Below are 144179 nucleotides of genomic sequence, written 5' to 3' on the forward strand. Positions count from 1 at the left end.
TGGATTTTCTGGCAGAGTCATCAGAGAAGGAAGTGTCTCCTTCTGTGGATCTATTGGTGTAAGGGCGTTGTTGTCTCCTGGCTGCGTAAATGTCTGCCCAATTATAAACCTCGCTGAGTTTGTAATCCACCGTATCTATCTAGAATTAAAGCAATTTTCTTTTGTTGATTTCTTTAGTGTATTTTTCAAGTTGGATGGTAACATCTTCTAGTGTTTTGTTGAGCTCTTCAGTTGTGAGTTTACTGCTAAGTTCTTGTTTTAACTGAGTAACTTCACTATCTAGTTCTTCAAGAAGTTCAGAAAGTTCTTCTACTATAAGAAGGATCAGATCAAGCGAACATTTATTTAATATTCCGAACTATTTCTCTGTGAAACGTGGATTATTTTTACAAAGGATAGATTTTAAAGGGATGCGTAGCCCTCTGGGTATCTGCTGAACTTTATGATATCTAATCAATGTGTTCGCGTGCAGACGCTGGTTGATCTCCCGCTTGGCCGCAAAGAGAAGTTGTCAAACATTAGACTGGACTGATCCAGTACTTGATGCGATACAATCTGGCTCCTGTATCAGCGAATAAATTCTGTCAGTGTCTTCTGTGGAGAATTCAAATGTATCTGCTTTATTACTTGTCAAGTTTGCAATGTCTATATACGACATGGTAGAAATGAGGGTGCTAGCGGTATGGGCAGGTGGAGTTGAACAAAAAGAAGAAAAGACCGCTGCACTCCGTCGTATTCAATAAAGTAAACCCTGGGTCAAAAATGTGAAACCAATTCGTGGGAATTCGAGGTGTACACCTCCTGTCCTTGAGGTGCTAGGTAGCGATTGCGAATAAGATGACCTTACATAGTGTAAAGTATAACATCGGATTCACCGTGTGCGAGAACCTCGCAGTGTTAAAGATAGTCGAGTAGTCGCTGGCTAAGTGTCTTTGCACGAAACAAATGTAATCATGGACTGGTATTCAATGCATATTGTAGTCATATGTTGAATATATTCATCAGTGAAGTAGCATTCTTCAAAGTCAGAATGTATTGTCATAACAATAGTCCACAAGAAGAATCCATTAACTCAATAAATGTGTCTCCAATGCATTTCGAGCATCTGCTCTTCGTCAGGGGAAAAGTTCTTTGAAGAAAACAAAGTAATATCTAGGTGTAATGCTCAATACAGGAATGGTATCGCAATAAGTACAAAAGTGGTGCCAGAGGCACCTAGAGTTAATAAAGCCGGAAGGAACACAAGAAAACAATAATACCCAAGAAAAACAAAGAAAATAAGCATGAAAAACACTCATGCAATAGAGTGGAATTTAGAGGAGTGAAGGAACAGAATCGAACAGAAACCTGAGGGTGTGGAAAGAGATCCGGAGTGAGTAGTCTGGGCATTTAAGGCTAAGAGTGGAACATAAAAGCAGCTAAGTGAAGAGTCCGGGTGCATTAGTAGTCACATGCGACTATAGAAAGTAAAAAATTAATGTAATGCATTGTATGACTGAAACAAACAACGAAATTGCAGAAGTTAGTGGGGCACGGACGTGGTCAATCTGAAGCTTAATAATGGTGCAAGCAGCGTCGGATAGTGCGGGCCGAGTGCGCAAAGTATGGGGTCTATCAAGTGACTATAGTGCAGCGAAGGGACTGGCAGGTAAGAAAGTTAATGTGAAAACCTTACCTCATACACAGATAAGATTAGAGCAGAACCGGACGCCGCTGTGCTGAGAAAACAAACAATCAAGGAGAACACGCCGAGACGGCGTTATCTACGTGCCGATAGTGGAGCTAGAGAGAGTACTAGGACGTGGGCTGACCCAGCCAGGTTAGTGAACGAAAACGGAAACCGAGATACAAACTAAAGAGAAATTGAGCTCAATGCGCGACAGAGTCAGCAATTAAAACCTGTGGGAAAATGACATATTAACCATCAAACAGTAAAACAGGGAGACAAGACAATAGAACAATATTAGTCAACAAAAAGAGAGAGAGGGATTCGGGCACTCTTGGTCCCCAGTCAAATAGTAAATAAACAAAGGAAGAGTGTCCGTAGAATAAGCGTTCAGAATGATTATAGCACGTGAGATTGAGGCCAGTTGTAACGAGATCCAGTGAGGGAGCAGCTAGGTACCGAGAGGGTGCAGAGCGTTGCGGGCGGTGTGCCATTTTCGCTCCCACCCCCCTCCTGAGTTCTATGGGGCGTGGTTCATTTCTTTACAAACTTCTAGGTTCCTCGTAATTGAGGTAAAACCCCAAACTTACAAGTTTGTATGATTTTATTTTTATTTTCATGCACCTTTTTACACATAGTGCTATTTTTAACTTTCACTGCCTTTGGCAGGGTGGGCCTTAGCGTGCCCAGACCTGTCAAGGTGACACTCGCAAACTGGTCCTGAAGAAAGCCCTGTAAAGTCACACATAACATGGGCAGAAACATGTTGACCTCTCTTTAAAAGGGAAACACCAGTATACTTTATTTGGTTAGTTTTCCCCACACATAGAAAGCTTTTAATATGTCAGGTTGACCAACCAATAAATGATTTTGTGGTACAACCTTGGACATTTTTAAATTCACTACTTTTTCACTCCCTACCCTCACAAAAACCTGCTCCGCAGTCTTCTGGCGTCGCAGCACACCGGGGAGGTATTCGATCTCTCCCGGGGGACCCGATGATGAAGCATGTCACCATTAGGGTGAGTGAGGGTTTCCTGAAAAAATCTTGTATTTTTTCTTGAAATTGGTCTTTCCATACGACCACTTACAACTGGCCTCAATCTCACGTGCTATAATCATTCTGAACGCTTATTCTACGGACACTCTATTTATTAATAGAACAATATCGTCAGCGATTGAAAATTGAAAATAAAGGAAAGACTGAAAGAAGTTGGAAAGAATGACTAGCTGGTGAATGTGTGTAAAAGACGTAACGAACAATAAAGATTACATACAAAAGTGGAATAGTGAAAAAGAGCAAGAACACTAAGGGATACGTTCAGTGGGCAAGAAGGTGTATCAGGAGAGCTCTGGCACAGGGTAGAAAACGTGTAAAAAGAATGAAATGGAGGACAGAAGAAATAAAATGTAATGAAACACAAGAGTGTGAAAGGAGAGTGTACCTAAAAAGGTAAAGATACGTCAAGGGGATAAAGAAAGTTAAAGCCATGAGGGCATGGTGTGTGTGAAGATCATCTCATTTGCTATCATCTTTACATTGACGATATATTCCTCATTTGGGACGGTTCCTAATCACAACTCTTGACAGTCATCAACCATCTTAACAATGTAGACACTCGGATACTATTGGTTTCACATTTGTGACCCAGGGTTTACTTCTTTGAATGCCACAAAGTGCAGCGGTCTTTTCTTCCTTTTCTTCATACATTTGCAACATTTGGTGGTGGCACACTGACCTGGAAAATAGTATAACTAGGGTAGGCTTAGCTAGTTAGATTGTCCGATTTGTCCGAATAGCTGACCTGTCACTGACCCAACACACTCAATAGGTGATCCAGAGCAGAGTTGCTGGCAGGGCACTCTGTCAGAATATTCGATAACCCAATCAGGGTTCTGGGAGGGAGTTGGATGACCCAATCGGGGTTCGACTGTTAGCTGCGGAGTGGGTTTACAAAGCTGGGGTTTGAACTTTAGCTGTGGTGCTGTTCTTAGCCTGTGGTGGTCCTGTCCTGATCCAATTTGGTCCGAAACCTGCCCTGATTCTGATCTGCACCTGTTCTTTCCTGCTGGCACCTGTATTTTGGAATTCTTATTCTTTGACTCAGCCTGCGGCCAGGGTTGGTCACCACACAATTCTATATCACTATAAAGTGTGGGTTTGTCATTGTACTGTTTTCCCTTTTCTCTTTACCCACCCTTTGTCTAAATGCTTAATGATATTTCTCTCAAAATTATTGCATATGTTGTTTTGACCTTCATCGTTCTAAATAGAATAAGAAATGATTGATTCCGTGGTTTCAAACATTCAAAAAATTTTCTTAGATAAAGAATTTCAACATTTCCTGAGTTTGTTGTTATTTACAAAATGCTAAATTTTATTTTACTGCCTATTTTCTTGCTAACTCCCTTGATCCTCTAGGACTATAGGTATCGATGACTTGGATTGGTAAGACAAATGGTATAGATCATGAATGGTAAAATCTAAATTGATTGAGTGTAGGTTTACCTGTTTAATATATATATAGATATATGGGCCCAGGTGAGTATGTTGAGCAGGTGAGCCCATGCTCTATCAAGACCGACTATGATGCTGGATTCTGACATCCTTTCTGAATCGTGCCGTCTGACTTGAATCAACAGTCGGAATCAGACTTTGGGGGCCCTTTGAGGACCCCCATGCACCCAGAACCTTCCCAATCGGGCCCGTAGGGCTACCCATAGGTCCCCCCTTCCCATCAATGCACAGTGTGGCAGGCACCAGGGATCACCCGCCCCAGGGTGCCTGATTTTTCCCAGCCACCCCTTTCTTCAATGTGAGCTTATGCATTCAGTCGAAATATAGACTCCAATTGAAGTCAATACTAGTCCAAACAAATCGTATCTGGAAGCATCCGGATGCATCATAATCGGTGGGTCGAACTCTCCCAATCCAAGTCTCTCAGAAACCATTCCCAAACCGATTCGGTCGGCAAGATTTCCAAACCGCATTGGAATCAGGCCTCTAACATGAATTTGAACAAACAAACATTGTCTATACGTTTGTAGAAATATTAAATTAATGGATGGAATCAGCAGAAAAGGAGACAATTGTGCTGAATCATAAGCTAGTAACAATATTAGCTTATGGACCCACAGCTTTAGAAATAAAGCTTTGTTTTTTCGAATTACAACTATTAAATAACATAATACAAAATATTATTGGCCGAATTTGTTTGTGAAAGTGCTACTTTCAGTATACCAGAAGTCATTTTGCCACGACTGAATGCAAGGCAGGCAGCTGTTTTGAGTTAGCTGCTCAGCATTTATTTTACTACTCGGAAAAAAATAAGGAGGCATATTATCAAGGACAGGCGATACATTATTGCCGCTTTTATCGGCAGGAAACTGCAGATAAAGCGGCGATAATGGCCTTGATAATATGCTCTATGAATTCCAATCGAAGCCCATGTTAGATGTTTTCACATCTAACATGGGCTTCGATGGGAATTCATACAACATATTATCAAGGCCATTATCGCCGCTTTATCAGCAGTTTCCTGCCGATAAAAGCGGCGATAATGTATCGCCTGTCCTTGATAATATGCCCCAAAGTTATTGATTTTTTGTAGGAAACAAAAACAAAGAAGCTGCATACAAGGGGTTCCAACCCAATATGGAGAGATTTTTTTGATTTTACCTGCCTATATTTGTGTTACCTAGCATACCCAGTAAGGTGAGTTTGTCATTGGGACAGTGGGAAGTATGCAGGGGCCAGATGATTAGCCAAGTATGGTTTTAGGATCAAACACACAACTTTCAAACTTCCTCCTCAGAAAATCCTGATGACTCTTGAAAAGGTCAATGGGCCATTGCCACTGTTTGTGAATGGAGCTAGAACACAAGATAAACTATGCATATATCATTGACAGTTAGAATATTAAATGTTCAGTCAATGATGAGATGTTGGTAAAGGTTTCAGCACCTTTATCTTAAAAGATTAGTATTGTTCTTTGATCTGTATGTCCGATGTGTTCGTTTGCAGAAATATAAGCAAAAGATTTATTAGTTACAGCATCAATCAATACACAGTGTTCTTTAAAGAAAAAATTTGCTAAACTAGCTAAGGGGGACAAACCTATTCTGAGTAGAACCCATGAAGAGTCTTTTTTTGGAAAAGAGTAAGAGTAAGAATAAAAGAAGAACTTCCCATAAAGAATTGTTCTGGACACTCAGCCTAGTTCTCTACAGCTGCAGTAGCAACTATCAATGATAGAATGATCTCTGCAGTAGCATTGATCAGAAAAAGGTCATTAGGTAAATGGAAATAAGCCACCTTTAGCAGTAGGTGTTGGTAACAAATAAAAAGATCAACTCTCCAGGAGAAGAGTCTCAAGGCAGGGGAGACAGATCTGGATCTCTTCGTCTTTGCTTGGGAACCTCACACAGCCTCTCTTCCTCAACCAGCTAGGAAAAAAATCTATATTATGAAATCAGACAATAATTTATTAAACCTCTATTAAGCATTACCTCTTCCAGGCAATGGAAACAGCTCATCCAAAGGTGTCATCAAATTCCCATGACTCTTCTCCCGATTCCTACCCTCAACATTCAGGCCGCTATAGTGTGAAACTTTATGTTAAGACATTGTTAGATGGGATAACAGATAAAAGCTGCACTTTGAGATTCAATGAAATCAATTAAGGCAATGTATTACTCACCGAAGGCTAAGGTATTGGTGATGGGCCAAGAATCCGGATTTTTTGACATATCTCGGGGGACTAGGCAGGGATGCCCTTGCTCTCCGATCCTTTTTGCCCTTTATATAAATCCTCTTATTTTAAAACTACTAAAGGCTGAGGCGATTAAACCAGTTACATCGGGCCACTACCATACAAAAATATTAGCATACGCCGATGATGTGGCAGTAATAACACCACAGCCCACTGAGGCTTTATTAGCAATAGAACAAATTACCCAAGCCTTCGGCCAAATATCAGGATACTCTCTAAACAGGGACAAAACGATGGTTATCTGCACAAATAATGTATACTTCATTGATCCCAGAAGGGTAGAATCCGCTGTGTATCTGGGAGTTCCAATATCTGTCAAAATAGACGAGATTGTGAAAATTAACTATGAACCACTGCTCCATAAAGTAAAGAAAGATCTCAAACAGATTGATGGACTACATCTCTCAATCATTGGAAGAGGCAATTTCCTCAAAATTAATATTTTACCCCGGGTCCTATACCTGTTTCGAGCGATTCCTCTTCTAGTGGAAGATAACATTTTAAAGGGATTGGAATCCCAAATGAGTAAATTTGTGTGGGGATATGGGAAGGTAAGGAGATCTATCCGGAAGCTTTCACTACCCATCACTAGAGGAGGACTAGCAATACCGGATCTGAGACTTTATTCATGGGCTGCTCTTCTACAACAGATTATGTTACTATTTCATGTTAAACTGCTGGAAAATGAGGTGGGGGCTAATCACATACCTTCAATCTATGAGTTGTCCATCGTTGATAGGGCTAATGATCTTTTACTGAAACAGGTTGAACCCTCATATTATAAGAAAGTAAAGTTCAAGGGTATACCTAACGCATGGGTAACGTGGAGGAGAATTACGAAATATATGAAAATCCCTAAATATAATAGATATATTTCACTATGGCACTCCTTAATATTACCACCACAAATATATGACGTCATTTCTAGATGCTGAGAAACGTTAGGAGTACTAACAATAGGAGATTTTCTGACTCCCACTTATGGTCAAAGATTTCAACAACTTCAATCCAAATTTGCTATCCCGATTAACAGTGTATTCAAATTTATACAAATCAATACAATCTTAAATTCAAAAGCTGCTATTATTTTTCTGGATAATATCCCTTTAATTGATTGTCTGTCTAGATCCACCACTAGGATAGGTACTATCTATGACATCTTAATTGAAAATCAACAAGATGATTTAGAATCTACCGAAGTGGGTTGGTCGAGGAAACTAAATAATCCTAACGTAGATATTGACATTTTGCTGATACTATCGACACAGCTTTTTATGTCTTCTAACTTGAAAGCTCAATTATATAAAACCATTTATGATTTGTATTTTACTCCCGCCAAACTGTACTCTTGGGGGATAAGGCCCACTTCAGAGTGTCCAAGGTGCGGTAAAGCAGCAGCAAATCTGTTACACATGCTCTATGAATGTGATAAACTACTGGCACTTAGAACAATGATTGCTGGGTTCTGGCAGGATGTGTTCGGGCATCCAGTGGCCGAATCTCCCACCTCTATATTTTGGGCTATGATAACACTCTGAGCCATACTAAGGCAGAAGAAGTATCACTCTTCTTGGGTACGGCAATATATAGAATAACACTAACAGCCCGTTGGAAGGATGCTGATCCCCCTAACTTTCAGATTTGGCTGTCCTGTTAGGTATGTACAATCAAGAAAAGGCGATTTTTGCATGTAAAGGGACAAAGTCTAGAGCACGTGGTATTGAGATCTGGAAACCAATTGAAAATTGGAGAAATGACAATAGAGAATGTGGATAAATGAGTGTTATCAGGACCAAACTGACATAGATTTTTGTCTTTTTATGTTATATCCATAGTATTTTTGTTTTTTTAAACTGTTTTTGATAATTACTGAATTCCTTTTTTAAACATTGTTCTCCTCTCTGTCTGTATCTGCAACTGTAAATTACCAAATAAAAAAATTTAAAAAAGGAGAAAAAAAAAAAGAGAGATTCAATGTGAAAACAACGCTTGTCAGAGATGCAGAGGTAAACCAGCAGTATTATTCTGATGAAGCATACATACAATGTCTAAATCATTATGTATTATAACAATCACAGCAAGTCTCAATGTATTAAGGTAAATGACCTAACATGGGCTGAGGGAACTGAATGAAGCACAAATCTGTAGTCAGACCATTCTAAGGAATTTGCTGGTATTAGGCAAATAATCTATGAAGCTGCGAGCAACAGTCGAGAGAAAAAGGCTTTGAGGCTTAATTAAAAGTGCAAATTTAAGAATGATAGCTTAGAACAAATAAACATTTTAATTATACTATTTCATAAACATTTTCTAAGCAAACTTTTTTCTATATATGAAGGATTATTATATCTAATCGCAGTATTAATAAGGATTCTATAACATTATGAAAAGGACACATTTTCTCTGCCTGTCGTTATCTATGTGAAAACTTTTCTGCAGCAGTTTAAACACATTTCTAAAGTGCATGGTATGCAAGTCAAATTTTATTTTTGAACTAATTTCCTTCAACTCTCTATGTTGCACAAGCATCTGCCATATGGTTTATGGGTCATGACGAAAGTCTGTTCTTTGTTGGAGCTTGGAGATACTCTAATGTTGCATAATCAGTGTTACCCCCACCTCTAAATAAGGCTAGGGAACCTCAGGTTTGGTTGGACAGAAATCCTGCTAGTTCATGATTGATTTCCCCCTCCACCTAAATCTAAATGCCCTCCAAAATCTTTAGAAAAGTTTGCAAAGTACATGCTTGATCCTGAATCGTATTAAAGGTATGAACAGCATTCCTTTGTTTCAGTTTCCTGTTATGTTCAAATATCAGCAACATACTTTGGAGAAGGAGGTTCACATAGCAGAGTTTTTGAAGTGACTGGTTAAAATATTCCACTGTTCAGAAAGATGAACATTTATGTAACCGGACATGACAGAACAAATCCTGAGAAGTGTGTTTCAAAGTTGCTCCAGTTGTTGGAGGCCAAGTCCCCTAAGTCAAGGGCCTATATGATGGCTGATGTTTTAGTGTGTTTTAGGCAGTGGATTAAATGGGCAGAAATTTTTTAAATGGGAGGGCCTCATCATGAAGGTCTGCCCATTTAAAACACCTGCTCGATGACATCCCAGAAAACCCTTGTTGGACAAGTCCAGTGATAGGATTGGAATTGGAAATAAAAATACATTTTTACACAGCACCCAAAGCTGATAGAAGGATGTGTGTCTGAGAGATTATAAATGCTACCAGAAATGAGGCCTTAGGGAGGAATTGTGGATTGATGAGTTGCCAGTCATCAGAGGCAGACTTGGCCTGTCTGTGGAAGCCCTTCCAAAGCGTGGCATTGAAGTAGATAGCTTCTGTGGTGAGATTAGATGGGTTAGAATTGACCCTTTTTAAGATAGGTCATGAAGGGGTCCAGAGTTTCTTGGGTGGTTTTGGTCATGTGCTCACTGTTTTCTCTAGGTAGTCTAGAGTACTTCTCAATAGACATAATTCAGAGGTGTGCTTCTCAATTACTCAGGTACCCAGGATTTGTAGATAAACAGATTGTTAAGGTTGAAGGTATATGCCACAATTGACTTTAAGGTCTAAAGCTAAGTATGGGCGAAATTTGCAAATTCACGGTCCGCAAATTTGTGCGAAAGCGAATTCGTGCAAATTTGTGGATTTTTTTTGCGTGTTTGAGGGTTTTTTTGCGTATTCGCGGGCCGCTTGCAGCGCACCGACCGGGAAGTTACCCATGCAGTCATATATGGGCGCAACTATCTTGTGCGCGTTGCGTATTTCCGTTTCCGGGTGTTATTGGCAATCTCGCGTTGTGTGCGGCGCGGTATTACGAGTTCGCGTGTGTTTTTGCGTACTCACGGGGAAAATATTGCGCGAACTTACCCACGCGGTCCTCAATGGGCGCGGCCATCTTGTTTTTCATTCATTGCTATGGTTCTGGGCATGCTTTTCCTATCCAGCTTCAATCTTTGCCATCCTTTGTTTGTTTGAAGTTTTTAAAAATCTTTTTTACTTATTTTCTATCCCTTTATTTTTCTAGATCTATATTTTGTGTTTTCTTCTACTTTTGGTTACTTTAAAACTACTTTTTTTGCCTCTTCTTTTATTTACTTTTTCCCTATTCTCTTTCCTATGTATTACTTCCATTCCTGTCCAGGACCATGGCAAAGCGAGCTGGGAAGGAGAAATGGAAGGGTCCCGTACCCGGCTCCCATGCGGGCGATTGCGGGGGTTTAAGTCACAGCCCGGTAGATCTTCAGCGCGGAGGAGGTGGCTGCACTGGTTTATTATGTGCAGCGCTGCCTCCCTAAGACCATCCCGGCAGGCAGCAGGATCGCTAGCGGGTACATGCTCCGGGAGCGTCGGAAGCTGTGGGAGAAGGTGTGCCGGGCCCTGTATAAACACTCTCGGGTCCGGCGCACCTACAACCAGGCCACGCTCCGGTGGTCCGACCTCCTGGACCGTGAACACGACCTGCTCGACCTGCTAGGCGTCGAGATCCCCGGGCTTGATGAGTAGTAGTAGCTATTTAATCACTACTCTGTTTTCTCCTGCTCTATGTGTTATCATATTGCAAATTTTTGTTTTTTCCGAAGAGCAATAATGCTGCTGATTAGATTGTAGGTAAATTATGTTTCAAAATGTTCTGTGATTGCATTTCAGGTGCACTGCTCTCCTGCTCAGTGGCGGTGATACTATGCCTATTTGTTTTTGATTTTTTGTGCTTATTTCATTGGCCTGAGGAATTATGTAAGAGTGTACTTTATAGAGCTGTGTAATGCTAGACACTAAGAGGCAGATTTACAATTACTGCTGCATCCCTGCAAATTAACAGGGATGCGCCAGTAATTGTGCGCCACGCCTCCACCACCCATGGTGCGCCGCATTTACAATGCGGCGCACCATCGGGCAAAAACGGCACAGAAGCGTCACGCATCTGTGCCCTAAAGGCAGCGCATTGCTGGAGTTGCATCGCTACCACGACGCAGCTCCATCAATGCTCTGGGGAGCCCTATCTCCTCAATGCTGCGTGAAGCCGTACGTCTGCTTCAAGCAGGCACAGGATTTTGAGTGACGCAGCATTGGCCTAAAAGTGACTGACTTTTAGGATTCAATCCTGCGCAGGAACGCTCTCCCTTGTGCCAGAACGCCCCCTGATGGCACAGGGCTTTACAACGTGATGCATCTCCCAGATGTGTCCCGTTGTTAATATACCCCGCACCATGGCACCTCTTTTGCGCTGCCGCTGCATCACAAAAGTCACGCAACGACGGAGCAAAACAGCCGCAAGGGACTTGTAAATCTGCCCCGAGAGAAACAAGTCTAGTCCTTCCTTTGTACACCTGCCACTAAGAAGAGATAGTGGTGGTGGATTGATAGTTTGAGTATTTGAATGACTGGTTATGTAGTAGGAAACTTACTTTTTAGTGTTCTCACTGGTCTGCAATCACGATGGACTTTGTCTGTCACTTCGCGTGCAGCGGAGTGCTGCCTGCCAGTCCTAGTCGAACCTTTTTGTAGTTGGTTTAGTGATTTACATAACTTTCCAAGTCGATGGTCTGCGAATCCAGCAATACTAATATCCTAGTAGACCACATCAGATAGGCCAAAAAATGTAGTACAATTGTTGTCTATTTGCTATTTCCCCGAAATAATTTGTTATTGTTCTTTTGAAATGTTTTATTTGGTTGACAACAATCATCCATGTTTTGGTCTTTCTTTCATGTTGTACATCAGCTTCCCCTAGGGGCAAAAGGACAGAGGAGGAGGTAGCGGCACCGGTGGAGGAGGACCAGGAAGGCCAGGATCGGTCCGGTGAGGGCTCCTCTGCTGGCCCCAGTAAGTTTTCATGTTAATATTAATAATTATACTTCCGTATCTTTTAGAGTACGTATTTTTTACTAATGTTTCTCATTCGATTTTTTCTAAATCATCTTTGATCTTCTTGTAGACTGTTTCTAAATTTTTATCCTGCCTCTACTATGACTCCCTGTGGTACTACTAGATTATTATTATTAGTCTGTCTGTGTAGCTAACTAAGCTTGCACAGTTGGCAAAAGGTGTTAAACAAAACTCCCATTCTTTTCAGCAATAGCTCTATGCACTGAGTGCAGTCCTCTGGGTTGTCCATAATGTCTTTTGAAGTCTTCTAAATGTTTATGCTTTGACAATTCCCAACAATAAACTGTCAATGATCACCAAGAAAGAATAAGATACTAGTTTACTTTATGATTGGATAGGAGGACAATCCATACTACTGTTGTTGCAGGGACAAGTCTGCACAAACAGAACTATGGATACTATTATCAATTATAACAGGCGCAGTTAGACTTTCCACATACCTCAGTCATAACAGAATTTGAACCCCCAATCTCCTTACTGACTAGCTAGAGTGACAGAGTCATTTAGCTCCCTAATTCATCGATGATTGATCCCTAATGATGATTATCCAACCCAGGACATAAGACTACGGAGTCAGAGTCCAGAACTGTCATTGCCATGGACTCATGCTTGCAAATTGCAAACCCTTTCGCTCACTCACTCATGAATAAAAACCACACAGTCTATGTAAGTTTTAAAGCTTTATTAAAAGTAAAAACATTTATTAAAATCAAGTTCATCATACAACATAAACGGTGAATTGAAAATGGAAAAGTGCTTAGTGATTTCACATATTAATTGTGGGCGAGCCCTCACCTGGTTGGAACTTCAAATCTTATTTGTGGTGCTGAATTGTTGCTGACTCCGTCCTAGTGATGATGATCTGATCTTGCTCTTGTTCTTAGAAGGGAAGCTTCTGTCTGTTATGAGAAAAACGGTGCGTGTTAAAAAGCAAGCATTCATCAGTTGTGACAAAAAGTGTAGCAAGACAACCCCCTTCGCTGAAAAAGTGCAATTTTTAGTTTTGACTAAGCAGTCACAAATTATTAAATTGGTTTGTGTAGTCGTAGTGAAATTTTTTCATTCCTAGACAAAATACTAGGGAGTGGTGTATATGGCATCTAAGAATCTGAAATGTATTTTCTAGGCGGAACATCGGCACAACCATCCACCGGTGCCGTGCCCGCGCGGAGGTGGGCACTCCTGGGGCGGAGGCGGTACAACAGCCAGCAGAAAGTGTTGTGGGGGATGCCTCGGTAGTGGCGGACAATGGTAAGCTATTATATTCCTTACTTATTGAGATTGCAGACTGCAGAGTGTGCTATCTGCACGGGTACAGTACAAGTACACTATACTGTTAAGAAGACTTACAAATTTAGAACTAATTTTTTATCAACCAGGTAGTAGCCTCTTCTAAATTGACTTCAACTCAGCTGTGAAAGTTTTTTCGAGAATCCAAGTCAGATCAGAGATGAACTTAATGGATGGGATGAACGAAAAGGGAAAGAAGGGGGAAGTAAGTGTCGAAGGACGAGCGAGTTAAAAGTAATGATGACTGGCAAAGAATGATAAATATTTTTGAATGCTGCCCGAGGTGGCTGGGAATATGATGCATGGCCGGTTGAAGGATGAAGCAAGGATGGGTGGAAGGAGAAAGGGAAGAGGACTGCCTGGGTGGGTGAAACAGAAACTGTATGTGTGCGCAATATATCCTTTGGTTGAAATTCAAATGCAAGTCAAGCACGGATGCATGGCTTGCGGTTTCCAAAATAAAATGAAAATGTTGTTTTTCCGTGAGAAAAAGTAAGGTTTGTCCAGTTGAGACATTAAGAAGAATGATTGCCATTTACTTTGAATGGATGGATGCCTGGATCATGGTACTATCTGACTCATAGATAGCATATGTTTATGTAGAGAGAGTAGACAGTCACTGGATGAACCAAGTGTTACTTTGAAGAGCATGTAACACCGCACCAGCACGTCCGTTCCAGTGTAGGAAAGGCAAGGAAAAGAAGTTGTAATTTTTCCGAATACTACCATGAATAGTAGCAGTAGTTTGTATTGCAAGCACAGCATATATCCGGCGATTACGGGGCCACTCACTACCTTTGTTAATAATTTTAGTACAACTATGTCATTCATGTGTGGCCTATCAGTGTTCATTCAACAAAAAACAAAGCACCTAAAGTCATCCCATATGTAATCAAATACATATCCTGTGAAGGGATAGATAATCATTTTATTTATCTTCTTCATTTTCCTATTTTCCTTTTCTAGTAGTCATTGGCACTGTAGGGTGAAAGTTAAATTAATTAGGCAGTAGCATTTGTAACAGAGTATTCTCAGTGCCAAGTGTAATAGAAAAGTAAGAGTTTCACCACCTGCATGTACTGGACTGGTACAGTAACGCAAGCCTGTGTCATCATGGCGTGCGTCTGTTTTTCTCAGGTGCAAGTTGACTGCGCTGACATTATGCCGGCTTCCAGACGTTTACGTACCAATTTCGCTAAACAAGAGAGAAGAAGAAGAATAAGACTGGTGTACTGTCATAGTCGACTCTAATGCAATGAGTCCATAGTGCTGGTAGAATTGATTCCTGAAACTCCCACTAATGTTAGAGCATGGCTGAAGAAGTGGGAGGTTAGATAGATACAGGCCACAAATGTTATGTACTGTGCTTGCAAGTTGCTAGTTCTACTGTGACACAGCTTTCTGCTGAATTATTTTGTGTTAATCTTGAAGAGCATTGGTTACAGACTATGTTTTTCTTTCTTCATATAGATGCTCCTTCAAAACTGTCACAGAAGGAGCTGGCTAGACGGGCCCGGCAACGGAAACTGGAGGCGATTGTCGCCGTATATCGGCGGCTGGTGGCCCAGGAGGAGGAGGACATGCAGTTGACCTCCACCACATCCACAGCGACAGCTGCATCCTCCTCCGCGCTCCCTGGGTCAGCCAGTCAGCGCAGGCCTCCAGCGGTACAGAGCCCTGGTACCGCAGCCACCCGCCACCGCCAAGCAGCCAAAAAATCAGCTGCCCCCCACGGCAGGTGCAAGGCACGCGTGCACCGCCTAACCCTCAGGGTGTCCTACCTTGAGCAGGAGCAGAAGAAAATCTAAATCCTGCTTAAGAACCTCCGCAAGGAGCATGACCACTGGGCCCAAAAAGTACACCGCCGGCGGCATTAGAGGAGGAGAGACTGTCCCTTGCCCCTTTTTTAAAGACTTTTGGGGGGGTGAATTGGGATTTGGGTTTTTTGGACTTTGGGACTTTTTATTTCACAAACATTCTTTGGGGTTAGGTAGGGGTGTAGGGTGGGTCGGGTCTTGCGGGATAGTTTATTTTTGTTAGGGATATAAGTAATTATTACTTTCATCTTAAACATAGCATACATGTTTTTACTGCAGTTGAGGCTGGAGGGGGGCGGGTTTAAATGTATATTTGTTTTCCTAAAACTTAAGTGGCTTCTTGATTCAAATTGTGTAAGTAATTGCCCAAATGTTTACAAAAGTAAGTGCCTCTCACAGAGTTAGTGAATTCAATTGTCCTAGGACTTTATTAGTACTACCGTCAGTCTCTCGTCTCTCCTACTACTCCATTATTCTTCCTCCCCCAAAACGCTTATCTTACCTGTAATTTGTGTTTGAAAATAGGGCTAGGCACAGGGCTGGCTGCATGGCAAATGGTGATTAAGGTTGGTAATCCTGGGCGGATGAAATGGCATCATTGTGGTGGTACTAGTGGTGGTACACAGTGGCAGTTGCTGCATATGAAAAAAAAGAAAATGAAACCTTGATTGGCCTGAGCGGAGCTTTAGAACGGTACAATAGATACTATAGCACCTGACAGTACACTAGAACAGTGCCATAATGTAGCCTTACAAATGCTAAAGTATTGAAAGTATAACTACTACTTGCGTGGAATTTGACATTGGCTACTACTACAAGAAATAGTACTGAAGATGAAGGACACAGCAGCGTAATCATTTGCCACGTGTAGGAGGAGGATGTTCTTCATGATCAATCCAGTTGATGGCGCCCATGAAAATCTGCTTTGATTTGCCAATAGTCATGGGTTTGTGTCAAGCTGAGTAAGAATATATCCTCAGATTCCTTCACCAGCCTTGAAATGTAATTCATTTTCAGTTGCTATGACCTTATCCTCCCCAGCAAGTGTGTGGAATTATTGCTTTCATTTACTCACACATCAATGAAAACCACACAGCCCAGGGGAAGAGGGTTAGGGTTTGGAAATTGGATGGGAATTTGGTTTTTTGGGAAAGTTTTGTTGAGAGAGGATAAAAAACACAGCATGGACAAACAACAAATGAAGATAAACAAATCTTTGGATACGAAGATATCCATAAATCTTTTAAGGGACATAAAGGAAGTGCATGCATTACTTCAGGCATGAAGTTGATTGCTAAATGGATGGTTAGGTTACTTAAACTAAGTAGTGCTTTCTAATGAATGAAAGAATGCGACAGTACAGGGCTGCAGTAATTATGCGTTTTCACTTGCCTATCTCTGCACTCAGAGAAACACTTTGTTCATTAAATTAGTTTGAAAAATAGCAAAGTAAAACTATACAATGGCTGGAGGGATGAATTTAGAAGCAGAGAGCAAAGAAATGCAGAGTCACACTCATAGAAAATCACAGCAATAACATTACTTAAAAGATAGGTAGAAATGAATGGATACTGTTACTGTATGTTGTTGTACTTGTCCTGTTGAATTTTGGAAGTTGCATGCATCCAGCCATTCCTCCTATTTGCGGTACTCCTACGTTCCATCTGATGCTCCGTCGATCAATGTTGGTGACCAGAAGACACCCTGTCCACTGCCTGCCTGGAGGATGCTGTATTGCGGCTCGCTAATGTGAAACCTGACTTCATCCTTTTTTCCATTGCACTCGGTGAAAGCCGCCCTGTAAATGTTGATGGAAAAACAGGAAGTGATATTAAAATACCACTGAGAAAAAAATATAAGGTACGTAGGCTGTGTAGTGCAAAAAGTCACACTTTCAGTTTCAGAATCGACTGTACAATAGTTTCGAAAGGGCGTACTCTGAGTTTCCTTTTGAAGGATAAATAAGTATGGGCGGATTTTGCTGATCTTTCCCCTCAAGCTAGGTGTACTGTAAACTACGATTTTAGAATAAAATTAGACCTTCCCAGCAGTGCTCCCGGACCCTTAACACCTTCAGCACGGCGCAAATTTTCGCGCTGCGCTGAAGGTTCTAAGAAACGGGCGTGGCCGTGACGGAACAGTTCCGTCATAAGCACAGCCCAACCGGCGCTTGTGATGGAACCGTTCTGTCACAAGCATCGAAGGGGTTAAACCCAGATGCTAAAATGTAGAATACTCCAAATCAGACCCCAAAAAATGTGCAATACTGCTACCTGTCTGAGGCCTAGTGGAAAATGGTGACAAAACGTACTTTGAAAGTAAAGTAGGCCCAAATCCCCCCTTTCCCACCATGGATTTTCTTCAAACCACTTGCAACCAAAATTAGACATTTCTCGACAAGTGCTCCAAGAGTAGACCCCAGATCCCAATTGCCAAAATCGCAAACACCCCCAAACACATGCAATACTGCTAACCCCAATGAGCCCTAGGTTAAAAATAGTGTCAATCGCTTTCTTTAACTAGGCCATAACTCCCCTTTGCCACCCTGGATTTTCTCCAAACCACTTGCAATCAAAAGTATCCATACCCAGTGTTGCTCCAAGAACCCCCAAACCCCCCAAACACCAGCAACCCCCCCAAGCAGGCCCCCGAAAACACGAAAGTGAGCGAAAACTCTGAAAAGTGAAAAACTTTTCCACCATGGATTTTCTCCAAAACACTTTTATCCGGTATTAGACCTTCCCAGCAATGCCCCCAGACCCGTCAAGCCAGGCGGAAACAAGTTTCACACCCCAAACAGCCAAAAAGCAAAACCGCAAAAAGTGAGACCTAGAATTATTTAGCCCTCATCCCCAAATCACTCTGTGCGTGCTCTGCTGCTAGGCCCTAACTCCCCTTTGCCACCATGGATTTTCTCCAAACCACTTGCAATCAAAAGTACCTATACCCAGTATTGCTCCAAGGTAAAGTAGGCCCAAATCCCCCCTTTCCCACCATGGATTTTCTTCAAACCACTTGCAACCAAAATTAGACATTTCTCGACAAGTGCTCCAAGAGTAGACCCCAGAACCCAATTGCCAAAATCTCAAACACCCCAAAACACATGCAATACTGCTAACCTCAATGAGCACTAGGTTAAAAATAGTGCCAAACGCTTTCTTCAACTAGGCCATAACTCCCCTTTGCCACCATGGATTTTCTTCAAACCACTTGCAATCAAAAGTATCCTTACCCGCATTGCTCCAAGACCCCAAAACCCGCCCACAAACACCAGGAACCTAACCAAACATCCCCCCGAAAACGCTAAAGTGAGCGAAATGTCTGAAAATGGAAAAACTTTTTCACCTTCGATTTTCTGTAAACCACTTTTATCCGCTATTAGACCTTCCCAGCAATGCCCCCAGACCCGTCAACCCGAGCAAAAACAAGTTTAACAACCCCAAACAGCCAAAAAGCAAAACCACAAAAAGTGAGATAAAATTATTTAGCCCTCAATCCCAAATCACTCTGTAAAAACCCTGCAGCTAGGCCCTAACTCCCCTTTGCCACCATGGATTTTCTCCAAACCACTTGCAATCAAAAGTATCCATACCCAGCATTGCTCCAAGATCCCAAAATCCCCCCACAAACACCAGGAACCTCCACAACCATCCCCCCGAAAACGCTAAAGTGAGCGAAATGTCTGAAGATGGAAAAACTTTTTCACCTTCGATTTTCTCCAAACCACTTTTATCCGGTATTAGACCTTCCCTTCAATGCCCCCAGACCCGTCAACCCGGGCAAAAACAAGTTTAACACCCCCAAACAGTCAAAAAGCAAAACCGCAAAATGTGAGACTTAGCAAATTTCGGGCCTACCTGGATTTCAGTCCAAATGCGCTCTGCAGCTAGGCCCTACCTCCACTTTTCCACCATGGATTTCCTGAAAAACAAATGCAATCAACATTAGACTGTGCCAGCAGTGCTCCCAGACCCCAAACCCCACCCACAAAAACCTAGAAGCCCCCCAAACAGCACCCCAAAGACAGGCAAGTGAGCAGAAACGCAAAAACTTTTTCACCCCCGATTTTCTCCAGACCACTTTATACAGTATTAGACCTTCACAGCAATGTCCCCAGACCCGTCAACCCAGGCGGAAACAAGTTTAACACCCTCAAACAGCCAAAAAGCAAAACTGCAAAAAGTGAGACAGATAAGCATGGGCGGAAAATACGTTCTCCTCGCGGAATTTTGCGGATTTTCGGTAAATTCGCAATCCACGAACTCTCGCAAATTTACCGAAAATCCGCAAATTCGCACGCAGCGGATTTTTTTTCTTGGTGATACAATATTGCGGCGTTCACTTACCGTCATTCAGCGTTTGCCGAGTTGTTTTTCTCGATATTTTGCGAGTGCTGCGCCATTTTGGATCTTGCTGCGGGATCCCTCTGGAGTTTGGCGACGCATTGTGAGAGTTCGCAATTGCGAACATGTAGGTGCGGCGGGCAGCAACAATCTTGCACTCGCGAAATTACAATATTTGCAATTCTGCACAAGAAATCCACTAGCAAGCAGCATAGACCTTCTGAAAATGATGATTATTATCAGAATAACTCCTCAGGTTGACATTTGCCTGCACTTTTTTGATTTTGAGGCCTTTTGACTTTCTTTGGATCACTTTTGGATTAGAAATCAACTTTCACAAGTAAGTTAGTTTGGGGCATTACAGTTGCTGTTCTGCAGAAAAACGAGTTTTGCAAAACTGAAAGCACTCAGCAGGTGCAAAAGTTCACTCATCATTAGTAACCATTCCCTGTAGTACTTCATGAGGGGCCCCTCCAGAGTTCAGTTGCCTATGTTTGTTTGGCGCATTACAGTTGCTGTTCTGCAGAAAAACGAGTTTTGCAAAACTGAAAGCACTCAGCAGGTGCAAAAGTTCAAACTCATCATTAGTAATCATTCCCTGTAGTGCTTCCTGACTGGGGCCCCTCCAGAGCTCAGTTGCTAGTTGCAACAATTCTATGACCCTGCTCTGACCCTCACAGCAGGCTCATAGAATAGCTACAAGTAGGCCACAAAGGTCCTGGATAACAAATTGCACTCAACAGAAAGCAATTTACAGATAAGGAAGCAGGTGCCAGACTGGAATTTTAAAACAGTGACACATTAATAAATCAACCCCAAATTAATTCATGTCAGGTGAAGCAGGGCAGGTGTGCTTGCTTTTTCCCCCCATAATCTACAGTGATGAACCAGAGGGTGGCATTGATGTACCAGAGGGTGGCATGGGTAAAACAGGCTGGCAGTGGTGAAACAGAGGGTGCTGTGAACCTGTGATGATGAACCAGATGTAGAAACAACATAGTTGCGACCGTTGCGAGCCGACAAGTAAGTTCGCAATTGCGAACTGGTACAAAACCCTCGCGAACTGGCAGAAACCCTTGCGAACACAAAAAAAATCTGCAAATTTGCGAGAATTTGCGGATTTTGCGGATTGCGAGTTCGCAAATACGCAAATTCGCGAAAGCCAGATTCGTAAAATTTACCCATGCTTAGAGACAGAATTATTTAGCCCTCAATCCCAAATCACTCCGTGCGCGCTCTGCAGCTAGGCCCTAACTCCCCTTTGCCACCATGGATTTTCTCCAAACCACTTGCAAACAAAAGTATCTCTACCCAGCGTTGCTCCAAGACCCCAACCCCCCCCCCCCCCCCCCACAAACACCAGGAACCCCCCAAGCAGGCACCCGAAAACACAAAAGTGAGCAAAAGTTCTGGAAAGTGAAAAACCTTTCCACCATGGGTTCTCTCCAAACCACTTTTATCCGATATTAGACCTTCACAGCAATGCCCCTAGACCCGTCAACCGAGGCAGAAACAAGTTTAACACCCCCAAACAGCCAAAAAGCAAAACCGCAAAAAGTGAGACTTAAAATTATTTAGCCCTCAATCCCAAATCACTCCGTGCCCGCTCTGCAGCTAGGCCCTAACTCCCCTTTGCCACCATGGATTTTCTTCAAATCACTTGCAATCAGAATTATGCTATCCCAGCAGTGCTTCCAGACCTCCAGACCCTCCCCCACAAATCTAGAACACCCCCAAACAGCCCCCCAAAAACATGCAATACTAGTATATTGAAAACATGGCAAATTGCGCTGTTCACAAAACATTGCTGTTTTCAGCACTTCCACTACTTCAATCCTCTTGAAACTTACCTCGACAGTCACTTGTTCCAGAGCTTCACAAGAATCTCAGCAAGGCAGAACAAAATCGAACCACTGCGCTCTTTGAAGAAGAGGAAGAAGAAGAAGAAGAAGAAGAATAAGAAGAAGAAGAAGAAGAAGAAGGTCTACGACTAATTTCACTTAGTTTTCACCCAAACACACGCGCCTGCAAAACACCCAAAAAGGCCAAAATTCTGCCAATTCTGGACCAAAGAACATCAAACCCCCTAAAACCTTCCCAACATCATTATGAACGAGCCTGCATCGGGCCCCAAGCCCTAGAATCAGCGTGAACCATACCAACTTAAACCCAAAAACCCTAGTAAATCGCACTGAACCCTAAACCCTAAATATGCTTTGTCTGTCTGTGTCAAAGAGTCTAGGTATGCTACATCAGGAGGATGCTTCACTCAGTGGTGCCTGCCTTGACCGTCTGCATGGCCCTGCCGCAAGCATGGGCAAAAAAATCAGTTCCGCTCAAGATTTTGCGATTTTTCAGTAACTTCGGGAGATTTGTGAAATACCGAAAAACAACACATTTTGCAAACATAACAGATGTTTGGCCCAAGCATGAGGCAGTGCCATACAGAGGGTCAAGGCAGGCACCACTGAGTGAAGCAACCTGATGTATTTACCTATTTTATTTATTACATTTGTATAGCGCATTATCACCGATTGGTCTCTAAGCGCTTGTACTTCAAAAACTGATCGTTACAGAAAACAGGCAACCGAGTTATATCAAACCCCACGCTTCTCGAAAAAGCACCGTTTTTAACATTCGCCTAAAAGGCAATAGATTTGGTTCCTTCCGTAGGCCTAATGGTAACTAATTCCAAGCTGCCGGCAGAGTAGTTGAAAAAGCACGTCCACCAAGGGTGGTCATACGGTAGCGCGGGCTAACCAAAAGAGTGTCCTCAGATGAGCGCAGGGTCCTTCTGGGGATGAACTGCCCCGTCTGTCTCTAATGTAGCTGGGAGCATTTCCATTGACCGCCTTATGTGCGATGCACAGACCTTTGAATAGAATCCTCTGCCTAATGGGGAGCTAATGTAATTGGCATAAAAGAGGAGAGGCATGCATGCTTCTGGATTTTCCAAAGATCAGTCTGGCTGCATCATTCCTCACTATTTGCAGTCTCGAAAATTGTTTCTGGGGGAGCCCAACATAGAGGGCATTCCCATAGTCCAAGCGTCCTAAGATCATTGCGGACACCACCGTCCTTAGCGTAGAAAAAGACAGCATTGGAGAGATTTTCCGGAGTTGCTTTAGGAGGCCAACGCATGTGCCTAGCACCGACGACACTTGGTTTTTCATCGATAGGTTACCATCAATGTGGATGCCCAGGCTTTTCACCACCCTCGCTGGTATCTACCTAGGCTTTTTGTCAGGCAGACAAAGCATATCTAATTGTATGCAGCAAGCCATATAGCCCCAATTTTACATGAACTGCTGTCTGGTCTGGAGTGGACTCTGCCTGTCATAACAACAACAGTACACTGCCTCGCCCTTGACCACTACATACCACGAATAGACAGATATGTACTTCTGCTGTAGTAGTTGTTGTAGACTGGTTTACCTGTTTGCCACTCACGAATTGGCCATCGTTCTTTCGTAAACCGACGCTGATGATCTATCCATCCCAGTGAGTGACTGTAAAGAAAAAAGATATATTATTTAATCAATCATCATGGTATATTGGCATGTGAGTCCGCTCCGAGGACATTTTGCATATTGTGAAATGCAATATAGTAGACCCTGAATTTAAAGTACAATTTGAATTAAACAAAATAAAAAAAACAAAGTTGTTGACATGAGTTACAATTACTGTGTAAAAGATTAAATAATAACTAAGACAAGACATATGAATCATTATTTCATGCACAAAAAACAAACAGCAATTGGTTTCATCAGAGCCAGACAGCCATTGCTGTCCACTGCATGCCATCTTCTCAATTATTCATTACCTGTTCTACTTTTTGTCCGCTTCTTCTTCGGAAAGTGAGGGCCCACAGGGCAGCCTCTCCTGTCAATATCAGAAGTAACTCTGTCAGCAATCAGCAAGCATGTAGTAAGTCAGTAATTTCAGTCCCACTTGAGGGGACTCGTCGTAATCCATCCATCTGCCTTGAGGGAAATGGATAGGGGGAATCTGGAGGAGGATTATAAAGGAGCATGTTTGAGTTGTGAACTTGTGAACCTCAGGAATGCAGACTGCGGCACCTTCAAATCAATAAGGAATATAAGATGAAGACAGTGCTGCTGATGGACTTGTTGTGATTAGGTGATTAGAGTTTTGTTGTGGTAAAATTTGCAAAACAAAGAAAGACACACAGGAATAAAAGTGAATAGGGACAAAAAAAGGAAGTCATTTTCAGGGCTCGGTGTCAGGGAAGTAGAGCTCGTCCTCAAACTTCATGAATTGATACAGGAGTAGGTCAGGTAACAGAGAAGAACTTCAATCACCTAAGTCAGTGTCCTCTTCTTCCTGCGTGCATTCACGTACTTTGTAATCTGGTGGTATGAAGTGCTGATTCATCTTGATCAGTGTTAACCTCTCCACATTTTTGGCCGAGAGGCGGGTCCTTTTTGAAGTTCCAATGGCACCAGCAGCACTGAAAACACGTTCAGAAGACACGCTTGCGAGTTGGCAAGACAAATAATTTAGAGCCAGGTTGGTGATCAGTGGCCATAGAGCCATTTTACTGTACCAATACAGCAATGGGTTCGAATTAACAAAGGCCTCTGTTGGGTCATCCAGATAGGCCTGCACCATCAACTCAAGGTTCTCCACGGTTGCTCCACTTTGCGTACCATCTGTGGCCTTTGCAGCACTGGAACGAGCAAACCTTTGATGAGTTAGCCAATCCGCTTCCTACAATATTATGGCTGGGCCTGGTGCAGGTGAGGATGATGATACGGTTGCTGCTGGTGTAGTTAACGGCTGTGAGGAAAAGTGACTCCCTTCGCCCACAGATTCAGAAGTGGAACTTGATGCCGGGTGGCCTGCTGATTCAGTTGGACTTCTGCCGGCTCCTTCAATTTTCTGCCGATCTTTTTCAAACCGAGTGGCTGAGACAACTAGCCAATGTTTGTACTTTGAAACATCTGCTTCATCAAAAGGAATGAATGCTTTGCTGGCCACAGCCTTTTTGTACCGTGGATCCAGAATAGTGGCACAAATGTAATGTTGTTCTGTATGTATGTTTTTTAGCCTTTCATTGGCAACTAGGCGGCTTAATAAGCTCTCCACCAACTGATATGCGTCATGCATTTCATCACCAGCATCTCTGAACGTTGAACACACCGCCTTCAGTTGCTGCTCCAGCATGACCAACAATGGGATAGCTTTGCCCAAAGAACAGTCCTCCCTGCTGACTTCACGCGTGAAGACCTCAAAAGGACGAAGCATGTCTGTCAGGCTTTTAACTAGCTTCCATTCCTCCAACTCTAGCCTCATGTTTTTCATAGTAGAACCTAGTTGAAAGACAGTCATTGATTACCATGCACTGCTCAGACAGACACTCAAGCATGTAAAAGGTTGAGTTCCAACGTGTTGCCACCTCTTGGATGAGTCCTTTGACTGGCACTTTACGTTCATGTTGAATGCTCCTCAGCTCCTTCCGGGTCTTAAAAGAATGGCTGAAATGTGTGCAGATTCTTCGGCAGGTGGTCAGTAACTTTTTGACTGTGTTTTCATTTTTCAAGAAATCTTGCACAACCAGGTTTATACAGTGCGCCAAACACGGCACTCTGAAATAGTCACCTTGCAGCATGGCCTTAACTCTATCACTGCCATTATCTGTGGAAACATAACCAACTATGCGATTTCTTGGTTGCAGCCATTCAGAGACCTTACTGTTAAACTCATCCAAATTGTTTTTTGCAGTATGAGATGTCTCCATGGCAAACATGGCTAATGTTGCATGTTTTCGAGTACCTTGAAAATGTGTGTCCAGGTCAACAACTGCACTTGACTTGTCTCTGACTCGAACCCCTGCAAAAGATACCCAGTGTGCAGTAATGCACATGTAATCAAAGGCTTGGCAACTGGTCCACATGTCTGTTGACAAGTGGATAGTGTGAACAGCACTCTTCTGCAAAGCTGCCCCAATCACCTCCAGCACATCTTGATGTAGTGCTGGAACCGCAGCTCTGGCAAAATAGGACCAGCTAGGAACCTTTCATTTTGGGCAGACTGTTGCCACTAATTCTAGAAACCCCACCCCTTCCACGAAAGAAAAAGGGAGAAGGTCCAGCGCTAGCATTTTAGCCATCTTTGCGTTATACAGATGTACCGTTGGGTGGTTACGTTCAAATGGCGCCTCCGACCAAAACATGCTACTAATGGTGGGCTGGACCGTTTTACGTGATGACGATGATGATGGTGATGCGGACTTCAAACCAGTTAGGCTCATTGATAGACTTTTTTGCATTGGTGTCTGTCCCAGACTCTTAGTGTGCCTCATACATGTTGCAGGGGTAGATGGTGTGGGTGCTACCTTTGCAGTGCTGCTGCCAGGGGTACTGGGTGTACCAGAAAAAATGTTGCTCAATTTTTTAATTCCCCCCTGCACAATCAGCCCCTCGTCAGCATCAGATGCAATGTGAGTGGATACATTTGGATCAATTCTACTTTGTTGGGCTTCCTCGATCTTACTTAGGTGCTTATACCACTGGATATGGTGGTGTTGTTTGAGATGACCTCTCTGGCCTCCGGTACCATCGTTGGTACCAAGCTTACCCCGACTAACTAATACTTTACAAATCGAACAAACAAAAATGTCTTCCGCCTTTGCGCTAACAGTAAAGAAGTCCCAAACTGGGGACGGGTGATGTCTGCTGGTGGTGGTGGTGCTACTTTGACTTTCAATGCCAGATGAAGTAGAGGATGGGCGTGGCTGAATTTGTTTCTGTTGTTCACTTACAGCACCACTACTTGAGGTCGATCTGACTAAAAAAGATGGAAGCTGTAGGTCGTGTTGGTGTTGTAGTTAACAGTGGTGGTACCAGTGCCACGCCGCCCATATCCCGCTCAGCAGCCATTGGGATAGGGTCAAAATGTTTGTCTGCTGCATGCCCGCTGGGGCTGTAGTGACGACTGTGATGCCTGGGTCATCGTCAGACTGTTCATCAGCAGCAGAAGACACCACTTCTTGTTCGTTGTCATCACCCATAAGTCGAAGCTTTGCGGGAGCCTTCCTTTTAGGCTTAGCTACCTTTGTCGGCTCATGGCGTGACTCACTCTCAGACTGCATTGCTGGGTTCCAATCATGATCAAGGTCATTAGAATGAAGGGGGCTTGAAGAAGAACTTGTAGTAGTAGTAGCATCCCTCCTTGACCGTTTTATTGCTGGGGATCTAGAAGACAATGGATCATTATCAGGAGGAGTGGCTTCCTAGGATGATACCTCCTCTTGAATATCAATTTCCTGATGTGCCCCTACTTCTGGGGGAACAAGCGTTGTAGGCAGTTGTGCCGCTCCATGAGCCTCTAGTTGCACCTCTCAATGCACCTCTCCTTGCCCATGTACTTGCGCTTGTACTAGTTGCACCAGTGTTTGGGGTTGCGGCTGTGGTTGTTGAACACTCGTCAGCTGAGTTATACCCGGCATTGATTAGATAGTACTTTCTTGTGATGAGCCAAGATCACTGGTCGATGGTGATTGAACAAACAAAGTGACTGCTGCAGCAGCACTCATGTTCTTGGACTCAACTTGGCGTGGTGGCACTGAGCCCAATGGAGCGGAGGTGCTGCTTCCAGCTTGGTCCCCAGCGGACACCGCTGCATGCTGCAAGCGTAGTTTTTTTTCCCCAAAAAGGTGTCGGTGGGCACACCAGTCTCCTTGGTAGGTGGTGCCACTTGCTTCTTCTGCTCTTTCTTACTGGCAGTGGCAACTTTTTTCGCTGAGGTGCTATGGCCAACTTTCTTTGGGGCCATCTTCTTGAGATGTCAGAACAGCAGGCCGCAGTTGCACAAGTTGCAGAGTTGTCTTGTCTGTGGCCGCATGTGACGTCACATGACATTGTGCTGCACACACCGCTGCAGGACTTCATCCTGGCACTGGTGATTCTCTTGTGCACCTAAAAGCAATGGAAGCCGGGGGAACATCAGTTTTACACCCCAAAAAGTCAAAAAACACACAAAAATCACCACAATCCAATGCCATCCATGCCCTTAATGATGTTTAAATTCAAGACACCCCACAGAAAGACTAGGCCCATGCACCACTGAGTACCCCTGGGCATAATGGTTGAAAGCAAGGCAAACTGGGTGCAGGCCTGAGCACAGTGCCTGGCTTCAAAATGGCCCCTTGACCCCCACCACATTTCCAGGCCCTGCCGGTCCCTGGCCTCAAAATGGCCCCCACCCACATGGCCATGCCCCAACCTCATCCCAAAAAGTCACAAAAAAAACACCACAATCCAATGCCATCCATGCCCTCAATGATGTTTAAATTCAAGACACCCCACATAAAGACTAGACCCATGCACCACTGAGCACCCCTGGGCATAATGGTTGAAAGCAAGGCAAACTGGGTGCAGGCCTGAGCACACTGCCTGGCTTCAAAATGGCCCCTTGACCCCCACCAGATGGCCAGGCCCCAACACCACCCCAAAAAAGTCGAAAAACACACAATAAGCACCACAATCCAATGCCATCCATGCCCTCAATGATGTTTAAATTCAGGACACCCCACAGAAAGACTAGGCCCATGCACCACTGAGTACCCCTAGGCATAATAGTTCAAAGCAAGGCAAACTGGGTGCAGGCCTGAGCACACTGCCTGGCTTCAAAATGGCCCCTTGACCCCCACCACATGGCCAGGCCCTGCCTGTCCAAGGCCTCAAAATGGCCCCCAGCCACATGGCCAGGCCCCAACACCAACCCGAAAAGTCAAAAAACACATAAATCACCACAATCCAATGCCATCCATGCCCTCAATGATGTTTAAATTCAAGACACCCCACAGAAAGACTAGGGCCATGCACCACTGAGTACCCCTGGGTCTAATGGTTGAAGCAAGTCAAACTGGGTGCAGGCCTGAGCACACTGCCTGGCTTCAAAATGGCACCTTGACCCCCACCACATGGCCAGGCCCTGCCTGTCCCAGGCCTCAAAATGTCCCCCACTCACATGGCCAGGCCCCAATACCACTCCAAAAAGTCGAAAACACACAAAAATCACCACAATCCAATGCCATCCATGCCCTCAATGATGTTTAAATTCAAGACACCCCACAGAAAGACTAGGCCCATGCACCACTGAGTACCCCTGGGCATAATGGTTGAATGCAAGGCAAACTGGGTGCAGGCCTGAGCACACTGCCTGGCTTCACAATGCCCCCTTAACCCCACCACATGGCCAAGCCCTGCCTGTCCCAGGCCTCAAAATGGCCCCCACTCACATGGCCAGGCCCCAACACCACCCCAAAAAGCCAGAAAACACACAAAAATCACCACAATCCAATGCCATCCATGACCTCAATGATGTTTAAATTCAAGACACCCCACAGAAAGACTAGGCCCATGCACCAGTGAGTACCCCTGGGCATAATGGTTGAAAGCAAGGCAAACTTGGTGCAGGCCTGAGCACACTGCCTGGCTTCACAATGGCCCCTTGACCCCCACCGAATGTCCAGGCCCTGCCTGTCCCATGCCTCAAAATGGCCCCCACCCACATGGCCAGGCCCCAATACCACCCCAAAAAGTCGAAAAACACACAAAAATCACCACAATCCAATGCCATCCATGACCTCAATGATGTTTAAATTCAAGACACCCCACAGAAAGACTAGGCCCATGCACCACTGAGTACCCCTGGGCATAATGGTTGAAAACAAGGCATACTGGGTGCAGGCCTGAGCACACTTCCTGGCTTCAAAATGGCCCCTTGACCTCCACCACATTGCCAGGCCCTGCCTGTCCCAGGCCTCAAAATGGCCCCCACTCACATGGCCAGGCCCCAACACCGCCCCAAAAAGTAAAAAAACACACAAAAATCACCACAATCCAATGACATCCATGACCTCAATGATGTTTACATTCAAGTCACCCCACATAAAGATTAGGCCCATGCACCACTCAGTACCCCTGGGCATAATGGTTGAAAGCAAGGCAAACTGGGTGCAGGCCTGAGCACAGTGCCTGGCTTCAAAATTGCCCCTTGACCCACACCAAATGGCCAGGCCCTGCCTGTCCCAGGCCTCAAAATGGCCCCCACCCACATGGCCAGGCCCCAACACCACCCCCAAAAAGTCGAAAAACACACAAAAATCACCACAATCCAATGCCATCCATGCCCTCAATGATGTTTAAATTCAAGACACCCCATTGATGTTTAAATTCAAGACTAGGCCCATGCACCACTGAGTACCCATGGGCATAATGGTTGAAAGCAAGGCATACTGGGTGCAGGCCTGAGCACACTGCCTGGCTTCAAAATGGCCCCTTGACCCCCACCACATGGCTAGGCCCTGCCTGTCCCAGGCCTCAAAATGGCCCCCACCCACATGGCCAGGCCCCAACACCGCCCCAAAAAGTCAAAAAACATACAAAAATCCCCACAATCCAATGCCATCCATGACCTCAATGATGTTTAAATTCAAGACACCCCACAGAAAGACTAGGCCCATGCACCACTGAGTACCCCTAGGCATAATGGTTGAAAGCAAGGCAAACTGGGTGCAGGCCTGAGCACACTGCCTGGCTTCAAAGTTGCCCCTTGACCCCCACCACATGGCCAGGCCTTGCCTGTCCCAGGCCTCAAAATGGCCCCCACCCACATGGCCAGGCCCCAACACCACCCCAAAAAGTCAAAAAACACACAATAGTCACCACAATCCAATGCCATCCATGCCCTCAATGATGTTTAGATTCAAGACACCTCACAGAAAGTCTAGGCACATGCACCACTGAGTACCCCTGGGCATAATGGTTGAAAGAAAGGCAAACTGAGTGCAGGCCTGAGCACACTGCCTGGCTTCAAAATCGCCCCTTGACCCCCACCACATGGACAGGCCCTGCCTGTCCCAGGCCTCAAAGTGGCCCCCACCCACATGGCCAGGCCCCAACACCACCCCAAAAAGTCGAAAAACACACAAAAATCACCACAATCCAATGCCATCCATGCCCTCAATGATGTTTAAATTCAAGACACCCCACAGAAAGACTAGGCCCATGCACCTCTGAGTACCTCTGGGCATAATGGTTGAAAGCAAGGCAAACTGCGTGCAGGCCTGAACACACTGCCTTGCTTCAAAATGGCCCCTTGACCCCCACCACATGGCCAGGCCCCAACAACACCCCAAAAAGTCGAAAAACACAAAAATCTCAACACTCCAATGCCACCCATGCTTTCAATGATGTTTAAATTCAAGACACCCCACAGAAAGACTAGGCCCATGCACCACTCACTACCCCTGGGCCTACTGTGGCTAGTGAGGCTTTACAGGCAACCCCAAAATAAAAAAAATAAAAAAACACATATAACAGTGGGCTAACATTCCATGACATAAATGAGATTTAAGTTCAACAAAACTCACAGAAACAGTTGTATCATGCACCCATGACTAACCCTGGGCCTACTGGATACTGTGGCTACCCAACAATATATTTTTTTTAAAGTTGTGAACAAGTGTTAAAATTGTAGTTGCAGCAACTGCAATGCCCCAAACAATCAACACCAACTTACTTGTAAAATCTCAAATCTAAAAGTGATCCAAACTCCTAAGTCCAAAAAGTCCTCAAATACAAATATCCAGCAGCATCCACAAAAAGTAATCCTTCCAGCTCCAGATCCAAATGAAAAGTTACCAGTACATGGACAAAGCACTGGGAGGAGCCTGCTGGATAGGAACAGGAAGTTGGAGACTCTGGGGCACTTCCTTCCTCCTACCCACCGAAAAATGGACTCCTTGCACAAAAAAGTGCAGCCAAATGCCAATCTGAGGAGTTATTCTGATCAAAATCATCATTTTCACAAGGTTTATGCTTCCTGCGGTGGATTTCTTGTGCAGAATTGCAATTTTTGCAATTTTGGGAACGCAAGCTGTTTAAATCTCCCGCTGGAAGTCAGCTGCACGGTGCACCTACGTGCTCGGCATTGTTTACTCCGGCAATGCGTGATCGCGGGCCTTTATGACGTACTCGCGTTGTCAAACTCTCGCTGTGCAAGATGGCAAGCCGCGATAACGTAATTGCGTTCGAAATACTCTCGCGCGATCACGCAGCAAGATTAAAAATGGAGCAGCACATGCAAACCGGGAGAAAAACAACTCGGTGGACTCAGTATCACGGTAAGCCAACATCGCACGCGTGATATTGTATTTTTCAAGCGCGACCAAGCAAAATAATTCGTAGCTTACGAATTTGCGGATTTTTGGGCAAATTCGCACGATTCGCGGATCGCTAAATTGCCATAAATCCGCAAATTCGCCCATGAAACAGATTTTACGCCCATACTTAGTCTAAACACTTATAATAATTTCACACTTCTCACCCTCTCAATGGATGCGTTGGCCTCAGGTTTGGCAAGGACTTTTTGGAATATTCTTTTTTTCAATACTGTGTCAGACTCCAAGATACGGAGTTAACCAGAAGGATTATAAAACTGGTACTGTGAGTGGCCCACTCCTACCAGCTATGGGAACATCTTTAATTCAGTCTTTACACCAAAATGACATGGATAAAAAGGAAAACTGTGAGCATTGAACAACATACCAAGATGCTCACAGACTGTCCAAATGTTAAAGTAGTACTTTTTGATCTCCAATTATGCCCCAATCAGCCATTTTCACAGATGACCCCCCTCCCCAAATTGTAATATTGATTTGTATTACGTGGCAAAAAACTGCTCACATAACTGAAGAGTGCCAGGGATAAAAACAACTTCTTCCACCTACAAAATGTGGAGCCTTCTCTAGATGAACTAGAGAAATGCAGTTAGCATAATGTCATTATTCACAATTCTAGTGCTGGACTGTGTTGTTCGAAACAGTGATTCCCTTGGAACAATGTAGCGATCTATACTGATATGCGTATCCACAATCGCAATGAAAAGGGTTACATTGATGTCAAAGGGAGAAAAGACCATATGCACCTTCTTTATGTTATCACAGTTGTTTTGTCATGTATTTTTTTAAAGAAAGGAGTTAATCAAATATATACAAAAAGAAATGTATACGGGTGCGAGGTGTCCCCAGTGCAACTGGATCCTAAAACATTGGTGACATATTTGTGATATGTGTGCTTGGCTTCCAAAATCTTATAAAGTCGACCATTTTGATATACATAATGTGGACCGCGACTATATATAATTAAAGGCGCTGGTTAATGGTTTGCTTTATTTCTTTGTTCGCGACGTTTCAACCCTTTTTGCAATGTAGGGTTTCTTCAGGACCTAGAGATGTAGGGACATCTGGGGCCGTAATTGTGCAGCCATGAGAAGGTGGTGTGCCACTGGCGAGTGATAAAGAAAAGAAAAGGATACTTACATAGGACCCAGTCGGGTGCCCAAATGAGGGTGGAGGAAGGCTGGCAATCTTGAGAGTAGCACAGCGTGAACAGTCAAGTAAATGCATAGTAAAGATTTGCAGGTGCACAGCAGTGTGTGCCGTCTTGTATGATCTCAGAAAGAGGATACAGAACACAGGAGGTGTGGACGCTCCTACCTGTGGCCTTTAATAAATGCCAGTAACTCAATCAAAACAGGCTTGTAGATATAGATATCTGGATGATATCTATATCTGACCTTTGGCCCTGGCAGACAGACTCACCCTGTCCTGCTGCTGCGCGCTGCACCGACACGCGCCACGGATCTCTGTTAGCTAGATTCCACAGGCTATCTATACCTAAATACCCGATTAATTGAGTCACTGGCTTTAATTTCTGGACACAGATCGAAGCTCCCACACCGCGTGTGTTTTCCATCCTACTTCCGGATATCTATATCTACAAGCCTGTTTTGATTGAGTCTATGGGTAAGGCTAAACAAGGGCTTAATCAGACTAATTTCTCTTAATTTATCATGTCGGGTTATATGGACAAATCTCAACTCTCTCTATTATCAACATCTGTTGATAAGCTGCCCAACAAATTATCTATTTTGAATAATGTCTGTAATAATGTCTTTTACACAAGTAATACATTGATGGTCAAATCATTGCATGAAGATAGTGAGTAAAAATAGAGGAGCATGGATGGGGGATTTCAATTCGAAAAATTGTCAACTTTCATTAGTAGAGTCTTGTGGTATGGTGGGTGTTGGGAGGGGATCCTATCACACATTTCAGTGATAGCCCGTATGGAGAAGAACTAAATCTGTTACTCATGAAATGCAATCTGAAGTTTGTTTTGGATTCCTTGACTACTGATCCCGTTAACACCCCTACTTTTATTGGGAGGGGCTGGTTCAGTTTAATTGATTTTATTTTATTCTCACAATATTTTAAGAAATGAATTGAAGAATATGAGTTACTAGAATAAGATTAACAAGTATTCCCAATGCACTCAAAAGTAAAGCATATATATAGTAATTTTCAGACAAATACACAGTGTACAAAGCAACGGAGGGATGTGGGAATCTCTAGAGGAAGAGTAGTCCGATGGAGTCCTTTTATTTAGTACAACAGCCAGCCGACACGTGTATCATCGCTATTGCGAATCCTCAGGGCATTTTATGGCTGTATAACACCAGAAGGTCTCTCCTCCGGTGATAATTCCGACCCAGCCGGAAACAGAATACCGGAGAAACACATACCGGAGGAGTACGCGGCGACGCTTGCAAACACATCGGACGGGCTATTTATCCTAGCAGTGAGTCGCACCCGACTCGTTGACTGCACACTAGCAGTTTGAAGCCCCTGAAAGGCTGGAGATTTATTCATTCACAACCCGTATGCAGCCTCTTTAAGAAAGTGCCGATTGAACCTACATACCTTAATTTACAAGAAACCATTATCGCACACAAGGGTCGACAGCTTTTACACTCGTTCATCTATGGTCAAGGGCCCGGCTGGTTCGGAATTATCACCAGCGGAGCGACCTTCTGGTGTTATACAGCCATACAAAGCCCTGAGGATTCGCAATCGCGATGAAACACGTGTCGGCTGGCTGTACTAAATAAAAGGACTCCATTGGACTACTCTTCCTCTGGAGATTCCCACATCCCTCTGTTGCTTTGTACACTGTGTATTTGTCTGAAAATTACTGTATATATGTTTTACTTTTGAGTGCATTGGGAATACTTGTTAATCTTGTTCTTTGGTGGTTTTCCACCAAACATTGAGTGGTTTTAGGGCCCTCCACTCACCAATGGTGCAGCACTCTACTTGCTTTACCCTGCCAGTGTGTCCACTTTAGGTTGTGCACCCATTGTCCTTTCCTGACCAAAAGCCCTGAGTTTCTCTCATGAGTTACTAGAATCTCCTCTTAGTGACCAAAAACAAATAGCTATGTCGATCTTCAACTGAGTTTTATAGACAGGCAGGTGCACAGAATCCTGTACCGTTAGCGTTTATGAATAATATGGGGGTGACCATGAGCTGCTCTAAAGTTGGGGAAGACCCATTTCCATCAGTCTTAGTGGGCACCACTTTTCCTGACTTTTTGCTGTCTCATGATGAGATGGGGGCATTACAACAATCAACCGCTATGACATAATTTTTGGGAAAGCACACAAAATGCTTACTGTCAAACAGTACTCACGGTGAAACAGTTCGGACTCTAATAGCACTTAGGCTCACAATCAGTTGTTGTTCATGCATAAAGCAATTTCCAGAGATACAGAGTGAGTACGTAGTTGTAAGAAGGTGTACAAGAAGGTGTTAACGGTCCTTAAAAAAGGAAGTCGAGAGGAAGCCTATCATACTTTAATAATGGCTAGTGAGGTAAAAGAGAACAAACTTTCTTGGCAGATGTGAATCGTAACTATCTGCAGAAAACCCATGAAACTGGGCTCTATACAGTGATTTCACCAGAAGTCTAGGTCAGATATTTCATACAGTTATACTCAGGCCCAGCCAATTTCATCTACAGCACCCTCAAGTTCTTTTATGCCCTTTACTTAACTAGAGATTGAACTGAGTGATGTGATAGAAGTTAATAATAGATGCCCTGCAGGGAAAGCTCCAGGGCTGGATGGGATACCAGCAGAGTTTTTCAAGGCAACTATGTCTTTTTTTTATCAAAAACATCTGCTTTGTTTATTATATTCTTTAACACTGGGTGAACAGGAGATTCTAGCGCTCATATAGAAATCACACTTGTTTGAAAACCCTCAATGTAATCCCGTTGGGTGCTTACAAATCAATTGAGAGAAGAGAACACCCTACTTCCCTACATACAATCCTAAGATTGAACAGTATATCAAGTAATGTTTGCAGCACACCACTTATCACAATCTATATTAGATAATATACATTCAAGAAACATAACAACAATCCATTGGGCTCTTGATGATCTCCTTCCCATTCTTCTTATTTCCTCAACTCCCTTCCCTTATGTCGTAAGGATTTGGGAAAATAAAAAATAAAAATAAGAATCATCAAGAGCCCAATGGATTGTTTTTTTTATCTTATTTTTTTTTTTTATTGAAGCCGGATTTTATCACACATAAACATTTACATCTACAGTATTATATCGTACAAAAAAGAAACAGAGTTAAGAAGTCTATCTTGACAATACAAATCATCATGAAGTCACTAAGAATCTATTAAACACTCTACAAAAAGATCTACACCAGTTATAAAAATCACATAGAAACAGTCCCCTATACACATTTACACAATAAATTGATATAAAAATATTTAGCAAGGTCTAAAATCTGCTTCCACCCTTCCACCATATGGCAGCAAATGCAGTCCTTCCCTCTACTTATTAGTCAAAACTGAAGCCCCATACTGTATTAAATTTCTTAAGTCCTCCAATTCTTGCTGCATAGGTATATTCACTTTTTTTCACCCTTCTCATCTTCTGCCCCATTCCAGGGCTGACGGAATTGAATCCGTGCGCCATTTTTGTAAAACCAGTGACCTTGAAATTGCCATAGCTATATACAAAAATCTAGTCCCTGAAACTTAGCAAAGGAGGTCAGGATCATAACCAAATAAAATTAGCCTGTGTAATTCACATTCTTTTTCCAAATACTCAAATACCTCCACCCAGTACACATTAATTTTGGGGCAATGGAGCATAATATGTGATCAATTAGCAGCAGGATAATTCAGACATCGGAAGCATTGGGAGGACTGATTGGGGTACATCTTTACAAGGGCGGCTGGAGATCGATACAGCAGCCATTTACTAAAAAATAGCATCCTGCGCCAGTTTGCACCTCTTAAGTAAGTAAAGTTTAACCTATTGATCGTAGACCAAATATGGGGAGAAATTACACAATTCTCCTGCTCTGACCATTTCCTCAAAGCTTTAGATTCAAGATCAGCCCCCTAATGGAGGCTAAATATTTCTTCCAGGCGCCTGGCTTCCTATCAGAAGTCTTAACTAATAAATCCTCCACCAACTGATTTTGAGCTAAAAAGGGGGTGACATTTATTTCAGCAAAATATTTAAATAAGGTGCCATAAGAATTCATAAGAATAAAGTCATTAGTCATTAGTTGGCGCATGTCAGCAATAGACACCCAGTTGCCATTCATTATAAAATCAGAGATTTTAAGATAGCCATCTGCCGCCCGTTTTATGGCTAAATATGTGGGTTGTCTAACACCCATCAGAGGGAGGATTTCTTCTAATAAGGAAGTGGAATTGAATACCGGAATGGAGTATTTTTTTAAAAAAGCCTGCCTTCTTTTGAAAAGCCATTGGAGACTCTCGTAACGAACCAACTTTGGAGATCTAAACATTAGTAGAGGAGAGTGAATTTGACTGTCATGGCTGGAGTTCTGGACTTTTTGGTTCCGTCCAGAGGTGTCAGGGATAACACCCGAAGACCCCGGAGTTCCACCTGTCTCGGTGCACAAATAAACAGAAACACGGGCTTCTCGATGGTGGCGTCAAAGACCAAAGGTTTATTACTGCAGGGACACAGAAGTCACAGAAACTACACACGGGCAGTGTCTAGGAGCCTGTTCAATTTGTACAAGAAGGGTTGCTCCTTATATACTAAAATTTGAGCTTGAGGCAAATTCTTTACATGTAATACATTCCCAAAACCTTTGTGTCCTAAACAATAAATATTTGGCGTTGCACAGGAATCGTTGACAATATCTGATGTCAAAACATTACGAACGAGGGGTTCCCACTTTTCCATCATAATCTCATGTCAACTTTTCATTCAAGACCCGGACCGCCTCATCGTAAATTTCGTTACCTCCCCCTAATAAAGGCCCAGAAGGAAAGGAGCAGAGCCAGGTGCAGAAGATAGAAAAGCAGGATAAGAGATGTTTGTGGGTTGTAAATGGGCAAGGCTACCGGCTTCGGCCGCCTAATCATGATCAGGCCAACGAACACAAGAACCAGTATAGCAGGACAGGCCTCGGGCAGAGGAGGTAGCCTTTGTCGAGTCATGCTGTTACAGCGTGTTCTGTTCTAAGGTGCACGTGTCACTAGAAAGGTGAATCGCCGGCTAAGCCTACGTGTCCTTAATCGAAATGAAGTAATCAGAGATCATTGCGTATGTGAGGGCAAGAAACACAAAATGGCTGCCATGTTCTAAGATGGATGCCATGGGTAGATCGGAAATGTGTTTGTAACAGGAGTACTCTTGCTCGTAGCATGGCGAAAACACCAGGATATGCTAAATGGATCATTTGCGGTTCATTGATACCAAAATTATGTATTTCCGACAATATTGAAAACACGGGTTCAAATCGTCACGGAACCTCAGACCCTCCTTTTGCCCTTACATAGGCAATTACTCAGTCTATGTCAGAGTCTAACTCTATGCTCATCAGGTCAGTGACATGCTGTTGTATCATCATCCTTTCTCGTGCCTTTTCTCCAAACGCAGGTGGTTTTCTAAAACAGGTTGCAGCACAGAGACTACACAAAGCAGGACCACACTGGATAATCAGGCAGCATGAGAATAGGAATACTAAGATGACACCAATGACCATCAGAACCTTCCATCCCCACGCTGATATCACAGTCCACAACCACTCCATGAAGGACCAGTTTCCCTTGTCTACATGTATAGAGTCGGAAATCTTGTGTAGCTTAGAGATCGCCTCATAGACTGTTGGAGCATTATTGGGAATAAAGACACAGCAGCTCGATTGGATCATTCTGCATACCCCACCTCAATCTGCAAGTATCACGTCTAGAACCATACGGTTCTGCAACGTCATGAGTCTATCCGCCTGAAGCTCAGCTGTCAAGTTGCTAAGGGCACCAGCAGTTTCGGTAATAGTAGATTCAACTACCCGTGTTAGCTGACGTATGTTTCTACTATTGGCCATAGGCCCCCAGAACGGAAGGAAACCTTTGAAGAAGTCTCCAGCTTCCTGACCAGCGGTGTCTTCCTTGCTGAAAACACCTCTTGCTACTCTGGTTTTGTGATAGTCAGAAGAAGCAGTGTATGTTGGAGGCAACAATCGAGCAATATAACATGAACCTGAAAAGTCAGCAGGCAACCATGTGTACGCTCGGTCTTGACAGATGAAGTAGGTACCCCTAGCAGTAAGAAAAGCAGGGGAAGAGTTAGACGGAAACACGTAAGTCTCAACGCATTCACTCCTCCCTAGCTGAGCTCTCGGATTCCTCCCATTACCTTGCAAATAGACCTGACCTCGGTGAGGCACGACCCAGATTGGAGTGGAGCTTTTTCGCTTGCTTTCTCCCAAACTAAGGCGATACTCTGTAGAGTTCCAACTCAAATATACTCGCAATTCGTCTCTAGGGTAAGATGGAGTATTATTGACGTCCTTGATCATGTCAATAATTCCCTGGACTAAAGCTTTGTTGGCAGAGTTATATTTAGTGGAACGTGGTGGACGCGGAGGATAGGTTTCAAGGGCATAGGCAAAAATGGTTTGAAAGGCCTGAAATGATCCATTATAGCTAAAAGGCAAAACCAGATAAGGAATGCCTTTATCCATAGTGTGGGGTATCAAGCCACACACCCAGCAGTCTGTAGTGTTGACCACCAGTTGGTGTTGATGTAAGAGTTGTACGAAAGTGTTATTGATAAATTCTGAGCGTCGAGCTTGCTCATGTTCAGGAAACGAGTGAAAAGAGTGTATAGAAGAAACAGTAGAGGTAGCAGGATCAAGGGGAGGTACTGTAGTTACTGGCACAAAGATTAAATTTATACCAAAAACGATTCCACCCACCAACGTTATTAAAACAATTAAAAATGTAATAGCACATTGCATCAGAAAACATTTGCTATGAAGAATTCTGTAAAGTCTGTTTCTGCGAACATAAATCACATTTTCTCGTTGCAGCATAGGAAGCTCCATCTTCTACAATCCGCTCGCGACCACTGATGATGTGTACGTAGATGAAAATGCCTCTATCAGCCCTGGGAGTTCCCAGAACTAACAGAAAGATCGACCTTGTGTCTGACCCCCGCAGATTCAACTAGGCACACAGCCACGACCCTACGGCTACCCAGACGGCAAGGCAATTTTAAAAACAATAAAACAATAGCAAACTTCCTGGCTGGAGGCAAAGTGTTAAAATTTCAAATGTGTAAAATAGGCAGTTTCCTGCTTTATTTGTCCATATTGCGAGATCGTAAATTGTATCTTAGTTTTGCAGGAACTGTTTGATCAGGAAACAGTATGTTATCAGCAGAGGTTGCAATGTTCAAGTTCGCAGATGGCAAAGTTCCTTCTGATGCAGAGGGCAAGTGTCCAGGAGTCAAAGAAGTAGTTTCAGGAGGAGAGTCAGAGTTCGAAGTGTCAGTTATCAATTCGGCATCGCTGAAAGGGACAAACTTGGGTGTTCGCTCGAACTCAGATGCACCAATTCCCTTCTTAATCCAGTTGTCATAAGGAAGTGGCAGGGGCACACGTTTGACGTGTGTCGCATGGATCCAGTGCTTGTGTCCGGCCACACGAACAGCAGTTCTTGTTGCTAGTAGTATTTGATAGGGGCCAACAAATCTGGGCTGAAGGTTCTTCGTCCTGGCGAAGTTCCGCACCACAACGTGGTCACCTGGTTTCAGCTGATGACCTGGACTCTCCGGTGGCTTTGGCAATGCATCGAAAACCTGTTGGTGAATAAGACTCAATTTAGCAGTCAAGTCGTAAAGGTAATCAATTAACATTGGATATTCCAGAGAACAAAATTCCTTTGGCCTTGGCACTCCCCAAATATTAGCGGGACGGCCAAAGACAATTTCATACGGACTAAGCCCTACTCTAGAATGTACAGTCGCTCTCGTGGATAACAAAGCCAAGGGTAGTGCGTCTGGCCAGGATAAACCCGTGGATGCCTGTATTTTAGCGAGTTTTAGTTTGAGGGTGCCATTGTAACCCTCAACTAAACCAGCAGACTGGGGATGGTTTGCACTGTGAAACTTTTGCTTTATTCCTAAACCGGCACACACACTCTGCATAACTTTCCCTACAAACTCACTTCCGTTATCTGACCATACAATCCGTGGCATTCCGTACCTAGGGAAATATTCTTTGAGAAGAATTTTGGCAGTTGATAGGGCAGTGTTGTCCTTTAGTGGATATGCTTCGATCCATCATGAGAAAGCACAAACTACCACCAGGACGTACTTTAAGTTATTGCACCGATCCATGTGAATGAAGTCTAACTGAATCACTTCAAAGGGGCAAGAGGGAGGAGCGAAGTGACCAGCAGGAGTAGGGATTCCCTTGCCAGGATTATGCATCAGGCATACCATACAATTTTTCACCACTCTCTCTGCACATTTACTAATCCCATCATTCTTCCAGACTGGAGCCAACATCTTACAGATCCCTTTAGAACTTATATGCGCTACTCCATGTGCCATTGTCACCACTGCAAGCACATACGCATCAGGCAACATCCAACGTTGTTGTTCCGACAAATCAATCCAACACCCATTCGAGTCCAATTTACCCGTACTTTCTTTCCATGCACGCTTTTCCTCCTCAGTCACCTCTGTCTGAATCTCTTTCACACTTTCCACTGTGTCCTCACACATTCCAGACTCAGAAATCCATCTTGCAGACGTAGCAACATACATCCTACTCATCATATTTCTAGCTGTCTGTTTAGCGGTCTCGTCAGCAAAAGCATTCCCACGACCAACATCATCCCTGATTGCTTTATGCGCACTGCATTTGAGGAAATATAAATTTTATGGTCAAGAAATGTTCCCTAACGTGTACCCCACCGTCTCCATGTACCAGCTTAAAGTGCATGTAACTTCCCTCCTGTGCCAGCTATGAAGACGCAAATACATTTGCGTCCAACGTTAACATGTCCTCTTTCAGATCCACCCTGAATGGGTTGAATATTCTGTTCCTAAGTATGCTATGCCAACGTCTTTTTGTGGTGTACTTTACACGTTTTTCAGCTCTGGCGAAGTAGGCCCTGAATTCTGCCATCGAGCCTTTTCCTGCCTTCTGATTCTGAACGCCTCAGCCTGGGCTGTCTCTGTACCCGTGACCTCTGCCTTACTCCCTGTGCGGCTAACGGCGCTTGGCTCAGCCTGCTCCCCCGCTCCCTCCAGTTCCACGTCATTCACGCGTCATGCAGCTGCGCGCGCATCCAGGCCTCAGATTTCTGCTGACATTGCCAAATTCTGCTAAGTATCCACCTACTTGTGACACTTACATATGACGTTTCTATGTTCACGCCTAGTTCACGCCTTCTAATTACATATCACTACCACGTGTGTGCTCTTATCTTGTCTCTCTCAGCTGTTACGCCTACTGTATTGGTTTCTATTGTATGATTTAAGTATATAAGCTATGTATTGTCAATAAAATATTGCTCTATCCCTTCCTGCACCCCAGTGGTGGCAGGAACATGATATCCGATCTGGTACCATGACCATTCCTTTTTAAGGAATAAAACCCCTAAAGAACTCTAACACCACGGACTCTGCCTCTTTCTTTCCGATTGAGTTATTTTTGTTAAGTACTTACCTGCATAGAAATTAGGACGGTAAATCAAATATTTACCACATTATTTTGGCGCCGAATAGGGACCCCTCCCCCACCCCACGCGCCGGTTGGTGCGTTGCAAGCTTTGCCCCCTGCCATCAGTCAAGACGGAACTACGCGTACCCGCAGGATTTCCTGTATCTCCCTCTGGCCCACGGAGGTGACGGAGACTGCGATCAGCACCCAGACGAGGCGGTGAGGAGTGCGGAGGATCCCGACCAGAGCCTAGCCGAAAGAAGCAAGGTCCGAGGTGTCAAGAGGCCCACCAGTTTCCGAAGTATCCACGTGTCGAGTCGAGTCGAGTCCAGTCCGGTCCAGTCCAGTCGAGTTTTCCGAGGCCTTCCGATTTCCGTGCTTCCCGGTGAGTACCATTGCTGGGACGTATCTAGACGGGTGCATTATTATGTATCCGGTAAAGACGGGTTTGCGTACACAAACGCGGTCTGCACTGTTTTAGGCAGTGTATCTGTACTGTTTAGCAGTATATCAGTTATTCAAGTTCTTGCACTGTCTTCGACAGTGTATCTGTGCTGTTTAGCAGTACATCCAGTATATAGGGTAGAGATATATGTTCAAAATGTTTTTCATGTGATTAATGTCGTGGTATGAGTGATTGTTTAATGTACATTATTGTGTTTTTGTGTAATTAGTTGTGTTCAGAATAAGTAACCAGTACCAAGTATCCAGTACTAAGTAACAAGATGCCGTTCTTCAATAAGTTAAAGCAGATAGGAACTAGGAAAGGGATACTAGAGGAAGAAATTCCTATCCCCCCTAGGGACACGCCTGGAAATTTCATGTACCATAAGCATGGCATAGACGCCATATTGTATCTAGATTTATGGGCCGATTATACTAAGCACCTAGAAGAAAGACACAGATGGCCCGTTACAGGAACGTGGGATGCTGAGTGCATCCTGAAAGTAGAAGAAGCACTATGGAGAAAGAAAGCCAGACAATCACAGAAAGATGCTATAGAATTGTGGCGTAAAGAATCACATAAACGAGCCGAGAAAGAGCTACGAAAAGAAGACAGACTTAGAGAGGCATCGGATAAAGTCCGAGAAAACGAATTAGTTAATGAAGGGATCCGAGTAAAAGCAGAACAAGTAGACCGCGCACGAAACAATCTTGTAAATGGCATGTATCTTGTGGCCGAGGGTTCGCCTGAAACCACTTCAGAAATACCGAAAAATCTGCCGCCACCATTGGTTCCAACTAAAGTAAAGCACAGGACTACTAAAGACATATTTCTGAATTCCTATCTAGACGATGTAGCACCCGCTTACACCAATTCACACGCCCCGCCTACTGACGGTGACGGGGACGGAGGTGGCAACCCGCCTCCAGACCATATCCCGACATTACCGCAACAAGGTTCCCCCGTCCGACTGCCTGTTGTTCCTCCACCTCCACCACTTCCCACACCTAAGGTTAAGATACCAAATCCATTTTTGCCTGATCCTATTAAGAGACAAGTTCAAGTACACATACAGACTCCACAGAGGGATAATGCCCAAGCCTCCGCCTCAGGAGGTGCAACTGGGGGTTACCAGACCCCGCCAGCAACACACAGATTACACCTTAGAGACATGCAGAAGCACCCTGCACTCCAGTCACCCCGTCTCGACATACTCAAAGAACAACTTCCAGTTTGCAGATACGATCCAGTACCCGGCAAAGACGATAGAATGTTGATAGCATCACTACGTTTGCGACAAGCTACAGATTACCTAGTGTTATTCTCAGGGATGACTGATCACCTAGATAGAATATATCATTTTGTCCAGACTGGGGAAAATCCTGAAAGTATTAAGGAGGCCCTGGCACATCAGAAAGTTGACACTCAAGCATATATATTACGTTTTTTCATAAATTGCTTAATAAGAGAACGAGACAGGCCTGAGACAGAACAGGATGAAATGGAAGCACTAAACAGGTGGGGTCAAAATATAGCCGAAGGAAAACATGATAAAGTGAATTGTATAGCTAGTATGTACAAGAAAATAAGAAAAGCAGTAATAGAAATACACGAAAAAGAAAAAGAGAATGCCTCCTCCGAGGAGGAGGAAGGACCTGAAGAACCAGAAATAACTACCGATACGATAGCGTATGTAGGTAAGGGAACTTACCTTAGGAAAGGCATTCGTCCAGAAAGCAAGAGAGTTTTTCTCTCTGGCATATCAAAACCGAATTCTCCTGAATATCTGTTTCAAGACACTGATAAAATGCTTCGAGAACGAATGGGGTACCATGTACTCAATTCTATGGATGAACAAGAACTAGCCCGGTCAGCAGTACTATGGGCTGACAATCCTAATATATACAATGATGACACAGTAGCGCAGACATTTCTGAACCTATCCCCAGACGAGCAGAAATTAGCAGGTATATATATGATTCAGCACCTCCTCACGTTATACAGAAATAAACATTCTGATCCAGGTCCCTTACACGATACATTAGAAGCACTACTCATGGATAGATGGAGAGGCCTAAGTACCAAGTTAATCCAAATAATTCTAGAACAACGGCACAGATATAACACTTTCTTAGGCCCACAATATGTTCCCGCTCCGCCCCCAGAAAGAAAAATGTATCATATGGAGCGTTTAGAAAGACAGAACCCTTTACGAGAAGTACATCCAGTTATGGGTACCGATAATACCTTGAAACGTGTGTATGTACACACACCTCTGACCAAGTTAGAACTATTGGAGATGAAGAAACTAGTACCCTGTCACGATAAAGACCCTGCAGGTTTTCACAGAGAACTTAAAGACATGTTACTGATGGGAGATTACACATATGCAGATATCATGAAAATGTTAAAGGTACTGCTGCCCACCGGCATCTACGAGAAACTCAAGGAAAGAGAATGGGAGGTGGGAGACAAAAAGATTATATGGACAGAAATAGAAGACGAGGAGAAACTTCGTACCCCAGGGCTAGGCCTTGGGGAGAAAGCTAAAGCATTACCAGGTTTGATATTACAGGTTCTGCCAAGATTACTGACCACCAAAAAGGAAGACTGGGACGCAATCTCAGCCTGTAAACAGAAACACGATGAAGATACTAGTGACTTCTATTCAAGATTCGAGAAATGTTTCATTATTAATAGTGGCCTAAAACCAGGTAGCGAGTCGTACCCACATCTTTTTGTATCGAAGTTAGTCGAGAATTCCCTGACAGCAGTCAAAAACCGTGCATATAAAGTTGAAAGTACATGGCAAGCAAATACGCCATCCCAGATGTTACAAATGTTACAATACCATCAGAACAGAATTAGAGAAGAACAGGATCACGAACAGAGACGTATGAAAGACACGAAAATGAAAATGTTAGTGGCCCAGTCGGTTCCAGCCGACGGCCAGAGAAAGGGTACGACCCAGACAGGTAATGCCGCAGCTCCCGTTAAAGGGACATGCAATTATTGCAAGCAGCCAGGTCAATACGTACATGAATGCCCAGTTCTGAAACACAATATAGCAACAGGTAAAACTAAAGAAAGACCGCATCCGCCTAGACAAGACCAGGGTCAGCAACAGACTTCACAGAATTCACAACCTATGCATGCTCCACCACATACAGCACAGACAGCAGCGGTATCACAGCCACAGTCACAGCCCATAGCCGCAACGCAGCAAGTTTCACGGCAGATGTGCCAGTATGCCCAATCTGATTATCCCGATTATCAACGATACACATGAAACAGCCTAGAGAGGGAGGTTGGCTTGCCTCTTATTGAGATTCCTGTAGATCAAGAGGGTCCTTACGTACACAGTCAAGTATTGGGAAAAGACAGAAAGTTTTTAATTGACACAGGGGCAAGCCGCACAACAATCAGCCATAATGAAGTCCCAGGGGCACCCCTCTCAGGCTCACAGAATGTTTCCCTTGGTTTTTCAGGACAGCCTATTATAAATGAGGTATCGAAACCAGTCCCCCTGGCTGTGGGTCCATTATCACGTGTTACAGACTTGTTACTTACGAAATCATGTCCAGAAAATCTGTTAGGTATCAAAACATTGAAGGCTCTAGGAGCTGTGATATGTTGTTCTCCGGAAGGAGTTAGACTCTTTTTGCGTGACTTTAAGGGTCACTATGTATTACGAGAGTTTGATGTCAGATTGAAAAATGTACCAAAGCACCTATGGGCACAAGGCCCGACCGATGTAGGTTGCATGCACATCACACCATACCGTGTTACACTCAAACAAGGCGTTGTTTTACCAAGAATCAGACAATACAAGTTACCACCCGATGCTGTAGTGGCTTTACTGGAAATCATTGAAGAGCTCATTGCCCAAGGAGTGGTCGTAGAGACCGACTCCAATATCTGTAATTCCCCTATCATTCCGATTCTTAAACGTACTGATCCCAATGCACCGCCAGTATATCGGTTGGTGATTGATCTACGAGAACTAAATAAATGCATTGTTCCACAGTACCCTGTGGTTCCCGACATCTCATCCCTATTGACTGCTATTGATTCAGAAGCAACGTTCTTTACTGTAATTGACCTCAAGAACGCCTTCTTCAGTGTGCCCATTAATCCAGAGAGCCAATACCTCTTCGGATTCAGTTTAAATGGACGAAGTTTCAAATTTTCACGCGCACCTCAAGGATTCACAGAAAGCCCCAGCATCTATAGTCAAGCACTGAAAAGACAACTCGATTGTATTCAAATGCCAGTTAACACTGCTTTACTGCAATACGTCGATGATCTGCTGATCACCGCACGAAGTGAACCTGAATGTGAACAAGCATCACTGACAGTTTTACATTTTCTGGCCGACAAGGGACACAAGGTGTCTCCTTCGAAGCTACAATTCTGTGTTCAGCAAGTTGTGTACTTGGGTCACTTGCTGTCCAAAGTGGGGAGACAGCTCACTCCCGACCGCATCCAGTTAATTGTAAATATGCCACAACCCCAGACACAAAAGGAAGTGCGGGCCTTTATAGGCCTCACCTCGTACTGCAGACAATGGATTCCTCAATATGCATTTCTAGCTAAACCACTTATTCAGTTGACAACACAGGAGGCAGCGACTTCGACTGCCCTCCCTTGGACTCAGGAACATACACAGGCCTTTGAGGAATTAAAGAAAGCTTTATGTCAAGCACCAGTTTTAGCAACACCATGTTACAGCAAACCCTTTACACTTTTTGTTACAGAACGTGATGGTACAGCGTTGTCTGTCCTCACTCAAGATCAAGCAGGTTCACATAAGCCTTGCGCTTATTTTTCAAGTACATTGGATTCAGTAGCCCAGGCGCTCCCTGCGTGCTTAAAGTCAGTTGCAGCGACAGCCCTAGCGATCAGACAGAGCGATTTAATTGTTTTAGGACATCAATTAACAGTACAAGTTCCACATTCTGTAGAGGTTCTTCTAAACCGAACTCAGACTCAACACTTGACTATAGCACGACTGACAGGTTATGAACTGACACTATTCCAGCCACACATAGAAATCAGACGCTGTAACATCCTGAATCCCGCAACATTGTTACCTTCGATTATGACTAATTCAGCCCCGCATGATTGTATAGAGATCATTAATGCAGTAACAAAGCCCCGACGAGACTTAACAGATGTTCCACTGACAAATCCAGACCTGACACTTTATGTGGATGGTTCATGTATGAGAACAAACACAGGAGAATTAGTGGCCGCCTATGCAGTGACCACTGAAACTGAAGTTAAAGAAACATATCGTATTGATACACTGTCCGCTCAAGCAGCAGAGCTCATCGCTCTGACCCGAGCCTGTATACTAGCCAAGAACAGAAATGTTAACATATACACAGATTCACGTTATGCTTTCGGAGTTGTACACGACTTCGGAGTGTTATGGCAAGAACGAGGTTTCCTGACCTCTCACGGTGCCAAGATCCAACACGGTCCCCTCATTCAAGCACTATTAGAGGCAATACATCTGCCTTCAGGCATATCCATCATGAAGTGCAAAGCACATACTAAAGTTACAGATTCCATTTCCCAGGGTAACGACCTGGCAGACCAAACAGCAAAACATACAGCATTGACTCACACCCAGACAACTGATATGACAAAGACAATAGTACCGACACATTGTATGACAGTTAGGGATCCCACACTAGATGTAATCGATATTCAGACACATGCTACTCCAGATGAAATCAAGAAATGGACTGAACTAGGAGGGATCCAGACAGATGAAGGTTGGATGACGAAGGGAAAATCTACATGGTTTCTCCCCGACTCTATGGTTCAAGTCATAATAAATACAGCACATAGTCCAGCACATCTAGGAGAAAAAGCTATGTTAGACAGTTTACAGAATCTCTGGTACAACAAACACTTACGAGCAGCAGCAAAACAGAAAGTGCGTACTTGCATGATCTGTTGTCAGTTCAATCCAGGTAAAAGCGTCCCTGTAGAGCAAGGTGGATTCCATCCTCCTGATCACCCTTTTGAAGCCCTCCAGATGGATTATATCCAGATGGACCGTTGTCGAGGATTCAAGTATGTCCTCGTAGTTGTTTGTGCACTTTCCCGTTGGACCGAAGCATATCCAGTCCCAGATTACACTGCTCCGACCACTGCCAGGCAGCTGGTTCGAGAATTCTTCCCACGGTACGGCTTGCCTCGTGTCGTGTACTCAGATAACGGACAGCCATTCTCATCCGAGCTCATGAAACAGGTTTCCCTTCTGCTGGGATATCAGTGGAAATTCCACTGCGTCCGACATCCCGAAGCCGCTGGCCTTGTAGAGAGGCATAACCAGACACTGAAAACACGCCTTGCTAAAGTCTGTAAAGAGAAAGGGGTCGACTGGATAGTCGCCCTGCCAGTTGCACTGTTCTATATGAGAATGGTCCCCCATTCGAGATCAGGACTATCCCCGTATGAAGTGGTCTTTGGCAGACCACCGAATATGTGGGGGACGCCCATGCCTAAGAAAATAACTGATGTTGATTGTAACATGCTGACAGATTACCTTGCCTCCTTGATGTCTGCACTCCAATCATGTCGTTCACAGGTTGCTGCAGCCTTCCCCGACAACACTGATGTAAAGCCACACGATGTCCGTCCCGGGGATACAGTCTTAATTCGTAACTTCGACAGGAAAAGCCCGCTGGAGCCCCGCTGGAAGGAGCCGAAGATCGTCCTTCTTACCACAAGGACCGCAATCAAAGTGGAAGGCCGAAAGGGGTGGATCCACACGAGTCATATTAAAAAATGTAATGAACTGTTGCCAGAAACTGACTCGTCCACCCCCTCCAAGGACTGCCTCGATACAAAAGACTTCAAAGTTCCAAAAAGATAGAAAACTCCCCAAGAGGAGTATCGAACAAAACTTCGATCTAGCAAGTCAGACAGTTTAATTGTTTAAGTCCTCTCCTAGGTGAATCGGTTAAATAGTTTCTGACATGTATCCCCTAGATCGAGATAGAGAGAGAGAGAGACAACTCAAGAAACATGCATATTGTAAATCACTCCGTAGTCACTGTATAGTGACATTATTGATTATGTTTTTTCTAAGTCTTCTGATTATTGTTGCCAGTATATTGCTTCCCATATATTACCCTATCTTCAAGCGTGAACAATCTGCTTACAATGTCACTGCCGAACATTCTTTTAGCGAGTTACCCCCCCATGAACTATCTTACAGACTTGCGCTGCGCAACAACACCTTCATTAGTATGTTACATCACTCCCATCAGACTAATAATGCTACAAACTGTTGGATATGTGGCCGACTCCCTCCCTATCAGAAATACAAGGGAGTTCTGCCCCTCTTTCCGTACCCGTTCACACACAATGGCTCTTGTGGAGCATGGTTTAGAATAATTAATTCCTTAGATCCTGATATTGCTGTCTTCGAGGGAAACTGGGTTTGGGGAAACTTGAACTTAGTTCTGCTTAACGCCTGTTATCCTGACAAAAAGGGACTTCCCACTAGAATAGGAACTGATCTAGAAAATGAAGTATATGGATTAGGTAATTATACAATTAACCTTATGATTCTTACTGTCGAATCCGAAGCTGCACCAGTTCTCCCTGCCATGTCAGTATTACCAGTCAAAGGTGACTTATGTGTCAGAAAGAAGGGTTCAGTACACTTAGGTCATAGCAAATGTACTACCGTGGTCGAATTCAGTGATCAAGGCAAATCTTCCTTTAGAGCTACTCGTCATTCCTATTTTGTTTGTGGCCATACCGCATACATACGCTTACCTCTAGATTGGGATGGTACCTGTTACATTGCATTCCTTCTGCCACCTGTTTTTCTAGCCCCTCCTGATTATCACAGAAATACAAATCTAGTAAAGAATAGACTACGAAGAGATCTCCCGATTGTCGACTATACTGAAACGGCATGGGAGCAATACACAGATTTCAATAAAGGATTCTTTTTTTTCACAGGTCCCGTCCAAAATAGTAAACTGATACGAAGATTAACTAGAACACTCGAAGCAGTAGTGAATGAAACTACCTCCGCTCTAGGCAACTTAACAGAGGAGCAATCTGCCATGCGGGTTGTTGTTCTCCAGAATCGTCTTGTTATTGACGTCATCCTAGCAGATAGGGGCGGAGCTTGTAAGGTCATAGGGTCAAGTTGCTGTGTTTTCATTCCAGAAAACGCGCCTACAGTATATAAAGCTATTACACGTCTTCATAAGATTGCAAGTTTGATACATCAGAATCCAGGCACCTGGACTTGGTCCGGTTGGTTCTGGACAACGTTGACCGCTTGGGGATGGAAGATCCTATCCTTCCTAGGCATTGCCCTTGTCATAGTATTCAGTTGCTGCCTGTGCCTACAGTGTGGGACAGCGATTTGTGGTCTGTGCGCCACTTCATGTATTACACATTCCAGTTTTCACTTAAAACGCGAAAAAAAGAAAGAAGAGCAAATAATGTTACAAGAACAGACTGACCGGTTCATGAGAATCGATATATCATGAAGGGCCCGTAGGGAACAAGGAGGGAATGAGGAAATATAAATTTTATGGTCAAGAAATGTTCCCTAACGTGTACCCCACCGTCTCCATGTACCAGCTTAAAGTGCATGTAACTTCCCTCCTGTGCCAGCTATGAAGACGCAAATACATTTGCGTCCAACGTTAACATGTCCTCTTTCAGATCCACCCTGAATGGGTTGAATATTCTGTTCCTAAGTATGCTATGCCAACGTCTTTTTGTGGTGTACTTTACACGTTTTTCAGCTCTGGCGAAGTAGGCCCTGAATTCTGCCATCGAGCCTTTTCCTGCCTTCTGATTCTGAACGCCTCAGCCTGGGCTGTCTCTGTACCCGTGACCTCTGCCTTACTCCCTGTGCGGCTAACGGCGCTTGGCTCAGCCTGCTGCCTGCCAACACTGTATTCAACCTTCAAATTATCTGTTCCGCTCCTCAAACATACATTCCTGCCTACTAGTTCAAGTAAACATCTTCCAGCTGCAGAGCAAAGGGCCCGGCCTCACTGTCTCCGTGCAAGTAATTCATAGCCTCTGTTACCATGGTAGGCCCATGCCCCCTATCATCTCATGCAGACACTTAGACGCTTATACACGCACTCACAGTCAGTATAGAATAGCCTCTGCCCAAGAGACCTTTTCCTCTAGATAATATGGTTCCCAAACATTAGATATCAGATATGATATAGGTACGAGTTGATCGGACATGCCAGACTTGTGTCTCTTTCCGCCAGTGTAAATGTCAAGTCCCCCGCTCCCTCCAGTTCCACGTCATTCACGCGTCATGCAGCTGCGCGCACATCCAGGCCTCAGATTTCTGCTGACATTGCCAAATTCTGCTAAGTATCCACCTACTTGTGACACTTACATATGACGTTTCTATGTTCACGCCTAGTTCACGCCTTCTAATTACGTATCACTACCACGTGTGTGCTCTTATCTTGTCTCTCTCAGCTGTTACGCCTACTGTATTGGTTTCTATTGTATGATTTAAGTATATAAGCTATGTATTGTCAATAAAATATTGCTCTATCCCTTCCTGCACCCCAGTGGTGGCAGGAACATGATATCCGATCTGGTACCATGACCATTCCTTTTTAAGGAATAAAACCCCTAAAGAACTCTAACACCACGGACTCTGCCTCTTTCTTTCCGATTGAGTTATTTTTGTTAAGTACTTACCTGCATAGAAATTAGGACGGTAAATCAAATATTTACCACAATCGCAACTTCAGTCGGCAAGGTTAGAGATTCCAACAAGTCGTTAACTAGCTGACCATGTTGAATCTTAGTCCCATGGGACGTAATGAAACCTCTTTCTTTCCACAAACGGCCAAAATTATGGGCCACGCCGAACGCGTACTGACCATCTGTGAACACATTCACTCTCTTTCCCTTAGCTAAAACACACGCTCTCGTTAGAGCGATTAATTCTGCAGCTTGGGCAGAATTCTGACTCACTCTTGCAGTCTCCACAATCGTACTCAAAGTCGTTACTGCATAGGCAGCAGTCACATCACCATTCTCCAATTTAAAGCATGACCCATCAACATACAACGTGCCATCTGGATCTGACAATGGGGTGTCTTTTAAATCAATTCGTCCTTTTGTCTCCTCTTCGGTTCTGAAACAGCAATCATGGGGCTCGGAATCACTCGACTCTTGATTAGCCGGCAACAGTGTTGCTGGATTCAATACATTGCATCTTTTTATCTGAATATGACTCGCTAGCAGTGTCAGCTCGTAGCCAGATAATCTAGCACTGGTAAGGTGTTGCGTCTTGGTTCTGTTCAGGAGTGTATCCACAGCATGAGGAACCATGACCACTAGCATGTTATTCATCACCAAACCAGCAGATTGTCGAATGGAAGCCGCAGCTGCCGCTGTAGCTCTCAAACAACTAGGTAGCGCTCTAGCTACCGGATCTAATGTTGATGAAAAGTACGCACAAGGGCGTTGTTTATCACCGAATCTCTGTGTCAGAACACTTAACGCGCAACCTTCTCTCTCGTGAACATAGAGCGTGAATGGCTTGCTGTAATCGGGTGTACCCAATACAGGAGCTGAACATAGTGCATTTCGTAACTCAGAAAAACTCTCCTGACATTCAGCAGACCATGGCACCGGACTCGGAACATTTTTCCCAGTCAGGGCTACCAACGGTTTTGCTAAAAGAGAAAAATTTGGGATCCACTGCCTACAGTAAGAGGTAATACCTAGAAAGGCACGTACTTCTCTCTGTGTGCGAGGAACACTCATCTGCGTAATTGCTTTTATTCTTTCTGGGGTCAACTTCCTTCCCTCCTTTGACAAGAGATGACCTAGGTAGGTCACTTCTTGGCAGCAGTATTGCATTTTCGAAGGGGACACCTTGTGATTCAAATTTGACAAATGATGCAATAACGAAATCGTAGCTGCTTTGCAAGTTTCCTTGTCATCGGCAGCCACTAGAAGGTCATCTGCATACTGCACTAAAGCAGAACCTGGAGGAAGTACAAAGGAATCTAACTGACTTTTTAATGCCTGACTGTAAATGGATGGGCTCTCACAATAGCCTTGTGGAGCACGTTTAAACCTGAAGCTTCGACCTCCTAGAGAGAAGCCGAAAATATCTCTGCTTTCCTCGGCTATCGGAATGCTGAAAAAGGCATTCTTCAAGTCGATGACTGAAAACCATGTAGCTGTTGCAGGAATCAATGTTAACAATGCAGTAATGCCTGGAACTACAGGAAACTGCGGAACTACAATTTTATTAACCTCTCTGAGATCGATAACAAATCTATATACTGGAGGCTTTGAAGGATCAGTACGTTTCAAAATTGGCAACACAGGACTATTACAGACATTTCCTCTAGTTTCTTCAACCACCCCTTTCTTAATCAAATCTTGCACGATCAATAAGAGTGCACGTTCGCCTTCACTAGAGATCTTGTATTGAGGAATTCGTGGAAATTTGACATTTGCTTTCAAAGTGACTACATATGGTGGTATTTCTAAAAGGCCTACATCGTTAGGACCAGTTGCCCAAAGAGTATCAGGGAGTGAACGCAGCTCTGGCGGGAGTGCATCCATTGACAAGTACATCGGAGAGGTGATTCGTTTACCCAACGTAAGCTGTACTCCTTCTGGAGAACAGTACAATGTCGCATATAGGCGTTTTAACAAGTCTAAACCAAGCAGATTTTCATTACAACCTGTCGTCAAAATCAGGGGTGCTTTCAATTGACACGGTCCAACAGAAATAGACAAAGGACCAGATACAGGATTGTAAACAGGGGCGCCTGAAAAACCTACGGAAACATTTGTTAAGCCGGACAAAGGTGCGCCAGGGAGTTTCGCATGAATGATAGAACTTTTTGCGGCACCAGTATCCAACAGAAACGGTTCGACTACACCTGATGTTGCTACTGCGACATAAGGCCCACTCTGATCCACTGGAACTGATACTACTCCCTCTCTCTGTCCATGGCTGTCCTAGTACTCACTTTGTTGAAATCCCTCATCATTTTCACAATAGTCTTCGACATGATACTGTTGCGATCTATTCTGTTGGGCAGACTGTCCATTTCGCTGATCAAAGTGATTGGAAGGGCGATCATTTGTTTGTGGAGGCATAGCACCTCGTCCTCGACCTCTAGAATTCTGCACAAAACCACCACGACCTCTCTGAGCTGCTGCTGCGTTATTTTGCGCTAAGACTGGACACTCATTCTTATAATGACCCTCTTTCTTACAATACGCACACTGATTCCACTGGTATTGTGGTCTCTGAGAACCATAATCTGTCCTTTGATACGACCCTTGCTGTGTATTGGTCTGATTCATGCCAGGCGGATATGCCTGTTGCAAAAGAACTTTAGTTTTTAAGTCTTTCGTTTTTTTATCTGATTTCTCTTTCTCCTCTTTATCCCTATTTTCATAATACTGTGCAGTTGCAAGTATTTGCGCAGTTGTAGAGACAGCCCACGCACTCTCGGAATCTTTCAATTTATTGCAGAGTTCTGGTAGCAAATTGTGTACGAACTTATCGACAAACAATCTCTGTCCTCCTTCTGTACTCATATCCTGACCACTGTGATCTACAAAAGTCTCTTCGAACCTCGTGAAAAAGTCGGAGACACTTTCGTCTTTCTTTTGCCTGCATGCGGACAACTTGTCCCAGTTAACACGCAATGCTGGCATCAAAGTCTTCATTAAGTCGATTATCCTACCTGGAAGATTAGCAATTAGAGGTTCGGGTTTGGAACCACCTATTTGCTGACCATCTGCTGCAATTATAGCTGCCCAATCACCACCTAGGGCAACTGGATGATTCTCTTTACGAATTTTAGCCCAAATGGGTTGCGGAACTACATTCCCAAATAACATGTCAATGTCCGCTAGATTCATTACACAAGCCTCAACTGTCTGCGCCAACTCCTTATAATATCTGGCAGGATTCTTACGCGGATCTGGCAAGGCCTGTTTCACTGCCAATACTTCAGCTCGCATCCACGGAATGTGTATCCACACTCTCTGGAATTGTGCCGGAGCAGCTGCAATACCAAGGTTTACATTAGCTTGCACAGCTTCACGCCAAATTGGAGGAACCTCTCTCATCGGATATTGGCGATTCTGCTTCGTACTACTTTTCTCTAAGTCCCTCGGTGAACGAAGTGATGGATCATTCCTATAACTTAAAATCAGTTCCATCGCTTCTTTTATATTTTGACCTACTATCATACCTGCAGCAAACTCTTTCTGAACCTTAATTAAGTCTTCTAAATTTGATTCAGAGTCATCTTCTTCTAGTTCCTCACGTAAAAGAGAGCACATCTTGTCGAATACATATCGTTGTGTTGGTTCGTTCCACTGCATAAATGTATCTAGTACATCTCTAGTACTATATCTCCTACTCTTCGAAATCCATCGGAGAGCCGTGGAATCTAATATTCCCCGTTCCTCAGTACTTGGGAGCTGACTACGTCTCTGCACAGACTCAGAAGTAGGAGTCTTAATTAAAGATTTATAGAAAGGAGACAGAATGTTAGAGACAGAATCAGTGATTCTTCGACGAACAGAAAGCGGAGTCATAATACTAGCAGATGTAGAAAACACGGTAGCAGTTGGAACAGATAGACCAGAAACAGTAGGAGTATCAGGCAAGGTAGCTTGTGAAACAGTAGGTGTAAGCAACATAGGTATAGGCAAAGAAGTCGGCAACCCAGGAAGAGGGGGTGCCGAAGGAACATTTACATTAACCACAGGAGGTACAGGAGCTTGATTCTGAGGGGCAGGAGCAGGAATACCAGGTTGTCCATCAACCGGCAATTGAACATTCGGTACAGGTGGAGCCGTAGCACCCTGTGCATACGGTGGGGGTGACCGTAACAAGTAAGACAACAGAGGATCGTTTTCGGGGTCCTCTACTATCTTAGTTGTACTCGATGGCAAGGCAGGATAGCACTTATCTATCGCTAAGTTACGCTCTCTAGTAGCTATCTCCATTGCTTTCTCAGACTCGTTATCTTGCAGCTGCTTAGCCGCTTGTTCTAAAGTTAACTCTTGCTCCTTCTGTTCTTTTTTCAACCTTTTAATTTCTCTCTGTTTAGATTCTTTTCGCCAGTAACGGAAAGAATCAAACATTGCCAGCCGGGCTTTCTTCTTAAACAATTTTACTTCTAAATTGTCAAGAACTTCAGATTCAAAACTACCATGTAGTGGCCAACTAAGGACACCATCTTTTTCAGTGTATCGGACCCACATCTCATTATAAGATATAGGACCCACTCCAAACTTTCAATAAAGATCATATAGGGGAGTTCCGATCGGAGGAACCAGACAAGAGTCCTCCAACCGGGAATCACTGTTGCAACCAAAGCACGACAACATACAATTTTTCCGACTTACCATTTTATAATCCGGAGTACAGAACAAACAAACACAAACAGAAATGTGCACTCGAACCAAAAACTTAGGCCTACCAAAAGCGAACAAATGTATCGATACCCAAACTAAACCAATAGATTATCGTAACCAGAACAACCAGTGATAATCTTACGAAACCAAACCAAACCAAGAACTAAAAGGATTTTAACAACCCTTACGAAGTAACCAACTTAGCAACCACTAAATACTTAACTGAGGCACTGAAGACGTCACCAAGGAGAAACCCGTCACGTTTCGCCGTACTAAGGACTGCACCTCGGGTCCAAGACAGGGCGATGGTCAAGGCAACGGACCACTGCAGCCGTCCTGAACGGGAACCCTCGTGGAAGAGAACGTCGGGCCACTTTTGCGATATGCCGGGATCGATGAAGTGGGGCGCCTCCCTCAGGAATCTTCACACGAAGCTTCTCGAACTCTTCAGGCTTTTGGACCGGTACCGAATGACGCCGCCCCACATTGGGCGCCAATTGGAGTTCTGGACTTTTTGGTTCCGTCCAGAGGTGTCAGGGATAACACCCGAAGACCCCGGAGTTCCACCTGTCTCGGTGCACAAATAAACAGAAACACGGGCTTCTCGATGGTGGCGTCAAAGACCAATTTGTACAAGAAGGGTTGCTCCTTATATACTAAAATTTGAGCTTGAGGCAAATTCTTTACATGTAATACATTCCCAAAACCTTTGTGTCCTAAACAATAAATATTTGGCGTTGCACAGGAATCGTTGACAATATCTGATGTCAAAACATTACGAACGAGGGGTTCCCACTTTTCCATCATAATCTCATGTCAACTTTTCATTCAAGACCCGGACCGCCTCATCGTAAATTTTGTTACCTCCCCCTAATAAAGGCCCAGAAGGAAAGGAGCAGAGCCAGGTGCAGAAGATAGAAAAGCAGGATAAGAGATGTTTGTGGGTTGTAAATGGGCAAGGCTACCGGCTTCGGCCGCCTAATCATGATCAGGCCAACGAACACAAGAACCAGTATAGCAGGACAGGCCTCGGGCAGAGGAGGTAGCCTTTGTCGAGTCATGCTGTTACAGCGTGTTCTGTTCTAAGGTGCACGTGTCACTAGAAAGGTGAATCGCCGGCTAAGCCTACGTGTCCTTAATAGAAATGAAGTAATCAGAGATCATTGCGTATGTGAGGGCAAGAAACACAAAATGGCTGCCATGTTCTAAGATGGATGCCATGGGTAGATCGGAAATGTGTTTGTAACAGGAGTACTCTTGCTCGTAGCACAGCGAAAACACCAGGATATGCTAAATGGATCATTTGCGGTTCATTGATACCAAAATTATGTATTTCCGTCAATATTGAAAACACGGGTTCAAATCGTCACGGAACCTCATGGCACATGAGATTGATAAAAATATTAGAGAAAAAATGTGCTTGTGGTGGAGGCTTAAACCTTGATAAATATTGTGCAAAATACGCATCATAATAACTTTTAAGGTTGGGAAGCGCTAACCCACCCTGGTCTAAATCTTCATATAAAGTGCTGAGTGCTAGACGCTGATTTTTTTTTGCCCAAATGAAGGTTGTAAACATTGACTCAACCTGAGAGAAAAAGGAACCCGATAAAGTGCATGGAATAGAGGAAAACAGAAAATTTAAAAACTGTAATACAGACATTTTAATCAAAGCAACACGTCCTATTATCGACATGTGGGAGTAAGTTCCATCTAGAAAACAGACCTTTGACCTTCTTTATCAAGGGAACAAAATTCAATTCATATAAATCCTCAATTAAGTTGGAAAAGAATATTCCCAAGTATCGCTTTGGGGTGGACTTAACAGAACGCTGAATGTCGGGTGTAGATTTATTGTATCGCTCCCACTCAGTATGACTTCCTTCTTGCCTTTATTAATTCGATAACCCCCCCAAAGCTTCGAATTCCTCAAACAGCTGAAAAACCTTGGATAGTACCTCCACCATTGGCTTAATTAACAGCAAGATGTCATCTGCATATAATTTTATTTTAGGTATTGCTGGAATTGGAGGACGAATATCAACACAATTTTGAATAGCTGTTGCTAGGGGTTCTATAAAAAAAAGCAAATAACACAGGCGATGAAGGGCACCCTTGCCTTGTGCCTCGCTTGATTTTAATAGATCCTACTATTTCAGAGTTAATAATTATATTGGCCACCGCATTCTCATATTAATTCTGAATTAAAAGTATCATAGACTGTGGGATATTAAATGAATATAAAATTGAAAACAATTTCTCCCAAACCACAAGGTCAAAGGCCTTTTCAGCACCAAACAATAACACAAGAACCGGAATTTTCGGAACCTCAAAATAGTCTAGTGCTTCTGCAAGGAAATGGGTATTGGTGGCCAGTTGCCTACCTGCCAAGAACCCATTTTGATCAGCATGGATCAACTGTGCTGCAAATTTATTGAACCTATATGATAAAAGTTTTGTAACAATTTTATAGTCCGAATTCAATAGCGTGATCGGACGATAGGAGCTAGGCTCCGTCTTATCTTTGCCTTTCTTTGGGAAACTAACTATGTTCCCCTGCCTAAAAGATTCAGGGACTGGTCCTCCTTCTAATAAGGAATTAATCAGGGCTAAAAAAATTCTGATATTGCCTCAAAAAAGACCTTAAAAAATTCTACTGGTAATCCATCTGGGCCACAGGCCTTGCCGTTCGCCAAGCTTTTTACAACTTCCTCCAATTCTATCAAAGAAAAAGAACCAGCCATAATTTGGCTATCTGTTTCGGATAGGGTTGGTGAGGGATTATCCTGAAGGAAGGTGGCAAGTAGTTGGGCGTCGACCCTTTGAAGTTGACCATAAATAGAATCGTAGTGGGCCATCATGATGTCGGCAATTATCCTTGGATCTTCTGTGGGAGCAACTGTCAAGGGGGATTTCAATGTCTTTATTTGATTTGCCGTGGCTTGCTCTTTGGCCTGCCAAGCTAACAGCCTACCTGTGAAATTACTTTCCGCATATACCTTCTGTTGAGAACGTTGAAAAAAGATCTCACTTTGGATGTTATAGACAGAGCCGAGCTCACACTTGGCCTGATCAAGAAGTGTTTTATTTAAAACAGAGATATCTTTTAGAAATCTCTCATTAAGAGCATGGATCTTATCTTCACAATGTAGCTTCTCGAGCTGAGCTTTCTTTGTCATAGCTGCGTCCTTCCCTATTATGAGCCCCCGGACAAATGCTTTGAGTGCATCCCAGACTATGTGTGGAGCAGTAGACAGAATATTCAGGTTTAAGAATTGTCTAATCTCGGAGTCCATCAATTTCACCCATTCCTTATCGTTCAAATATCGCTTATTGAAGATCCACCGTTTCGGCAGTCTCAGACCTGCCCCAGGTGGATTTCCAAAGTCAGCATTGCATGGTCTGAGAAGGCATTAAAAATGAATTTTTGTTGAACGAACTCTAGCCCCTGAGAAATCAGAAAAAAATCAATGGGGGAGGAGGAACAAAATCGTCCTGATTAGGCATGGGCGGAAAATCCGTTCCGCTCGCGGATTTTGCGGATTTTCGGGAAATCCGCAATCCGCGAGATTTGCGAATTTCCCGCAAAATCCGCAAATCCGCGAGCAGCGGATTTTGCTCGCACTGCTCGCACTGTTCGCGTGAGTTCGCGCCCCGCGAATAAGTGCAAAATTGCAGAAATACGATCTTAGCAAAACTGAAAGTAACTACTTACCAGGTTCAAAAGTTCAGGCTCATCATTAGTAGCCATTTCCTGTAGTGCTTCCTGAGGGGCCCCTCCAGAGTTCAGTTGCCAGTTGAAACTATTATGTGACCCTGCTCTGAACCTCAGAATAGTTACACATATGCCACAAAGGTCCTGAATTACAGCTAAGGGAGACAAGCAGGAGCCAGGCTGGAAGTTAAAATCCATTAATCAGCCCCTAATTCATTATTGTCAGTTGGGGCAGGGCAGGTGTTGTAACTAATTTTGCAACAATGAAAGCACTTAGCAAGTGCAAAAGATCACTAATCAGGGCGCACTAAGGAAGCAGGTGCCAGCTAAAAAAATATTCTGTGACACATTAATCAGCCCCAAATTAATTCAGGTCACTTGAGGCAGGGAAGGTGTGCTTTGCTTTGCCGAAAATAATGTACACTGGACAACCAGAGGGTGTGGTGATGAAACAGAGGGTGGCATGGGTGGGCCAGAGGGTGGCATGAGTAGTCAGAGAGTGGCAGTGGTGACAGAGAGTGGCAGTGATGAAGAAGAGTGTCCCAAACAGGCTGGACACGTAGAAACAACAAGTTCGCGAAACTTGCGACCCGACAGGTAAGTTCGCAATTTGCGAAAGTGTACAAAACCCTCGCGAACTGGCAGAAACACGGGCGAACACAAAAAAAAAAAATCCGCAAATTCGCGGGAATTCGCGGATTTTGCGGATTGCGAATCCGCAAATCCGCAAAATTCGCGAACGCGAGATCCGCAAAATTCGCTCATGCTTAGTCCTGATCCACATGTGAATTTCCTTTGAGACGGAAATGCAAATCGCCATGGATCATGTAGGTTCAATATAGATTCATAATTCCTCAAGATTTTAAAGGATCTTGGCTTTGTCTGCCACTTCCCTTGTACTGTAGAGTCTAACCGCAGGTTCATCAGAATATTAAAATCCCCCTCCACAATTAAATCGCCCAGGATCTTGCTCAGTGCTAGGAAGAGTTCCTCATGGGGGTTAGTATTATCCTCCACTGGTGCATAAAAACTCACAAATGTGAGAGGGTAAGGTTTTGATCTAAATGAAAAGGAGGCCCAGCACCACCTCCCCGATGGGTCACTACCCGAGTTGATATACTCAGCTTGTAAGTCTTTATTGATAAATATAGCGGTCCCTCTGTTGGAGGCCGAAGAGGATGAAAACCCGTGGTAAGCTGCCCATAATCTGAACATAGAAAATCCAGATATCTTTGTAGATGAAATATGGGTTTCCTGAAGGAGAATTACTCCAGGATTTTCCGTTTTTCTCCAAGCTTCAATGGCACGCATATTTCTCTTTTTATTGAGTCCATTGACATTTAAAGATACAACCTTTAAATTTCAGGTACTAGCCATATATAAAAACTAAGGACTTTCTAAAGAAAAAAGTAGTACCCCCCAAGTGAAGGTGGACTTCCCCCTCCACCACACCCACCACCTTCCACTACCCCAACTCAAATTGGGTGTCATGTTATAACACCCTGGTGATCTCAGCTCCCGCCTTCCCGGGAGTGTGGGCTACCCGTCCCCCTTTGCAGCTAATCTCAAAATGCTGGCCAACGAGCTGACTATTTAGTTATCATGCTAAGACATATAGTCAGAAAAAAGAAAAACAGAGAAAGAGAGAAAGGAATGAAAAAGTTTTTTCTCTAAAGCAAACCATTTTGGTACAATTCCATAAATCCTAACAGCAGGCTAGGTGTATATATCATCCTGGGACTCTAATTATTTTAGCCCTATACGTTCAGAGTGATCTGATCCTGAAGCCGCTGGGCTTCATCAACATCTGTAAACATAAAAAACTTCCCCTTCAAGAGGACTCTTAGCTTAGATTGCTTGGCTATAGACGCCTGCGCCCCTTTGCTTTAAATAATTGCAGCATTTTGACAAATTCTTTCCTGTGGCGAGCCGCAGAGGCACGCATGTCTGAGAAGATTTGACATTTTGTAGTCTCATTCACGGAGAACTGTCTTTGCTGAAATGCTTTTGTTAGAACTGCCTCTTTGATGCAAAAGTCTGAAAAGTTGATCAGGATCGTGCGCGGAAGTGTTGAGTTGGGAAAAGATTGAGGTGGAACACGGTGGGCCCTCCTAATCATGAGGTCCCCCTGAAAGTCAGGAATGACCCTTTGTTTGATAAAATTATTAACCCAGCTCAGGGGTTGGGACCCTTCCAGACCTTCGGGAACCCCAACCAAGCGGAGATTGGATCTCTGAGAATGGTTTTCCAACTCCTCTAATTTCATTTCCACTGCTTGTTTACTTTTAGTAGCAACTTTGACTTCTTTGAGAACAGAGGCGAGTTGGTCTTCTAAGAGCGAAATTCTTTCCCCAGCCTCTTGGAGCTTGATTGGAAAGCCCCCCATAGTATTCTCTAATTTCTCCAGTCGTAGGCTGAGGGAGGCCAATTCTGCTTTATGAACCCTTTTTAAGTCCTGCACTTCGTCTAAAATTTAATTTAGCATGTCCTTGACACTCATCTGAAATTCTCCTGAAGAGTCCATCAGTGTATTAGAGTCAGTATCAATACTGACATTAGCATTGAGAAGAGGCGGAGGCAAGGATGACAACTGTGGCGGAGGCGGAAGTAATACGGAGGGGGGAGTAATCAAATCCACTGTCACTACGTCCTCTTGCTGACGAGATGGACCCTGAACCGAGGGTATCGGTACTGTTGGAGCTGTTGAAGGGACAGGATTTTTTGCAGATTTGGACCGTTGCTCTCTTGATTGAACCTTCCCGGAGTTCTGCAGATTAGGCATTGGCCTCTCAATTTGATTAACAGAGCTGGAATTGGTCTCTTTGTCAGAATTTCGGGAATCTGGCAGGTTAGATAAGGCAGATTGAGTGATGCCTTGCATCTTATTAAGTGCATCCTGTGGGCTGAAAACAGGGCCCGGACCGGACCTGGACTTTCTAGACTGACCATGCCCCCGTTATCTGCATCCTTCTTAGCGTTCTTAATGTTCTGGATACATGGTGAGGAGATAGGAACAGAGGCCTGCTGCATCCAATGTCTAGGATTATGGCTCAGCTCTTATCAGTTAGGTTAAGTTTTAAATAGCCATTTCCCCAACGTCTCCTCACCTCCACCGCCTCCTAACAGAGCGTCTGACCTCCTCACGGCTGCCTCTCACGGAGCTCCGCCGTTCCGCGCTGGTTGATTGATGTTAATATCAGCTCGGCTCATGCTGCAGGGGAAATCCACCGTGTGGCAGCCGTAAACCTCTGTAAGCAGCCTCCTTCAATAATTGGGAAACAATGAGGAGAGATGAAAAATGCCACCAGCCGAGTCTGCCCGATGTCCGGTGAATTCCGTCAGTGGCCCGTAGCAGTAGCTTGTAGCCTGCTCGCCAGGTAGTGCAAACACCGTCAGGTACGCTCCGCCATTCCCGGGGGAGGAGCCAGAATCACCTGATGCTACACGGAGGTGTGGTTCTCCGTAGCAGCCATCCGCCCTGTCCTCCGTAGCCAAGGCAACTATGTCTTTGTGGCCCCCCTTCTAGCAAATATTCCAAAGGCCTCTGTAATTGCAGCCCGCCCCCCAAAGAATGGTTACATGTGATCATTTTTTCCTATCTTCAAAAAAGGCTCTAAGGGGTGTCCACAATGTTACCATCAATATTGCTTATAAACTCTACTGCCAAAATAATGGGCAGGATTTTGTGGGAGCATTTGCAAACCTGGGCAAATGAAAATAATGTTTTCTTGGAGCTGCAACTTGACTTTCGCACTGTCCTGAGGACAACTGAGCAGTGTCTCAGTTTCTATCTCTTAATAAACAAGTGCCCAGTGGTCAAGGAAGCAAATATATATTTAGTGTTTATGGACTTGAGTTTGACGTTAGATTCTGTGAACAGACCAAAGCTTTGAAGTATTATGATCGAACTCGGGGTAAAGATAAGTATTGTCAATTTTCTGATGGAAATACACTTAGAAATTACCTCTAGTGGGATGTTTGCTGCAGGTGGGGAGACAATGGAAGCCTTTGAGCTTGCTAGAGGTTTATGTTAGGGCTGCATCCTGCACCATTCCTTTTCAGACTGTATGTTAACAGAATTGAGAAACATCTATTAGATCTTAATACTGACTGCCAAGGGTAGGCAACCGCAGTGCTCTACCACTGATTTAGTCTGATGGCGCAGTTTTCTGGCTAGAGATGCGATCGGTTTGCAGCGAGTGTTAGATCGGTTCTGTGCCTTTATGAGGGGTTTGGATCTGATGGTAAGCATAGCAAATACACATATATATGTTTTTTGCTCTGGGAACAAGAAAGATACAGCCTTTAGTGTGAACAATGCAAAATTCATACAGTCTCTTCATGCCAAATCTGTGAATATTGTTTGATGACACCTGGGGTCCTCTAAAAATAACTAGAGAAGCCGCTCTGGCAAGAACCATAGATGCGGTCCTTAGATTTTCGACTAGGTTAGGTAACAAGCCCATTAGCAAGCTCACGACAATCTATAAGGCAAAGTGCTGCCCATATGCCATTTATGGTGCTGATCCATGGGGTTTCAGCTAACACCCCGGGGTGAATAGGGCTGAAAATGGTTTGATCAAAAGATTGTTGGCTGTACCTAAAACTACCAGTAACTATATTTGCCACGATGAAGTTGGCTAGGGTACATAAATTATCTTGTGAAGCTACAACCGCTTTTGCTATGGTTGAAGATATAGACCAACAATGAAACCTCAATTAATCGGACAGTACTAGCTAACTGCATCAAGCTTGAGTGGGGTCTAAAAAAAACTTGGATCTTGTATATATAATATCTGTAGCAGCTTGAAATTAAATGATTTGTTATAGAATCCTGGCACATATTCAGCTAGTTTCTCTAAATAATTGAGAGGATTGTTTCTGGTCTAATGTATAGATGAAATATGCGTAAAAATGTTAGAAAGTCAATTGTTTTGGCCCAGGTATCAATTTGTACCTGTTATGTCACTGAACCTTATTCAACTTGGGTTAGTAATACATATTAGAGGTTTCTGTTAACAAGATTATGGTTAAATACTGTAGACTTTATTGTGGCTTACCCTATGAAGGGCATGTCTGCTGTTAACTTACATGTTTGCCCTTGTGTCTGCTGTTCTGCACAAAGCACATTGCAGTTTGTGCTTTTATGTAAGTTCTGCTCTTCAATAAGAAAACTGCTTATTTTACCTTTTTTTTTTTTAAATCAGGCTAAATTTAGACAATTTCAAAAACAGGGGAGGAGGAGCACATACACACAATAATATTTATCTTATACCATCAGTAAGTGTATAACAGATACTTCATATATATATTGTGCTAATAGTTACTCCATTTTTGGAATATGGTCCCTCCGTTTAACTGCTGTATGCAAATGGCCATTGTTCATCATTTACTTCCATTCAAAGCCCTTCTAGATATATGGGATTCTAATTAAGTGTGATAGCCTACATGCCCTAAGTTCAGTTTAAGCACCTCTCAGTTCTCCCGGTTTTCCATCGTTCTCAATGTCTAGACTGGAAAAATACATCTCAGAGACGTCTAAGTTCAACTGCAATGTTTAAATTGATACCCAAAATAGATATCCATAATAGTGAGAATTATAACATTTTCCCAGATACATAGGCATCTTCAAATAGTACTTTCCAGATAATTCTCTACATTTTCTAATGAAGAAGGTGCAAACCATTATTTGACCTTGTTAGTTGAAGTATCTTTAACTATTAATCTTTTTTATTGAGATATGCATCTTTTACTGAGGGGAAATCATGAATTATGACCCATACATTTGCACCAGGTATCATTCTTTATGGTGTGTTTTGTAAATGTGTCTTCAAAGGTAAGCACGTCTAACCCATCCGCGCCTGGATGGTGCCCAGCACTAGGAAAGCTGGTCATCCCCACTCTTCCCATTATCATGCTGTGACCCTTTGCACCCTCAACCCTGGCAACTCCTCCACACCCTGCTGCCTCGCTGCACCACACAAAACCAAGGGAGCATTCTCCTGCACTGCTGTAACCACTCCTGAACCCCGCTCACTCACCAAATACACTACAGATATCTGGGAACTACTGCACAACAATGCCCTTGATCTGCTTTTTCTCATGGTAACCTGTCTGAACTCTGAATCAGCACCTGATGTTACCACAGCTATCCCTCCTCGTTACAAAATTGTCAGGCAAGACAGACTTCACAAGCCCAGAGGCGGAATCGACATCATCCACAAGAACACCATCACATGAACCACATAAACGGACACTTCATCTTCCATATCGTCCATCATGGAACACCTGTCTTTCAATCTCCACATTATAGACAACTTCGCCCTAAGTGGCGCTGTAGTATGGCCTAGGGCCTGCTTTGCATGCATGTTATGTTAGCATGGCTTGTTAGAAGTTTAAACGCCATTTTACCCTTTGCTGCTTTTGCACACGACACTGCATAGTTGTTTTTGTGAGTTAGCCTTCACAAAGGTCTACACATGAGAAAAGGTTTGTTTTCGACATCTCTAGACTTGCATCGTGCTACTAGTCTGCACAGTGAGTGCTCAAGCCGTCATGGTTATCAAAACATGTTAGATGTTTTTCAACATGTTCGGGTAACGTTTTCTAGACACAACATTTTGGCAGCAGTGAGCCAAGTAAGATTCTGGCGTCCTTATTATCACACACTTGCCATGATTCTTGACCCTTGGAAGATTTCTGTTTCCAGAGATGAAGAGAGCCTACGCTGATCCAGATGTAATTTACTCTTACTGAGTGGAAGGTAATGGGGTCCCCCACAAAAGCCTAAGAGACCTTTTATAGTTTATAATACATAGTTCCTATATAGGGGGGGTGTTAAAACTAGGCGCTATAGGACCTGTTTTCACCATCATTGTAATATGATTTCTCCTTTTCTATTTTATGGAATTGTATTCATGCTGACCATATTATTTTCAATCATATGTCTGCTTATGTTGGCTAAGATACTACACATGAGATCACATCGTTAAAATAAATATTTTAACCTTACTGTGTCTCCTATTTACTCCTGTTGTGGACTGGTATGAAAGTAAAACAAAAGAGTGTTCTCACTTCCCACCATTCCTGAGATGGTCCTAAGTCGCATGTTCTAGGTTGTCTAATCATTGGTTTCTTTGCTATAGAACAAAGAGCTAATGTGACACTGATGTTAGCTGGTTGGGGTTTTTCTAGGTACGGAGTTGAGTTTCTGGTACACCACAATTCACTGACGTCCTAGGTCTCTGTATACAGTTCTGTGTATGAGCAGGATCCTTGCAACATGGCGCCACCAAGGAGTGTGGTCTTTTAATGAGACACTTGAGTAGTGCTTATATCAGTCTATGACCCCCTCACTATTGTTTCCGGTTGACAGTAGTGACGGATAAAACCTACCTATAGTTACATACGTCTTTTCAAGCTTGATATTTTAAAATGGTTTTCTGTTGAATTACTACCTAGGTGTGCTTTTTCTATTGCATTGTACTTCTCTATCACTGTGTCATTATGTCTGCTGTTGATATCCCAGCACACAGTCGCTTGGCTGTGCGTAATCATTTACAGGATTTCTGAATTTCATTGGAAGGGCAGGCAGTTGTTTTTTTTGTTTCGGGTAACGCAGCGTACCCGTTTGAGGTGTTTTACATGGGTCACTTTTCCTGCGGTGGACGCTGTATCTGGTGTAGTTCACACTTACACCCCAGCTGCCGCGCCTGCAGAGTACGCTCCATAGGAAGTTCTGATTTCTGCTTGGCAGCATGCTTTTTCGTTTAATGGCGCCCTCTCACCCGTTATAATGGTGGTCAGACAAGGACCGTTGTCAATCCCAGCCGCTACTTGGCCTCTTTTAGCTGCTTATACCCGCATCCTAATGCGGGGTTGTTAACAGCTCTGCAACTAAGACCCCTTTATGCCTCTGCTGTGTCAGTTATTTGGGGTCTGGTTCATTACATTACACGCAACCTCCCGGATGGGGCAGAGAATCCAGTTGGAGCGGGCGGGCTGAAGTTTAGTCCGGTCATGGTTAATGCGGTCATGGGCAAGCGTCCCCAGGATAAGGATGAGATGCCTTTTTGCCTTGCCGAGAAATTCGACCAACTAGAAGCAGTATTCCCGAATACTACTCCTGTGGAGAAACACAGGATCCTTACCATAGGTTTGCAGAAAGACTTAGTACCCAACGTAAATGACTGTACAACTTGGGATGTGATATTTGCAGCAGTCTATACTAGGGGCTTCAGCACCCCCTTAATGGATGTCCTGCCCTCCGTCATTAAGCGTGTTCAGGATAAACAGGGGCCAGAGGCGGCTTTCGAGTTGGGAATGCGACTCGTGGTAGCGTTTGACATGGTACACGATCTGGCCCTTGCAAATGTTAAGGGGGATGCGGTAAGTGTCCAAGTGTCTAATGCTTTGCGTGATGTGCCCGACGCTGACAAATCCAGTCAACTACCGAGAATTATTACGAAGGCTTAAAAGACAGTGGGCCGTAACAGTTTGGGTGTTAAGCCTTTTGCTAAAAAACAAACACTGCAACAAACTCAACAAGCGTCATCTTTACGCTTTGATACAACCTTCTTTTTCCAAATCGTGCTGGCTGCCTGAGCATTCAGCCATCTTGCAATCTTTGCAGGCTGATCTGCTTGAATCTAAATTCTTGCTGACCCCGTGATAACCGCACCAACCTGGTAATCAGAATCGTACCTGGGGCGGTGGGTTTCATGCACCTCACTTTTAATGAGGGTGACACAGTCCCTATCGCTTACAATTCACACTTGTACAATTCAGCTGAGTTGCGGTTTCCACTGTGGAAAAAGTTTTGACAGCAGTGCAAATGGCGATTCTTAGGAAACGTGCACTGTCGCAGGGTAAACGCATTTTGGATGTTACTCCGTATCCCGCCTTAGAGGCAGTCACGAAAGCCAGTGTACCAAATTTCAAAGCTTTGCACCCTCAGTGGATACAGTGGGCCACGTCCTTGAAATCTACAGATTTCACGTTAATTTTTGATTCCTCACTGCAGACTCAAGAGTTCTTGCAGTATGAATTTGTTCATCCTGCTCCTCTGAAAATGCACCCACTTTGGGATTTCCGTTGTATCATTTAAACTGATGGAAGAGTGCAAGCGGCTATGGTTTCAAAGCACGCATATTGTTCGGCCTGCATAATAGTGGTTGATACTATGGTGGATGGTGAATTCAAGTCCGATGTCGTGCATACTCATACATTAGGGGACTGTACCATCCAATTGGCAGAGCTCCCTGCTCTGATGCTTGTATTAGAGTACAAGGACCCCAGTGTGACCACTCTTATTGTAAGTTACTCTTACTACTGTGTTCAATACTACAATGACAATCTACCCTTCTGGACTCAAAATGATTATCGTGACTCCAAAGGGCGCACAATAAAACATAAAATGATCTGGGTTCGAGTGGCTGAGCTTAAAGAGAGGCTACCACTTGTCTTTGTAATTCATACTCTGGGTCACCAGTGTGTTGTAGTTCACACTGTTAGCAACTGTCTCGCGGATGAAGCCGCAAAGACAGCAGTTGCAACGTATGCCGTAGCAGCGGTTACAGGATCCAAAAGTAAGATTGATGATGACATCTTTGCAGCTATTGCCGCAACAGAGAAGGAAGGTAATTACCCTAGAGGTTTCCCTTCTAAATACTCTTATCATTTAAGCCCTGATAAAGTTCCTTATGTGCGAATTAACGACGTTGATGACAGGTTAATACCCAACGCAGACCGCAGGCAGACTTTGATTACAGCACCCCACGCTGGGATGGCCTCATCACATGCCGGCGTGCCAGCTACTGTATCTCTTCTCCAGTAACAAAATTGGTGGCGGGGTTTGTACAAACAAACATGTGAATATGTCCTTCAATGTGGCATTTGTCAGCAAATTAAACCTTCTACTGCTGCACGCCCGCCCCAAACACAGTTGTACATATCTAATAAACCACTTGTGTGTTTTTATTTAGATCACTGCTGTCCTTTCTCCTCTGATACTGCGTATAAGTACATCTTAGTAGCAGTTGACTCTTGCACATGCTTTCTGTGGCTGTGGCCTCAAAGGAGTGCTGATTCCAGAACTGTTGTAAGGGATTTGCATGTCTTTGTGGGAATTTTTGCATTTGGTACCTTTCATTCAGACCAGGGTCACCTCTAAGGCGTACAAGGATGCCATGGCTTCATTGGGGGTCCAGGTCAAATTTTTGTCTCCATACCGGCCTGAGGGTAATAGTGTTGTGGAGCGGATGAACCGTGACTTAAAGCAATCCTTGACAGCTAAGTTATTCGGTACTGGCAGAGACTGGATTAACCACCTCAGTGGCTTACAGTGTACATTAAATAATCTCCCTAGAAGGTCTCTGGGTGGGCGGACCCCATACAAAATGTTTGTCTCGTACCTTGATGGTCTAGACATGGCGGCGGCTGCCGCATCCTTTGACATAGATGAACATTCTAATGTTTTTCAAAACCTACAAAAGACCAGAGACAGTCTTGCAAAGGAACACTTTCCCTCCACATCTGATGCTGCGTTGCACATTCCGGTAGTCAGTTGGCTACCCCAAGTTGGAGAACTGGTCAGAGACAAGATCGACAACAAGAAAGAATTTGGTCCTTCCTATCGAGCTCCAGTTCCCGTGCTTGGCGTGCAGGATACAAGAACAGTCATTTAACCTCCTCTTCCTGGGCGAAAGGGGAACAGGAACACCTCCATTGACAATGTCAAACCACACAGGGTGGCCAATTCTTCATAGTATGACTCCTGCCGTTTCATGTCCAGCAATGGTGCGACACTCTATTTTAGTCCCGGATCCTGCCATCGGGCCTGATGTTGTCATTGAAATGCTTACAGTTGTGAATCCTTTATTGAATTCAACTGCTGGTGATCCTCTTAATGAAACTGAATATACTTACCCAACTGACTTGTCTATGTCTGATTTGGAGACCTGTGTGGCTAATCAATCCCTTTTTTCATTTGACACTGGCTTGTCCACATCTAAGTCCCCTTCAGAAGTTTTGATTTTTGTAACCTGGTTAAAAAAACATGTTTTGATTCCCCCTTGGACTTACATTTGGCTGGTACTTTTTGCAATTTTTTTTTTCATGTCCATCGGATTTGTGGTGTATTTTTTTTGTTTGTAATGGACACTTCGTTCAAGAAAGAACTTCAATTAGAATAATTGATGGAACTTTGGCCCCCCACTCCTCTGCGCACATCATGAAGAGGGACCAGACATTTGTGAATGTAACTGCTTGGCCCGTTTTTGATGGGATTGTATGGGGTGCTGTAAAGTTCCAGATTCATGGGTCCACAAAGGTTATTCATGTTCCCAATGTACTCCGTGTTCTATGGGGATGTAGTTAAACAAAATATTTGCTCTGATGATTAAGAAGTCCAGGCTGTAGAGGCTTTATTTTCTGATTTGATATACTATGATGCTTTCGATGCTGATGAGTCATGCCAACTATGGGGATTTGTACTGTTACCAGCATTTTGACAATCACTCTTTGCATAAGACAAATTCATTTAGAAATGTGGTTAACTAAACACAGTGGGAACACTGCCCCAAACCTGTGGAAGGCAGCTGAAGACCACTTTTAAAAAAAGTTTTCTTATTTTACTGATTTTGATCGATCAAACCCTAATGCACTTTATTTTAAGATGACTGAGAAGTCTTCTTCCAAGGTTAGACCTACCCACACAAAATTACTGTATTTGAAGTCCTTTATTGTCCAGTAGTTGGCTGTTGGGGGCTATGAAATGTGTAATGATACCACTGATCTTAAATATGTTTGGGGTACTAAAAGTTGGTTAGTGCAATGCACCGAGGCTTTGCATCGTACATGTCTCATCCTAAACCACATGATGTTTCTGAATGCTACTATTTCACAAACCACCTGCTTTAGATTGGCTACTTCTAAAAAATTAAATGCTCCTTCATTTCCTGATTTGGGTGAATTTCCCCATTGGAATAATACACCAGTACTTCCCTAAGTGAATTACAAACCCTGTTGAGAAATTCCTCTTTTAATGTCTGCAGCATTAGTCCCGAAGGCTGGTTGCTATGGCAAAAAATTGCAGATTCCTGCCAGCACTGTTTTCTGGGTCTGACCCCTGGCTATACAGAGGTTAGAGTTGATCCCTGTTTTCAGACTCAACATTCAGTCACCACCTATTCTGTAGGCAAATTATGTCAGAGTTGGCTCAGACACTCGACCTTAGCGTCTGTTAGGCTACATTTGTCCAAGCTGACTGATGCTGTCGATTTAAATGATTTTGTTGAAGGTCCTGCTGTAAGCAGATCGAAAAGATGGATATATGCTGCTTAAAAAGAGGTTTGGAAACTGTCCCAGATTGAAGCTGCTTCTAGGCTCAGAGCTGTAGATCAGGCCAATTTAGAAAAAGTGCTTGCTGTCGTGGATAATAGCATTAACACCCTTTCCTCCCGTATTTGCACATTGGATAATATTGTTTCATCTGTTGTTGATATTGCGCAAGAAGACGTTTCAGTACTGTACATTGGGCAGAATCAATTGCGTTCTGTTATGCAGTTTGCTTGGACTCTTCAAACGTTGAAAAATGGAAAGGTACCTTGGGATTACATGAACACAAGTTTGATATTTTTGCCTTTTAATTTGACTGTTAAGCAACAATTTATGTCAATGAAGGATGCCACATTTTCACTGTTGCGTATTGAAAAACTGGAACCGTTACCATTTTCAGTAGCCGAGTCGAATTCTGCAGTTTGGCTCATGGGTTGATAACTCTACATTTCCCCCTGTTTAAATTCGAGTCCTGCATGAAACATTATGCCACAGGTAGATTTGAACCTTTAGGTAGTGCTTATCTTCATGAGGTTTGGAATCTCCCATTCACATTAGGTTCAGGGAGAAGGAAAGGAAGTTTATTTGAAAGGTGAAGATTGCACATCCGCACCAGATCATTCATTAGTCTGTGGAAAACTGCAATTGCACGGTTCTTGCAATGTACAGGCACCAAATCTTGCATGTGTTTTGAAAGGCGCCCCCACCCCGGCTATTACACCAACATTCACATTGCTTGCAAAAAGTAGTTATTTGTTATTAAATAATGAAGATTGCTGGGGTATGTTTGCTGGTATTCCTTATATCGTTACAGTTTCCCAGCATGTAGTTTGCTGTAAGAATATCTTGTTTCCTCCTCCACATGGGAGGCTCGATGTTTCCATCTCGCCTTCTATCCCGACCTTGAAAGCAGAGTTCAACAAGATGAGTCGAATAAGAGCTCTTTTGTCCCAGAAGGAAGTCCCCCTTACATCTGCGCATGAGACATTTGTCCTTCACGTTGCAAATACTCGTACTGAGGTGAATACCTTATTAAACACAGACCTGCCCCTGCATTTCAGTGCTTTGATTCACACAATCTTTAATGCCTCGTCGACCATGGGCCTGGAACACTTTTTTAAAGTAGTATGTTCTGGCCTTGTGACCTCATGTCAAACTATATTTGGTGTGATCCCTGCATTTTTTCATTCAATTTTTTCGAGTGTTTTCGCGGTTTCCGGTTAATTCTCGCTTTGGGAGCGGGCAAACTGCTGTTAATTTGTTTACTCCAGAATGGATGCACAATCTGTGCCCCACAACGATCTGCCCCGGCTGCTCCAGCTTTATACCCAGATGCTGCAATACTATGGATCGCTGCCTCTGGCGACTCTGATTGTGGTGTATGGTTTATCTTTCTGGCTCTCATTTTTCACTTGCTTGCAGCCTGTTTTCTATTGCCTGGATTGTGGATTTAAATCGGCCCTGGATTTGTGCCTCTGCAACACAGTGTCTCCTGACCTGGATTTTAATCTACTAATGAGTCCCTTAGTTGCTCATGAAATAGATTGTTCTAGTTTTGGGATTATGGCCTGCGCAGCAGCTCATGGGGTTCTAGGCAATTGGAACATTTGGACTGCGGCCTATGACTTTCTGGCGCGCAGTTACCTTGAAATAAGTCCGAGTTGTCCTCTGATGGTGCTAGAGGCTCCGGCAGTTGAAGAATATGCATGTTCATTTCCATTACTTAATTGGATGGCTGAAATGTTCATGTTCTTGGATGATGACAACCACTTCCTATTGGAGGCGGTTGCAATGTACGGTGCATATATGTTGTTGGATTGAAGTGTGACATTTTTCTGCTTCATACACACATACTGGACTGGTGAAAATTATTTTCTATAAAGTCTTGATGTTTTTTCTTACATTTTTAAAGTCTTTTGCACACCATGACCACCCGTGATTGTTTTCACTGACTTGGTCTCTTTTTTCATTCGGATTTTTACTCCCAATTATCAAGTTTGGCAAAATTCCTGAACTTGGTTCTGTCTCATTCAAACTTGAACTCTGCGTTCTATGAATCTTGCCCCCTATTATTGTGCGTTACCCGATCCAGGGAGAGTGTAGTATGGCCTAGGGCCTGCTTTGCGCGCATGTTATGTTAGCATGGATTGTTAGAAGTTTAAACGCCATTTTACCCTTTGCTGCTTTTGCTTACAACACTGCATAGCTGTTTTTGTGAGTTAGCCTTCACAAAGGTCTACACATGAGGGAAGGTTTGTTTTCAACATCTCTAGACTTGCATCTTGCCACTAGTCTGCACAGTGAGTGCTAAAGCCGTCAAGGTTATCAAAACATGCTAGTTGTTTTACGACATGTTCGGGTTCTAGACACAACATTTTGGCAGCTGTGAGCCAAGTAAGATTATAGCGTCCTTATTATCACACACTTGCAATGATTCTTGACACTTGGAAGATTTCCGTTAGCAGGGATGCAGAGAGCCTATGCTGATCCAGATGTAATTTACTCTTACTGAGCGGAAAGGTAATGGGGTCCCCCACACAAGCCTAAGAGACCTTCTATAGTTTATAATACATAGTTCCTATATAGGGAGGGTGTTAAAACTAGGCGCTATACGACCTGTTTTCACTATCATTGTAATATGATTTCTCCGTTTGCATTTTATGGAATTTTAACCATGCTGACCATATTATTTTTAATCATATGTCTGCTTATGTTGGCTAAGATACTGCACATGAGATCACGTCGTTAAAATAAATATTTGAACCTTGCTGTGTCTCTTATTTACTCCTGTTGTGGACTGGTATGAAAGTATAACAAAAGAGTGTTCTCACTTCCCACCATTTCTGAGATGGTCATAAGTCGCATGTTCTAGGTTGTCTAATCATTGGTTTCTTTAGCTATAGGACTAAGAGCTAATGTGACACTGATGCTAGCTGGTTGGGGTTTTTCTAGGTACCGAGGTGAGTTTCTGGTACATCACAATTCAGTGACGTCCTAGGTCTCTGTGCACAGTTCTGTGAATGAGCAGGATCCTTGCAACATCACTCTCACGTGCACCAACTTCACCAAAACCATCACAGACTTTGTTGCACCACTAACTATCAATACTAGCAATTGCATCCTACATGGAAACCTGAACTCCACCTGGAAGACTCCTAGCTTGAATCCAGTGGCACAGTGAGCCCGGGACCAACTTCTTTGCATACCCGGGGCACTCAGGGTGAGAAAGCAACAGACACACAATTAATGGACAGAATGCAGAAAAATCAAAATATTCACCCCCAGTCAAGAGATCTGGGTTAAATCCATCACGGTGCCACTGGATTCAAGCTATCCTGGCTGATGAGGAGTGAAACCCCTAGACCCGTCCTAGGATGCTTGCTTCCGGTCCAGGGAAGACCTGGCTGTGCAGTTCAGGCTGGACTGTTCCCATTTGGCACTGGGTCAAAACTGATTTGCATATGGTCAGGTCTAAACTGGGGTGGCATGGTGAGCAGAGCAAAGGAATGATGGATTTAACCCAGATGTCTTGACTGAGTTGAATGTTTTGATTTTTCTGCATTCCGTCCATCAATAGTATGTTTTTTGCTTTCTCGCCCTAAGTGTGTTAATTATGCCCAGATCTGGGTCCTGGGCTCTCTGTGCCACTGGATTCAAGCTATCCTGGCTGACAATTCAGTGACGTCCTAGGTCTCTGTGCACAGTTCTGTGAATGAGCAGGATCCTTGCAACATCACTCTCATGTGCACCAACTTCACCAAAACCATCACAGACTTTGTTGCACCACTAACTATCAATACTAGCAATTGCATCCTACATGGAAACCTGAAACGGGGTGAGACGCTGAAACCTGTCCTAGGATGCTTGTTTTCTGTCCAGGGAGGACCTGGCTTGGGGGTTCTGGCTGGACTGTTCCTATTAAGCACAGGGTCAAGACTGATTTGCATATGACCAGGTCTAAACTGGGGTGGCATGGTGAGCAAAAGAATGATATATTTAATGCAGATCTCTTGACTGGGGGTGAATATTTTGATCTGTTCTGCATTCTGTCCATCAATTATGTTTCTTTTGCTTTCTCGCCCTAAGTGGGCCGGGAATGCCCACACATGGGTCCCGGGCTCACTGTGCCACTGGATTCAAGCTATCCTTGCTGATGAGGGGTGAAACCCAGAAACCAGTCCTAGGATGCTTGTTTCCAGTCCAGCTAGGAACTGGCTTGGCAGTTCGGGCTGGACTTTTCCCATGAGGCACAAGGTCAAGACTGATTTGCATATGGGCAGGTCTAAACTGGGGTGGTATGGAAAGCAAAAGAATGATGGATTTAACCCAGATCTCTTGACTGGGGGTGAATGATGCGATTTGTTCTTCATTCCATCCATTAATTGTGTGTCCTTGGAAGTAGAGAATTTTGGCTGGAACTCTGAAGAGCCAGAAACCCAGTCGCGCCATGACGCCTGTAGCTTGCATTTTAGCAGAGCATTTGTGACACAGTTGAATCGCTACTAATTTATTGCCCCCGGACATGACTAGGCTGATATCATTTTCTCCACACACCTTGAACAGGAGACACCTTTGTCTCATATCTGCCATCAGCTACATTTAGCTGGCACTCTGTACCCATTCCTCGAGGGTGGCCTCTGTTTTAGAAGTCCTTTGAACCGGAGAAGGTCTCTCCTTTCTGTGATTGTCGTGCTTGTGCCAACCCAGGTTTCCAGGGCGTTTGCTGCCTTTGCATCATTACGTCTTAGCGCCTTGAAGAAGGTGTCACCCGCACCCTGGGTCTTCCACCAAAACGCGCGTTGGCCGAGGTCCCCATCAGATCAACACAACCTCCTTATTATAATCATTATTTCAAGCTTCAGTTTTATCTGCACAAAAGATATAAAAAATATGCATTAAATATCTATTGGATAGAAATTGTTAAACTGTTGAAAGTGTCTTCAATGAAGCAACAGTAATGGTTCCTGCATGAATGTATTTGTATTATACTTTAGGCCATTTCTTGTTGAGGTTATTGGGTCTGATGGAGTGGGTTGTCATTTTGCAGTGTGAGTGAGTGAATGAACGAGTACGGTCTTGAATGGATTGCATGGTTAGTTGGTTGTATGGTGTGTTTGACATGTGTGTGCTTGTGCCTGGGCATCATGAAAATGTGCAATTATTTACCAATTTACTGTCTTTATATTTATTGTAATATTTATTGATGTAATTTTGATATTCTGGCATATTATTAATTTGTATAATACATTCTGGGTATATGTCACAAAGCAATGTTAAATGGTTTAGTTATAACGTTTTTTTCTCTCTTCTGTACACTGTGTTATGCCATATGGGGATGGGGTAATGTATTTTCACCTTTTTTGATCGTTGACGCTAAGTTTATTGATAAAATTACTTTCAGGCAGTGGGGTTGTGTTTGATTGATAGTGACATTGTGTCAATGGTGACCTTGGCCATGTGGATCTCTTCCCTTAATCTTGCATCATCAGGGTAGTCTTATTTTCTTATCTTTTTGATTCATGTTTTTATTATTTTCATGCCCACTGTGGTCACATGATGGATAGAGCATGGTTAGACGGACCGACAAAATTTGCACTGAGCAATACAATGACATAACACCTAGGACTGAATCTGATATGTGATTCCTGCGGCATAATTATTTCTGAACAATCATTTGTAGAAATGGGAACATTGTGTAGGCTTGCTTAAATAGTGCCTCTTTTCACTTTATTTACAACTAGAAATAATACCACGATGATCATTATTTTGGCAATTTTTGTTGATATACATCTATTTTCATATTGTTCATATGTCTGTAACATGGATAGACAAGAAATTCGAAGTGATGAAAGCAGTGCAGTCAAAGTAAAAAAGGTGAGCTTGAAATAAATACAGCTAGATTTGATCTGGATACAGCCTGAAAACAAGAACCAATAACAATCTTTAACGTCTAGTGGCAATAAAGCAGCATTAGGAGATTTTTTCCTAGCTTATAGTAAATAAGGGAAGCAGCTTTTCTCAGATTAAGACATAAAACACCCGACTCTAACTTTTTTAAAACAGCTTTGGAACTTAAGAGAAGGTGTTTGAAAATTGTAGTAAGAGTTCAGGCAAGGTAAACATTGGCTCCATTAATGAATGGTATTTAAACTTTGTCATTTCGTATACTTGATATGTTGTCCTCATAAAAAGAAAAATATGACTATGCATGTATTATGGATAACCTGCCCTCTTTTTGCCCATATAGCTCATGTAAGCCACTATTGTAGCAATATTAGTGGCAATGCATCGAATTTCCAATTCTGTGTTATCCCTTTTTGTGGAAAAGCCAATGAAGTTGCCATACTCAAAACAGCTTTTATATGATACACTAATTTATTTCTTTACCTGAATTGGCAGATAACTGCGGATCTTCAGGACACAGGATAATAGTGAGCTAATTTCATATTACGAGTGTCGGGTGAACCTTTTGAACGACAAAAGCGAAAGTCGGATAGCTAATTTCTTAAGGAAAACAAAGGTATAAGCGGAGTACCACCCGGCCTAGTAGCTCTTTTCAGCAGATTTCCACCGAAACAATTCGGCAAATCTGGTGTGCACATCCAGGAAATACTTCCGGAAATTACAGCTCATCATTATGGGACTTCAAGGACCAGAGGGCTACGGCCCCAGGAGGCGGGCCTTGTTTGATCACCTGCACCTGTTGGAAGCGCTTTAAAGCACGTACCACCTAACGCTCAACAGAAAGCTCGTCATTACCTGGCCTGAGGGGGCTGAAGGACTTCTAGGGCCAGAGTGCTTTCGGCCCTAGGAGGTGGCCCATGGTTTTGATCACCCGTACTCCTTATGAGCACTATAAAGCGTGTGCCTCTGTGACGCTCTTCATTACCTGGTCAAACGGGGTAAAAGACTTCGAGGACCAGAATGCTTGCAGTCACAGGGGGCGGCTGGTTGTTTGATCACCTGAAACCTGTTGCAAGCGCCATGAAGCACGTGCCCCTATCATGCTGCGCGGGGCACTTGTCATTAACTGGCCTAGAGTGTTAAAGGACTTCTAGGACCAGAATACTTACGGCCGCAGGTGGTGGCCTGTTGGTTGATAACTCTCACTCGTTAGACGCACTATAAAGCGTGTGCCACTGCCTCCGACGCTCGTCATTACCGGGTGAAAGGGGGGTAAAAGACTTCAAGGACTAGAATGCCTGGAGGAGTCTGGGCCCCACCCTTTAGTATTATTGTTGTGCTATTTGCTTATTTTACCTTTTGGGTCTTCTTTTTCCACCCTCTTTCTTATATATGCTAATTGATGTTTGATTCATGACATCATAGCCAAAATGGTTACAAGAAAAGTGTCAGGGGGCCAACTAGCATCACAACACCAGGTAAAGCCACCTCAATAGATAAAATGATCCAGCGAGGGGTGAGTGGGATAGGCAATGAAGTTGAGATTACTGAACGCAGACTTTCTCTTTGTTCCTCTGTCCGGATTGGACCCATAAGTACCTCAGTCTGGTCTCCTTTAACAAAAATATTTTTTATTGCACCATCAGTTTTAATTTATTATCACAAATAGTAATCCGACATTAATACAGTTTTTTTAAAAAAAACATAAAGCAAAGAGATAAGGATACATTTTACACAAAAAAATAAAGAAGGAAAGGTAAATGAATTAACAAAGCAATCCAGCAGCTGAATAATAAAAATAAAATACAAACCAACAATATCATTGAGTCTAAATTACAACAAATAACTATGCCCCCAAAAGATAAGGAAAAATCAGAGCAGAAACAAATGCTACTTTACTATATCCGGAGCCCAGAATTATACCTGGGGTCTCTCCATTCGAGTCTTCTAATCACTTATCAGTGCACAAATAAGTTTCCCTAGTTTCTTAGCATTCAACAATCTCTTCTCATATAGGCCTTTTCCAGATTATACATGGCTAAAAGTCGTGACACCCATTGTTGAAAAGTGGGGGGTTTGGGATCCTTCCATGCAGATGCCACACAGATTCTAACTACAGCCATGGCAAGAAATATAAATTCCCGGTGAGCTACTAGTACATCGTCTCTAGCCACACCTAAAACCACTAGGTCATTAGTTAAAAGTATTTGAACCCTCAGAGTTTGTCCCATGAAGTTCTCTATAGCCCTTTTCAAGGGATCCAAAACAGGGCAGCAGGCGAACATGTGAATTACATCTGCCTCATCACTGTGGCAGCGGGGACAACAAATACCCGTAGTCCCACCCCATTGAGCTATGCTGACGGGTTGTAATAGAGTGAAAAAATTGTTTTATAATATTGAGCTTGAATGTTGTCCACCTTTAAAACCTTGTCTTCTAACTTAAGTGAAGCCCTAAACTCACACCCTTCGATATTCAGCTTCCGCTGCCACTTCTCAGAGTATTTTTCCAAATCATCGCTCTGTTGTTGGCTCAGCTCACCATAAGTTTTGGTGATGGTACACCCATCAGGGCCTTGCACCCTTTCCATGACTGCGTCTTTAAAAAAACTCTTGCTCCCCCTTTCCTTACCAGGACAGACCGGATCTGTAAACATTTTAAAAATTCACTGTGCTCCAAAATAAACAGGGTTTGAGCTCTTTCAAATGTGATTATACCATTGAGATCAATGAGGTCACTATTGTTTTTACACCCAACGCATCCCACCGCCTCATAATACAATCATGAAAGACCTCAGGTAAAGATGGATTCCCAAATAGAGGAGTATAATAATTCATTCTTCCCAGCCCCAACTTTTTCCTAATAGCAGACAAAACCGATATTGCTGCTCAAAGAGTCTTAAATTTGACTTTTTTATAGTAACTAGCTTCGCTAAACCTCAGAAGCCAGTTGCGGGCTTCTCCTTCTAAAAGTAACTTATATACATCTGGAGGAGCTTTGTCCTCCCTTCACTGGTCAGTGACCATGACACCCAGTAGCCCACGGATATATTGCATCACAGTGGCCCAATAATATGCTCTTAAATCAGGTACCGCCTAGCCCCCTCTCTCCCTAGAGAGGGTCATATATCCCAGTGCCCTTCTCGTCTTCCCCTGAGCCCAGATAAACCGATTTATCATTTTTTCCATTTCTTTAAACCAGCTATTGTCAAACTTCAAGGGTATCATCCTAAATAAATATAAGACTTTTTGCAGTAATATTTTTATAATTGTACATCTTCCCACAATCGAGAGTTGCAGATTATTCATTCTATCAAGGCATCTCTTAGATTTCTGAATCACTGGAACAAGATTCTTCTCAACAACTTTAGTTAAATCTGAGGTTATGATAATCCCTAGATAAGTAGCTGAATCAGTCACTCTTAGATCTAACAAGGTAGTCTTATCATTGACTCAAATTTGTTTTTTCCCACGGTTAAGTCTGTAACCGGAAACTGTCCCAAAGAATTCTGCCTCATGTTCTATTTCGGTTAAAGTCACAGATGGATTTGCGGCTGTTATAGCCAGGTCATCTGGATAACCCAAGATCTTAGTTTCAAAACAGTTGAGCCATATGGGGAGGATGTCCCTATTTGCCTCAATTCTCCTGATAAAAGGGTTGATATAAAAAGCAAAAAGGAGGGGAGAGCAGGGTCACCCCTGCCTCGTTCCCCGCGTAATATCAATTGGATCACTCTGTCCCCCCATCACCAGGAGTCGAATCTTCGGATTCCTATGCAGTACCTGAATAGCTTTAATACACCCCTTGCCTACGCTTACATTCTCAAGCGCAGTACAAAAGATAGCCCCATGAGACCCTATCAAACGCCTTCTCCGCATCCAGCAGGATAAGTGCCATAGGGTCTCGTGGGACTGAGGTACCATCAAACAAGGTGCAAACTTCCCGGATATGCTCAGCCGTGCCCCTCCCTGGAATAAACCCATGTTGGCGAGGCAATATCACCTTCCCTATAATTGTACTAAGACGGTTCGCTAAAATTTTATTATAGATCTTTGCATCGATATTCAGTAGGCCAATTGGCCTATACGATCCAGGTTCATCAGGGGGCTTACCTTTCTTTAAAAAGATAATCATACTAGCTTCAGCCCATGACTTTGGATGTGTTTGCCCGGTCTGTGCCTGCGCATTACAAAACTTAAGTTTTCTCCCAGAATAGAAAAAAAGTCTAATAGAATTCTAACAGAATTAGATCAGGGCCAACCGCCTTGTCTGATGGCAAATCTTTAATGGTTCCCTGAATTTCTTCATCTGAGAATCTAGCCCCCATAGCCATGGAGTCTTCTATTGAGAAAGTCTTGACTGTAGCCGACGCTAAATAATCCTTTACATCCTTAATGGTAATAACCGTATTCTCCCTATATAGACTTTGATAGTACTTGTGGAACACATTACAGATTTCCTTGGGTGTAGTAACTACTGCCCCCTGTGAATTTTTAATCTCCAAGATGTCTCCCCTAGTAACTGTCTGTCTGGTCTTTACAGGTAACATATGCCCAGCTTGCTCACTAAATTCATGGTGAGTTTGTCTCCAGGCCAAAAATGTCCCTGCTGCTTTTGCTGCCATGATTTCACCTGCTGCAGCATTTGCTAAACCTTGAGCCATTTATTCATATGCTAAACATAATTCAAGTCCTGCCGTAAGGCCCATTTAAAAGTCCTACTCGTTACCTGAACCCTCCCAAATAAGTTTTGGACCTCTAAAACCGAGGGATTATGGTCGTGCTACCCATCTCCTGGGGGATCAGTTGCTCCTACAGGTCTGTAAGCCCATCATCCTCCATCATTTGAACTAGGGCCCTGTGGCCTTTCTTTTTCCGGCCTACAAATTTACTTAGATTCCTCTTCCACAACCCATCTAAGCCATTATTATTAAAGTCCCCACACATAATTATCGGCAGTGGCCAATTAGCCAGTTCAGTATTTACATAATTGAATATTTCTGGATCGTGCACCCGTAAATTGAACAGAGCGTAACATTAAACCCTTTCACTTGGCATTCCGCGATTGGCCACCTACCATACTTATCGGTTAAGCAAGTTTTAACCTTTGTCCCCCTTCTTTTAGCTAGTATTGCTACTCCCCGGGTCCAAGTCCCTTGTGAAGTACATGCTCTCAGATGGAATCCCAGCTACTCTAAGAGAGTCTTTAATGACCCCTCAATGTGCGTCTCCTGTAAGTAAACAATGTCCGCATGCAGGGTCTTATGGTATTCCTTCACTGTCCTTCGTTTGGCGGCATTATTAAACCCACCGATATTAATTGTTGCTATTCGCATACTGTATATAGACTGTCACTTGGTGCCTATTCCCTGCTCTACCTTTTTCAGCTATTTGGTTTCCAAAACTACTTTCATTGCAAGATGGTGTTTTTTCCTTCTTTTCCCCTCCTCCCCAACAGCCCCCTGCCCCAGCTTGTCCCCACCCTGACATCCCTGCCCTCCCTGCCCTCAAACCCCACCCCACCCTCCTCCCCCGACCTATGATGTGAAGCAAGCAGACCGAAGGTCTCTGTGATGGAGCCTGAGTGTCAACCCCCCTTACTGCCTTACTGCCTATTTGCTAGATGCTCTTGTGATTGTTGATTTCTTTTTTTGTCCAATCCCTTTTTTGTCTTTGATCCCCGCCCTTCCCACCCTCCTTCCCCCTTTCCCCCTTCTTTTACTCTTTAACCTTTAGTAATCATCATGTATTCCAATCAATGGCTACACAAATTATCATCCCTCTAAATTTTCAAAGATTCCATAAAGACTTTAGCTTGAATCTCTGAGGTAAAGACTCTGGAAGTGTTCTTATAGATGATCTTTAGTCTTGCAGGATTCATCAGGTATGCTTGAGCTCCCATGGCGTGACACGGCTGCATCAGTTCTCTTACTCGCCAGCGTCTTTCCACGGTAGCATGGCAATAATCTGGCTTTGTGAAGAAGGACTGGTTCTCGAAAGTCCGTCTGGCATTCGGGCAAGCCTTAGAGTATACCTCTTCTCGAAACAGGAAATTTCCAAAATAAATTAAGATTTCCCTTGGCACTGTGGTTCTATCCCTTCTTGGTTGTGGAGGCTTCCTAGGCGACATGGGGAAACGATGAACACGCTGTATTCCAGCATCCCAATTCCAATGCTGAAGTTCTGGAAATGCCCCCTTCATCAACCTCAGAGTGTAGGCCCTCACATCATTTCCTTCTTTTCCTTCTTCAGCCCCAAGCATCCGGAGGTTATTGCGTCTTTGCCTGTTTTCAAAATCTTCCATTTTCCATTGAAGATCAGTGAACTGTTTATCATGTGTTTCCACCTGTGACTGAATTCTAACTAGGTTATCCTCTAGTGCAGGGGTCCCAAACCGGTCCTGGAGGGCCGGATCCATGCCAGATTTTTCAAAAAACTACATGTATCTCAATGGGGATATCCCAAAAATCTGGCATGGATCCGGCCCTCCAGGACCGGTTTGGGAACCCCTGCTCTAGTGCACTTGTGCATGCCTCAACATGGGTCTCGCGTTTGTTTCCGTGCATGCCTTGGCCATTTTTCTTACTGCTCATTGAAGCTTCTTTGTTGCCAGTTGTTGGACTTGGCCCTTCTGGCAGGTTCACCCCTAATCTTTTTTCGTTTCATATGTGATCTGTGATGATGAGTTTTGATCTCTGCGCACTTTTTTCCTGTGTCCCAGAGTAAAGTGCCTGCGTGTGGTAAGGCTGGCCTGCCCTCCCATAGGAATGCATGGGGAATGTCTATGTCCCTGGTAGTTCCTGATGCGTGGGGAGTGCAGGCTCGAGATTGGTATGTGCGAACTCGTGAGAGTGAATGCTTTGCACTGATGTATGTGGCATGATTGTGTCTTGTGTGCAAGTGCCACTTCTAGGAGTTGGCATATTAGTGTAAAATGTGCCCGGTGTGTGATTGGCTGGAGCTGGCTGGTGAACCTGGCTCCAGGAAGTCTGGATGGGTCTGCCCAGTGGTGAATGGACAGATTAGTAGGAGTAATGTGAGGGAGGGCTGCACCTGGTTCCTGAATAGGGCTGGGCTTTCCCCACACAATGCTGGCTCCGCCCCCTTTGGTGCGACTGATGACCCTAGCCCTGCTAGTGAATAGAGTGAGGGGCTGAGCACATCAAGGGTGCTCAAAAACCAGCTGCGACTGGTTTCACCCCTCACCCTGTGACAAAGACTAAGGATTTACAGTATAAGAAGGGGCTGTGTCCCCTTACATTGGTTTTCTGTTCTGTTCCAGGATCCTGCCAGAGGGGGCTGCTGCTATTGCTGGGGCCAGGAGGACTGCCACTTGGATTGTCTCCCTGCCTGGAGACCCAGTGAGCTGGCTCTGGGCCGAGCCTTGCCCCCCCCTGCCTGCCTAAGGACTTTGCTGGACTTTGTGCTTGAGAGCGCTGTATTTTATTGGTAGTGTTGGGAGCGCTTCCTGTTGCCCTAGCGCTTAAGAGCGCTTTATTTCACCAAGCGGCTGCCCACGCCGCATATTTGCCTTAATTTATTTAATTGATTTTATCTCGGGAGCCTACCCCGGATTGTAGCGAGATCGTCCCTGCTGCCGCCGCCCGGCGCCCGGACCGGAAGTCAGGCAGGCCGGGGGCGGGACAACCGGACAACCGGAAGCAGAGTCTTCAAGCAGGAAGCGGCGGGAGCCTACCCCGTGCCCCTGCACATCCGCCGCGAGTCACCGGTGAGCCCCTGCAGCCCGAGAGAGGAGCTGCCGCCTGGAGGGACAGACGGGGCTCCAGTGTGGAGGTGACCCCGCAGAAAGAAGGAGACCCGGGGGAGCGGGTCTAGAAGCCGTGCACACCTCGCCAGTCCCCCATGAGCAGAGGGAGACCGGCAGCGTTTGCCCGCAGCCACCGAGAAGCAGTGCCAAGGAGAGCCGGTGAGTGGGTCCCGGTGTTGGGTATTGCAGAGGAGGGCGTCGGGGCACATTGTCGGTGCCCCCCCCCAGTGTGCTCTCTCTGAGTGAGGGCAGTTTCCTCTTTGTTCTTAGAGCGGCCCCGGTAGACAGAGGGCTGCTCCACCGTTGGAACCATATTTGAGCAGAGCCCACGAGGCTCAGAGGGGGTATTTGGGTTATTGAGCCTACGAGGCTCCCACATGTTCATTGGCCCCCTTGTCTTGAGACACAGCCGAGAGCCTGAGAGAGGCTCACAGCCCGCCTTATTTGTTTAGAGCCCAGCAAGGCTCTTGAGGGACAGTCAATTGGTCAAAGCCCTGAGGCTTCCACGCTGTATTTCGCCTCACCATTGTTCTTGAGCCCACAAGGCTCCAACGTTGGCGGTCCTAGTTCCCTGCGTGATTTTCCTAAGGTGGTTAGGGTTGCATAGGAGATATTTACCCTTTACCAGTGATTACTGGTTGTGTGCTACATTTACTATTTTGGTGCTAAAGTCATTATATGTCTATGTGCTAAGTGTTATACCTACAAGTATTATTACTCCTACAAAGTGCTAATTAAGACAAGTACTAATTCTAAAAGTGCCTACCCCTGACGGTGGTCCATGTGGCCCTGTCCTGTACATAATCCCCTGTAAATTCTGCCCGTGCCTGTTGGCACATTGTAAAGTGTGTGTTTATCTGATGTGTTTTTGCTATAATACAAAGGCTATTTTTTATATAACCTTCTGTGGAGTTTCCTTTGTGGTGGGCCTTGGGTGTTGTTGCTGGGTGCGTGTGCAAACGCTTTACACATCGCCTCCGAGATTAGCCTTGCTGCTCGCGTCACGTTACCTAGAGGGTGAGCAGGGGTTATCTTGGTGTGTAACTCCCTTGCCCTGACATGGGAATGGTGATCCCTGACTGACTTTGGCACGAGCCTTGGCTAGCCAGGGGTCCCGTTTCTAACACCAGTCTATTTTTCTTTCCATCCATTCAGGTCTCGTCCTGTAGTTGTTTGATTGAGTCAAATCTAATTTTTAAAGAGGGTGCAGTTTCTTCCTCGTGTCCTGTACGATCCGGGTAGGTACTCCTAGTAGCCGAATAGTCCAATTTTAAAGAAGGGTCATGCTTTCTCTTGAGTGCCCTTCTCCATCTTTTTCCCATACTTGTGAGTCTTTTTGTTTTTTCAGAAGTTTATTTTTTCTGATAACTGTGTCTTTCTGTGGCATGCCAAGGATAGAGGTGGAGGGGGAGCTGGAGAGCTGGATATTGCTGCTATCTTCAATTTCAGATGGGCTAAGTTCAGAGCCATCGGTCACCGAAAAGAACTTGTCCCCTAGGTCTAAACTATCCTCTGACCCCTTACTAGCTGTCTCCTCAACTAATATGCTTGTATTCAGTTGATCCGCGGTATGAGCTAGATCTTCCTGCTTCAGGGATGGACTTGTTAGGATGCCAGAATGTACTTGTTCAGTTATGGTTGGCCCATTTCGGAGACCACTGATGGGCCATCGTTATCACCATTTTGAATGATCCCCACAGAGGTATCACCTTGAAGCTAAGTCATCTGGGTTACCTCATTATCCACTGGCTGTATGTTACTAGCAGAATCCCCCATGTGAGTCAGCCTTTGTTGCTGCTTATTGTTGTTTGTCTCGCATTGCCCGTTATTTCCCATATTAGAATTCAGCAGTGTAAGTGAGATGTCACTATTAGGGACTGGTGGGGTTGTGGAGAAGAAATCTGTGATGCTGTGTCTCAACCCAGAGTCAATTAGCTCAGATTTCGACCCTTTGACCCCCGTGGCATCGCCGTTTATTTTACCTTACCTTTCTTAGCGCAGTCCTGGGTCAACTTGCCTTTTACCAAGGCGCTGTTGCTCACAATCATGGGGCCCACTGTTCAGGCTCCCTTAGAGCTGGTTGTTCCAGCGTTATTCCTAGGCTCTCTACTTACCTGCAGGTCGGGAGATTTCCCTCGGAACACCCGGTTTGCTTTTGGAGGCATCCTTTCTCCCTCAGTTTGTTTAGCGCACCTTCCCATCATCAGTCACTCGCCCCTTCCTGACGCTTCAGCTCCGGCATTTCTGGCCCCTCTTCTTTGCCCGTCCTAGGTGGCTGTCGAACAGAGCTCCTTCACCATCGCCTGGGCAGCCACCAATACCAGCTTCAAATGTACCTCATCTACCACGAAGTGGTTCGAACAATCTATCTCCAGCCGGTGAGCCATGGAGGGGATCCTGGTCCATTAATATAATTGAGCTGCACCAACTGTTTGATCCTTACAGCATACTCGGCAGCAAAGGGTGAGCTATGCGGCCGTCAGTCAGGCGCCATCTTGCATCCACCTCAGTCTAGTCTTGTTGGAACTGGCCCTTTTGGCAGGTTCACCCCGAAACTTTTTGCTTTTGCCCAGCCTGTTTCTGTAACCTGGTGTTGGTGATTTTAGGTCTCTGCGCACTTTTTCACTGTGGTCCAGTGGAAAGTGCGTGCACTCCCTGTGTGTGAGGTGAGAGTGACCTGCCCTCCCATAGGAATGCATGGGGAATATGTGTGACCATGGTAGTTCATGATGTGTGGGGAGTGCAGGGTCGAGTTTGGTATGTGCAAACTCGGGAGATTGAATGCTGTGCAATGATGTATGCGGCATGATTGTGTCTAGTGTGGAAGTGCCACTTCTAGAAGTTGGCATGTTAGTGTAATTTGTATCTGGCGTGTGATTGGCTGGAGCTGGCTGGTGAGCCTGGCTCCAGGAGTCGGGATGGGTCTGCCCCGGTGGTGAGAGGAGAGATTAGCATGCTGATGTGAGGGAGGGGTACACCTGGGACCTGAATAAGGCTGGTCCTTCCCTCCACAATGCTGGCTTGACCCCCTGTGGTGCGTCTGATGTCCCTAGCCTGGCCGGTGAAAGGGAGTTCCCCATAACCAGTTGTAGCTGGTTCTCACATTGCCTGCACCTTGTAGACAAAGGACTTTGCTGTATAAAAAGGGTGCTGTGATACCCTGAAAATGGTCTTGTTTTTCCTGACTTGAATCAATCAGGGGCGTGATGCTGCTGGGGCCCAGGAGAAGGCTTGCCTCCCTGGGCCCTGCCCAGCCCCAAGATGCCCTGGATGATGGTGGATTTTCCTTGAGGGGAAGCTGTTTTGCCCCACCCTTGCTGCCCAGGACTTTTGAGACACTTTGCCTTGCTTTCTTTGCCTTTTCCCAGGCTTGTTGTGGCCTAAGCGCCATGGGAGCGTTTTTTTGAGTGAGAAGGCTGGTGACTTTGCTCTGTCGCTTAGAGAGCACTTCTATGTGTGCCGTTGCAGCTCGGGGCTGCTGTCTGGGGATCGCCCCGTCATGGCTGCCTATTTTGGTGGTGTGGAGCTGCAGGTGCCCACCCTGCATTATGTGGCCGATTATTTTTATTTTTAGTGCGCGGGTGCCCACCCCGCGACTTTGGCTGTAATCACAGCGGGTGCCCAACCCCGCTGTTTATTTTTCAAACCGAGGGTGCCTACCCCTCGGTACTGCGGGGAAAAGTAATCACCACGGCGGCCCGAGTCAAACCAGAAGTCAGGCGATGTTTTGCCTGATGGCGGGTGGGACTTCCGGTTTTGGGAGGGAAGTCCCACACCCTTCGCCAGACAGGGAGGTAAGGGAGATTCCAGCCAGGAGCCCACCCCGGGCTGGACTGTGTCGGGCAGGAAGAGAGCCTGCACCCTGCCCGAGAAGTGAAGGGAGCTGCCTGGAGCCTCACTGGCTCCGTCCTGAAGCCCCGGTCCCGAGATGGGGGACCGGGTGAAGAGGCACCCTATCCTGGCGCCCGGTGATGTGTGATGGGTCTCCCAGGAGTGAGGGGAGTCCCGGAATCAGAGCCTCGCCCGCTGTCCTTAGAAAGGAGAAGGCCCCCGCCGCAAGAGAACAGCCCAGTAAGGAGAGGGCTGGGGGTGTTCCTGATTGTGTCACGGGCAGCCCCCCTTGCCAGCGGGCCGCCCCAACAGTGATGGCTCACTCCTGGTAAGAGTCAGGGGGCCCGTAATCTTTCACAGAGCCAGCGCGCTCCAACATTGGCGCAATATTTGTACAGAGCCTACGTGGCCCCAACGACAGGGGGCATAATTGTTCAAAGAAGCCTAGGTGGCTCCCCCCGCCCCCATTATTATCTCGGTCGCCTAGAGGGCTCCAACATGGGTACATTATGGTTTAGAGTGCCCGAGAGGCCCATGCCTTTATTGATTAGAAGGGCCTAGTTGCTTCAGGGAGCCCTGGGAGAGGCCCGTGTTTTCCCCCCCATGGGATGCCACAGTGCTGGGGACAAGTTTGTCCTTATTATTTGGGGGCATGATTATCTTCAGTGTGTTCTGTGAGACCTGTGTATTCTCAGAGCCCTGTGGCTCCGCCATTGGGGCAGATTTACTTTGTGGGGGCCAGTGTCCTTTTCCAGTGTCATGACCCCATTCTTCCCCAGAGCACGAGGGGCTCCACCATGTTGTGCTTTATTATGTTTAGAGTCTAGAGGGTTCCCCATGTGTAGCACAGTTTTGTCCTGAGGGGCTAGTGAGAGCCCCAACCGCAGTTTTGAAGTTCACAGCTGCCCATCAAGTAGTGGGTAGCTGCACCGTTTCGGCACAATTGAGAGAAAGTCCCTGGGAGGAACAGAGATGGCACAGAGGTGCCAGGCCTTCTACAGCTGCGCAGTACTTAGTGCCAGCTGCCCATCAAGTAGTGGGTAGCTGCACCGTTTCGGCACAATTGAGAGAAAGTCCCTGGGAGGAACAGAGATGGCACAGAGGTGCCAGGCCTTCTACAGCTGCGCAGTACTTAGTGCCAGCTGCAACGTTTAGGCCCTGTTGTGTTCTCAGCTGCCCAGAAAGTAGTGGGCAGCTGCAACGTTTATGTTTTGCGCCGGTGGTGCACCCCTGACTGGTGCTGCATTGGCAGCGCACCCTGACATTCTGGACACAGGGCATTTGAGCCCCTTCTGGGATGGCCAGTTGGCCAAGGGGCTGGTATGTGAATGGGGCGCATGGCCCTAATATGATTTTTGCGCAAGGTGATTACCTAATATGTTTGTGATGATAATTGCTGATATGTGGTTTATGCGCTAATCTGATTTAAATGTGATATGTGCTTTACATGTGGTGCCAGCAAATGTAATGCATCTAGTATGTTTTACGCACACTGTGTTGATACCTCTAGAGATGGTTTTACCTATGGAGATTTCTGCTAGTGAGATTATGTTTCACTGTGTGATGTACGCCCCTAAATGTGAGTTATGCTTAGGGGGTAGGTTCTAATGTGTTTAGACTAGTGAGGAGATTGCCTACTGTATTTATACTGGTTAGGCCTAACTGTGATTTCTGCGTAATGTGCTTTGCCATTATGCCTGTAATACCTCTAGATGTGCTTTCATGCTTAGGAGGTTGTTTTGCCTAGTATAGTTTATACTAGAGAGGTTATGTGTCCATGCATGATCTATGCCTATGGTTATTAGTATTGCGTAGTGTGTACCTACCTGTTACCAGTGGTTACTGGTTGTGGTCTAGAATTGTTATTTTGTGCTATACTTATTCTATGTTCTAGAAGTGCTATTTCTGCTAAGTGTTGATTCTGACAGTGGCCCATGTGGCCCTGTCCTGGAGTAACTAATCCCTTGTCAATATTGCTGTGCCACTTGGCACAATGTATAGTGTGTGATTACTATCTGATGTATTTTGACAATATAAAAGTTATTTTTACATAACCTTGTGTGGAGTTCCTTTTGTGGTGTGCCTAGGATGTTGTTGCTGTTGTTAGCGTGCGCAAATGCTTTACACATTGCCTCCGGAATAAGCCTGTCTGCTCGTGCCAAGCTACCAAGGGGGTGAGCAGGGGTTATCTTGGCATGCGACTCCCTTGCCCTGACTAGAATGGTGGTTTCTGCCTGGCTTTGGCGTAAGCCTTAGCAAACCAGAAATCCCAGTTCTAACAGGTCTCTTTCACTTTCTCCGCCCCCTCCGCAAGTATACCTAGCTGTGCTCTATCACCTTCAATCGTACATTACGAAGGACAGTCTTCCTTAACTATAACTCCCTTCTGATCTACTAGCCCTCTCCAACCTGCACCAACTAAGCTCCAGAAGCAACCCACCAAGCCGGGCCAGTGGAAACAGCAGCCTTGATTAATCCACCACTGTCAGCCCATATGTCTGCAACCTCGGGAGTGGGAAGCACGGGTGCGAGCTGCTTACACAAAGTAATGGCCTACTGGATGCTTTTGAGTCCATGCTGATGAACCTAAGACACTCATGGGAACTCTCTGCTCAGGGCCACTGCACTGCAGACCTCCCACTGCAAGTGTAGGCAAGATGGCGAGTGATGAAGCACATCAAAGTAACCTTCTCAGGCAGCACTCTGGGCCCAGCGGTGCCCTCAACTTCCAGAGTCCCACCTTGTCTGATAAAATCAGTATGCAATACCATAAACGTTAAGCAAAGCAAGGACCATTGAATCCTCAAACCTAATAGTTAGGCACAAACAAATGACAATTTCATAAATAAAGCCCAGGATACGGATGGTGATGACTTGAATGACCCTGAAAAAGTGATGATGCAGCTGGTCATTAACTTACCCCCATCCTCATGTCCTTCTGTGGCAATCCTTGCAGGAGCATGCCCATTGAGAATGGATCAAAGAGAGTCCAAGGTTGATTTGTGCAACAAGACACTGAACTGGTTGAGCTGCTACAGAAATCTTCAGTTGAGCTTGTCTAATGACATCTTGCTGGCTAGGAGGGTGGTCTGGCTTAGTGTGGGACCGAAGTATAGGCAAGGGGACTGCATTAGTGTCAACTTCAGCTCACCCCACTTAGTATACCAATTGCTCTTTGGGCACATGAATAGTCAGCAAGACTGAAGCAATGTTATCTTACTGCCTCAAGGCTATTTCTATAACCCTGGATTATGTGACAGCAAGGCTAACAGATGGGTGCAGCGTAGTGCCCTAAGACTGAATATTACTCAGCAGAGTGGGATTTCAACTTATAAATGGTTTGATCCATTAGCCAACATCGATTGAAATAATGGGAGAGGGCCCAGTAGATCACAGACACCCACCCGTGTGGCAGCCCAGATGGGGCTGAGCTTGCCCCACCCCATGTTGGTGAGAGTGACAGTGTCCCCCAGGCTGGGGTAGGGATCATTCTTTCTCTATGATATTTTTAGGGAGAATGTGTGCATGTATGGGAATAGGCTCAACCTGTCCAACCCTGCTGATGTTGTGGGTGTGGATGGGGCTCACCCCACCTCAATCACTAGGATGATATACAGGAATGTAGCTGATCTACTGTCTCAGTTGTCTTGCACCAAGTGGTGTGCCTTTATTGATGCTTATGATATATGTATATTCCAGGAAACGTAATCGACCAAGCCAATGCACCACTCAGGGTGTGTGTCATTTAGTAAGGAGTGTCTGCAAACAAATAAGGGGTCGGGGGATGCACTGTCTAGTTATCAATTTAATTAATCTAATCCTATGCTCAGTGATCAAAGTAAGGGGCGTATACAGCCTACCTGTTAGGACCCCACAGGTAGAAAATGCTATTAAGTGGGTAGCACTGTTCCTATGGCACAGATGCCCTAATTATTAAAGAAATTTGTCAAAAAGAACTTTTGTAAACACAGGATTAACCAGTAAATTTTCTTTACTTATAATTATATTGACCTTGCGGCATCAAACAAAATACATGAACATAAGGTTCAAATACAAGTTATTTGTTCATAAACATTTTAAATGGATATAATCTACACCTGTATTTTAAAACATTTTGAAAAACACTTTACAATAAATGTAAACATAAAATCTCTAATAGAAGAGTTTAGCAGATTTGTGGGAAATCAGACCAATGCATTTCAGGACCTCGTGGTCCCTTCGCAGGGGCACATCTGTAAACAAACAAATAAGATCACTCTTATGTAAAATGTGTACGGAGGAGGTTTTCTCAACAACAATACGATTAGAGCGTGACAATTGGTGGTGCCCCAATGAGTCAAAAATTTGGACCTGGTGTTAATGTGTAATGTTTTTGGATAATATTTTTTAAATCCTTGTATGCACTTCTCCGTGTACACCTTCTGCCCAAAAGATGCCTCCCTCACCAGGGAGATATGATACAAAAAAGCAAAGACAGAGCTGTACCACATGAGAAACAAACAGGTGATATGTAACAATAAAATATATCACAATTTGGGAATATCCAATTATGGCACAATCCAGTTGTGCTTCTTCCTTGTTTTATCATTCGATATTCATAAAAATATCAGCCAACACGTTTCATCCAGTAAAACCTTGGACTTCATCAGGGCTGCAAGTTAGATACATATAAATACAATTTAAACAGATTGTACAAACAAACTATACATTTATATACACTTATATAATACAGAAATGACGTAGCACATGATTACAATGACGAGAATACAACAACAAACCCACGACATCCAGTTTTCAAGAGAAGAAAGCAATTCAGTGGTGGGCCAGCATAAATTAAAACAAGGCAGCTGTGTGAGATGAAAACGCTCAAAATGAACTGCTGTGACATAAGATATAGTGACATTGAAACAAAAATTAAAATCGAGAAGCTGGCAGTACTGAATTGTAGTGGAAATAGAGACCATGTTAAGCAAGCACGAGCAAGACAAACACCCTTTGTGTTTGGAAAGGAGGGGACTGATAGGACAGTGCTTCCAAATGTGGAAACTAGAGACCAAAAATGATTGGTGCATCAAAAAAAGTTCCAATCTAGGTATCTGTCAGGAAGAATTCCATCAACAAAAACATGCCACCCAAAGTAGCAGAGGCCCCTTGGGATATTTATTATGTGAGCCTGTAAACAATATAACCACAGGGTCTGAAGTTGGGACCACAATAGGAAAGTCCATCATCACAAGTTCGAGAAAGAGAGAACCTAGTGTTCATGTTAATCAGGCATGAATGCAAAATACGTACCAGAGATAATTTTATGCAGCAGTGTTAGGACATCGATGGTAGAGCATTATCAGTCTCTTGAAATGAGAATAAGTGCCAAGTTAACTGTAAAGGCGAAGGCAAACTAAAAAGAGTCACATTTAGACCATATAGTTAGGTGCCAATAAGTGATGTGAAAAGGAATAAAACATTTGCCTTGATGTATAAGCCAAAGTGATAAAGAAAGCTGCCATATTGGAAAACCACAGAGAGGACATCAATGGTAGAACATTATCAGTCTCTTGGGATGAAAATAAGCGCCAAGTTAAATTTTGAGACAAAGGCAAAAGAAAAAGAATCACATTTGATCCATATAGTTAAGGGCCAAAAAGTGATGTAAAAAGGAATAGAACAATTGACTTCATGTCTACCAAGGTATTCCATCTAAGTGTATGGTTGGAAACCCAACGGTTCAGTGTGTCAGGAAAGATGAAAAAAAGATCCAACCAAGACGAAAGATAATGTAGTTTATGTGCCGGGATGTAGCATGTCTTCCACACTGCGCACAATTGCAGAAGACTATGCCCCTGGTGAAGGGACAAGGGCCTGAAAAGCATATAAAGAATGGGAGCAAGTCAACACAAAAATTAATCATAGAAAATAATGTAATTCATCATCTGTGTTATGTCCCTTTTCAATACAACGTAAAGGGCATATCCAAGTTGCCTCCCTGCTTCCAAAGCTAGTCCTAGTTTCCCTTCCCATGATTTGGGGGGAATTTGGTCAATGCGATGAAACCAGATTTTGTAGTCCCCTCAATGATTTTTCTCCATGTGGAAAGACATAAGATATTTCCGTTTGTTGTTCCTGATGGAGCAGACATGTACTTGTATGTGTTGCTTGAGTGACCTCACTGTACTCCCCACATATATTTTTTCAGTCACAGCCCAAAACATAGACCACATATTTGGTCGTATTTCATAGTCCTTGTTCGAGTTGTAACTAAACATCTTGATCTTATTTTTTCCCATATAACCGCCACTGCACCCCTGGCACGTGAAAAACCCTTGTGGAGCAGGTGCCAACCAATAGACCTCAGTGACCAAGCCTTAATGATTACTTTTTACTTAATGTCTGACTTTGGCCTAAATTAATTGATATCGAGCTCCTACCTCACCAGGACAGTGATCATAACTATGTTCAGGAGAGGGTCTAGACTCCTACATTGTGATCAAGCAACCCATAGATATTTGACATAGATTCTATCAACAGTCTCAAAAATGTGAACTGAACTGGACATGTGTCGACAAGAACGTAAACTGAAAACGCAAATATAATAGTAGGCCCTGTAACGTTGTAGAAAAAAATCAGTCCGCAGCTATCTCTACTACATGTAGAGGAGTGACATCTGGTCAGGCACCACACACTGGGTGAATGTAGGCCCTTGGTAAGTATACTTAAGATTGACTTTACCTACTGCGCATGCTCCTAAAAAAGTGGATTAAAAGTCTGCAGTATGTAGTGTTTGTCTAATATCCCTGTTGTCACTCATCTTTATATGCTCACTTATGTCTCATAGCAGTATACCACTTCATAACATGTTGGCTAATTAAAGGATGACTAAAAAGTAATGGTAAGTAGTACAATACGTGCCTAATTGCTAACATTGTCTCTTATGAAGAGGAGTAGCCACAACTGCATTGAAAGCCCATGACATGGATAATCTCAAAGAAAATCCCAGGGCCCAAAATGTATGGTAATGATAGGATGAGGGTTGCACTGATGCCAGCAGAGTTGTGGTTGGAGAGGGGGGTTGCGACTGGTAAGGTGTGCGTAGAGGAAGTGAAGCACATAGATCTGGTGGCTGAACTGCACATAGTGAAACCAGGAAAGGTGTGGATTATTCTGGCTTCTCCACTTGATGACATTTTAAGATCCTAGCCAAATGTTGATTTTCAATTTGCCTCCTCTTCCCCCATAATCAGATAGAAGTGAATCTTTTAATAGATGATTTCAGGATGTGTGCTGTACAAAACCTTGATCAGCATCTGAAAAATAGACTCTGATGTTGTTCATTTAAAATGGGAATGCAGGCCACCCAAAGAGTGTACAGCACAAATGTTCGACCTCCCAATCTACAATGAGTATTGTTGTTGCAGGGGAGGGAGCTGGGGGAAAATGCCTGTTACTCATATGTTGTTTGATAATCATACACATCAAACTTTTACTCGCTAATGCACTAACATGATCTGATATGTGAAGGTGAAACAGGTCATCATGGTGTGGAATCCTCCTTTAGATTTTTGAATAGACCACATCATACTTATGAAGCATGATTCCACTAAAATAAAGATCAATCCAAAGATAGGCGGTGCAGGTCAACCTAGTTACTCTTTCCTTTTAACTAACAGTAACCATCCATTAAACGTTTACCTGAAAATGTAATATCTGGTTGATATGAGTGCTGGGTTGAGTTAACAGCTCCCCAGTGCTGCTGTTGATCATGGGTCCACATGTAAAGGCCAGGAGGGCCATATGCAACCCCCAACCCATAAATTACATATCACTGGTCTATACCTATGATAGTACATGTAAAATCATTACCATCATCACCTGCACTTAATTTTAGACATGTACATCACAAACAGCTGCTGACAGGACTTCCTGAGTTATCCAGATGATGGGTTTGAGAGATATCCTGGAAGCAGCCATCAAACTCAGTACTATCCGTCCATCAGGTAAGCGTGCAATATAGTGTTGTAAACAATTGAATCCCAAATCATGCAAAATAGCCAAATCCTTGTGGAGGGACATTAGCAGACATTAGCAGATGTAGCCACTTCTGCACAGCATCTGAAATTGGTATGTAAATAGTTATCAACATATTCAGTGATGTGTGTATCAAGTGGGTATGTTGAAATAATTCAGGCAGAAAATTAAGTATAGCGTCACTTCCTTTTCAAGCTGCTGGATCGAGGATGATGTCTTTTGCTACACACTCAAGAGGTTAGGTACAACAGCTGAAATCATTGGGGTTCTCTGTACCACACAGAGCTGTGGTTGGAGCTGGTGAGTTTGATTTTTCATTCCAAATCTGCATTAAAGACCTCAATGCAATGGTCTGAGTTGGCATGTGTAGGTGTACATAAACCAGGTAACATGTTAAAGATCCATTGATGCGAAGATCATCTGCCCCAACGCTTGTGTTGCACCACATGATATAATAAGGCAAATACTTATCCTGTTTTAACCTCTCTCTTTCAGGTGCTGAGGACGATGAGTTACTACAGTAAGAAGGACATCCACCAGTGGTGTCTGATGGGCAATCCAAGGAGAGAACCCACTCCTCTTCCAGGCTGCCTTGTCAGCTGCCAATACTGCACAAGAGGAGGAGGAGGAAGTAGGGGAGGATGATGAGGAAGCAAAGGAGAATTAAGAAGATCTGGTGCTGCTTGCAGAGGATGAGGAGTATGATTCCATGCCTGCCATTGTTGGTCCACTGGGCCAAAAATCTAAACCCTCACCTGCTCCGCCAGCATAGAGACTCCCACTCCAACCCCTAAGATTGCCCATTCCCAGCAGTCAGACAACCAACCACAGCATTCACCTACCAAAACACAACCATCAAACCCTCACAACTCTGGTGCACATCCCCCCCACTGCACAGTCACATCCTCTTCCTGCCCAGTCACATCCCGCACCTGTACAACCACCGTCCCCCCTGTCCAGGCACCCCCATGTCAGTACGAGTAGCCCTACTTCCTGTCAAGCATCTCCCACACCTGTACAGGCAGATGCACAACACCCGCCTGCACCGCATCACCAACATAGTCAACACACTTTCTCACAGTGAACCTCACCACCACATTTGTGAGGTCACAAGCGAGATCCCCCATGATCATGCTAAAATGTTATCCTCAAGCTTTGTCAGTTAATATATATTCCTCACAAGCCAATACTGAGTTGCATATTATGTGATAAAGGTCAAATTGGTAAACCTGGTGTGCCATAGATATGACGATAATTGTGTGGGAGTGAGACGTGTAGATTTGTAGGTCTATCTGTGTAACAAGGTATGTGGAAAGAAAAGCTAAACTACTCCCAATGTATACTCCCATACTGGGAATCCAGCATATATAATGAACAACACAAGACAGAGATGTAGTTAAAAAAATAATTGAGATATTAATGTGTAAAAATCAATGCAATTAAAAAACAGTCCACTGGGAAGGGAGAAAGGAAATCAAATAATGGTCTTCATACAGAATGGGCAAGGGGACTTGAACGAGGTTGGGCACAATAAATAAAACACATCAGGAAGCGTCAAGGGAACCGGTCTATGTACAGGGGGAATACAAATTGTCCTCAGTCCAAACATGCTCCAGTCATTGGTCATCATCCTCATCATCCTTATCCATGATGTGAAGATACTCCGCCTCTGTGGCCACCACCTGGCTGGCCATTGCAGGACCTAACACCCCACCGGATTGTGATACATGAGCGGTACGAGGGAAATGTGGGAATGTAGGAAGTGGCCCTTAGGGGTCACTCGGGTTACTTACAACCACCTGCTATGCCTTCCCCCCTTTTTTTTGTCCTCATCTCACCTATAAGCATATAGCAGAGTGTTACAGCCGTTGTTACGTCTCTGGGCTCCCTCCGGCCAACTGCAATTGCTCAGGTCTCCTGACCAACTCCATTTTACCGGAGTTAAGGTGTAATCATAGGACCGGATGTCTACGTTGTTAATTGCCTAAGCAGCCTTAGGTCCTGGCCCATGTTTACAAGAGGTTGCCAAAAATTAATCCGGGTGTTACTGGGGCTGGCACGGTCGAGGCGAGCCCTTGCCAATGCTGATTGGAGCCACTCTTCCGTTCTTGGGGGGCTGGGATCCTTCCCCTTTGCACAGATTTCCCTGTGGGCCAGCAAAATGAAATGTAGCAATAGTCCTCTGGCTTTCACTGCCAAGTCTTTTGTTGAGATGCAGTCATCGGCAAAAAAATTCCCAATCCCTTCCCAGAACGGGGCAATGCTGGACACATGGATATCATCTGCTTTAGGGGAAATACATCTATAGCATTTCGGCACAGGGGAGGACACAAACTTTGCAATTTTTGCTGGGGTGTAGTATATTCTGTTGGTCACAACGAAGTGATTCTTCTTTAAACTGGCAGATTTTGTGTATTTATAAAGAAGTGTTAAGGAAAGTTCTAAGAGATTCCCTATGGTGGACTCAAAGGGAGATTGATTCCATGTGGAGGCTTGTGTTGGAACATTCTGATCATCAGCTTCTACCAGTTTCCTATACCAGATTGAGACTTCTTTCTTCAACGGTTGTGATGATAAACAAAGAAGCTCTGTATCCCAATCACCCCTTATCCCCCCGACCTCCACCTCAAGCCAAGATTTTAGTTGGAAAAACTTACATTTGAATAAACCGGGCCTATTATAGCTCTTAATGCCTCCCACTGGTGTGTGCCATTCGAGTCCCACAGATCTGACCAGATAGAGACTCCAGCTCTCCTAATAGGTACAGCCAACCCATCTTTAAGGCACAGTGGGGTCCCTGGTGAGTCTCAAATAGGGCTGTGATTCTATGATTTAGATTATAGTTGTGCACAGCTTTATATTAAGTTGTAGATTGAGGCGTGAATCGTGCTCCTTTGTATACTCCCTGCTTTGGAGTATTGCTATGAACTAAGAGACGCACTAGCACCGGGCGGCACTAGTGTCACAAAGGGCACTGATTATTCGTGTGCTAGATCAACCAGCGAATGTTAATCAATAAAGTATTCCAAACTTAAAGTTCCTTTTCATTGCAGTATTTTATTCATACTTCGGTAGAGGTATTCAGTAGTTCATAATCAGTATTCATTTATTTTTTGCTACAGTTCATGTGTTCCCAACCATCCATTAGTTCCAATGCATTTCGGCCCACTGGCCTTCATCTGGGAAATCTCTGAAACAAGGAGTGGTATCTGTCACTATTTATACTTTAACAGCAGTATATAAATCATTTACATTTTATAACTAGCGTCATTAACTTAAAGTTCATGCATTTTTGGTGCAACCATTTAAAACAACCCGTGTCTAAATGCACAATCAGTATTGCAATTCATAGTCAAAGTCTTAACTACACAATGTATGTGAACCGGTAATTCAATTCGGGGAACCTGGTAAGTTAGTTTCATGCTTAACAGAACGCATTGAGTAGCTGCCGTATGTAACGATACACATTCAGGGTAAAGCCATTTAAAAGAGTTCACGTGTCTTTTTAAAAGAGCTCAAATCGTTAAGCGTAATGCGGCATGGTTGTTTAAATAACAGTTCCCGAAGCGCTATGTTTACAGTCTCAAATAGGGGAATGATCCGAGTAATAGCTTATCCTGCACCTAATCCTTACTTTAAGCCAGGTTTCAAGCGCATTCCTTAGGACCTTCAGACGAACTTTCTTACAAAACTTTGGAGACCCAAATATATAAAGAAACCCTTCTGTACTGTCACCGCCCTCTTCCTTAAACGACTCTCCAAGCAGTGATCCCCATGCAGACCCTGTCGGATTGGCCAAAAGCATTCGGGTGGCGTTAAATTGAAATACTACCTGCTACCAGATACCAGCTGATATCTGGAAGTTCAAGCCCCGCCCTTAGCCAGCCACCGCATTAGTTTCTTCCATGAAAGTCTCACTCCTTTTTCACCCTATACAAAACTCCCGATCTTACTCTGTATTTTCTTGATACCCTGCTGTGGAAATGTCAAGGGGATGGCATTAAAAATATAGGTCAGTTTAGAAAGGATAGTCATCTTGACCAAGATTACCTTACCGAATATAGTTAAGGGAAGGTTCTTCCATCTTGCAAACAGACGGTCTAATTCCTTGGTAACTTTCCCCAGATTCAAAGGAGCAATTTTGTCAAGATCTTTAACAATCCTGATGCCTAGATATTTAAATTCCGTGCTAACCTGACCCCCCACTGCTCGATATTCCAACACCTTACCTCAGTCTTCGAGGAGTTGGCCAGGTAACCAGAAATTAGGCCAAATTCCCCCAAGAGGGACTCAAATCTCGGGATAGTTGCTGCTGGATCGCCTGTATAGAGGATAATATCATCCGCATATAAGGTAATTTTTGACGAGTACTGATTAGATTTAAAGTGGAGGATTTGATCGTCTAACCTTATTGCCTGAGCCAACGTTTCTATATATAGGTCAAACATCAGGGGCGATAGGGGACACCCCTGCCTAGTTCCCCTCTGTATCTCAAAACTAGGGGTGAGTGAGCCATTAATCAAGATCCTAGCTGAGGCTCCCTCATAACATTGTCTTAAGGTATGAATGAATACCGGCCCACAACCCATTTCTTCCAGTACCACCCAGAGATAGGACCAACAGACTCTATCAAACGCCTTGGCGGCATCTAACGCGATTACCGCCAAGGGTTCTGTTCTGACCATGGCAGGATCGATATTGCCTATGTGTGGTAAATAAAAATATTACCCTGTCGGAATTTCTATACTTAAACAATGGGTCATGCATATAATGAGAGGCAGAGTCCGTGGTGTCCGATTCAAAAGGGCTTTATTTCAATAACTCGAGTTAAGGGAGAATCGGGTTCCATCACCACTAAGGTTCAGGAAGGATCGTCATCTGAACTTTATTCACAGAGTACATTATTTATACATTTAAACATACATTATATTGCATGGAGAAGGCGGAGCAAGCGAAGGAGAGAGATAAGAGCACATGGGCGTGCAAAAGGGCGTGTAAGAAGGCGTACACGTGGGCGTTCACTTGAAGAGTCATAGGTGTGTCATAGGTGGGTGGATACATGGAGGGGGTCTGCATGGGCAGCTGGAACCTTTACCCTACTTGTGTACGCAACTTGGTCATGACGTGTAATTGACATGGAACTGGGGGAAACTGGGGGGGAGCTGACTTTCATTCTAGTAGAGAAGCCTTGAGTGTCAGGACGACCTGCACAACTGGTATTATCTGATATCTTGAGTTTGGAGGATGTATTATCTGAAGTAAAGGTCGCTCGAGCAAAGGTTGCTCATCACTAAGAGCCAGTATGTGCATATATTTCTTCGTGCAATATGTGGGGGCATGGGCTTTCTATGGATGCGAGTTCTGTAAATCACTTGAATGGAGACAGAAAGGCTGGGCTCTATCTCCTGCAGGCGGGTTATGTTTACCTTCTTCACTAAGCAGGAATGTGTTTCTGTGGAGCAAGTAGATAACTGTAAACAAAATACTGTCTTGTTAGGCCGGGTTGGGGCTCCTCTCGGCTGAGCAGGAAGTATGCGGGAGGTCAGGGATACATAGCTAAGCTAAACTGCAGCTTTCAGAGTGTCTGGGAGACATGGAGCCTGAATTTGGGTCCTGGCTCGGCTGAGCCACAAAAACGGGTTCATCTCGACTTTTAAACGTGCACCATGCAAATACATTAGCAACATAGGCCTCAGTGCAGAATTAACGTGTCTTTCATGGAAGGTTTTGGTAACTGACATTCTGATGTTGGACGGAAATGCAGAGGAATTATCATTGCAGGCCATAGAGGGAAAATTGCATGGATGACATGCACATACACTAAACGTTGGGGTTCACGCAGGGGACACATTGGCCATATAAAATTTCATTTTCCTCATATGAGAAGCTGCGTTTGCTCCTGTAATATCGTCCATTTATGAATCCCTTCTGGTCAGAATTGACCAAACCTGGAGTAAATTTTGCCAATCTCCCTGCTAATATACCCAAATATTTTTTAGTCGGAGTTTAGCAGGGATATTGGGCGATAGTAGTCAGCTCTCAGGGGGTCCTTCCTGGCCTTGGGTATTAAAACAATGGTTGCCTCTCTCCAAGAACTAGGGACTCTCCTTGTAGGATAGTAAATTGATTGAAACAAAGTTCCCAAGACTGGGGTAACCTCCTCGGCCAGATGTTTATATACCTCATATGGGAGGGCGTCCAGGCCAGATGCTTTCTTATTTTTTGAAAGCCTAATTTGAGTTCTTATCTCTTCTAAGGAGATCAGGGAGTCCAAGAGGTCTTTACCTGCTTGCGTGAGTGAGGATAGATTTTTAGTGCCCAACCATGTCCGTATTTGGTATTGTGAGGGACATATGTTCTTTTTGTATAGATCTGAAAAAAGAGAGAGCAGACAGTTATTTATGTCCACTATATCTATAGATTTGTCCCCACCCTCATTTATAATAAGCTCACTGATGTTATTTTTAGTACGGTCAGATCTGGCTTTCCAAACAAGCAGGGCACTGGCCTTCTCACCATACTCATAGTTCTCCATGCTCTTATTTAGCCATTGGGCCTTACACTTATCGTCCAGCTTCTCTCTAAGGTCTTGCCTGGTCTTGCCTGGCTAGATTGAGTTCTTCCTGCGCCCTAATTATCCTTCCCGGAGGCCCCCCTATTGTGCGGACAAGAGCAGCCTCTAAGCTCTTAATTTTACCTTCCCTCATTTTTATCTCCTGACTTTCAGCGCAATTTTTAAAAGTGATGGTCTTTTTTACTATAAAACGTAAACCCCAATACCTCTCCCATCTTCCCTCTCCAGGCATCTACAAGATCTAGGTCGTGGATCAGATTCTTCATAGCTCAGCAAATATGGGGTGCCCCTATATAGTGACTTTGATTGGACCTGTCCCTTAAGGGATCCAGGAGGATATTGAAATCTCCCCCCACGATCATTGGCGGGTTCTCCAAGATCAACTTGGAATAAAGTTTAGAGATATAAGATGCAAAATGAGGCACAGGTCAGATCCTTACCCTCAATGTTTAAGCATGCAATGATCCATCTCCCTGTTTGGTCTGTCTGGATAGATTTTATAGAACACCCCAACCCCCGCTTTATTACAATCGCAACTCCCCGGTTGTTTATGGTTTGACTGGAGCAACAAAAGCTCTCAACCCAAGGGGTATTGGAGAACAGATTTTTAGATTCCTCGGCAATCAGGTGTGTCTCTTGTAAAATACATATACGCCTTGGAAAGGTCTAAGTACTTCATGATCAACCTCTGCCTCCTTGGGCATCTCAAACCATTAACATTCAAGAAGATAAAACACTTCTTTCTATATTGTACCGTTGCCCCTGCCATTAGTTAGAGGTCTCCTGTCAAAAGCAGCTCGTCCATACAGTGAGTTCCTAAAGTGAGATGAGTATTTTTTCATTTTCTCCCCTTGCTCCCCACCTAGTGCTCCCCTACCCCACCCCCCTCCCTCCAGTGCCTCTAAACTCCTATGAGGAACCCTCCCTTCCTTAATAGGCGTACCTATATGGCTGTGCTCACCTCAAAAAAGACACATTTTTTCTACAACAACAAGGCTGTTAAAAAAATGGCGACGGAAAACAGACTTATATTGTCATTCTACCCATGATTTAATTTTATTTCCCTGCTTTCTCCTCTCTGATCTCTATAATTTCGTCCACCTCTTCAGTTTTGCGGAAGAGGCACATTTTGTTGTTATATATAGTTTTTATCTGAGCTGGGAATATTATCTGGGCATTAACACCTAGGCTTTTTAACTCCTCCATCCTGCACCCTAGCTCCCATTGCCTGGTAGCTGTTGCGTGAGATATGTCGGACCTTATCTGAAAAGCAAATGGCTCATGGCCAGTGAGTGAAAAGGAAATCAACCCTCCCTTAAGGCCTGCTGACAGAATCTGTTCTTTAACCATGTAAGAGAGGAAGTTGACCAAGATCTTCCTAGGCTTATGTTGGCCAGGTTTTTTCCTGAAAGGATCCCGGTGAACCCTTTGGATCTCAGAGGTCAGGTTAACACCAGGGAAACCTTGGAGAACTGTCCCTTGTAGCAACAAAATTATGAATCCCTTAAGGTCTGTCCCTTTAAGGTTCTCTGGTATGCTCAGGAGTCTAAGGTTATTTTTCCGCGAATGGTTTTCCAACCTCTCCAAGTCATCTTTTAGTGATTTATTCTGGGTTGCCAGCTTTGCCATGTCCATTGTGGTAGACTTAATTGCTTTCTTAATTACTGGTAGCTCTGCCTCTATTTGGTCTGTTCTCGCGGCCACCTCCTCTAATTTCTGAGCCAGCACCTCACAAGAAAATTTAATTGCCGCCTGGTTGACTTCGGAGACCGAAAATCTATTTGCCAGGTCCGCCTGGTTCGTCTCTGAGATTTTAAAACCACTTATCATCTCCCCTTTCATTGCAATCAAGATATCTGAGAGAGTGCGCACCCCTGACCCTGTGCTTCCGACCTTCTCCAACACCACACCCCCAATTTTGCTCGTTATAGTAGTGTCTCCCATGGTGACAGCTTCGGCCTCAGTTGTATTTTCTCGCTGGTCTTCTTGAGGGGGGATAGACTGAACATGTAGGTCCTGAACCTCTAAAGCATTAAATCTATTGGACAGAGTCACTTCTAGATGGGATCCAGGTGATGTCTGAAGGGAATTTCCAGTAGGCTGCCTAGCCTCCCTCTGCTTACATTGCTGAAACGGGGTTAACAGGGGAGAGACTTCACTGTCGCCAATTGGTGCCTTAGTTTTGAATTTAGGTTTAACCTTAGTTTTAGACAGCCCACCATCCCTCTCCTCCTGGGTGTTTAATTTGGCCGTGCTACTCAGACTTGTTGTAGAAGACATGACTCTCTAGGTTTTTAGAGAGGGGGTTATTTTGCTTCTCCGTCTACTTTTTGGGGCCTCTCTTGGCTTTAATCCTGTTTCCACATCCACCTCCACCTCCCCTTTAGCTACACCTTGTCTCCTCTGTAGACCCCTATCCCCTGTCACCAAAAATGGAGGAGATTTCCTAGGAGTGACTATCGGCAAAATAATGTCTGAATTTCGCAATGAGTGAGCTGCCCTGGCTCTTAAGGTGTAATGATTTGCCTTTAGGGGCACGGGGGGAGAGACCTGTTTTTCCCTTCTCTATCTTCTCTGTCTTATCAGTCTTCTCTGCCACATCTGGCTCCTCTATCCTCTTAGCCCCCACCTCCACCTCCATACAGCGGGGGGAGTAAACACTGCAACCTCCCAACCGGGTGCAAGAGAAAATCGAGCTCTCGGAAGCTCTCCTGGAGACCTAGACTGCCCCCGGGTTATTTCGCTTCCATTAAGCCTCCCCACAGCCCTATACAGTGGAAAGCTTGGCAGCCTACTTATCTCAAAGATATCCGACTCAGTATCTCCAAGTACAGGCTCTGTGTGCACCACGCCGATCGAAGGACCAGACCAGAAGCAGGCAGCGTTGTGGCGCCTCCGCAGCTGTGCAGCCTCCTCCCACCTCCAGTCAACAGACTCGCTTTCACGTCTGCTGGAGAACGCCGGCAGATCACCGGCTCCGAAACAGCTCCTCACACCCTCTTGCATGGCCCCCCAAGCGTTCAGGTAAAAAACCACAGGCAAAACAAACAAAATATCCATCACCAAAGCCTCAGCTCCCGATTCCATTAGTCATTGAGTTGGGCGCTGCCGCGGCTGTCTAGCTAGCGCCGCCATGTTCCTCCCCCATCCCCTGCTATGCCTTCCCAAGAATGAAGAGTCAGTCAGACATTAGAAAGTACAAACAGAGGAGTCCAATCTGACCTGCACCCTAAGATGTCTGCAGAGGGACTGACCCCCCCAACAGCCCACAACAGAATCATTCCTCCCAGAACCTCCAACCATGCCCACAGCGGAAAGTTACTGGCTCAGGCAGAACGTGAACAAAGCAGGCACAGAAGGATGGGCTACCACCTGCCAGATGGGTACATACTATCCGTGTTTCATGGTTACCGTGCTGAGGCTCGACGTCTCCTAACGTGGGAGCAAAGTTACACACAAGGATAGGAACGCAAGGGCAGAATGGCTTATTCATTAGTAAGTCAGAATCCAACCTTGAGCAGGGAAGGAAATGATAGCATAATACCGTGTTCTGCTGAGGCAAGCACTATGAATAGTGAGGCCTAGTTCAGACACAGCCTAATGGGGATTGTGAAATACAAAATGGAGTCACACTTGCTAACTGAGGCTTGCACTTTAGAAGGATAACTCAGTGGGTTTCAGATCGTGAATGCAAATGGAACGTCATTTATCCTCACACTGCTAACCTACTATGGCACGGAATAAGGATAAAATAAGAATGAAGTTTTTCACACCTAACAGGAAGACGAACAGGGAAACACATGGAGGGTGCTTTGGGAGGGATGCTAGACTAGGGAAACCAACACAGCTGCTCCCAAGGAAGTAATATTGGCTTTGAGGGTGGCCATGGCTCCTGCATGTTCCTCTCTGAACCTACCCTGTCAACACAGATACAAAGTAAAATACTATATGACATACCTGGTTCACCACCGGATGCCACCATCACTTCCTGGGATGAAGTCACAAACTGAGGCTTGCCCCTAACAAGGATAACTCAGTGGGTTTCATACCATGAATGCAAATGGAACGTGATTTAGCCACACACTGCTAACCTACAATGGCACAGAATAAGTCTATAACAAAAATGGGGTTTTCCAAACCTAACAGACTCTCCTTTTGTCATCGGTGGCTAAATGTTTTATTGGATCGATCCGTTAGGGTCTTTACAATTCTAATCAGGAGAGGAAATCTCTATTCACATGATCAATATCCTATTATTCAGAAATGTTCAAATGCTAGCTAATAAGCAGGGAAACACTAAGAGACATGTTGACCTAAAGGAATGTGTACATAAATGCTCATCAACCCATCAATCTCTTTCTGAAGCAAGATCTTAACATTTGTATTGCATGGACAATCTGTTCTTAGGAGTCAATGTACCTACGCAATAGACACAACAAGCTAGGAAACAGTGCATACAAGGGCCTATTTCTCTTGTAATATATTTTTAATCTCATGCCACTGGCTCCAGGACATTCTATCCCACAGTGTTGTGGAAATTCTGGATACATACTTTCATACAACTCATGAACCAATTCTTTTAGTTCATGTTTTATTCTTTTAATCTGTACCCAATTAACATCTTTTGTTGGCTCTCTGTCCTTTAGGAAATTCTGGCTCTGTGCTGTGTATCTCTGCCTGTCTGTGTCAGGAGCTGGGCATGGCCCCCACCTTCCTCTCTGGCTTCACAGAACTCTCTTCCCAGCATCTCACTTCCCTTGTCTGCTGCTCTTAGTCTCCCTGCTCGATGACCTCTCTCTTGGGAGTTCCTTCCTTATCTCACCGATGGCCACAGCAAGCCTGACACACACTGAATTCACAAGCTATGTGTGTAAGACACACTGCCTGGAGTGCTCGACAATCTTTTTCCAAATTAAATACACATTCTATTGTGGGTAAATCCAAATGAAACACACCCACTTAAATCAATCATAGATTAACTTCTGAGCATTGCACCAAATTCCTACGTGCCAATTTTCAGAATGCATTTTGTGTCTAAAGCTGGAAAGCTCTAAGTAATAACCCACTGCCCCCTTTTTCCCTTGCTATAATTCCTGCCTCCCTTTCATGGAGAGCCTGAACACATTCATGGCTACTGAATTACGAGCGTGTATTTCACCTCTCCTACTGCACCCTTTGAATGTGTGTCTGTTCAGCATAACTATACATTTTTTTGAATCATCACAACACTGCTTTCCATTTAAGTGCACATACCCAACAAGAGTCCAAATTAAGCTAATTACGGACATTTTCAAGAAGGGGCCACACTCATAATTTTGCCTGGCAAAGGAATTGCAAGTACTTTCCCCAAAGATGGTACTCATACTGTGTCAAACAAAAAACCCACACAACACAGCTTTCTGAGGCAAGGCATCCTTGCCTCCACATGAAGAGCACAGTGGCTACTCACTCAAACAAGCATTTCACAAGCACCACCACCACCGATATCGGTCCAGAAACCTCATAGCACCCAAACACAACAATAAAACCACAAGTCAGCATGGAGACTGCATCAGAACAAAACAGTTCAAAGACTGTACCAAAGACAAGTAGACAGTCTGGAGACTGTACCAAGTTCAGGAAGACAACCCGCAGACTATGTCAAGTTCAAGAAGAGAGGCTCTAGCCCCAGACCATTTCAAGAGTAGACCAAATTTCCAATTGGCCTGGCAGATTGTTCGCAAACAGTCTGTGTTTTTTTTTTTAAGGGTCCGCAAACCCACCATGTTAAAGAAGCCAGCCCAAGTACTGTACCAAGACACAGCCCGGCGGCTCGATCTGTTCTAGCAAGGCAGTCCGAAAACTGCACCAAGACAGTCCGGAGACCGTACCAAGACGCAACCCATAGGCTTGTGCCATTCAAGAATGGAGGCATTTTTCCAAGAATCAAATCACTCACCTGGTGCACACAGGTCGAGTCAAGTTATTCTCCACTGTTGACTCTTCAGACCAAATGGTCAGCTCCAAGGTTTCGCCTTCTCAGAACCCCAGCCGGCGACCACTAGACGAGGAGTTGCCCGATCAGCCGAGGCGGGGCAGCTGCGAGAACCAAGCTCGATTGTGTGGGGTACCCTGATCTATCCGACCGGATGCAACCCCGACCCTGCAACCAGTTTGCGGGTGAGTCGGGTCACCTTGCAATGTCCCTGTTCGGGTGCCAACTGAAGGAAGTGGCCCTTAGGGGCCATTCAGGTTACTTACAACCTCCTGCTATGCCTTTCCAAGAATGAAGAGTCGGTCAGACAGTAGAGAATACAAACAGGCTTTTTATTAGCATTACCCTGCGGAGGAGTCCAATCTAACGTGCACCCTAAGATGTCTGCCAAGGGACTGACACATAATCGTTCCTCCCAGAACCTCCAACCACGCCCACAGTGGAAAGTTAATGGCTCAGGCAGAACATTAACAAAGCAGGATCAGAAGGATGGGCTACCACCTGCCAGATGGGCACATACTATCAGTGTCTAAAGTAGGCCGCGCTGAGGCTCGGCGTCTCCTAACGTGGGAGCCAAGTTACACACTTGGCCATGGCCTCTTCATTAGTAAGTCAGAATCCAACCTTGAGCGGGGAAGGAAATGATAGCATAATACAGTGTTATGCTGAGGCAAGCAATATGAATAGTGAGGCCTAGTTCAGACACAGCCTAATGGGGATTGCGAAATACAAAATGGAGTCACACTTACTAACTGAGGCTTGCACTTTGCAAGGATAACTCAGTGGGTTCAGATTGTGAATGCAAATGGAACGTCATTTAGCCTCACACTGCTAACCTACTATGGCACGGAATAAAAATATAATAAGAATGGAGTTTTTCACACCTAACGGAGGGGCACATGGAGGGTGGTTTGGGAGGGATGCTGGACTAAGGAAACCAACACAGCTGCACCCAAGGAAGAGATATTGGCTTTGCGGATGGCCATGGCTTCTGCATGTTCCTCACTGAACCTACCTAGTTCATCACAGATCTGCAGTAGAATACGAGATGACATACCTGGTTCCCCACCAGATGCCACAATCACTTCCTGGGATGCTGTCACAGGTATGACAATACAGGGAGAGGTTTGGGTCTCACATGAGGGGTTTGGGGTGTCAAGGGCAGTGCTTCCCTAGGTACATCTTGGCAGCCACTTGGAGGGGGACTAGTGGCGGGAGATATAAGCTGGGGCCCGATGGAATGGGGGCCTCGAGAGATAGGGAGTGATCAGTGGCAGACCCAGGCGGTGATAGAGCCTGCACTGGGGACACCTTAGCTTTATCAAAGTTCTTGTGTGGTGGGGCAGAATCACATTCCTCCCCCCTGGGAGGAGGTGGTCAGATCAGTGCCCCCCTCTATAGTGTCTTCAGCCTCCAACCGGTCTGTTGCAGTTCTTGTATGATCCGTTCAGGTGGACACACTACCCCTGCCTGCTGATGTATCAGGTCCCTCCTCCTCGTTCTCTTCGCTGGAGGAAAGAGGACTTGAATGCCGATGCCCAGGGCATGCCCCGCTCTGCCCCTCGTAATGTCCCTGGTATTCTTGGTGAGCCTGATCCACTGAAATAGGAGGCAAAACATTATGTAGCTGGTGTCATTACAAAGCACGTGACTACATGAAGCAAGTGCAGACTTTGTTCTCTGCTGATTTCACTAACCAATTCGATCTGTGTCGGAGCCAAAATTATGAATGCCATCACTGTGATGCCTTGAATTCACTCACACATTGACATCTTTCACAATTTTGGGAAATATACACTTCTGTACTGGCCAACCCTCACCTTCAGTATTATTGTAGTCTATGTTTCCTGACATTGCAACATAGTCATCTTCAAATGGCAGTCTTCAATTGGAGATGGGACACAGTCTGGATGGTTATATCCACTCCTGAGCATGAATCAATGATTACCCTTTAACGTGCAGTCCCAACAGTCTTACACTTGCTATTAAATGTCATCTGTTCTGTAGCATTGTCTAACGCAACACAAATGCTGGTTTAGGTGTACATATACAAACGGCCTATGATGTGACCTTTGCTAAGATGTGAATCTAAGTATTTGAATATCCCTTGACAACATCAGATACTTAACATGACAAGTGCCACATTTAGCATGTCAATACAGCTTTGTTGGTGCTGTACACTGGCTAGCACATGTACATGGTTAGTACAGCTACCTAAACGTTATAAATGACATACAAGCCACTGTTGGGAAGATGTGTGTATTTCGGCCCCCTTGGAAATGTTGGTATCATTTTGAGTGAGACAATTATCACAAATACAGCCTTTACTTCATGACACATAATAGTATATGTTTCCCTAAAAAAACACAGACACAGAAAGTCATGCATGATATAGCATCCAACACCTAAAGGCTCTCGTCCCAACACTGGACATTGTCTGGCCCATTACTACCCCATTGCACACAGCAGTCATAAGACCCTTGGTTCACCAGTCATGGTGTTGACAGTTTATTTATTCATTCAAATGTACCATGTGAGGGTAATTTCCCCAGTTGTGTTTTGAACACTACTAGTCCCACAATGCACTCTGGTCAGTGAATTTAATGTGCTCCCTGAGGCAACGGTTTTATAACTACTGCAGCTATCACTCAGATTATGTGAATAGTGACATAAGATACATGATGGTACTGCTCTCTCACATCATACTACCACAGACATAAAGTAGTTAATGCACTTATCCGGTCTCCGCTGCTCATACTCTGCCAGCTGACCATGGAGAATCGACCAGTCTGCCCTCAGGACCCTCCTTTACAGTGGCAAAAGGCAGGGCCTGTGGATGTGGGGTTGGGGGTACAGGCCCAATATTTCCTGGACCTTCATTCTGGCCCAGCTTTTCACGTCCTCTCAGTGTTTGTGGCATTATACAGTCCGTTGGTGGAATACGCCCACTGCATCACACAGCAATGTCATACCAGAGTCTTGTGTGCGCTACATTGTTTAACTGGTCCTCTAGACCCTAATAAATCTGAAAGTACTTATCAAGCACCACCAATTCTCAAACACTGAAAAGGGGTGCCTTCTCATCAGGTACCTCAGCCATGTTGGGCACAGTTTGGTTGAACAGAGCAGCAGCAGTAAAGCAGAGGATCCTCTTTGGAGGGGAGGATGCTTCGGAATGACCATAATATGGCTGCCTGCAACGTCCCGTCATAAACTTCCTGCCTTCTATTTCCTGTATTGAAACACTGGATTCTGGTTCTTTTTCAGAGATTTCGGCCTGATTGTGGTGTTTCCGCACCCAGGGCAGACTCTCTGCACTTGGGAATGATAGAAAAAAGTTGGAAAGAGTGGTAGCAACTTTAAATCAGGAAGGGTAGAGGGTTTGGGTACACTCTACAACACATCTCGGCACAGTTTACCCTTTTGCATTATGGTCCAGGCTCTCCACATTTTGCACTTATAACAAATTTGACTGTAGTGTTTCACCAAAGTTGCAGCAGGTAGTGCTGTTTATCCATTGGCACAGGGCCAGATTCACAAAGGGCCTTCAAACTCGTGACATGGCCACTCAGTGATGGGGGGTCTTTGCACCTAGGGCAGATTCACTACAATGAGAATTCTGTGTGCAGTGGCCTTTTGTGAATCAGGCCCATACATGGGTTTCTGGATTTTGTCCTTTATCAGTAGAGATCAGCATTCTCAACCCACTTCAATAGAGGAAGGGCAGGTAGCCATTTTATGGTCACTCTGAGTTATCCTCGCCTCCAAGAAAGATCCAATGCCATCTTTCTGCCCTGTTTAACCCATCTCCCCCAACATGGCTGAGGGAGTTGAGGACAAGGCAGTCATACATTCTGTGATACTGATAAGGGCATGCTAACTGAGGGGGTAGATGCCCTCTACATTATTTGAGGACAGAGGAACAGATGAATGCTGCAGTGCACAATGTGATCAGGAGTCAATTCGCTGCATGCTGTAGGCTAGTGTGTCTTTGTACTTGTGATGGTCCTAGATGTGCCATTAGATGTGGGGTGTGTGTTAATACAAAATTACCAGCTCAGACAGTGGCACACACTCCATGTCATATATCTCTCAAGGTACCTGTTAAGTTAACATGAGACTGTGAAATATAATCATAAGGGTTAATTAGACCTGTGTGTGTGATGCTTTCGGCATTACAAAAAATCCAAATCGTTAGAAATTTTTGAATGGGGCCTGTAGGTGTTAGACAGATTCAAAATGGAGATAACACAGCCCTGCCAACTTCCCCGTCCATTTATGATGTGGTGATCCAGCCCAGATTACCCTTGTCCAGCGAGAGTAATGGCATCAATTGCTGAAGCGATTAACCCAGTGGTTCACCAGGTTCCCAACTCCTCCTTGTTGGAGGGAATAATGCCTGAGAGCTGGAAACCAGCAAGCAGCCACTGTTAAAAAAAAAAACCTGATAGCGAGTAACTATAGGCCAATTTCACTGCTGCCTTTCTTTTCCAAAGTTTTGGAGAAATATGTAAACATAGTTATTACGGAATATGTGGAGGCCAATAACATATTACATCCGAGTCAGTCAGGGTTCAGAGCAAACTTCAGCACTGAGACAGCCTTACTAGAAGTCTCTGAAACTATCAAAACTACCTTGGCTAGTGGGGGCAATGTGGTACTGGTGTTATTGGATCTGTCTGTGACCTTTGATACTGTGCCCCATGACCGACTCCAGGAAAGACAATATCACACAGCAGTAATGATGGTTTCAACAGTCACAAATCAAATTCTATAATTAACTTTGTCTTATTAGTTTGCTTCTGGTTTATCAATTACTGAAATTACGGTGCCCTTCAGGCTTTTTGGGTATATTGACTCATAAATTGTAAAACATGACAATCGTATCTATCATGTAATAAGAAAAGAACCTCAAATGAATATATTTACTGTATGATTCAATATCATTCAATCAAAAAGTTTTTTCAACAGAAACATGTGTGATTCTAAACTCAGTACAGAACCTGTATATAATTTCAGACACAGTACATATAGTTTAAAATTCAATACATGGTTAGAATATATAGTGTTGCATGGAAATATTTTTTATTTTGAGCACTATAAGCAGATGTAAAAGTCAGAATGAAGGACCTAATCCTAGGTCCATTCTAGTGGTGGCAGTTGAGAGGTAGCCAAAGACAGCCGACACGTGTTTCGTTACTTATGCTTAACTTTCTCAAGGCTGTAAATAAAGGTAGTCGAAGAAATAGCGCTCATTACATACTTTGTCTGGTATACATATCAGATGAAACCAATCAACATTTTTTTTTATGTAGTTAGTGTGTGCTTAAAAGAAGAATCAGTGCAGTGATGTCCTCTAGCAATATATAAGGGATGGTGATTATCCAATTATTCCTGTGAGTAACTGTGAAACACACGGAAGGTTTGAGAAGGCTAGGTTGCCCCGAAAAATAACCCAAAGGAAAAGAGAATCCAAAAGTGATGAGAAGGAAAAAAGAAAGTGTCTAATATACGTGATAGAAGAACCATTCTCCAAGAAAATGGGGGCCCCAAAAAGATTTTGGGCCTGAATATTGTGATACGCTTATAAAAAAGGCGAACAGCAAGTACCTTATTAGTTGTGCTGATAAATCTGTCGCAGTGAAGAAAGGTTTTGGTATATTTGCCAAAGCAATACTATGAAGTATTTAATCAATCCTGTGGAACATAAGTAAAACAATAAATGTGGTGACACCCTTGTTTGAAACTTTTTTCACTGGTAACTAGAGGTCTGAAAGTGTACAGACACTAGGCGCAAACAGTAAATACCTTATTCCTTATATTGAATTTCCAACCCTTGGGAACAATGTTCTGGATTGAGCCAGATCTAGCCACAGGTCTGTTATGGATGGACCTTTGAGAAGACGCCAATCAAAAGATAACATAGTGAATATTACATTCCTAGTCTGTGATTGTCAACCGATGTCACATGGGCAGGGAATCTCCATTGATGGAGTTCATCACAGTTGTGACCCAAGAAGATAGTTTATGCAACGTGCAGTCCCATTTAAAAATAAGCTGACGTGATCTAAAACTATTTAAGAGATTCTGTTCAGGGTAACCAGTAATGCCGATATAGTCGGTAATCTATTCAATATCTGGAAAAAAGTCAATAGTACCTGAAAAAGTGAGCTAGTTCAAACAGCCCTTCCAAATATCCAAGCCTGTCTCTATGAAAATCCTAAAGAGCACAAATGATAAATGCTTCTGTGGGCAAAGTAGAAAGAAAAGCGAGTCATGTATCAGGAAAATGTTTTTCTAAGAACTTGATTTTTATGTTGCAGCTGTTATATCTGTTTTTTACTGGAACAAGTTTAAATACCGATACGACCCTGTTTTAAGGTGGGTCAACTTACTTCTATGAAAAAGTTCCTACCAAGGCGCGTAAAGGCCGTGAGTATGCTTCTGTAAGACAAAAGGGGGAGGAATCAAACCCCTTGTCAAATAAAAGAAAATAAACATTGCCTAGTTGAGTGTAAAGGGCGTCATACATTACTTACAAAGAGCGATTTGCTTGTGAGACAACAAGGGCTTTGGTAGGTCCCTGTGGAACAAACAATTAAAACACAAGTTGAGGTTGAGTTTTAAGTGGAGATCTAGTATTCTCATAAAAATTAATCTATTGCTTGTTCCCGTTAAGTGTCACTTACTTGTATTTTTTGTCGTAGCGTGGTTAAAAGTTCAGGGTAATGGGACCCAGGGGGACCGGGACGCGAGCCAGTGTCCCCCTGGGAAGATTTGCGCGGTGGGAACAATCCACCACGTGATTGCCTGTATTGTTAGGGGGCGGGGCTAGTGGGGAGCTTGGTTTAGAGGCAGGGGAAGAGGGCGGGAGTGACGTCAGCGGGAGGCGGTGGAGAAGGGTCGGAGCTTTGTGTGTGGTGGCGCAGCTTCTGAGGAGATTTCAGGCGGTGACCGTAGGCGTCACAAGAAGAAGGGAGGAGCTGTTTTTTTCCGTGTGCAGCATGGAGACCAACAGCGTCATTAAGGACGTGGTGCGCGCTATTTTAGAGGCGGACGCAGTGCTTCAAGCGCCCGAGATGCGCGGCGGCTGACGGGGTAAGTACTGCGGTGGCTGCGTGCTTGTCAGCCTCCCCCCGCTCCCCACTGCATTCGCTAACTGTGTCACCTAAGACGGCTGTGTCGCGTAGGGGGCGCCCTACCTTGAGGAACGCTCGAACACGACAAGCGAGGACAAGAGCTGCGGCATTGCCAACAGTATTGCAGGGGCAGGTGTTTGAAGGTGTTTCACAGTGAGCAAAGAGGGCTTCTCCCAGGAGCAATAGAGGAGCTGCTGGGGGCTCCAGTAGTGTGCCGGCTGTGCTTCGCAGGGGTAAAGTGTCTTGTAATACCCAACATGGTAATGTCTTTTTTGACTTGGCAGCACTAGATTTTCACAGGTCAAAAAAGGTGGTGCAATTGCAAAATGTGTCACAGAATGAATTAAATGTGCATAATTCAGAGTTACAGATTAACATACGCCCCCCAGTTATGGAGGACAGGCGCTATGCTGCATTGGTGGATTATTCTGATGACAGTGAAGGGGAGACGGAGGGACATGTGGAGAGTGCGGACAATTTTTCACACATGGCTGTTGAAGATTTTCAGGAAGAAGGAAGGTGGGTTTCAGTGGGCATTGTCAGTTTTGAGTATTCCTGAATGCCAAAGCCTAGAGGCCCCCCAAGGTCTACAGCCTCATTGATTTCTCACAGCATGTTGAGTAATGCGGACCTGGTGGTGCCTGATAGCTCTGTGGAAAATGAAACTGCATCAGGCCAGGACTTGGACGGTTGGGCTGTATGGGAGCATGTGCACGATGGTACATTTCAGACTTTTGATAGGGCAGATATGGTTTCGATGTATCCAGAATCCCGCCCGCCACCTTGCCTTTCTCAGATGGGTTTTGACTCAGATTTTGGTCCACAGAATGGGCAATGGGTTTGGGTAGAGCTTTCAGATATGGTGGCGATTGCAGCGGCAGGACCTTCCAAGGAGCAAACGTTTGGTAAGTCGTCATTGACTTCATACTCGAGCGGTAAGAAGTTGGTGGCGGACTCTGCTAATAGTCAGGGTTTTGGTTTTCCTGGTGTTCCCCATGTGAAGCAAAGTGCAGCTTTTGGGAGGCTGTTTCTCAACAAGGCGGATCTGGAGTGGATTATGAGGCTGTGGCTGGTTTCTCCAAATGGAGGCCCGTGTCCTCTTGGAGAGATTTTTCTGGAGGTATTGGTTTTTGGATTGCTAACGTGGTTCACAAGGCGACTCCTGTGGTCTTATCTAAGGAATTGGGTGGGGGGACAGGGGTGCATTTACTTCTTCTAGTATTTTACAGAGGTCTCGTGCAGACTTCTCGACGGTCCAAGAGCAGCGACAGAAGAATAAAGAAGATCCCCAGGAGTTTCAGAAGCGGGCTACACAGCTCACAACAGGTAAGCCTCTCTGGTGGACTGCTTGGTTCCAGCCTTTAGCGGGTAGCAGTGTGTTGGATGCTGGAGTGGCTGAAATGGTGTTTGCAAAACCTACAGGAGTTGGGGAATATGTTCCTACTGTTTTACCTAAGTCTTAGCCTGTGTCGCATGTACAGGTTATTGATACCGAAGGCTCTGCGGCTGTTCCTTCTGATTTGGCTATTCAGGTGTCAGGTAATAGCGGGTTGCATACGAAGCTTCCTTATATGGGATTGGCTATACCGCTTGGCATACATCAGTCTGAAAAAACGAAACACAAAATTTGGAATCATGAATTTGTTGATGTTTTCCGTTTTCCTGCCTAGGGATATTCAATCCCGGGAAGGTTCCAAAGAAGAGGAATGGGAGCTGTCACGGCATCCCAGAGTCCCTAAGTCCATTGAGAATTGGATGGCTGCCTTTCTCATTTACGCAAGCGTGTATTGTGAGAGGTATCCTGATAGGGCTTTGGCCATGTTTAATTATATTGACATAATTCGCAGGGCACATTTATAGGTGGGAGGTTTCGCCTGGTTAAATTACGTTGAAGAATTTCGTGCCAGAGTTAGTATATTTCAGGACAAACCCTAGGGGGAGGTGGATCCCGAACTCTGGTTGCAATGGATGTCTAATAATCAGTCTCAAACGACAATTCATACAGCCAGTGGTTTGCCTATATCATATCGGCCCTTTCTACAGCGTCCCGCCCAAGTTGGGGAGGGACCTTTGGGAAGAGCACAATTGCCTGCAGCAGGTGCATGTTGGAATTACAACAGAGGTGCCTGCATTAGGCAATATTGTAAATTCAAACACGAATGTTCACAGTGTGGGGGACGACATCCTATTACATAGTGTTTTTCCATCCAAAACTTTGCTGACGCAGGGAGGGGACAGAGAGGTAGAGGGGTTGTTCAAGGGGTTGTTCAAGCTGTTGTCCCAAAAGGCTCCTACCCCGGTTGATTTACAAGCGACGTCAATCTGGCTGGATAAATATCCAGATTCGGAGGCGGCAGCTCAGCTTTATTGGGGTTTTGCAGTGGGTTTTCGTTTGGGTTATTAGGGGCCTAGATGTCATCGCTGGGCGGATAACTTAAAGTCTGTCAGAGATTTGCCCCAGGTGGCGCGTCATAAACTTGACAAGGAGATACAGGCTGGGAGGATTGTGGGCACATTTCAAACATGTCCCTTGGATAACCTGATTGTATCTCTTCTGGGGGTGATCCCTAAGAAAGTGGCAGGTGAGTTCCGGCTCATACATCATTTGTTGTGCGGTAAGGCCAGTCTGTTAATGACTTATATCACAGGAGAATGCAAATGTCACATATATGTCGGTGGACGATGCTTTGAGGCTGGTGAGAGTAGCTGGATCTGGTGCTGAGTTAGCGAAATGCGACATACAATCAGCTTTTCATTTATTACCAATTCATCCAATGGATTTTGAGCTACTTGGTATGTATTTTGACAGAGCTTTTTATGTAGATAGAGCCCTACCAATGGGGTGTTCTATCTCTTGTGCCTTGTTTGAGAATTGTAGTACATTTTTACAGTGGTGCTTGGTACAGAGATGTGTGAATGCCTCGGTGTGTCATTATCTGGATGACTTTTTGTTTATTGGTCAGGCAAAGTTGAGTCAGTGTAGCGCAATTTTGAAGTGTTTTCAGGAGATGGCAAATGAGTTTTGCGTGCCTCTGGCTCCAAACAAGACGGAAGGCCCTTCTACAAAGCTTACCTTCTTAGGTATTGAGATCGACACAGAATTGATGATGGCTCGCTTACCGTTTGAGAAGGAACTAGAAATAAACTCTTTCTTGTTGGAAGTTTTGGGTAGGTGTAAGATAGAACTCCGGCAAGTTCAGCGTTTGCTGGGTTACTTGAATTTTGCGTGTCGGGTAGTGGGAGCAGGTAGAACGTTTTGTAGAAGATTGGGTTTCGCCATGTCGAGTGCTTCCTTGCCGCACCATAGGATCAGACTGACTAATGCTGTCAAGGAAGATCTGAAGATCTGGCTACAGTTTTTGGAGACTTTCAATGGGTTATCGATTTTTTTTCTGTATTACAACATTTTATGGCAGATTCAGTTGTTCTCGGATGCGGCTGGGGCGCATGGATTTGGCATCTACTGGGATGGACGTTGGAGCGCCGAGAAGTGGCCAGCACAGTGGGTACGACTAGGCAGGAGTATTGCTTTTTTGGAGTTTTTCCCGCTTCTTGTAGCTTTGAGAGTGTGAAGTGTGTTGTTTCACATTGATAACATGGCTGTTGTGGAACTGGTCAATAAACAACCGGCGAGAGATGTGCATGTGCTGCACCTGTTGCGTCAGTTTATGCTGTTTAGTCTCCAACTAAATATAGTGTTCCAGGTGTGAATAATTCAATAGCAGTTGCATTATCCCGTTTCAATTGGCAAGCTTTTCGGGCATTGCCGCCAAACGTGGACAACTTCAAGATAGAGATACCTACAGATGTTTGGGCAATAGGAGAGTAAGGATCATAAAGTTGGTAGAGCACTCCATTGCGATGTCCACCAAACGCTGTTATCAGAAAGCCTGGTCAGAGTTTTTAACTTATGCTGAATCTCAGATTCAGACCTGTATGGCGGTTGGTAACAAAGAATTCATTTTGCAGTATGTACTATATATGATGGATAAGGGCCTGTCACATACCATGATTGTGGGTAAACTTTCAGGCATTTCTTTTTATGGTGATTTATTTTTTGGACAGGAAGTTGGGGGTGGGATATTGTTAAGAAGAATGTTAAAAGTTTTAGTAAATTGAAGTCACGTTCTTTATCGTTGCGGGAACCTATTACTTTTTCTCTCCTGCAACAGTTGTTATTGTTTTTGCAACAATGTTGTTTCTGTGGGTGGGAGGTCTCTCGCTTTCGGTTGGGAATGATTTGGTTATTTTTTGGGGCATTTCGAGTGTCCGAATTGTTGGGGCGGAGAGGTAAGTTGGGGATGCTTACAAAGGAGATACAAGTGCAGCAAGGTGAATTGAGAATATGGTTGAGACAGTTGAAAACAGATCAAATGGGGTAAGGGACATGGATTACTTTACGTGGGAGCAGGGTGGAGGGTTGTTGTCCTTTGGGGGAATGGTTTTCTTTTTCCAAATCAAAACTTTTCCGTGAAGGAATAATTTTTTGCCACCAGGATAGAAGTTGTATTACTGCTTTTCAATTGCTGGGGTTCTGAGAAAAGTTTTAATTCTAGCAGGTCAAAACCCTTTATTGTTTGGAACTCACTCCTTCATAATTGGGGCTGCAACAGAAGCTGCGAGGTTGGGCTGGGGCAAGGATGTGATGCAACGAATAGGCAGATGGAAATCGGATTGTTGTGATAGATATGTTCGGTTATGATTGTTTTGTTTTATTTTCATTATGCCAGTCTAATCTTATCTTTTGTCCTAACAGGGCGAGTTAATCCTCTGCCAGGCAAAATGAGAACATGGATTGTAGGACATTCTTTTGTTAAATGGTCGGCCACCTTTGCGGGGCCGCAGCTTTGTGGCAGATCATTGGGTTTACACGGAAAAGGTCATGAGGTATTTTGGTATGGTTTGGGAGGTATGAAATGGGGTGAGTTGTTCACAGTTCTTTCTAAATTATCCAGGGAAAAAGGTTTTCTGGACTTGCTAATTCTTCATCTAGGCGAGAATGATTTAGTGGACCTCTCTGGTCTAACCCTTATTAAACAAATGAAGTTGGACTTAGCTGTGCTAAAAGATAACTGGTCAGGTACATCGGTTGTGTGGACGGAATTTATCTTTCGTCATCGATGGAGAGGAGCTAGGAGCCACACTGCCATTGAGAAGGTGCGTAGCAAATTAAATAGAGCTATGAAACTGTGGTGTCCGGCGATGGGCATACAAGTTTTACCACATGGACTCATTACAGGTGTTGAGAAACATTTATTTCATGATGATGGGGTACATTTATCAAGAATGGGTCAAGCTTACTACTTAATGAAGTTGAGGGATCTGTTGGCAAGTTTTTGGGAGGAGAATTTATGGTGCAACAGCAAGGTTAATTAGATTTGTTAATTGCATTTTCTATCATTTGGGGGGGCAGGAAAACGCTTTGGTTTTCCTGGGTGGCGCTGTTTGGGGTTTGGGATGGTCTAGAGCGGGCTTATCCTTTTCCTCGGGGGTGGGGGGAGGGGAGGAAAAAGGAGGATTTGGATTAAAATGATGACAGAACTTAACGCTGGTTTCAGTACAATTTGGTGAATTTTGGGATTACATTAATGTTGGAAATGTTTTTGGTTTTTGACAAATAGTATTAAAATGTTTTTGAAAAATGTGTCAATGGTAAATAATTTATGATTAACTGCTTTCATTAGGAGGAACTGTTTTCGACTGTCTTAAAATAAATAGGGACCTTTTTTACTACCAACAGCGAGTGTGGATTGTCCTTATTGCGCGATGGGACCCAGGGGGACCGGGGCGCGAGCCGGTGTCCCCCTGGGAAGATTCGCGCGGTGGGAACAATCCACCGCGTGATTGGCTGTATTGTTAGGGGCGGGGATAGTGGGGAGCTTGGTTTAGAGGCAGGGGAGGAGGGCGGGAGTGACGTCAGCGGGAGGCGGTGGAGAAGGGTCGGAGCGTTGTCCCACCCACTCTCCCAAGTTTTGTGTTTATCTTTTTTTTATTTATTTAAAAAAAATGAGAAGAATCGTCACTTTTAGGACAGTTCACAGTTCTCCTATGTTTTATATTTTCTTTAGGTGCTTTTTGGGGTTTGGGATGGTCTAGAGCGGGCTTATACTTTTCCTCGGGGGTGGGGGGAGGGGAGGAAAAAGATGAATTTGGATTAAAATGATGACAGAACTTAACGCTGGTTTCAGTACAATTTGGAGAATTTTGGAATAACATAAATGTTGGAAATGTTTTTGGTTTTAGACAAATAGTATGGAAATGTTTTTGGAAAATGTGTCAATGGTAAATAATTTATGATTAACTGCTTTCATTAGGAGGAACTGTTTTCGACTGTCTTAAAATAAATAGTGACCTTTTTTGCTATCAACAGTGAGCGTGGATTGTCCTTATTGCGCGATCTTGTCGGAAGTGTAAAGAAAGCCATTCTCCAGCTACTTCTTTTTTTTTAGGTCGAGAGATCATGGAAGTAGAAAGTGTAAAAATCCACTTCCTGCCATGACCCTACCTAGTTTATGGGAGTCGAGAAAGGACTAAAATTTGTCCAATTCGTGTCTGCCGCCATACTTGAAAGGTAAAACAGTTGGCTTTCTAAGCGTTGAATACGTAAAGAACGGGCGCAAAGTGGGAGTGATGTTTAATGACACAAAAACAAAATGTCCTATTGTGCCCAGTGCAAATGTTCGACTATTAGTTGTAAAAATTCACGGATTTTCATATAAACATTACTGTTACAGTCATGTTAATGATTAAAAAAAATTACTATTTAAATCCCATTACTAAAGAGCCCTCAATGAAGGGGGATATAGTAAAGGAATAATTTCACACATCCTCAATGTCACACTTTACATGATGCTGCTAAAAGATCCTCAGTGAGAGAAATTTAGAAAGAAGAAATTAGTGTGAGAGAGATTTACGCTCACAATGGATGTGATTGGTTGTAAGAACTAAGATAACAAACCTATATCACAGTTCATAGAATTAAACATATCTAGCTTCCAATGTGATGTTATATCAGGCCTATGTCGTAGTTCATATAATCAAAACTTTTTAGGCTTCCAATGTGAGAAAGACATGATGTTACAAATGGTCAAAAATTCCTAAGTCTGCCAAATTAACATACAGATAGTCATTAGGAGCACGTTATGAATACTCATTTGGTATACAGAACTCCATATAGCAAACAGACAATAGTCATTGATGTAACTCATGACGTATGATTTTGTATGTTGGTTATCAAATGAAAATGTCTCATTCAACATAATACATTTTTAGATGTACATTTGAAATATTACATCTTGTAAGACGGTACACAGATTTTACCCCTGATAGCTATGATGTTAGTGCTTTAGAAACACATGTAATTCTTTGTCAAAGTTGATACCCTGTTCCACCGCCCGAAGGCGTATTATCCATTGTGCTTCCATTTTTCTGAGAACGGAGGTATGATCTCCACCCCTAGGATCAGTATAGGCTTCAGCTATCCCATGAAAACTGATGTTTGTTAGGGACATGTTGGGATGAACTTTGTTAAAATGGACTGCCATTGGGTAACTGCTGTCGTTCTTTTGTATTGCCCTTACATGTTCCTGAATCCTCTCTTTCAATGCTCGTATGGTGCTGCCAAGGACAGACTTCAAGACTGCAGTATTGGTGGATCGGTTCTCAAATGGAACACTTTGTTTTTACGTGGCCGCCAGCAAACAGTATGGTCCCCCCCTTTCTCGGCCCCTATCACCCCCATGAAAGTTGTAGTTCCCCAGGGCTCTATATTAAGTCCAGCCTTGTTTAATGTGTATATGGCCCCCCTTGCACTCTTAGCGGAGGAATACGGCGCAAAAAATGTATCTTACGCCGTTGAAATGCAACTTCTGTACACCTGCGAGAAGGGTACCGTGTTCAGAGGCAGTGAGATAAACAACTGCCTAACTGAGGTGTTTTCCTGGCTTAGAGGGAACCAATTAAAGTGTAATCCCAAAAAGTCAGAGATTATTTTTATGGGTCCAATTCGAGTGAGGCTTGCCACCAGTGGTGGCCACTGAACATGTACCCTACAACATCCTCTGTTACCACCGTAAAAAACCTCGGGTGAAGCTGGATTCAGACATGCCCATAAACACCCAAATTCAAACTGTGGCCAGCACCTGCTTTGGGCTTCTAAATATGCTTAAGAACTACCTCCCACTGCTCTCGGTCCTCATCAGAAAGACGATATTTCAAGCCCTGATTACATCAAGGCTGGACTACGCAAATGTCCTTTACTTAGGCTCAACGGAATATCTATTAGGTCGCAACAGGTGATCCAGAATGCGGGGGCTGGAGCTATCCTTATGGTAGGACCCAGGGCTCATATGACTTACCACTTAAAATTGCTTCATTGGCTTACCTGCGTAAGAGGGTCCAGTTTAAGGCCCTCACCTTTGCTTTCAAGGCCCTACACAACTCAGGGGCACAATTATATTAGGCAAAGGATCCTGCACTATGCCCCTCAACAGACCCTACGGTCCTCGATGCAGTACCTGGTGACCCTCCCTAGGTTTTCCCATGGGCTGGATCTCGTCACTGAGAAATCTCATGGCAGCAATTTTGCCCTGAGTTCGAACACTCCCCAGCAAGTGTGGCTCCACAACCGGAGGGCCGATGCACTTTGTGTGTCATGCCCATATTGTCAAACTGTCCAGGGATGTCTTAAAAATTCACCAACATTTAATCTCCTGAGGCCATGGAGTCATTAGAGACGGTGTTTACACTAATCACTGATGTGGGCACATAACATATTGCATGGCCTATCTTTTGACTTTTGGCAATGGCTGTTGTTTACAGACATGATGTATGGCTTACAAAGTACTCTCAGGATAAAATGTATGGACACTGTTAAATGTTCAGCTATCATCATTGACAACAGACTGCAAACCACATGAAGGCCGTAACACAGCAGGTTGCTCACAAGAAAAAAGTGTCAACCAGTGGTGAGGTATTTGTAAGCCATGATTTAACAGTATGTTGTGCAAAAAACAACAGTCTACTATGATCTTGCACACAACTTCAGCAGCACTCCCTGTATGGGCAAGACATGTGAATCACAACTTCAGGAGACCAACAGTGCGCTCTATCATGGCTCACACACATGTGTGTACGCTATTGTACCTCTGCCGAGGTACAGTGGTTGCACATCTGTATGGGGTGAGGATATGGGGGGATAATGAATATGCAGCCTCACCTGAGGAGGAAAATGAGAGAATATTTGTGCAGTTCACTCTTGCATCTACACAGTCCATGATCCATGGAACAGGGAGGTTTGAAGACATGGACAAAGTGGGCTCTGGCCCAGGGCCCCAGCCTCTGACGGGGCCCCCTGATAGAGCTACCTCGGTTTTGTAGATAGTCTTGTCTTGATGGACTTTAATAATTCTTAAATGGATTGTTTTCAATACCATTTTTCTTTAATTTGTTTTAGTGTGAGTGATGTATGGGAGTCCACTACTGACATTTTGCAGAGAAATGTTTGTTTTTCAAAACCATGCAACATCTATAAAAAAGCTTGTTTTAGATCAAAACAAGACCTCGCATTTGAGAAATGGGAGGGGGTCATTACTATTATTTGCAATAATATTAGTATGCTGTTGCTGCATTATAATACCAAAAAACACTTCCCTATCCCTGAATATTAGATGTAAACAGATTTATTTGGACCAGTGTGCCTGTGCAGTGGGCAACGAGGGCTTGAAAGAGTTGAAACTGAATCATCAGTTCAAAACTGATTCGAACAGGGGCCCCAAAAAGGGTTTGCCCCAGGGCCCCCAAAATCCTTAAGATGTCCCTGCTATGGAATGGTACAGGGAGTGTCTGTTGGGGACATTTATATGGTATGTGTATATGTATGATGGTTTTGTTTGAATGTCATGAAATACCACAATATGTGCAGGCTCGACAACAGCAATACCAATCAATGCAATGTCACGGCATGCCATCACCTGTGCCCGCATAACAATGTTGATGCCAATAAAAACATTGGGGGGAGGGGTTAGTTTTATATAGCACAAACTCGACCTGAAGGTATCAGAGTGCTTTACATGAGCACCAGTTGTGTTGTAGAGGTACATAATAATTTTACTAGGCACGGGGAGTTTAAGTGATTTGCTCAGAATCCCAGGATGTTGAATGTCCCTGCCAAGACTCAAACCCAGTTCCTCAGCTTGGAGGTTGACCATCCTAGCTGTTAGGCCACATCCTCTCAATGTCAATGTATGCATAACCTATGCCTGCACAACTGTGTTGATATCAGCAGTAACGTCATTGCATGCCACAATACATGCACACATAATAGTATTTTTACCAGTAGAAACAATGTTGATGCATGCCATGATCCAGGAATGCATAACTATGTCAATACCAGTAAAGATAATGTCAATGTACGCTATGACAACTGCATGAACAATGTTTAAAATGTCTGTAAAAATGTTTCAGTGAACTTATATCATTGCTGTCGGACAGATTCACCTAAGGTGACCTCCCCATTAACCCTGTGTCAGAGATACATGGTGAGACAGGTCCTGCGACCCATACCCACGCCTATCGAGTGAGAGGTCACAGGTAGGATCTCACTTAGTCAAAAGACAAACACACACATTAGGAAAACCATAATCAATCCCAATGATAGATAGTTGTACCACAAACAGGTCCGAGGAAATTGGTCCCCAATAAAACAAATTTGGCTAAAGGTGCGCGTTCCACACAAATATCACAAAGCTAGATGCCACTTGGAGGTTGTGATAGAGCGCGCATTTCACCGGGTCACTGGGTTTCCTGATTCTCACACGCACTGGGCCCTGGCGTGCACATTCAAACCAATGACTCGCGTTTGGCGTGAACCGGGTGAGTTTATACACGCTACTATGAGTAATCCGTGGTTGACTTCTCACCACTGCTGATCATGTACCTGACTTACCACAGGCACATTACTCCAGACGGATCAGGAGCTAGCAGGGAAAAGGTGACAGGGGTCCTAGAAGAAAATACACTTTATAACCCAAAATACATTGTCCACACTATGAACCGAAAAATGACCACAGACACCTGATAAGTTTGAGAGTTTATATAGGAATTTTCAAAGTGAATATGTCAGAATTAGCAAAATACAAAATAACACATCAAGCATTAAGATCACAACCAAAAGATAACTATGTATTAAGGCAAGGACCATTTGAGTATACGTGAACACTATTGGGTAAGAATATTAAGAACCAACTAGTCACTGAAAGTTTATACTAGGACATGGGATATGAACGAGACCTATAACATTTATTTTAACTAGGCTATTATGCTATCCTGCTAAGTTCACTGCAACCATACTAAAGGAAAGGGAAAAATTGGGAACACACTAATACGTATGATAAATCAATGATATCCTATAGGAGGGGAGAGAAGTGGAACAACTAAGAAACAATCGCATATACTTGGTATTTCAAGGTGATAGAGCAATATCACAGGCAAGAGTGCTTTATTAAGAAAGGAGAGAGAGAGAGAGAGAGACGCAAACCCACAGACTAATAATTACCTAATTCAGAATGAAGACCAACCCTGGCCACGGGTCAGTTGGGAAGACGGGGACAAGGACCCTCAGGGAATGGAATACCAGAGTGTGAGCAGGTACAGCTCACGGAAACTCAGGACAGGATACCCCTCAGGATTTAGCTCAGGACTGGGCTCACCAAGGTACGACAACACCCACAGCTTCGGAAGCAACGCCTGCGTTACCCCTCTCTGCAAGTAATCCGCCAGTAACCCCGATTGGGTTTTCGAATTTCCCAGCAAAGTGCTTCGCCAGCACTTAAGACTATTTCCACCCCTAGGAGTTTGTGGAAAGTATGGACAGAGTGCTCCGCCGCACTCAAGATTGGATCACCTATAGAGTTCGTAGGGTCAGTGACAGGTCTGCTACTCGGACAAGTCGGACAATTTTCCTAAGCTACACTAGGGTAATTATACAGTTTGGGGACCCTTAGACCACCCACCAATGTTGCAAGTGACAGTTTCGCACATTATGATTGGTCAGGAGAGGTGACCTGGTCATTGTCGCCTCCTAGAATTCAATGTTCCCATCATTATGAATAATTTCTGCCTACCCGCCCCTTGGGTTCACGTTCCCATGCATAGGAATACAGCAAGACAATACAGTTCATAGTAGGTAGCAACAGTGTTGCTTCGCTCCAAGGTAAGATCCCGTCTCTTGGAGATGCTTCCCAGGCGCATTGGGCTTCAGGAGCCAGCTGGCTTGTTTCAGCTTCTGCGCAGTAGAGTTTCTCCCCGATCACATGACGGTGCCCAGCAGAGCCTTCAAGTATGGCTCCGCTCCCGATTTTCCCAGCCCCAGAGACGCGATACATGAAAAGTAAGCGAGAACAAATTAGAATCATGCATAAATTGATCACACTGTATACCGTGATATATAAAAACACACCCCTTATTTTATAACATCTATAGTATTAAAGTTTAGTGCGAAAAGACAGATAGGCGAAAGCAGCAGTAGCAGGCAGAGTGCGTGGTGAGAGACAAGCGGCCATGTTTGCAACAGTGCGCATGAGCACAGATTCCCTCCAGAATGCGAGTGCGTCACATCACATGGGTATGACCGACGCATGCGCAGACTGAATTTCAGCGAAGCAGCCATTTCTTTAGTGCAAGCTTTGTGAGAATGAAAAGACACATAGGCAAGCCTCTTGGGGACACCCGTGTGTTGGGAAAAATGCTAAATTCAAGACGGACAGTGGGATTAATATGATTATACATTAGACGAGGTTCATGAATGAGAGCAAGTCGCTTTACGTGCGAATCCTTGCTCCATCAGTTGGACCACCCAGCCAATCAGAACTCGACATGCACACCATACCTAGTGATCACGTGCTCCCCACACTACACTGAACATCTGGTCACATACACAATGGCCCTAGTAGATCTCCCGATGTCGAAAGCCATCTGTGTCCTTATTAGATGCCCAAACTTGTTAATTTATGACTGAGATGCTTTTTCAAAAATGCAGAATAATTTTATTGTACCTCACAAGATGTATAAGTTGTTAATTGAAACATGTAAAAAGTGAGACTTTCTTCAGACACACTCTGTCAAGACTCTCCCAGCTACTGCGTTTAATTAAATCAACTTGTTCCTGTTATGCCAAATGCCTCTTTTCTTTTCATTATTTAGGCTAAATTCATATCCGAGCAACAGTTGTGTATATAATAAAAGAAACATTCATATCAGACATGTGTGGTGCTTCATATTTACCCAGAAACCACATGATCGCAAATTCTCCTGCTGCCATTCTCCGGGCAAGAGGTGTCCTACAGAATAAATAGCTTTAATGGGTACTGCCTGGGCACATTACATGCACATCAGGAAAGCTACTACTGGGATCACAGACACCCTGCACGTTAATAGAGTGCCAACAGTGTCTGATAAATGTGTGCATCATTGTGAGATGGCTGAATAGCAAAATGGGTGCAATCAACTGCTCCTAGGACATGTGGGAAGCTGGAAAATAGGTAGAAATCCATAGCTACCCTTTGCCTCATTTCCAGTGTATGGGGCATTCGTATGTGGAGATGGGCTCTCCTATTGATGTAGCTCAGTACCTGATGCAAGCATTGGGACTGGCTTCCATGAGAGATGCCCACAAGGTCACCAGAGACTCTCTGTAGTTACTCCATAGCAATAAAATGGAGAGGTGCTAGGATCTTGATATAGGCTGGGATGGTGTGGGAGCATCTGGTCACAGAGTCTCGATCCTGCTCCTACTCACAAATCAGCTACAAGATCACATTAGAGAGCAAACTGCATCTGGCCATGACATCTTGGCTGAACATCCCAAAGAGGTTGATCCTTTGTCTAAAAATCCTCACTACTTTCCTCCTCCTTCTCCTCAAATCATCCTGTTGCATGGTAAGGACCAAACCAACAAACAAACTCAGAGACATGTAGAAAGGTCTGAAAGGATTTGTTTGTGGTAGGTCTGCTTTTATGTTTGGAGCAAGGCTGGGATTGGCTGTTGGGTAAGCGGTTTCACCTGGAGCTGGTTTAGGGGATGGTAGACACTGACACAGGTGTGTCAGAATGAAAGCAAACTTCTTCTGGCCTGAGTGCAAAGATGCACCTTGACAGCAGAAAATACAGCTCATGTGTAAAAACTCTGCCTCACAGTGCAGACATTCTGGACTGATTGTGAACATAGAAATACTACTCATACATGTCCTTTGTGAATACTGAAAGTCATAAACTTAAACATTTGGTCTAAGTTTACCTATCTGAATCGGGCCTGTAGACTGCTTTGTGCACTAGATAAGGGGATTTAGAAATAATGTACTGTTTATTCATTTACACTCAGAGCGGAGCCCCATTTGCGCAGTCGCTAAGAGTGCTGCAGAGGGAACTGAAATCAACAAGCATAAAAATACATTATGTACGTTTCATAACCAGGCGAAAACACGCCCACAGTGGAATTTTCAAAGCGGGTGCAGTTAAAAAGCAAAATACATAAAAAAATGTTACAGAGCTCATATCTTTCACAAAGTAACACAGTCCAATATCCTCCCATCCAGAGCCGCAATCAGACAAGGGGGAGAGGGGCCCTCTCTAGTGGGAAATCTATGTGCTGACATGAGCAGTGTGCTCCTTACAGAAACAAAACCTAACATGGCAGAAACAAAACTCAGAGAGGAACATTTCTCGGAATTGAACTAGATCAGTTTTGAACAGCCTAAAATGGCGCTGTTGGAAATGTCCCTTTTTGCAGAGTTATCCCCAAATTTTTTGCTTCTTCCTCCTTTGTTTTTCCTGACCTGTGGTTGTTTGCTATATGACTCTGGGCACTGTGCCACTGTTGATCAGTGCTAAAGTGCATATGCTCGCTGTGTAAATTGTTATGGTGATTGGTTATCAATGATTGGCATATTTGTCTTACCAGTAGGTACCTATTAAGGTGCACTGAGTGTGCCAGGGCTGGTGATTTAAATGCTACTAGTGGGCTTGCAGCACTGATTGAGCCACCCACATGAGTAGCCCTAAAAAGATGTCTCAGGCCCGCCACTGCAGTGCCTGTGTGTGGTTTGTTAACTGCCATGTCGACCTGGCCAGTGTACCAACTTGCCAGGCATTACCCTTCCTTTTTCCTACACCTAGGACACCCCTATGGTAGGCTCAAGGTGCCACCCTGGGCAGGGTGCAGTGTATGTAAAAGGTAGGACATGTACTAGTGCAGTAACATGTCCTGATAGTGAAGTACTGCCAATTTTGTTCTTCGCTATTGAAAGGCTATCTTGCCTAGAGGACAGAATGGGGAATGCTGTGTAACATGTTTACCTGAATATCTTCACATAGGAGTGAGATAGAAAATTGGAACCTGGTATCCCTGAACTCAGAATTTAATAACACGTTTTTTAGGAAGGATGGTTTTTAAATTCTGTGTTTGAAAATAGTAATTTTAGAAAGTGCCTATTTTCTTATTCAACCTTTCTGTGTGCCTATACTTGTTTGTGGATTGACTGTCTGGTTTGAGAGTGACAGGGGCTGGGGTGGCTCCAGGAGTCTGGGTGAGTCAGCACTAGGCTAAGTAACAGCCATAGATTTGGAAATAATTGAAGCAGATGAAACAGGCTGCTGTGACTGCAAAGAAACAGTAGGATATATCCTCTGCGGGACATAAGGAGGAGCAGGTCGAGCTCCCCTACAAAAGTATAATTTTCCTTTTGGGCAAATAAGACTTGTCAATGTGCAGCCGAAATCTCCCATCTTCACATTCAATGCCTGACTCCTGTTTTTCTCTATCAGATGCTACAGCTTTTGCTTCAGTTTGTATTTTTCCTTTCCGTGCGTCCTTCTCCATATTTAAGCGCCTCTGACCGGCCTCCTTCTGCCAAGTCCTGAGGGAGTCAAACATTGACTGTCTACTTCGTCACTTAGATAACTGTTCCTGTAAAAACCCAATCTTTTGTTCATCAAAAGAACCTGCATTGTCCCTTGTATATTTGTGCCATAACGCACTAAACATAATAGGGCCAAGCCCATTTTTCACATACATACCAAAATTAGGGCTGCCTTCAGGATGCACAGGTTGAGCTTCTTCCAATTGGGCATCTGCAGAACAACAACAACAACACAAATTCGAAAGCTTGCATAAGCAAGGCATTTCGAAAGAAAAACAAAGTTGTTAGTTTTACCTGTCAAAGTATTTGCAAATACTTTTTTTATCAAAAACAGTCTTCAGACTATACCAAACGCAAACCCAACCGGTACCATATACACAAAAAACCAAAACAAATTCACCTGATATCAGTGGTACAAATGAACCGGTTCTCCACTGCCAACTCTTCAGACCAAATGGTCAGATCCAAGTGCTTCGCCATTCAGGACTCCAGTTGGGATGACCACTGGGCGAGGTACCATCAGGCGGGACAGGAAGAGCAGCTGCCAGTAACAGGAACTCTTCTTGCAGGGTTCCCTGAACCGTCATTCCAACCTGTCGATGTCCTAAGCCTCTCCCCGTCCTCGGAAAGGAGATGGATCAATCACCCGAAGGAGTACCTGTTTGGGTGCCAACTGAAGGAAGTAACCCATTTAGGGCCACCTGGCAAACAAAAGACCACCTCTCAGTCTTCTGTACTAAATGAAGAGACAGTCAGAAAGTAGATTATACAAAACAAAAATCTGTTTATTCATATACACTCAGTGCCCAGTCGCTAAAAGTGTTGTAGAGGGAACTGAAATGAACAAGCATAAATATACTTTATGTACGCTTCGTAACTGGGCGAAAACACGCCCACAGTGGAATTTTCCAAGCAGGTGCAGTTAAACAGAAAAATATTTTTGAAGAGCTCATATCTTTCACAAAGTAACATAGTCCAATTATGTTACATCCAGAGTCCGCCACCAGACAAGGGGGAGAGAGCCTCTATCTAGTGAGAAAGCTATGTGCTGACATGAGCATTGTGCTCATTACTGAAAGAAAACCTAACATGGCAGAAACGAAACTCAGAAAGAAGCATGTCTCGTAATTGAACTAGATCAGTTTCAAAAAGCCTAAAATGTCCCCCAAATAGAAAATGGTGCAGTGAATGCTAACTTACATGGAGCACTGCGTAGGCATAAACAATTTCTATTCTAGCAACAGGGAGCCAGTAAATGGAGGTCAGTGTGTGCAAAATGTGTTCCCTAACTTTAAGCCACAAGACCGGTTTTCCAGCAAATTACTGAACCATTTGATGTTTGAGGATCTGGTATAGAGATACATGTAAGCACACCACAATACAGCAGTCCAACTGCAAGGAAATGTATGTTCACTTTGTGGGAGAAAGAAAAAAAATCAAAGGACCATTTTCATCATTCAAAGTTGAAAGAAAACACACACTGACCGTAGACTTCACCTGTTCCATCATAGAAAGGTGGGAGGTGAATTGTACTCCAAAATTGTCTACAATGGGAGTTGAGTTGAGTTAGGCGTTGCTCCTAAATGAGATACAAACTGTGCCATTTGTTCATTAGATATAGTTGAGATTTTCCCTTCAGAATGCTCTGCATAAAAATCATCATTGATTTGCAGTTACCTGGCACTGATTGAAGATCTCAAGGATCTCCAATGGTGGCAAAACAGTAGCCACCATGTTGGGAGCTGAAAACATTATATAAAGAAATGCCTTTTAGTCTTACGAAATTTGGATTGTAGATGCAGTTTAGATGCTTTCATTCTAGTTTTACAGCTGGATCATAGTTGCATCACCAGCTGCATTCCATTGCCCACAGATCTCTGCATAACTCAGTAAACATTTTTTATACTACTTACAAGAGGTATGCGGGATTTTAGCTCTTCTTTCTTGTAGTGGAGATAACATATCTGCTTCAGTGCTCAATTGTCTATAACATGATTCCACACCTGACTGGTGGTCATTGACTGTCTTAAAAAAAAAGAACGGTATGAGGGGAGTTAGTTTATTAATAGATACACTTTTGTACTCCTCCCATTTAGAAGCTGTGTAATTCATACATCTCCTTTCAGCTGGTTGTGAGAGGGAAAAGCAAAAGTAGAAGGACGTTCTCCAACCAGGACACAGTGACTAGCCAAAAAGACAGTACTAGTGGAGAGTTGGAGAATAAAGTACCTACTGCATATCCCTTAATATGAGAAGGATGTGGCATGCTCATTGCAAGTTCCAAAGCATTGAAATGTTAAGGTAATTTGCTTATCAGTGAGAGAGTCTAGTTTTCAAATAACTCATTTAAATCCTGTAAGACAAATACTCAGGACCTATCAAAGCTGGACTCCAGCATGGCAAAATTAAATAACTCATAGTCCTCTGAGCCAACCTGCTGTTGTGTATACGTTAAAAGACTCCTGACCCTTCAGATAGCACCAGCCAGAGGATAGAGCATAGATACCATAGGGCACATAACTGTACACGCAGCAATGCTGTGCAATCATTTGGATTATTACTGTCTCATTGAAAATGTCTTCACTGAACTTGGGGAGGACTAAGATGCGAACCAGATTGGGTTTGTCATGTGGTACTAACATGATCAATGGTCCACACTATTGAAATGCAGCAACAGATATTAGAGACAAATGAGGAGGAAACCCAACACAAGTGAGGATGATGATGAAGATGATGATAATGGTGAACAACCACCTTTGAAATGTGACACACATTCAGAGTACATGAATAGAAAACTAATTAGATACAATATCTCCAGAGATTACTTCTTAACCAAACAATAAACACAATAGTCACTTGACTTGTAACAAAATAAACTACAAATGGAGGTATTTTTCAAAATGTCATAAACATGTAATGATTCTCCCCCTTGCTAAAGAGAAAACGGGGGAACATCCTTTACCACAAATCTTTTACAACGCGGTACCATTGCCATGCAGGTGTTACAACGAACTTCGTTACAACGACTTGCGCTGGAGGGCGCTGTAGGATAGGGAATAGTTTAAGTTACTATCCAATGCCTTCCCTACTATCCACGGGAACTGGAGTTGGTATAGTTAATTAAACCATTCCACTATCCAGCGCCGCCCAACGCAAGTCGTTGTAACGACTTGCGTTGTAAAACCTGCGTTGTAACGGTATACGTGGTAATACCACGCGTTGTAACGACATACATCTGAGAAAACGCATTCTTTCCTGGCAGCATCATCTTTCTTCATTCAACCGTCAATGGACTCTAGTTCCTGGCTGTACTATCATACCGTCCCCATAATTCTCCACATAATCAGTGCCCTCTATGATGTGTCATGGCATCAGAAGAACCAGGGGAGTGCGATATTAGGCCTGCAGTGTCACTAGTGGATTACTGACTAATGATTCTGGAGATGTCCCGAGGCTGTAGCTTGGTGATTATCTCCCTTGTAACACATGAAGCTATTGCCACAATAGGGGAGGAAGATGAAGTTGCAATGGTAGGTCAGGTGACTGTGGGCGCATATGACTGAGCTGTGGTGGGTCCCTCATCTACATCCATCTCCCAGAGCTCTGAATGGAAAGGGGAGACCACTCGGTCCCCCCGAACTTATGGATGGGTGCCCCGATCCCCCGGGAAACCATTGTGTCGGGCATACCAGCGTGTCCCGGCTGGTATGCCCGAAGCGGTGTGGCCGGAACACGCTCCTCCCGCCCAAAAGAGGTTGTCCTAAACACCCGCCCGGAAGTCTGTGCACTGATGGGCGTGCTTGAGGCGGGGCCCCGCCCTCCCGCAGCTGGATAAAAGGTGCGGGAATCCAACGAAGCCTCCTCTTGTTCCTGCACTCTGAAGGCTGCACCACTCATCGCTCGTGAGCCCTCAAGGGAACAAGCTGCACTTTTTTGAGAACTTGTAATCTTTGTTTTTCTCTTTCAGTCATCAAGGCAACACAGACATGCCTGGCAAGAAGCCCGGAAAGAGCTTCGAGATGGAAAGGATGCTGCGCACGTTGGTGAACCAAGTGGCGGTGAAGGACCGAAAATTCGGTAAAGTAGACCGGCTAGATCACGGCTTGGCGGACCTCAGGAAACAGGTGGAGGCCCAGAATCCCCCCTCGGGATGACCTAAGAGGGTCATAGGACTGGCTTTGCCGAACGTCACCCCAGGGGATAAGGGTAAGAAGAGGAAGGGGAAAACGGGTCCCAGCGAGGCCCCAGTTCCGGTAGAGACTCCACCAATTCCAGTAGTGCCTGCACCCATCCCGGTACCGGGACTGGATGGGGGGTTGCCTATCCCCATGGTTATCCACTGGATAACACATAAACACAAGATAGACGATCTCAAATGGTGTGTGTTAGAAGCTATTTCACACAATACCAGAGGTGGCAATATAGACATCAAAAGAAAGAAAAGGGAGCAGTTCTATATGTCCCTCTTCAACACTTTCCGCACAGGACTTAATAACAGGGAAGAGTGGGAGAGATTAATTTTATAACTCAACACAACCCATGGGATATGTAGCAAACCCAGTTGGTATCTGACTCGTTCCTACATTAGCTATATATCCCCACCCTAAACCATAGATCAGTGCGTTGTTTTTTTTGCCCTGACATTAAACAATATAGATATATGTCAAGATATAACTTGCGTTTAGGCAACAGTTGCGGCGGGGGGTTGTCCAATACACAGAAATGTAAAATGTATTTGATGCAGAAAATGGCACTGCTTTTTCGAATATAAGTTTCGGTTGAAATATAAATTAGCCAATTTATATGTTATTAAATCGCTTTGCATATGTAATAGATTTAAAACTATATCTACATGTCGACATGAATTGACGTTGCCAAGATCTTGTTATGCAATTGTGAAATTCTATTGTATGCCTTTCCAACAGATACGTGTACTCTTGTCTATGTAGATGGGAATACATGTTTTCAAAATAATGCTGGGGCGTTACTCGATGTATTAATAATAGATATGAATGTATGGTCAACATCCTTAATTGTGATGATAATGTCAAGGCTACACTGGAATATCCCTTAATATCGAGTAAGCAAGATCGCTGTTATCCATACTGTGTATAGCACTCGACTGTGATCTGCCCGTTCTAAGATGGCCGCCGTTTCCACCGGAAATAATTCCTTGAAACTAAAAAATTTTGCAATTCATTGTGTAGACCAGATAAATTAACATGCCTCCTGCCTACGTGTCTATCAGTAACTATAGGCTTATTCATCCGCCTAAAAATATCTTAACAAAATGTTTTCGGATCCCGTAGGTACACTTCCGGGTCATCATAAATTCAATTTTAATTAAAAATCCGACTATCGGCACATTTCGCGTTTTAATAATGAATATCGCGTATCTCGAGCCATATACACCCTGATTCGAACAGATGTAGGCGCTCGAAACCACCGACACAAACTAGGTTTACAAATTGATTAAAAACTGACCGGTAGTGTTTCCGGGTCAATTTCACCCCGCGGAACTTAAATCTGCGGTTCCTGTACACCCGTGTCATTCTTCCATTGAACCGAAGACGTAAACACGGAGGAGCAGGGAGGCCGCACTACAATTACAAGGTGAGACTCGATACTAGGCTTTAGATCGTTATCCTAGCTTAAAATCCTGACCAGCGATAATTTATTTTAACTTGTTACCACGCTCAACTAGAGCGGTACATTTAACTTGTGGAAGAATAAAATGCATGTTGGGCAAAACAAATTGTTTTAGAGCCGTTTTTCGTACATAACTGTACCCGACGTAACGCCTAAGGGATATCTGCCTCGGGTAGGCAAAAGGCACCGGATAGATGTAGCAACAGCCCTAAATATACAAAGATGTAAAGCACCTCGTTCCACGTGGTAGACATTAGATAGGTGGTAATGTGAGCGCATTAGACCGTAATATATAGAATTAGAGAACAAATGTAGTTCTTTCGATTAGAGTATCTGTGGGCCCCTAGGTGAATTACTCTTTTTATTTCACGCATTTTAGGATTGTGCACTAAGAAAATATTCAATAAGAGCCCGAGCAATTGAAAGCGTTCGGAGCAGGTTCAGCGAAGTACAAATACATGTACAGGTTAGTACATGGTGCCCATAATATCTTGATAGCGCAATTTTGCATTTTTGAAAGACAACATAGAGAATCAGGCGATTATACAATTGTTTGCTTATGTAATTATCTAGGTATAAAGACCAAAAGAACTCCCCCTCATTGACGGTGGCTCCTCCGTGTGAATATATGCTCACGGTTGTTTTATAAAGGTAAAACTGTCTTTTATGTAGGAATATGTCAGTTCAATCTAATGTAGATGAAATAGTAAATCAGGTTTCTATTTTATAATCAATATAGCTCAAGGGAATTGAATAAACCTGAGCAGCCAACAACCTACGAGAAAACAAATTGAAATTGATTGGTTCCATGATTCAGGTATTGTGGACAACCTGTATATAATGTAAAAACATTTTTTTGTTCAATGTTTAAAGTGGTACATCAAGCCATTTATCGTCTGGTAAAGGAAAACCTTACAGGTGTTCTCCATAGGAGTTCCCTGGTGTAACCAACATAAATAAAGATCCTGGTTGTTCTTTAGAGAGTGGTCTGGCATGATTTAAAATGTATATAACATTAGGGAGCATACTAAACAAGAGGAGAGTAAGCTTAAGAACTAAGATCAAACACTAAAACACTTTTATCTATTTTTAGAATAGCATGGCGTCAAAAGTCCAAATGTCCTGAAGAAGGTGTCAAAAGAAAGAAAGCACCGAAACGCTGCGTCGACTGTTTTGACTGTTTTGACTGTCTTTTTTAACCATTACGTTGTACTTTATGTATTATTTGGAATACCAGATTTCGTGATTTTTTAATGAATTTGTGATACTGTTTTTAGATTGTAACCCAGTTGGGAGGAAAAACAATAAAACCTATATCCTTTTTTTAAAAACCTTACATTTAGTGTTTGTCCGTCATATTCAATTATTGTTTTTAAATTTGTTGAATTGAAGGGTAGTAGCTTCCTCTGCCTTACTAGGTATTTGCATAATGTCTAGGAATATATAGGAAAACCTGTCCCTCAGCCAGACCTTCTTTATAGTGAAAGACACAGGAACACTTTACCCATCACTGGGAAAAACAGGGATTTCAAAGTTTTCCCATGGTTATCACGCCGCTGGTGGATGACCAGATGCCCCCGGAATTAGCGCTTCAGTTAGTGGCAGTGTTACCGTGGCTAAAAAAGGGAGCGGGGGATCTGCGGCTGCGGGAGACCCGGCCGAAGAGGCCAGAATAATTATCTAGCAGTTGCGGCAGGCAAGGGAGACCGGGACAGCGAATGTGCCTTCTATTTCCCTGCAGGTGGCGAAGGTGGTCACGGCTGACAACCAGGAGAAAACAACGGACGCGGCTGGAAGCGCGGCGGAAGCCGGTAAGAGATCCTTACCGATGGTGGGGGAGTGCGCGGTACCCTCAAGGCGGGAAAGTTTGGCTCAACATGTTCCCATGGTTACGAAAGAGATGGTGTGGGCCAACAAGTACATTAACATGTTTTCACTGTTGACTGATCATCGAGAGTTAGAGTATGCAAAGACCCAGAAAGATTTATGGCACCCCAGTGTATGGCAGGCCTAGATGGCCGAATTCACGGTCTATGAGACAATGATGAAATGGATCAGGGCCTTTTCTATCTTTGTGGCGATTATCGCAGAACGTACACCAGATGTGTTGAGTGACTTGGTATGTTATCAGAGTAGAATCACGAACTTTCATGCGAAGTATGGGGGTGATGAATGTAAAGGCTATGATATGGCCTTTAGAAAAGCGAAGGAGTTTAACGAGGCCTTGACATGGGATTGTCTGGATACAGTATCATGACATGCACAGCTCTTGCTAGGATCAGCGAGTTGTTCAGGGTCGAGCACAAACGGCTCCGGGGTATTCCCTCAGAGGCAGTCACAGCCCTTTTGTGTGAACTACGGGGTGGAGTCCCAGCCTAGGTCGGGCGGGAACGGAATCAAGCGAGGGGTGTGTTGGGGCTTCAATAAAGGAACATGTAACAGGCCCCAAGGAACATGTAGGTTCCGGCACGCTTGCTCGGGGTGTGGAAACTCCTCACACCCGGAAACCAGTTGCCGATCTAAGGCCAATGGCACAGGAGGGAAGGGGGGTCCCAAGCAGGATTGATACGGTGCCTCGGAAGCAAACATCTTCGCCCGTAGATATCTTGGCTTTGACCCCTCGGCTAAACAGATACCCTGATCATGCGTCCACCGGCACTCTGAGGGATGGCTTCTCATATGGCTTCAGGATCCCGGCGGGCAATTTTTGTGGGAACACTTCCTGTAAAAACCAGTTGTCTATTCAACACAACCCAACAGTTGCCGCCAAAAAGATAGCAAAAGAGGTTAGCTTGGGGCGAGTGGCAGGACCATTTGGAGACCCACCAGTGGTTGATTTTGTGTGTTCCCCATTAGGAGTGGTTCCGAAGAAGGACCTGGGGGAGTATAGACTCATTCACAATCCATCGGCCCCAAGGGGGGCTTCAGTAAACGAGGCGATTGACCCCGAGGTATGTTCAGTAAAGTATGCATCGTTCGATGACGCAGTAGTACTGTTGAATCGCCTGGGCCCTGGTGCATTGTTAGCTAAATTAGGCATTGAATCTGCATTCAGGTTGCTCCCAGTACACCCTCAAGACCAGCGCCTGCTGGGTTTCATGTTTCAGGGGAAATACTACATGGATATGTGCATGCCAATGGGTCGTTTGATTTCGTGTGCCTATTTTGAAATGTTTAGCTCGTTTTTGGAATGGGTGTTCCTGAAGGCCACAAGGCACAAACATGTGATGCATTATCTGGATGATTTCCTCTTTCTTGGCCCAGTGGGCACTCGGGACTGTGCGCGGGCATTGCAGGACTTCTGCGTGCTCATGCGGGGTTTCGGGGTTCCATTGGCGCCAGGTAAGACAGTAGGGCTGACTACCTCCCTCGAGTTCCTGGGTATAGAACTAGACTCGGAGGAGGGGTGCTTCCGTTTGCCGACGGAGAAGGTTGCCAAGTTTAGGGCTTCCCTGTTACAGTGTCTCCGGACGGAGTAGGTGACCCTGCACCAGTTACAACAGACAGTGGGTCAGCTTAACTTTGCATTGAGAGTGATACCGATGGCTCGCCCTTTCTCTCGATCCATTGCGCAATCCATGGTGGGCCTTAAGGAAGGGCACCACCACACAAGACTATCGGCAGAGGTTCGCCAGGACATGCTCATTTGGCTGGCATTCCGGGTGGACTTTAACGGCTGAGTGGTATGGAGCAAACCCCCAGCCTCGTCGGTGGAACTCGGTTTATGGACCGACTTGGCGGGCAGCGTGGGGTTTGGTGCAATCTTCGGAAACCGGTGGTC

Source organism: Lissotriton vulgaris, chromosome 3_1, assembly GCF_964263255.1.
Source record: "Lissotriton vulgaris chromosome 3_1, aLisVul1.2, whole genome shotgun sequence".
NCBI classification, from domain to species: domain Eukaryota; kingdom Metazoa; phylum Chordata; class Amphibia; order Caudata; family Salamandridae; genus Lissotriton; species Lissotriton vulgaris.